Raw genomic sequence first — 139,171 nt, 5'->3', positions numbered from 1 at the left:
CCCGATAACGACGTATCTTAACGGCCTACGTGGATTTTCGCGACATCGTAGACTAAGTAACACTTTCTATTTACGTGCGTTTCCCAACCATCAACTTAAAGTCAGGTGCACGAGTGCAACGTGCACGAGTTCTTAAGTAGCTCTTAGGAGCTGTTTACGTCAGGTTAACCTGTTTACGTTAATTGCTGTGAAATTAGCTAGCCTATAGGGTTAGCGTGCGTATGTATGCGTGCATCGAACGTGCACTGTGCATTGAATTCGGGGCGGGGATAGTAACGCCACCTCCAGCAGAGTATTTAAACTGTGTTCCCATTGTAAGGACATTTATTACGATCTGTCTGAGAGTGGGCTGTCAAAGCTAGCATCATCAAAGTCATACAGTACAGTAGGCTACATACATTCAATCAAATTAACCTACATTTGAGTCCAACTGCATGACCATTCTTACCCAACACTTACCCTTACAATAAAGAAGTGATCCTATTTCAACCATAACTTCATTTTAAATAATGTCTTTCTTTATGACATTTAGTTTATAGTTTAGACAGCAACGTTGACATCTACAGTATATTCAACTGCATCCACTACATAATCTCAAACTTTATTTGTTGGTAACTCTCCAAAAAGGCTACCATTAACACATTTCTTAATGAAAAGGAAACATGCATCACAATAATACTTCAGTGTAACCTGTACCTATGTGGAGTGCAAATATGTCTTGCCATTACACTACCCAACAGCTCTACGTCTGCTAACACTACAGAATGCATAATTCCTACGGGCACTGCACTAGTTTTGTATAGCCTAATCTTTATTTTCAAATACTCAATATTCTTTATTTCTATTTTGATGGGAATAGGCAGGTGAAACAATGACATTCTCATGATGTGCTATACACAGAAACATCGTTTGGATTTCTTCTATAATAGGCTGAACGACGCCCCTGGATAAAGTGTCGAGGGGGTCGAAGCGTACGTCATGCGTGACTGTATGAGCTATGAAACTAGCGATTTAAAAAAAGTTTCAAAGTAGAACATGGTTGCAAATATACATGTATACAGCTGTGTAGAGCACGAAACAAGCAGCTAGCTAGAAAGCTACCATATAAGCCAATGGAGTGGTGGCATAAGCGCTAATTGTGCCTTAAAACTACTGTTTGAAAGCTTCAGTTAAGACCTACATACTCTGCATTGGTCGCGTAGCACATTTCAGATCAAACCGAGTCATTATAAACATATAAAAAGTTGTGTAGATAGCTTTATTAATGTAAAATATTCCTCGCTTCAAGTAGCCATGTTTTTTTTTTTAATTCCCCTTTCTTCCGAACGACGGTCAAACGACGCCCCTGGTGGATTAAATCGCTAAGTGTGAAGTTACTACTGGTCCTGACCACACGTAGAATTCTTCTCAACGAAAGATACACTTAAGCTAAGTGCCGCGTCGGGAAACCCGTCTGCAACGTAGGATTCCTCTTACGAACGATTTCAAGTGCTTTTTAGGCTAAGTGCGCGTTCAGGAAACGAGGCCCTGACCACTGTAACTTTTCCATACCGTTGTAGCAGATATCCTGTATAGAGCTATTGCAGTGATTGCAATGTAAGCCTGATGGTTAAAGGTACAGTTTGTGATTCTGATCCAATACACTTTTTGTTCACCATGCTCCTCCAACTGTCCATACAGTATGTAAGATAAAAGAAAAGAAGACAAAAAACAGTCCTGGCTTGGTAAATGGGAACCAATCAACATGTTACATCAGGAGCACGGAAGTGAGGGGTACATGTTTTCTGAGGTAGTCTGATATTTGTTAACTAATACGAATCATCAATCTGCAACCCAGACTTAAAGGAGTACAGACTTTAACAGAAAGTTAAGCTTTATGCATCTGTTACCTTAAAATAGATTTGTGTAACTCCACACAATGTGTCCCTGCTGTTCCAAACATATGTTCTGTCATTCAACAATAGTCGCTATTCCATTGATATATAGGTATTTTTCAGCTTGCCAAACAAAGCATAAAAATGGTTTAAACCATTGTCATCTGGGAGCTTATTTTATCATTCAAAATGGGAGTTTACAGTGTGGTATGATATGCTAAACTAGCATGTCACAGAAGAGGCTACAGTGTTCTTAAACTACCTCTGCTGGGAGTGTCAGTGTAGAGGAAGCCGGCACAACACAGTTGTACAGAAGTTGGGCTACCTTTTATTTAACAAGACTGAAGAAAAAGATATATATATAATATTATATTATTTCTACCTGCATATAACCTACCCACATACGGTGCCTCCACAGTCTTAGCATAGCTATATTTGTCATGATCTTATTGTAAATTAGGAGTCAATCACATAGACCTGTGTGAACCAAGTCTTAAAATGGAATTTCCTTGTTGCATACCTTCTTCCTCCTCATGTGTATATTACTACTACTTCTACTAATAACAATAATACGAACATAAATACATACTTGGCTAAAAGGATTACAAAATAATGTACATGCTGTACATGTTGATGTTTGAGTCTACTTGTGTGCAAGAGCCTCTGTGTTGTGTGGCTGTGTGTAGCTGCATGTAATTGAGCCTTGTAACCTGATGACACAAACCAAGCAGCTTTCATTAAAATTAAACATGCACCTGAATAAGACAAGGTACAATAAAGAACTGAAAAGGACAAGGGCCAATATTGAAATTAGTATGCACAAGACAAGCTCAAACTATTCTGAAATATTTCCTCAATATTTCCAACTTTTCTTTGGTGAAGGTTGGCAAGAAAAGGCAAATGAGTTGTAATGCCTCAGTGAACAAGTGAACTCCATTTCTTCCCCTTTGACGTATCCATAACAAACATCCGAAGCCCATACACGTGCACTTACTGGAAATAGGAGTCAAAGAGAACCCCTTAACCTAAAAGGACGACAACAATGACTTACCTTCAGATAGGGGTGACTACCAGTACACAAGTGCACCTTCTCCGCCTGTGTGTGAGAAAATAAACCTCTGTTATTCTTCGGGCCAGTTAGGTTGTATCTGTGGTAAATTAGTCTCCATCCCTACTAGTGAAGTCCATGCATCTACTTCCACCTTGGAAACATAGATTTTCTGTTTCTTTGTTCAGTCATGAGTGTCTAAAATACTCTTAAAGGGCTGGTTCAGTGATGAGTGTCTGAAATACTCTTAAAGGGCTGGTGTTCTTTATGTGTGTCTCACACTCTCACACACACCATATTGGAATTATCAAAGACACTCCCCCCTTGACCCAAACACATCACTAAGCTCCTTTATTAAGGCAATCCTCCCCAGTGAAGCACATGCTCTCAGACTCTCACAGATAAACATTGGAGTAAAACACAGGCACAAACCTAAAACAACAAACAGGATCAGTCAAATTGTGCAACTAGTGCGATCTGACTTATTATGTTAAGTCCTGTGGATGACCTCTTTCTGTTATCAAGTGGCAGCAGATATAAATGGATTTCTCTGGCAGATTCACAGCCCTTAGTAGTATTATTGTTATCTTTCACGGGCATATAAAAACTCTTAATTTGCAGGGCGTGATTTCCTTAGCAGGCTGGTAGTGTTATTGCACTTGGCTGCCCAGAGGAAGTAAGACTGAGGTGAGAGTGAGTGTGGTGAAGGGCGCAGGGCTTTGGTAGCTTCCTGAGGCTAATGGGATCTACAGGTCACTGTTGAGTCTGAGCTCCTCCACTCCTCCCCCTCAGCCCATAGGCACAATGAGATTAGAGCAAACGCCCACCTCACACTCATGCCATGTAAACACTGTCTGTCTCTTTCATTTTCTCTTTGGGCATTGGCCATATTCACCATGAACCAGAGAAGGAAACCAATATTGAAAAAAACTGCATTTAAATAAAACTGATTATAATTGAAACCATATTGACATTACCTTTTTCCTCTTTCAACCTCTGTCATTGCTTCCAGTTTAATCAGGTCTGGCTGTGGCTAACTTTGCATGGAAGAAATCGTTGTGTTAGCTAATTTAAGGTATTTCTAAGCCAAGCCACATAAGAAAACCATATTTAAGCAACAATAGTTCAATTTCTGACAGATAACTTATCTGATGATCCATTAGGATACATCCATATGTCTGTGAATATCTTAACCATGTGATAAGAAACACAAACATTGTATGCTACCTCTAAACGGCTTAATTTTTATATAACCTAATATAACATTCATAGCATTCGATTACAATTTACCACACAGTGATGTAATGGATTGCTTATAGCAAGAGGAATCACAAGGGGACCCCACCCACTCAGATCGTGAGAGGTACACTAACTCCACCTGATTGACATTCAGTGTACACAACAGGCACACCTCCAGGTTGGCACACACACTAAAGATCTGCCCAGCCTGCTGTGTCACCTGTCTCACGTGTCCAGTCACCTTTGTCATAACTAGTCCCTATGCTGAGTGAGTAGTTGCCATATGGTCATAATGTACGATGGTGTCAAGCACAGCACTGTATGCAAAATATTTACTCAGAGATATGCAACTGGCGTCTATTGTGAGAGGGTTTTTGTCTTTTTGTAAAGTATGTTCTAACAATCCTCAATGAAAAGCAACCTGGTTTCATCAATAACTTTGATTGAAATAAGGCTGATGCTATTTAAAGTAATGTTTTATGCTAAGGTTCTTTCTGATGTGATGTGTTGGTGTCTCAAAATCATTTTCAGAACTATGGACTGTGCAGCAGAGAATGACTGTCTTTCTGGCATTAATAATACAGGCTTAAAGGTTTGTAATGGCATCGTGGCATTGCAATACATGCACCAAGAGAGGATTGAATTGTGTGTGTTTATCATTTTAATTGAAAAGACTTTCTAATATCTCGTTGTATGGGAACGCGAGTGTTGGCCTCCGCCTCAGTCACAATACCCTTTCACCGCCGTGAGGCCAGGTACACTTGCCACCGCATATCCAGTAGGCTCAGTCCTCATCATGTGAAATGGGTGTACCGTTGTGCCAACTTGTTTGACAACTTGACGAAAAGCCTCAGTTCATAAATCGTGGGATTGTGCTCAAGCATGTCTCCGTCTACAACTTGCTGTAAAGATTAGCTGTGGGAGACTGTCTTGGGTTCTGATTGCTCCTGGCATACTAATGCTAAATCATGAGACTCCTACTGATGTCTTTCAAGACCTGGACATTAAACATAAAAAAAAATCCTGTACAGTACAACTTCAAATTGAAATTTCAACAGTATAACTGGACAGTATCAGGATTATAACCAGTGCAAAATGATGAGGCTACCCATGTTATAACTGTCATGTATTCTGAATGTATTGGCTTGTTGTACTTGTGCACAAAGTTATTTGTACAGAAAAAAATTAACTACAGCCACCCTCAGCTTTATGTCTACAAGGCAAAAATTCTTCTTTTTCTCTCTATACCTCTCTACCTGGCCCACATGCAGTACAACAAAGTAAAGAAAGCGAAGAACAATCAAGAAGGTTTCTTCTTTTCTTCTGAACTCTGGCCAATAAATAACAAGAACATTTCATTCAAATTAGACACCGGTGTAGGATGTAATGTGATACATACTAGTCAAAGATAACTCACAATAACTACCTGCCATCTAATGACATATTCCTGCCACAAGAGGTCACCATTGCCATTTACAAAGCACCACCACTAAGTACGTAAAGCTTATGCACTGTGGGCAGGGCACCAAGTGCAAAAATAAATGCGTAAACATACATTTAAATAGATAATAACAATAATTAGAATGCGTTTCGTGAACGAACAGCGAGAGTGTGCTTGCTCTGTTGCGGCCATCAGGCACAAGCAACTGCAGTGGCCGAGTGCGCATATGTTGTTAAGGGGCCTCACAGACTGATATCTGAGAACAACATCTGTATAGTACTGTGTTTTCTGTGTTCAGTACAACGTTGAATGCAGCTTGTAGGATGAATCTGCCAGCCTTCCAGTGTTACCATCTGCAGTGACACTGAATACACCTTTTTGTTTTCAACCAATATATTTTAGCAAGCAACCAAGCTCAACCATTATATTTTGGCTCCACTGACGTTTAGACATATGCGAGTATCTTTGTTGTTCTGTTTTTGTTTGTTTGTTTGTTTAAGAAAGGGTCTAGTGTGTTACATTTAGCTTGGAGAAGTCTTAAAATAGGCTCCAAGTGACATTATCTCTTATGGGGTGTAATTATTCCTCCAAAGGTCGTGTTAATCAATGAGTCAAGAGTTTTGAAAATTCAAATTATGTGATGGCACAATACAACTACTATGCCTAGCTGGCCTTAGAGTCAAATCAACCACATATCCTCCATATGAAATGCTGTGAAATCTCATAACTAACAGATTTAGCTAGACGGATAGTTTTGACGGTTGAAAGTGGTGTCAATGATAATAACAATTGCCCAAATAGACAAGGCTATTCAAACCAGTCACATATTCATTTATTTTTTGCTTGATTAATGTTGTGCGTAGCCTGTCCTATAGTCCATACTGCAATGAGTTTACTAGCTAGGTATCGATGCTTCAAATTTGGTTACTTTACTCAGACTGTTAATACTTTTCTTCCTCATCTGACACGTGAAATTACCACGACAAAAACAAAGGACAAGCTTAGATAATCATAAGTATCGTAACGGTATTAATTATTGGAAGGCATGTGTTAACTGGCAAACGTACGCGTTGTCATGTTAACCCGTTATTTAAACTGAGGATATCCATTGTTAATCCAGCTAGTTTAGCATAATTGATAAGATCCAATGGTATCTAATGCTACCTAGCTAGGTATGCAAACTGTCGGTATCGTTAACTCCACAATGTCATGTCACTTGCATTAATCTGAGAATGGCATGTTAGTAGTACATTTAATATCAGTACAGTGTTTAATTACCGCTGATACTTACATTTACGGTCTTCTGCCACCGCCTCCGCTGTAGCCACCTCGTGTATCTCGAACAGAAATAAAGTGTCTTGACCGCTCACGAAATTTAACTGTGTTTTTGCAAAGCATCTGCCCCAACTTTCTTTTCCCGACATTGACATTTATGTTGAACATAATCCATCCCCATAAACCGGAGATTTCAAGCGTACAGAAACTCTTCTGAGCAGGCAAGAGTGCCAATATTGGCTAACGAGTTGTAGCCAAGCCCTGGGTGAAGGCTAAATAGCTCGCTAGCTATTATCACTCTAGCTTGCTCAGTAGAGTGCTAAGACACAGCAACTATTCACGATTGTATCAATTGTATATCTAGGTTTTCTTTGGTGACTGTTGTCGCATTCAACAGCACAACATATCCCTGGCCTTTTGAACTGTCTGTGGGTTGTGAACGTAAACAACTCGCTAGCTATTATTGCTAGCACTGTAGCTTGCTCAAGGTAGTAGCTATATAGCTTTGATAATACACAGCCATTACTACGACTGTATCAACGTGCTGCATTTCACTTAACAGGTCAGTCATTCCCTAAATCTTTAGTAATTGTATATCTAGGTTGTCACATTCAACAGCACAACATATCCCCTAGCGTTTTGAACTTTCTTTGAGTTGTGACCGTAGGTTATGACCGTAATGTGTTTGCATCAGACACAAATATGGTGGTGCTTGAAAGACAGTGACGTAAAATGATATCCATGAATAAATAAACTAGAATGCGTTTCGTGAACGAACTGCGAGAGTGTGCTTGCTCTGTTGCGGCCATGACCGAGAGAACAAGTGCCTTGGAATTGGGGCAGGTGTCAGCTCTCCAGCTCAACCTGCTGGATGAGCATGCGCAAATGAGTATGCATGAGTGAGTATGCATGAGTGAGTAAACATGAGTGAGTATGCATGAGTGAGTATGCATGAGTGAGTATGCACGAGTGAGTATGCATGAGTAAGTATGCATGAGTGAGTATGCATGAGTGAGTATGCATGAGCGAGTATGCATGAGTGAGTATGCATGAGTGAGTAAACATGAGTGAGTATGCATGAGTGAGTAAACATGAGTGAGTATGCATGAGTGAGTAAACATGAGTGAGTATGCATGAGTTAGTATGCATGAGTGAGTATGCATGAGTGAGTATGCACGAGTGAGTAAACATGAGTGAGTATGCATGAGTGAGTAGAGCCCTGGTATGGAAGGTGTCTCTTAATATTCCTAGTTATACAGTTGAATGGAGAGGGACAGAGAGAGAAGAGGAGCCGTGCGCAGATGTCAGTGAGAGTTGTCAGTGAATCACAGGTGCAAGCCAGTTTAATGACCCTATTATGATGTCATAATGGCACAGAGTTCTGCCATGCAAGTCTACGGAGAAAAAAGGTGATGGAAAAAGAGGAATAAAAAAGGAGTGGTAAGGAGTACCGCCACGAAAAGATATAGCAGGTTGCACCGGATCGGGCCGGACGTTTCGGTGTTTGAACGGCGTCTGTACCTCGAACGGGCGAGGCGTAGTTAGCTGCAAGAAAAACGGGGAGAATAAATAAAGAAAGAAAGAAAGAAAGAAAGAAAACTTGACAACTACAATACTGTGCTTCCCTTCGGGCAAGCACACTAACTAGAATGCGTTTCGTGAACGAACTGCGAGAGTGTGCTTGCTCTGTTGCGGCCATGACCGAGAGAACAAGTGCCTTGGAATTGGGGCAGGTGTCAGCTCTCCAGCTCAACCTGCTGGATGAGCATGCACAAATGAGTATGCATGAGTGAGTATGCATGAGTGAGTAAACATGAGTGAGTATGCATGAGTGAGTATGCATGAGTGAGTATGCATGAGTGAGTATGCATGAGTAAGTATGCATGAGTGAGTAAACATGAGTGAGTATGCATGAGTGAGTAAACATGAGTGAGTATGCATGAGTGAGTATGCATGAGTGAGTAAACATGAGTGAGTAAACATGAGTGAGTATGCATGAGTGAGTATGCATGAGTGAGTAAACATGAGTGAGTATGCATGAGTGAGTATGCACGAGTGAGTAAACATGAGTGAGTATGCATGAGTGAGTATGCATGAGTGAGTAAACATGAGTGAGTATGCATGAGTGAGTAAACATGAGTGAGTATGCATCTGTGAGTATGCATGAGTGAGTATGCATGAGTGAGTATGCATGAGTGAGTAAACATGAGTGTGTATGCATGAGTGAGTATGCATGAGTGAGTAAACATGAGTGAGTATGCATGAGTGAGTATGCACGAGTGAGTAAACATGAGTGAGTATGCATGAGTAAGTATGCATGAGTGAGTAAACATGAGTGACTATGCATGAGTGAGTATGCATGAGTGAGTATGCATGAGTGAGTAAACATGAGTGAGTATGCATGAGTGAGTAAACATGAGTGAGTATGCATGAGTGAGTAAACATGAGTGAGTATGCATGAGTGAGTAAACATGAGTGAGTATGCATGAGTGAGTACACATGAGTGAGTATGCATGAGTAAGTATGCATGAGTGAGTATGCATGAGTGAGTATGCACGAGTGAGTAAACATGAGTGAGTATGCATGAGTGAGTAGAGCCCTGATATGGAAGGTGTCTCTAAATATTCCTAGTTATACAGTTGATTGGAGAGGGACAGAGAGAGAAGAGGAGCCGTGCGCAGGTGTCAGTGAGAGTTGTCAGTGAAACACAGGTGCAAGCCAGTTTAATGACCCTATTATGATGTCATAATGGTACAGAGTTCTGCCATGCAAGTCTATGGTGAAAAAGTTGATGGAAAAAGAGGAATAAAAAAGGAGTGGCAAGGAGTACCGCCACGAAAATTCATAGCAGGTTGCACCGGATCGGGCCGGACGTTTCGGTGTTTGAACGGCGTCTCTATCTCAATGGGGCGAGGAGAAGTTAGCTGCAAGAAAAACGGGGAGAATAAATAAACTAGAAAATGCATTTCCTGAAGGAAATACCAGTGCATGAAATGCAAAAGTTAGGAAAGGAAGAAGAAAAGAAAGAAGAGTGAAAGAAGGAAAGAAGAAAGGAAAGAAGAGTGGAAGAAGGAAAGAAGAAAGGATAGAAGAGTGAAGAAAGGAGAGAAGAGAGGATGAAAGAAAGAAGAGTGAAAGAAGGAAAGAAGAAAAGAAAGAAGAGTGAAGAAAGGAAAGAAGAGTGAAAGAAGGAAATAATAGTTGAAGAAGGAAAGAAGAAAAGGAAAGAAGAGTGAAAGAAGGAAAGAAGAAAGGAGAGTGAAGAAAGGAAAGAAAAGTGAAAGAAGGAAAGAAGAGTGGAAGAAGGAAAGATGAGTGGAAGAAGGAAAGAAGAGTGAAAGAGAAAAAGAGAGTGAAAATATTGAAAAAAGGAGATAAAAATGGAGTGAAGAAGAGAGATTGAGTGTGAGAGAAAGTAGACTGAGAGGGATAGAGAGAAAGATGTAGAGTAGAGAAGTAGAGAATGGAAGGTGTCTTAATGTTCCTAGTTACAGTTAAATTGAGAGGGACAGAGAAGAAGTTCCTTTGATTTGGCGCAGCTGTCAGTGAAGCACAGGTGCAAGCCAGTTTAAAGACCCTATTATGATGTCATAATGGCCCAATGTAAGTCAATGGGAAAATTTCGATTCGTTTTTATTTAATATCTTAAAAAGTATAAAGTTTAGAAAAGTGAAAAATACATAGCATAAGTGTCCTTTACAAGACCTACGCGACAAAGTTTGAATGAAGTTTCTACGTTAAGCGGTTCGGGCTGAATTAATCGCAGAAAAAGGTAAGAAGAAGAAGAAGAAGAAGAAGAAGAAGAAGAAGAAGAAGAAGAAGAAGAAGAAGAAGAAGAAGAAGAAGAAGAAGAAGAAGAAGAAGAAGAAGAAGAAGAAGAAGAAGAAGAAGAAGAAGAAGAAGAAGAAGAAGAAGAAGAAGAAGAAGAAGAAGAAGAAGAAGAAGAAGAAGAAGAAGAAGAAGAAGAAGAAGAAGAAGAAGAAGAAGAAGAAGAAGAAGAAGAAGAAGAAGAAGAAGAAGAAGAAGAAGAAGAAGCAGCCTAGGAATAACAATACAGGGTATTTCATGCACTGTAATAAAGAAAACTTGACAATAACAATACTGTGCTTCCCTTCGGGCAAGCACACTAATAAATAAAGAAAACTTGACAACAACAATACTGTGCTTCCCTTCGGGCAAGCACACTAACTAGAATGCGTTTCGTGAAAGAACTGCGAGAGTGTGCTTGCTCTGTTGCGGCCATCAAGCACAAGCAACTGCAGTGGCCGAGTGAGCGTATGTTGTTGAGGGGCCTCACAGACTGATATCTGAGAACAAAATCTGTATAGTACTGTGTTTTCTGTGTTCAGTACAACGTTGAATGCAGCTTGTAGGATGAATCTGCCAGCCTTCCAGTGTAACCATTTGCAGTGACACTGAATACACCTTTTTGTTTTCAACCAATATATTTTAGCAAGCAACCAAGCTCAACCATTATATTTTGGCTCCACTGACGTTAAGACATATGAGGGTATCGTTGTTGTTCTGTTTTTGTTTGTTTGTTTGCTTGTTTATTGTGAAAGGGTCTAGTGTGTTACATTTAGCTTGGAGAAGTCTTAAAATAGGCTCCAAGTGACATTATCTCTTATGGGGTGTAATTATTCCTCCAAAGGTCGTGTTAATCAATGAGTCTAGATTTTGAAAATTCAAATTATGTGATGGCACAATACAACTACTATGCCTAGCTGGCCTTAGAGTTAAATCAACCACATATCCTCCATATGAAATGCTGTGAAATGTATCGATGCTTCAAATTTGGTTACATTACTCAGACTGTTAATACTTTTCTTCCTCATCTGACACGTGAAATTACCAAGACAAAAACAAAACACACAAAGATGATTGAAAGCTACAATTATTTCTAGAAGGACAAGCTTAGATAAGTATCGTAACGGTATTAATTATTGGAAGGCATGTGTTAACGGGCAAACGTACGCGTTGTCATGTTAACCCGTTATTTAAACTCCATTGTTAATCCAGCTAGTTTAGCATAATTGATAAGATCCAATGGTATGTAATGTAACCTAGCTAGGTATGCAAACTGTCGGTATCGTTAACTCCACAATGTCATGTCACATGCATTAATCTGAGAATGGCATGTTAGTAGCACATTTAATATCAGTACAGTGTTTAATAACCGCTGATTCTTACATTTATGGTCTTCTGCCACCGCCTCCGCTGTAGCCACCTTGTGTATCTCGAACAGAAATAAAGTGTCTTGTCCGCTCACGAAATGTAACTGTGTTTTTGCAAAGCATCTGCCCCAACTTTCTTTTCCCGACATTGACATTTATGTTGTACATAATCCATCCCCATAAACCGGAGATTTCAAGCGTACAGAAACTCTTCTGAGCAGGCAAGAGTAATACTGGCTAACGAGTTGTAGCCAAGCCCTGGGTGAAGGCTAAATAGCTCGCTAGCTTTTATCACTTTAGCTTGCTCAGTAGAGTGCTAAGACACAGCAACTATACACGATTGTATCAATTGTATATCTAGGTTTTCTTTGGTGACTGTTGTCACATTCAACAGCACAACATATCCCGGGCCTTTTGAACTGTCTGTGGGTTGTGAACGTAAACAACTCGCTAGCTATTACTGGCTAGCACTGTAGCTTGCTCAAGGTAGTAGCTATATAGCTTTGATAATACACAGCCATTACTACGACTGTATCAACGTGCTGCATTTCACTTAACAGGTCAGTCATTCCCTAAATCTTTAGTAATTGTATATCTAGGTTGTCACATTCAACAGCACAACATATCCCCTAGCGTTTTGAACTTTCTTTGAGTTGTGACCGTAGATTATGACCGTAATGTGTTTGCATCAGACACAAATATGGCGGTGCTTAAAAGACAGTGACATAACATGATAGCTATCCATGAATTCTGAAGAGCTCAAAAGGCGCTGAAAGCTGCGCTTTTTTCTAAAAAAATAAGTCTAGTGTGAACCCCGCTTTATACAGTTGAATGGAGAGGGACAGAGACAAGAGGTTCCTTGGATTTGGCGCAGGTGTCAGTGAAGCTCAGTGAAGCACAGGTGCAAGCCAGTTTAATGAGCCTATTATGATGTCATAACGGCACAGAGTTCTGCCATGCAAGTCTATGGAGAAAAAAGGTGATGGAAAAAGAGGAATAAAAAAGGAGTGGCAAGGAGTACCGCCACGAAAAGACATAGCAGGTTGCACCGGATGGGGCCTGACGTTTCGGTGTTTGAACGGCGTCTCTATCTAAATCAGGCGAGGCGTAGTTAGCTGCAAGAAAAACGGGGAGAATAAAGAAAACGAAGAACAATACTGTGCTTCCCTTCGGGCAAGCACACTAACTAGAATGCGTTTCGTGAACGAACTGCGAGAGTGTGCTTGCTCTGTTGCGGCCATGACAGAGAGAACAAGTGCCTTGGAATTGGGGCAGGTGTCAGCCGTGCGCGCCTACCACACACACTCTCCCTGCTGGATGAGCATGCACAAATGAGTATGCATGAGTGAGTATGCATGAGTGAGTATGCCTGAGTGAGTATGCATGAGTGAGTAAACATGAGTGAGTATGCATGAGTGAGTATGCATGAGTGAGCATGCATGAGTGAGTAAACATGAGTGAGTATGCATGAGTGAGTGTTCATGAGTGAGTGTGCACGAGTGAGTAAACATGAGTGAGTATGCATGAGTGAGTATGCATGAGTGAGTATGCATGAGTGAGTATGCACGAGTGAGTAAACATGAGTGAGTATGCATAAGTGGGTATGCACGAGTGAGTAAACATGAGTGAGTAAGCATGAGTGAGTATGCATGAGTGAGTATGCATGAGTGAGTAAACATGAGTGAGTATGCATAAGTGGGTATGCATGAGTGAGTAAACATGAGTGAGTATGCATGAGTGAGTATGCATGAGTGAGTATGCATGAGTGAGTATGCACGAGTGAGTAAACATGAGTGAGTATGCATGAGTGAGTGTGCATGAGTGAGTGTGCATGAGTGAGTATGCATGAGTGAGTATGCATGAGTGAGTAAACATGAGTGAGTATGCATGAGTCAGTAAACATGAGTGAGTATGCATGAGTGAGTATGCACGAGTGAGTAAACATGAGTGAGTATGCATGAGTCAGTAAACATGAGTGAGTATGCATGAGTGAGTATGCACGAGTGAGTATGCATGAGTGAGTAAACATTAGTGAGTATGCATGAGTGAGTATGCACGAGTGAGTATGCATGAGTGAGTATGCATGAGTGAGTAAACATGAGTGAGCATGCATGAGTGAGTATGCATGAGTGAGTAAACATGAGTGAGTATGCATGAGTGAGTATGCATGAGTGAGTATGCATGAGTCAGTATGCATGAGTGAGTATGCAAGAGTGAGTAAACATGAGTGAGTATGCATGAGTGAGGATGCATGAGTGAGTAAACATGACTGAGTATGCATGAGTGAGTAAACATGAGTGAGTATGCACGAGTGAGTAAACATGAGTAAGTATGCATGAGTGAGTGTGCATGAGTGAGTATGCATGAGTGAGTATGCACGAGTGAGTAAACATGAGTGAGTATGCACGAGTGAGTAGAGCCCTGGTATGGAAGGTGTCTCTTAATATTCCTAGTTATACAGTTGAATGGAGAGGGACAGAAAGAGAAGAGCCTTGAAACCTCTTGTGTCCCTCCTTTCTGTTCCTCTCTCTGAGAAAGCTAAAATAAAAAATTAAAACTACTAAATAAAAAAGTGGGATCTGTATGGAATATAAGAAATTACACATTGTAGAGCAAAAACACCCCAAATAGCAAAAGGCCAGTGGACCACCGTCAGCCCACAGGGGCTTTGTATGTGAAAGAGGGAGAGAGACCCATTCTACCTGGCAGAGAAACTGTGCACTCAGCAACTCCATAGTGACACAAAACTTGGTTTATGGACTCAGGACCACATCCTGAGGTGGTGCACACATACTGCATCTTTTGACCACTGAGTGCTGCTGTAATAAACTGTTTTTACCTACCACAAAGACAAATAAACAAGTTGTAAAAAGGCTCTTGTTGAACCAAACCAGGTGAAATTTTTCCAAATGTTCTAAATGTAATTTGTTCTACAATTATAGCCTACAGCATCTACCATTAAACATAACAATGTGCTTAAGCTACATTCTGTTTATCTCATGATTCAAATAGTCAAACTTCAAGCACATTGCTCTGGACTGTAACTTCATATACCAACACATTGTATTAACCTACAGATTGCACTGTTACTTCATATACCAACACATTTGTATTTACCTACAGATTGCAAAGCATAACCACATTCCTCCTCACATAACCTTGTCCTCTATATCTCCTTCACACCCTGGCAGTTCACAGCCGCCATGATTATAGTGTCTTACAAAAACGAATTTAATCAAAACTACAAAAACATACAATATTTTATTTTGTTCCTACAAAGAAATATCACTCATTACACTCTTGTTATGCAAAACATTCTCTCAATTTAGGCGGTGGTCATACTATGCACTGCAATGTGGCATCAAAATAAGCTTATTTAATTAATACAAATATTAAGGTTGACAGTGGCTTCATGGCTCCATCTAGTTGTGCTACCTTCAATATTCTGCAAAAGTTACATGTATTCATGATCATGTATTCGTGTAAAAAGGCCTTGATCCCAAACCCAACATTAATGCAAAAAGTGCAAAAAGGTGCAGAATGAGAGGATGAGAGAAAGAGAGTGGTTGTGTGATGCACCTTCCTTTGGAGAACATGATGGGATTTGGTCTTCACATCCACAGGCATATCATATCCACCGCTTTTCTCTGACCTTGAAATGTATTTATACAGTATATTGAGGTCAAAGATAAAATAGTAACAGCGGTAAAAAAGGTTCTACACAAGATTCAGCATCTATGTATTTATTGATGTGCATGATCATTCCGTCAATCTGCTCCAGAAGGTTCAGTTGTGAAAAATAAACATGCTGGGATACTGAAAAGCAATACTCATAAGAATTCTACTGGCCTTGCTTTTATTTTACAGTTGAAAGTTTTATGAATTTCCTTAAGCCCCGTTTACATGAAGCCTAGAGTCACTAAATCATTTTTCACACAAATCGAATCTTTTCATTTCGTAAGGATGGAGCCTGGTAAAGAGAAATTTGCGTAAGGACGAACCCAGACGATTGGGATGAACCGGCTGTAGTACATCCCCCACGACTGTTGGTGGCGCTTTAGCGCTGCTACAGACAACTGAAAAAACGTAGAAGAAAAGACAGGAGTACACGAATAAACAAGGACATTAGTCAAGCTCCAATTACCAACGTTTAGCCTAGCTGCATAGCCTACATTTAATCTGCAGTAATACATTATGGTAAAATCAGTGGTCAGAGCAGACTATAGGTTATGCGAAAATGAATTCTATTTTCTATTGAAAATAAAGAGTTTGGAACAGTGCAACAAAGCAATGTTGATTATTGATGTTTCATGGTTTGCAATTGCTTCCTTTTTCATGGTTTTATTACTAACAACAAATGTATGTTATTGTTGAGGGCTTTGTGCTTCACGTACTGTACCTCTGAAGTGACGTTAATGCTAGCTATCATTGTCTGAAAGGACAAGAGCTAACTTAGCATTCATCTTTTTTATAGAAAGTTTTGAAACCTTCCGTCTATAATACAAATATGTATACGTCAGATTTGCTCATATAGGCTATTGCTGTCACTTTCAAAAAGTGGTTTTGTACAATGGTCTAATGCAAATAGATTAAACAGATAGATCAAAGTGTGGCTTGTCAATATTATCCCTTTCCTAACCACATCGATTTAGGTAGATGGGAGATACACTTGTATTAATGCCGTTAGCAAAATTCAGGTGTAATAGCAGCAAGGTAAAAGGAAGAAAATCTTTTATTTTTAAGCTGGAGAGCTGCTGCACTGGGCTGCCTTACTCGCTGCGCCATGGCAACTCATTCAGTTATTAAATTATGCCGGTTGTGTCAGGTGTTCTGGCTGGTCTCAAAAATGTCATGGCTAAGTAAGACCACGAAAAACTATCCACATGTAGGTAGAGCAGCACACTATCCCAATAGAAACAACTAAGCACAGTAGAAAAAGGTAAGTCACGAAAAAGGAGCCACGTCATACATTTAAATTGTTGTTGCTGTTATGATGGGAAGTAGTGGGGTGAATAGGGGTTCAGGTGAATAGGGGATCACGTGGGACAAGGACATCATCAGGTTGCGTGAATCCGTGCACACGAACACCAGCTCCCATACCGATTCAAATCTACTCACTTTCTACCCCCGATTCGAATAGTTGCAGATACCTTGTGAGGATAGAGAGTGTTTGTCTTAACGATAGGGCTAACTGTATTAATTACATTTCGGAAGCAGACAAACTAGTCTTCATGTAAACGGGGCTTTACATTTTGGAGGGCCAGAAACATGCAAATAATAAAACACAAATAATAAAACTTTTTACTAGAATGTTATAAACGACATTATGCTTTTGACATAGTATCTGATTTGCATCATTGTCAAATCCCAAAGTATTTGACTTATTCATTAATTATTATTATGACATTTACAAATTAAAACAATTCAATATCTAACGGTTCCTCTAATGTTACACTCAATGAAATGATTTGTCATTTGTTCTGATTTGCATTAAGGCTATCCATTATCCATGTTCAATTACATGCATTCTCGTGAGGTTAATACATCATTCCTATGGTAAAACATTATGGCCACAAAACTTTTTTCCTGGATCATTCTGTCTCTGATCTTATCATTCAATGATGGTGTACAGCTTAAACCTCACCATCTCCATTTTCAATAAAATGCAATACATCTTTGAATACCATAAAACTTTTAAATCTCCAAAATAACCAAAGCTAGCTTGACTGATCAAGTATTCTCACAACAACAAACAAAGGATTTACCGTGGCGTGTGACTTAAGAGTTTTTCTGTTACCATGGAGCCCACTCTAGAGTCCCAAACATTGCATTAGGCAAGTGACACAATCTATAGTCCACTCATTTTTCTGCTTTACCATATCGGTAGCAACATCTTTCTTTTTACAAGACAAACCGTTTGCATACGTTTTGTACTGGCGTTGTTTCCCCAAAACCTTATTTTTGCAGATTTTTCAAAAACCCATTCACCAAGATATTAATAGATTGAAACTGTAGTGGGGGGCTCCCCCCACAACACTAATTTGAAAATATTTGACCTGCTTCAAAAATGAAATGATTACCTGAAGTACTGGTCAGATTTCGAACACCATAACATGCAACACAGTCCTTTGTTCAAAATCAAGAGCACAATAAAAAGACCTTGTCGCTTTGCATACTATGATGCTGTGACTCTGGACACAGGGCTGTTAGTGCTCTACTATCTGATCAAAGAGCCACCACAGTAGCTCTGTTCACACTGTGGGCCAAGCCTGGTGCATGAAATGAGTTCCTGTCCTGAGGAGCATTTATATTGTGCTGGCAGAGGCTTAATCAGGGCTTAACCAGGAGCCCAAACCAGTAACCTAAACCCTAGCAACAAGCCCAGCTCAACAGGTCCAAGACAAGGACCATGCTAGTTAACAAAATTGAGCCATCTTACCTATATGGTTGATAACTAACCTAAATTACATCATTAACAGATATTTAGAAATTGCTCCATTTTCAGGTGTATTGCTGGTGGTTTTGCTCTGTTTAGTCTGTCTGTCCATGGAATGCTGTACAGTGTCTCTATGGCGGCAATGTCTGCCATTAGTTACATGGTCGATAGTGTAAGCGCCTCAGGAACACTATCTCTGGTGCTTGCAGCCCAGGAGAAAGTTCCTGGATCAGGATTTGGCCAAGAAGCTGATATCGTGCATGATATCTATCATGCACGATATCATGAGCAAATTGCAGAAGTTGTGAAGGGTCAACACTGTGGGCTGGTGGCACTGAACTACTCCCAGGGTTGCACAGTGACGGTTACTTGCAGCAAGATCTTTTCTTCACATGGTGGACTGACAGCTGAACGGTCATGTCTTTCTCGTGGTCCTCAGTGTCCCTCAGTACTCTGAAAAACAAGCAAGTGTGTCAGAGAGGAGCTTTAGTTGGAGCCATGTGATTGAACATGAAGGCATGCACACACAAACACAAGCCCGCTCAGTTTCTGCACACTATCCAAAGTTAGAAATGAATTCACAAACTATTTACCGCCTCATTGATATATTCAGCAGGCAATAAATAAACTGCATACGATCTGTTATTTAGGACACTCAAGCAAACGGTTGTTCCCGTCCTGGTCTCTGGTCTGCTCACCTGGCCAGGTGAGTCAATGACTCCATAATATTGTATCCTGAGAATGCGCTGACTTCGTAGAATATTAGATGAGAGTCCTGATGGAGAAAAATAATATATTAATATCCATCCATTAACAGCAACCCATTCTAAAATGTGCATGCTTGTGTGTGTGCTGCTGCCAGCCACACCTCTGCCAGCCTCTGGCCCTCCTTCAGTGGAACTTCTCTTTCACCCTCTACGTCCATCTTGTTGCCAAGGACCATGATGGGGATGTCGTCGCCCACTGCCTCCTGTATGTTGCTAAGCCACAGTTGTACAGCTTGGAACGACTCCTCCACTGTGATGTCATAGATGATCACCACGCCATCAACTCTTCGGAAAAACTGCTTAGTGATGCTGCGGTATCTGTTCAATTGCACAAGTGCATAGCAGTCAAGTCATTTTCTAGATGTAATGTTAGTCACTGGGTCCATGATAATACCCTCCAGCTAGACTATCTCTTGGCACTGAGTACTATTTTGTCGAGATATCTACTAAAGGTAGCGTGCTAACCAGCTAACTGCAGTCCCGCCTCTGTTGCAGTACCACTTTGTACCTGCAGATGGCGAGTCACTGTACTGAATACTGCTTGGCTATCCTGGAGTAACAAACCTCAGTTAACATTATTGATTAGTCTAGAGTACTTAAATGAAGATCTACGAAGGTCTATTTTCATCGATTAAGGTAATGTTACAGAAATATCAACCAATATTGAATATTTGAGTAATTAATGACACCAATAAAAAAATGTTTCATATTTATCGTATACATGATTTCATGGCACTTGCAGCCCATCCCCACAACAAAAAGGGAGTACCCTGGTGATTGTTACAACCTCACCCCTTAACTTAATTAGAAAAGAGCGTTATAATAATAATAATAATAAAAGTGGCACAAGAAGTGAGGTTTGATTTTGAAAGTAAAAGGCTGAATGTTGAGTGGAACCTTATCTCTTTTGGAAGTGACCGACTATCGCAACTACTGTTGAATACGGTAGTTGAACAACTTGATAGTATAGTTTACCTGGTTCCATGATCGATGTATGTATACACTACCGTTCAAAAGTTTGGGGACAGCCAGACAATTTCGTGTTTTCCATGAAAACTCACACTTTTATTTATCAAATGAGTTGCAAAATGAATCGAAAATATAGTCAAGACATTGACAAGGTTAGAAATAATGATTTTTATTTGAAAAAATAATTTTGTTCTTCAAACTTTGCTTTCATCAAAGAATGCTCCTTTTGCAGCAATTACAGCATTGCAGCCCTTTGGCATTCTAGCTGTTAATTTGTTGAGGTAATCTGTGGAAATTTCACCCCAGGCTTCCTGAAGCACCTCCCACAAGTTGGATTGGCTTGATGGGCACGTCTTCCGTACCATACGGTCAAGCTGCTCCCACAACAGCTCAATAGGGTTGAGGTCTGGTGACTGCGCTGGCCACTCCATAACAGTCAGCAAACCAGCTGACTGCTTCTTCCCCAAATAGTTTTTGCATAATTTGGAGGTGTGCTTTGGGTCATTGTCCTGTTGTAGGAGGAAATTGGCTCCAATCAAGCGCTGTCCACAGGGTATGGCATGGCGTTGCAAAATGGAGTGATAACCCTCTTTATTTAAAGTCCTCTTACTTGGTACAAATCTCCCACTTTACCAGCACCAAAGCAGCCCCAGACCATAACATTACCTCCACCATGCTTAACAGATGGTGTTAGGCACTCCTCCAGCATCTTTTCACCTGTTCTGTGTCTCACAAATGTTCTTCTGTGTGATCCAAACACCTCAAACATCGATTCGTCTGTCCATAGCACTCTTTTCCAATCTTCCTCTGTCCAATGCCTGTGTTCTTTTGCCCATACCAATCTTTTCTTTTTATTGGCCAGTCTCAGATATAGCTTTTTCTTTGCCACTCTGCCTAGAAGGCCAGCATCCCGGAGTCGCCTCTTTACTGTAGATGTTGACACTGGCGTTTTGCGTGTTCCATTTAAAGAAGCTGCCAGTTGAGGACCTGTGAGGCGTCTATTTCTCAAACTAGAGACTCTAATGTACTTGTCCTCTTGCTGAGTTGTGCACCCGGTCCTCCCACTTCTTTTTTTACTCTTGTTAGAGCCCGTTTGCGCTCTTCTCTGAAGGGAGTAGTACACATCATTGCAAGAAATCTTGAGTTTCTTTGCAATTTCTCTCATGGAATAGCCTTCCCCTCTTAGAACAAGAATAGCCTGGCGAGTTTCACACGGAAGTTATTTTTTTCTAGCCATTTTAAGAGTATGATCAAACCCACAAATGTGATGCTCCAGAAAATCAAATAGCTCAAAGGAAGGCCAGTTTTTAGCTTCTCTCATCAGCAAAACCGTTTTCAGCTGTGCTAAGATAATTGCACAAGGGTTTTCAAGAGTTTTCTAATCATCCATTAGTCTTCTAAGGCTATTAGAAAACACAAGGTACCGTTAGAAAACTGGAGTGATAGTTGCTGGAGATGGACCTCTATACACCTTTGTAGATATTTCATTAAAAACCAGACGTTTTGAACGGTAGTGTATATATATATATATATTATATATGATGTATGTATTTTCAATATAGTATTTCTAATGTATTTGTTTTTGATTGTGCATGAGAAGAAATACTCTACTTGTCAACTAAGAAATAATGCAATTATTGAGAGGTGATACAATTATGATCATCTGACAATTAAGTGATATTGCAGGGGTGTACTCACTTTTGTTGTATAAGTGAGTATTATTTTATTTTTTTAAACACACATTTAAAGGTTTAATCCGCAATTATAATCAAGTTTTTTTTTTTTTTTATAATCAAGTTTTGGCAAATTCAGCTTACTGCTCCTGACAGTCTTTTGCATTGCCATGACCTCTTCTCGTCCACTAAACCTCCAACTTCACACACTACACTCATTTGTTTCTGACCTAGCATGGATATTCCTGCTCATGCAAAATTAAGCATGCAAATGCTAAATGATCCCTCACTGGTGCTGTCCAGGTGTGGATGGTACCTAAAGTAATATGCATGCTTTGCAATTTGCTCTCTTGCTTTCAAAAATAATATAATTTTATCTGGCAGTGAAAAGCAAGGTCCAAGGCCAATTTCCAAAAATAATATAATTTTATCTGGCAGTGAAAAGCAAGGTCCAAGGCCAATTTCCCTGTAAAATCTTGCCAACCTTTGCCCAAATAGGCATGCATGATGTGACAAAGCATTGTTAAAGGCACAATATGCAACAATTATGCTTCAGGATTAGGGTTAGGATAAGCAGTTTAACCTTAAAATAACAGCTTAAAAAAAATTGGGGCGCTACAATGACTTTTAATATGGAGAATTGCGTCCGTGCCAATGGCATAGCAGGGTCGATAGGCATATAACTGCCTTCTTTAGTTTTGCCTGCCGATGCCCGCCGACCTGACTTTGATTACCTTCTGCCGATCTAGTACGTAGCTTATTTGCCGTCTTGCTTAGTCTTGTGTTGCACATGATTGATGTTTGACTGTGTAAGGACAGTCGTTGAGTAATTAGTTTGTCATAATGTCAAAGTCAGCACATTTCAAGAGATTTCGTTAGTTTTAGCTGCTAGCATACCTTTAGCGAATAGCTATTAATCCTTAATGCACCTTTAAATGATGTAACTCTACTAAAAAGACTACTTACCTTTCTTGTCCAGCAGTATCCCATAGTTGCAAAGCGACATTCATGTCTCCCAGATTCAGAGTCCTCACACTGTAGTCTACCCCTTTCAGAGAGAAGAGAAACAAAGGTCAAGTCTTAAAAGGTCAAGTTTTAGTTTAAAGCCAAGTTTACACGGAGCCTAGATTCACTGAATCGGGTTCATTTTTCACACAAATCGAAATCTTTTAATTGCGTAAGGACGGAGCCTGGTAACGAGAGATTTGCGTAAAGACGAACCCATCCGATTGAGAACAGCCAGTAGACAAGCTACAATTAGCAACGTTTAGCCTAACCGCATAGCCTTAATCCCATTTCCCATGAGGCTTTGCTCCGACCATTCTACACTAATTTATGAACAAAAAAGCAAATTAAATCGCTGGCCAATTTATATTTGTGGTCATGAAAGTTATGTAACGTCTGAATGAAAAGGATTAGATCAAGATAGGAGGCTAAACAAAAATCAGTAGGCTGGATTAATGAGAGTGAGTTCGAGACACACCATGAGTGAGATGTAGAGAGACAACAAGTATTATATATTTTGGATGGAGATGATGCGATCATGTGGGACAATGACGTCATCAGGTTGCGTGAATCCGTGCACACGAACGCCAGCCCCGTACCGATTCAAATCTACTCACTTTCTACCCCCGATTCGAATCGTTGCAGATACTGTGTGCGGATAGAGCGTGTTCGTCTAAATGATAGGGCTATCTGTATTAGTTTCAGCTCGGATGCAGACAAACTCGACTCCGTGTCAACTAGGCTTAAAACTAGCAAGCTAACTACCTGGAATGCAAGATGGCACTGGCACTGTGTGTTTTGGTGATACAGCTGGCAATGTCGTGCTATGGAGTTATGGTAGTGCCCATGGCTGAGCATGTAGGAGACTTATTCCCATCACATTTACGTGCAAGGCAAAGAGATCCATGGCTGCCTGGCCATATCTCACCCCATCAGACCTAGCATACCTGTGTTGCTCGTAACAACAGGAAGTGTTGGCTGGCCAATATGGTAATGCTAGCAAGCTAACCGTAAATCCTTGGCAATCACGCGCCGCAGAGGTGTATGTCCTCCTTTGGACAGTTAAATGAAAATGAAAAAAGTAATGAGGTTGAACTGTGTAGAGTGAAGTTGAGGTCGAGAGAAACAAATGTCCTCTGAGAAATAGCAGCATAGCAACATCTTACATGCCCATGTGTGGTATTGGATTTGTACTGCTGTCAACCAAGCCAGATTTGGTGCAATTGGATGCTTCTGCAGGGGTCAAATACGCATATCCATAGGTGGATCTTGAACACGAGATGATGAAAGAGAACAGAGTTTATCCAATCACATTTCATTCTCTCAAGCTTCAGTCTCAACTCCAAAACCTTCACCACGTCTTCAGTAGTTTTAAAATAACTAATATTGATCGTCACAACAAATTGTTCTATTTCTATGACGCAGGTGTCATCTATCGGAATCATTAATGGGCAGTTTTAATGTGGCAGCATACAGTATGTAAGCAACTAAAACAGGCTGAGTTTGTTTGTTAGTCCTGGTGGCTCTAGACGTGGTTTGCTTTGAAAATCTTGACTTCCAAACACAAAAAACGAATACAAAACCACATAAAAAGCAATATGGAGAGCAAGGAGCCGCTGCAACCCTGCGCAACGCCATCTTGTGCCATAACAATGTTATCAGGAGCCTTCAAAATTCTGAACATTAAGGTTTGTCTCTTTCATGAAACATTCACCATCCTTTATGCCTATATTTCCTATAATGTTTATTGGACATGCCAGCTGGTACTCACCTACAGTAGCTGAGGTGGCCCTTTGGAAGCGGCCCTCACAGAAGCGACGCAGTAGGGCAGTCTTACCAACACTAGAATTACCCACCAGGATGACCTTAAACAGACGGTCCGGTACCACCATAGCACCCTCCATTTGCACCTGAGGAAAGACAAAATCTTTTACCAACCATTTCACCCTATAATTTCACATTAAAGCAATTCTAGGTCACTGAGATAACACTCGTCACACCGTACACACTTCTCCAGAGAACTAAATCACACAGAAGCTTTCAAATCCTTAAACCTGCTGGAATGTCTCCTTCCCAACTGGCTGACCACGGGTACTTGAGGGTGCAATGCCTGCCCATCTGGACTTTTTCCTGCTGATCCGTGTCGGGGTATCAATGGATACAATGGCTGGACGGTGGGACAGCTGGTGTGTCTCAGCTGGATCAATGCTACTTAAGTCCAAGTCTGTGCTTCCTTCCTCTTCATCCCTCCCCTCCTGCTGCACCTCGTCCTCATCTTCCTCACTGAGCTGATGAAGGAGAGGTGGGGTCTCCCCCTGCAGCAGGTGAGCCAAGTGATCCTCCTCTATGGAGATGACCCTGCGTAAAGGCCAGCCTCCAGGCGGAGCATCTAGAGCCTCTACCCCAGCATCAGGACGCTCGACTATCCGTGCTTCATGGACCCCTTGCACCTCCTTCCCATCGTTCTCCATTTTCCCACCAACCCCTGAGCCAGCACTGTAACTGGGCACACGGACACCCTGTCCCATCTGCTCTTCTGTGGCGACCTCGCTGCAGTTTGGGTGAAACACACATGATGAACCATAGGTATACACAGTGAACAGAAGAAGTCTATACCTCCCGGTTAAAATGGCAGGTAATAGTAAAGTTAAAAAATGAAATCAAGGTAGATCATTTCAGAACTTGTCCTCCTTTAAAGTGAAATAGTAGGTTGTAAAATCCACATCTGAAACCAATTATAACTTTTTTGGGAAACACAAAATGTAAAACTTATAATAACCTGAGTGCACACTGTGGCTGTGTGAGAATCAACCAAACACCTTTTACCTCATGTCAAGTAGTCAGTTTAAACCTTGAAGAAGTAAGCTGGTTCTGTTATCCTTAATCCAAGGTTCGGTTGCAGAGAGTCAGGAAACTCGGGAAAGATGTATAGCTTATAATACTTTATTCCAACGCATCACACAATCAACTCGTAAGTCGCGGTAAACGATAGAATTCTTTCAATGACATTACGGAGGGTTGTGGCCCTTATAGTACATAATTAACATGCAAACAATAAAGGTGTGTCCATAAATGAAAGTAGGAAGTTACCTTATTTGGTCTTACCCAATTAAGTCTAAGTTAATTAAATGTCTGTCTGGGGTCCTGGCAACCATTGATCTCCTGCTGTCTTTCCTTCCTGACCCTGGACAATAGCTATTTGATGTCTCAGGGTCCAAATGGTTGGGGAACAGGCCTGATGCCCGTCTGTGAGGCCTTAGATGCATATTGACAGAATGGACCTTGCTGTGATTGCATATGACTAAAACCATGTATTTAAACTAAATCTAACAACCTCATGTCAAGTACTCAGTTTAAACCTTATGTCAAGTAGTCAGTTTAAATCTCATATCAAGTAGTAAGTATAAACCTCATGTCAAGTAGTCAGTATAAACCTCATGTCAAGTAGTCAGTTTAAACCTCATGTCAAGTAGTCATTCTAAAACTGATTGTTCAAATCCTTGATTGTGATTGGCTAAAAGCTGTTGTAAAATCCAGCATAACCTTACAATTTGTCCTCATAACATTCTATGATAACATTCCATATTACTGCGCAGCGAATGGCAAGGCAAGGCTGTGTATTCATATAGCGCATTTCATACCCAGTGAGTGTTCCATTTGGCTGTTGCGTTGCTTCAAGGGTTGTGTGGCAACGATTTATTTAGGAACTATATTTTTAAGTGGCGGAAGAATGACGGTTTATCATTAAACTATTGTTTCTTAAATTGAATTGTCTTTATTTATGAAACCATATCAAATATTTGTAGTAACAGTTTCAGAAAAGCAATAAGCCCAGCGAGTCCGTGGTTTGCGCTGATTTTAGAGCAGGTAAGGGGGATTGAATTCTCCCCTTACCTGTTATAAAATCAGCGCAAACTACGGCCTCTTGGGGCTTATTGCTTAAGTATAAACCTCATGTCAAGTAGTCAGTATAAACCTCATGTCAAGTAGTCAAAATAAACCCCATCAAGAGCTTACCAAGTATGAACAGGGTCTCATTGTAGCAAGGCAAGTTTCATATGAAAAATAGCTTCCAAGATATTAGAAGTACAGTGGAGCACTGTGAGGACAACCTTAAGTGGAGTGAAGTGGAGAGAATATGTCCTGCCAGTCACATTACCAAGAACATGACATCCCTCAAATGGATGAGAAGACAAGGAGAACATTGCTAAGGGTGGCTTTTAAGAGCCCTAGGAAACATTGAAGGAGCTGTAGAATATTCTGACAAGTACTGTCTGCCCTCTACATGTGCAAATCATCTCCTGTATTCTTCATATGTCTGGGATATGGGGTAGGGTGGCAAGACTGAAGCCTTCCCCATGGAAACATTGGGGGAAATTCTGCCAAACCATATAGCAAATATCCTATAATTATGTGGAAAGTTAGGTTAGTGAGATATTGAGGCCAAGGTTAAACCTTTTGGTCATAATAACCAAGGGTGTGTTTGGCATAGAAACAATACAACACATTTTCAACACCATACCCATGAGGAACATGGTTGTGGCAGCACCATGCTTAGAGCTTGCCTTTCTTTAGCCAGATTTATGGCTTAAGTAACCAAAAGAAGATCAATGTTTTGGAATGGCCAAGCCAGACCCTAGATCTGTGTGGTTTCTTAATGACAGCCTAGACCTATACCCTAGATCTGCGTGGTGTCTTAATGAGAGCCTTCAACTAGACCCTAGATCTGTTAAGAGAGCCTAGAGTCTAGATATGTGGGGCGTCTTAATGAGGACCTAGACCCTAGATCTGTGGGGTGTCTTAAAGAGAGCCTTCAACTAGACCCTAGATCTGTGGGGTGTCTTAAAGAGACCCTAGACCTATACCCTAGATCTGTGGGGTGTCATGAAGAGAGCCTTCAACGAGACCCTAGATATGTGGGGTGTCATGAAGAGAGCCTTCAACTAGACTAGACCCTAGATCTGTGGGGCTGTTGGATGTAGAACTTGTTTGAAAGGAAGAATAGTAAGTAAATCTGACTCAAAAAGGTTAAGAGCGGTCATAAAATCAAAAGGTTCTTCAACTAAGAGCTAATTCAAGGGTACTACACCTATGTAAATGATTATTATAAGGTTTTTTGTTGTTGGTTTTCAGTTGAACTCTTTTTGTGTTTTTGTGTGTGTGTAGTTTTTAGACTTTTGTATCCACTGTAAAACTTTCAATACAATACATAACAGTACAAAAATTACCTCTTAACAGAACGATTCCTGTTTGCACGTTTCAGTGAAGGAATTCTGCTCAGTTTCTGAGAAGACTTCTTAATAGATGGCTTAGGTTTCTGTGAAGCATGAATTGTTATTGTTTATGCTAAGTGATACACATTTTTACTTTTGTAATACAGAAATACGAAAAGACCATATGACTTACCAGAAAAGATATATCTCTCTCGTCTCTTAAATGTTTATTCATCTCTCTAGTTAGGGAGAAAACACAGAAAACGGTGATGGATCAGACCTACAGTAAGTCTCCTGATCTCCTTATGGATTAAAAACAGTAGGTTGTAACAGAAATTCTTCATAATGACGATGAATTTGACCCACAGTATAAACCTTGCCAATCAAGTTCAAGAGATAATATATTATATTATAAAACAATTGGGTTCTAGCGCGTAATTTAGCTGTTTCTGATTGGACGAGAGACGTTCCATGCTATAGGTTATTCGTCAACATACCTACAGTTACGGGACTTTTCACAGAAATCACTCCGCGATGAAATATTCGCATTGATGATAACCGTTAATTCAAAGTTTTTAAAATTCCAAACCAAGACGTTAACAATGGAACTATTTTGTTGCGGAGAAACAATGGCGAAATAAACCATTTTGAATCAATAACTTGTGGAAATGGTAATTTGTTGACTGTAGAATTGTTTTATAAAAGCAATATAGCACGAGTGGCGGCCTCGGTGGCTACGGCCGAACACCACCCGTGGGATTATCCCTTACCTACCCCACTCCCACTCGTGCTATATTGCTTAATTCGACTAGCTTTGGGTTTTCAGACTGAGTGAGTGATGTAATTCAGGCAACCAGTAATCAGTAGCCAGTTACTGTTGTTTTGTTAAAGGTATAATCTGAAGTTTTTTAGAAATTAACTAAAAATACCATAAATACTTAGAAATGCTGCAATAGCTAGCAAGATAACTTTGATCCATCCCATCTCATAATACCACTTTTACCTCAAGAAGGAAAGATTAGTCAGTGTAGCTAAAAAAACAGCAAGAAAGTAGCAGTAGCATAAGTTAACATAAACGGAAACTAGCTATAGCTAATTAGCAGTAACGTTAGTGGCGTAAGTATGATCTGTATGAATTATTTTGTTGCCAGGCAGATTTCGTGGGGCACATTTAATTACAACTGCCCCAGCTCCCAATGTAAACTTTGTCCTGTGTTGCTCACGCTCATTGGTGTTTTCATAGCAACAGACGTGCAGCAAATTCAGCACAACAATTGTGTGTAAAGAAGGGAGAGAAGGAAAGAGTCAACAGCAGATCAGCAACCAGAGACTGAAAAATAAACGTAGATGACAGCTAAATTTATCCTAGTCTCTTAAAGGGGCAGTGCACATTTTCTCGTACTCAGTGTGTCAGGGTTCCTACAGGTTTCTTCAAGTCAAATTCAAGTCTTTTTAAGACCATTTAAATAAAAACTTAATACCTATTTCACGGCCTATTTCACAGACCTACCGGCAAAGACAAAACATTTTTTTTTTTTCACATTTCATCATTTATTTATCAAACAAATGTGAAAATGTGGACTGTACTTACGCTACAACACCACAGCACAGACACAGACCACAGACAACAAGCCAAACAGAGGCGTGAAAAATCAACCACAAAAAAGTTTGACTAACGCCGTTATGTTATTTTCTATCTTTTTTAAGTAAGCTGGCTACCCATTTTATGCTGGGGTTATGGGGAGTAGAGAGCAATGAACTCAACAATGAACAATGAACTCAACACAACAATAAATACAGGGGTGCAAACTCATCAGTGATGAAAAAGGTGACATTAATGTGAACCCCCTAGGAGGGTCTGGGGCATGATCCACGGGGAGTATATTTTATATACAGTATTAGAAAATGTTTCACATTTTAAAGTTCAATGCATCAATCTGGTGAACTTTGACAGCAAAATTATGAGGCTAGGTCTATGAAGAACGTTGTGCAGTTGTAAAAAAAGTTGTGCTCTGGTAACAGTTTAATCATAAACATTCCTGTGTTAAATGTTGCATGGGCACAGGCCAACCCAACCATCACTGAAATGTTGTATACACTTTGATTTTACGTCGTTTGTATCCATAGAATATGTAATGTAGTTCACGTATGTGTAGAGGCTATTTAGTCTTGCTGATCTGTCATAAAACCACAGTGAAAAAGCACATAGGGGAGGCAAACGTAACCTCTGCCTCACTGAAGGGGGCGTGTGAGAGGCTGGAAAGTGGACTTCCAATCCAGTGAAGTGATAAATACATAATGGGCGACCAATGCCAGAGTTAAAAGGATTGCATCAAAAGACGGGGCAGATGATAATTCGATCAACTACTCACATTCAAGGTCAAACTGCTTCGAAAATGTTTGGAACCTGCATTTTTTAATGTGAATTTAAAACCACACAAGCCCTAGACTGCTTTTTATTGGTGAGCTGATTTTGAGAAATTCAACTTAAATGTGCAGCTAAAGTTGTGCTTTCTGGTTGCTAAATAGAAGAGTTAAATTTGCATTAAATGATAGCTAGTGATCTAGCTGATGTTATAGTCTCTGCGATTTAACTCATAAAACTATAATGGGAAAAGTTAGAAACCCCTCAGGGTGCTGTCATCAATGTGCAAGCTGCCAATTTAATGGTTATCTAAGATACTGCATCTGTAACTTAATAGCAACTAAACTCCGCTGACGACCGTTTCTTTTACATTTTTCGGCATTTTCGAGCTTTGAGTTTTCCAAAGTGACTGAGAAATAGACACTACTATCCGTTAACACGGATGCCTTCACCTGAATGACAGCTTGCGTTTGCAGATGACTTGGATTTCCATTGTAGGACTGGTGTTTGGCGATGGTGTTAAGGGTCCACAACACCTCTGCTTTCATAGTTGGTGTGGACCCAAAAGATGTGCGCAGATCCACCTTAGCGGTCGTAACTGGAAGAGCTGTACTAGTCCTAGCAGCTGGCTGGTTATCTCAACCAGTGGCAAAATGCTTGCTTATCCTTCCACGCTTCATTCAACTTACACTTCCCCATAACACCAGCATAAAATGGGTAGCAAGCTAACGTAAAAAAGTTAGAAAATAACATAACGTCGTTAGTCAAACTTTCTTGTGTTCTGTTGAGATTTTCTTAGATTTTTCGCGCTTCTGCTTGGCTTGTTGCTTGTGGTCTGTGTCTGTGTTGGACTGCTGTAGCAAAGTGACGTGTTGGGACCATTGACATAGAAAAGGTTGCTACCCGGGGAAGCGTTGCGCTCTCAATTATGAGTTCCACCACTCTTTATTTTGGCTACGTTATTTAATCAAAATAATAGTGGTTGACAATTGAAACTTTTGAGGAGAATGCGATACGGAGAAATTATACTGCAGAATTTTTTAAGACACAGATATCAAAATTCAAGACTTTTTCAAGTCTTTTAAAGGTATTATTTCCAAATTCATAAATTCAATGCTTTTAAGACTTTTTAAGACCCCGCGGGAACCCTGGTGTGTTCAAGTCACAAGATTAACTCTAAACAAGATAGAAAAGATAGGTATAAACAAAAGAAGTTGTAGTGTGTACAGAGTGTGCAGAGTGTGCGTGTTTTTTGTACTTATTTAAGTATACTATAAACTGTTGTTTACAGTTAATATAATGTTCATAGTTTGAAGTTAAAAAGAAGCTGTAGTTTGAAGCCAAGTGTTTTTATATGCATTTATATTAATAGTAGACTTTAAACAGTTGATATATTGTTCAATTTGAAGAAAATAATTGCCTTGGCAATAAAAAAGCCTTCCTTTAATGTAGTCAATCATCGTTTTGTGCTTTAAAAAAAAAAGTATCGGTTCAGGCACCGGTATCGTTTTAAAAGTATCGGTTTAGCACCAGTATCGGAAATAACACAAACGATACCCATCCCTAACTATATTACATATTGCTCTTTTAGCAAAAACAAATTGCTATTGAAAATTAAAAACTAAACTAAAAATAGATAGTATATGGGCCATTCTACCGAATTGGTGCAAAGTCAGGTCGGAAATATTTTGAATTTTTGTATGTTTTATTCCCAAAACTTTGTGTGTATGTATATTGTACCATATCTAAAGTACACATATCTAGTAAAAGAACAGTCAATTTTTATATTGTATTTTCAGAATGTGTTGGAATGTTTTTCCTCTTCCAAAAATTGTCACTACCGAAACATCACATTTACTATAGTAAAAAAGTATTATCATTGACCTGTTCAGATTGTGTTTCCTTCCCTTCTCTGAAGAGTATTTTTACAAATATTTCTTGAAGGTTTTCACAATGAAATTCATAAAAATGAAATTTTAACCAAATTTTGAAGTTCAATTTATACAATTCATCAAAATCTAAGTGCAATATTTCTTTGTAAAATGCAAAATACTGATCATATTGATTCCAGAGTTGTTGATTGATGAAATTGAACATACATTAATCCAATCAGTATCATAACATTTTAGTTGATTACTTAATATACTTAATTTTTTACAAAACATCCAGTGTTTCGGTAGTGCTGCACTGTTTCGGTAGTGACATCCAGTGTTTCGGTAGTGACTGCACTGTTGGATGGATGTTCATTTCTCTCCCAAAATCATCCAAAAGGTGCTCTGGGCCGCCCTTTAGTCAACACAACACATTTATTTAAAAATTATGGGATCAAACTACTTACCATTTCATTTTGTCACTACCGAAATCATCTGGTCACTACCATATGTTTCGGTAGTGACTGTTTCGGTAGTGACAATTCTAGCTAACTTTAAGCATAAATAAAGAATTCTAGCAAGCACACGGCTTGCAAACACATCTTTGAAGAGGTGAACACACATACAAACATAAGATTTTCCATGAAACCCCAAAAGGTTTACTTAATTGAAGAAAACATGCGTTTCGGTAGTGACAATTCTTAAGGTTACACGTCGATTTTCAGACTTTGGAACACATTTATATAAAAACTATGGGATTTAGCTACTTACCATTCAACCATGAGGGACAGAGATGCAGTGTCAATGCATGGTCAAAAATGCAGAGTCGTGGCTAAAACACAGGCTCAGCCAATGGACTAAAACTGTTGTGTTTCGGTAGTGACATGAAAACTAGGGACATGATTTTTTGAGTATAGAAAATTGATTTAAAAATTAAACCCACAATAAATCTAAATATTCCAAGTTCTGTTTCAACCCAATCATAAAGATCTTTGAAATTAAATCATTGAAAAAAATCTGAAGTTTACCTGAGAAGATCGAGCTGTTTCATTAGGCTCTGCTTTTCTCTTTGCAGTCCCTCTGTGACACGGTACATCTCCCTTTGACAGGCATATTTATGTTTAAGTGAAAATGAACATGAACATGAAACACAACATGATCTAGATAAAGAAATGGAGGAAGAGAGAGAGGAATGAAAGAAGTCTCACATTTCTCTGTCCTGCTGCAGTCTGGACGCCTGCCTCTGGAGGACCATCAGCTGCTCCTGGGCCATGGTCAGCTCATGTGTGGTGTGGTTCAGATCATGCAGAAGCTCCTCGTTAGTCATCTTGAGTTTCACACTCTCTACACGACTCACCTGCCGCTCACTGGACAGTTCTTGGCACTGGCGTTCCAACTCACACACACACACACACACACACAGTCACTTTGGTATGGTTGAAGAATCATCAGCTCGTTTACAGCATGTTCTGGACAGCTGGTCTGTGTGTGTAAAATGGTGTGTGCATGCACATATGGGTCATTCCATGCCAAATCACCTCAAGCTCCCCACATGACCCCCTTTTTCCTTACTGTATCGTTGTATCATGCATGTTTGCCTGGGAACAGACAAAGTTTCAGAGCCCAATACAAAAAGCTATCAAAATAAAGGCAATTTGAATTGAAGTACCCTCATGCAAATGTTCCCTCTTGCTATGTCTAAAGTAAGCTGTAGGATCCTCAACACTGAGTATCAGGATGACATTTTCACTGTGATTAACTTCCACCTGTAGATCTGAATCTGTGTGCAGATTTAACTCATCTTCAACAATTACAAAGATAAATATAGCTGCAAGCAGCAATGGAGGGTTCATGCAGCGAATCGGCCAAATTCGATTGGCTGTTGAAGGCGAATGCTTTCAGAGCGCAATGCAGTGATAAAGCATGGTCTTTAGAAAGTCCGTGCCAATTTTGGTGAAGATCGGATCAAATTTGCGACCTGTGCAAACTTTTTAGTGTTTTGGATTAAATTAAGGTCAAAGGTCACCAAATGTATTGATTGTCCCCCAGATGGGGTCAGCAGTCCATGTACCAAGTTTGGTTTTGATACATTACAGGGTTGCAGAGATATGAGCTCACTTCCTGTTTGGCGGCTTCGCCGCCTAATTCGATTGGCTGCTACTGGCGAACGCTTTCGTCAATTGTTCCATAAACTTATGCAGTTATAAGGCATGGTCTAATGATGGTCTGCGCCAATTTTGCTGAAGATCAGATCAAATTTGTGACCTGTGTTTGCTTTTTAGTGTTTTTGACTAAATTCAATATGGCGCCCTGATCAATTATGATAATGTCACATATTTGCATGTGTCAATCTAAAGACCTCCAAGAGCATGTATAGATCCCACTAGTAAGTTGAAATTCCAAACACGTCGACAGCTACAGGCCAAAACGCATTTTTTGTAATTACAGCGCCACCTAGAGGTCAAAGGTCACCAAATTTCTTAAGCGTCTTCCTAATGAGGTAAGCGGTCCATGTAGTAAGTTTGGTCTTGATACATGAAATCATTGCTGAGATATGAGTCCACGTCCTGTCTGGCGACTTCGTCGCAAACTTTGATTGGCTGTCACGGGCGAACGGTTTTAGTTGCAAAGATGTACTACCACAACTTTTGTGAGGCTTGGTCTGAAGATGATGTGTGTCGAGTTTGGTGTTGATCGGACAAAAATTGTGACCTGTGAAAAATTTTGAAGGTTTTTGAGAAAATCCAAAATGGCGGAAAATCCGTCATGGCGCAAAATGACGTCATAGGGTGCGTTGAACTCGTGCTGGTCCAAGGATTCCAAGGATGCCTCATTTTTGAAAATCGGGCCAACGGGTCAAAAGTTACATGTGTGAACGTACGTCCAACTTTGACCTGTTGGTGGCGCTAGAGCGCTACATCTGCCTACATGAAACTTGGTGAAATGAATCATGGGACTGTCCCCAATCAGTGTGCCAAATTTCACAACTTTTTACCAGACGGTTCTATGGGCTGCCATAGGATCCCAGCAAAGAATCATAATAATAATAAGAACAAAGAGAAACACAATAGGTTTCTGCAGCTTCGCTGCATGAACCCTAATAATAAGAACAAAGAGAAACACAATAGGTTTCTGCAGCTTCGCTGCATGAACCCTAATAAGAACAAATAGAAACACAATAGGTTTCCTGCAGCTTCGCTGCATGAACCCTAATAAGAACAAAGAGAAACACAATAGGTTTCTGCAGCTTCGCTGCATGAACCCTAATAAGAAAACATAGAAACACAATAGGTTTCCTGCAGCTTCGCTGCATGAACCCTAAATATAGCTGCAAGCAGCAATGGAGGGTTCATGCAGCGACTCGGCCAAATTCGATTGGCTGTTGAAGGCGAACGCTTTCAGAAAGCAATGCAGTGATAAAGCATGGTCTGTAGAAAGTCCGTGCCAATTTTGGTGAAGATCGGATCAAATCTGCGACCTGTGCAAACTTTTTAGTGTTTTGGATTAAATTAAGGTCAAAGGTCACCAAATGTATTGATTGTCCCCCAGATGGGGTCAGCAGTCCATGTACCAAGTTTGGTTTTCATACATTACAGGGTTGCCGAGATATGAGCTCACTTCCTGTTTGGCGGCTTCGCCGCCTATTTCGATTGGCTGCTACTGGCAAACGCTTTCATCAATTGTTCCATAAACGAATGCAGTTGTAAATCATGGTCTAATGATGGTCTGCGCCAATTTTGGTGAAGATCAGATCAAATTTGTGACCTGTGTTTGCTTTTTAGTGTTTTTGACTAAATTCAATATGGCGCCCTGATCAATTATGATAATGTCACATATTTGCATATGTCAAACTAAAGACCTCCAAGAGCATGTATAGATCCCACTTGTAAGTTGAAATTCCAAACACGTCAACAGCTACAGGCCAAAATGCATTTTTGCTAATTACAGCGCCACCTAGAGGTCAAAGGTCACCAAATTTCTTAAGCGTCTTCCTGATGAGGTAAGCGGTCCATGTAATAAGTTTGGTCATGATACATGAAATCTTTGCTGAGATATGAGCCCACGTCCTGTCTGGCGACTTCGTCGCAAACTTTGATTGGCTGTCACGGGCGAACGGTTTTAGTTGCGAAGATGTAATCCAATAACTTTTGTGAGGCTTGGTCTGAAGATGATGTGTGTCAAGTTTGGTGTTGATCGGACAAACATTGTGACCCGTGAAGATTTTTGAAGGTTTTTGATAAAATTCAAAATGGCGGAAAATCCATCATGGCGCAAAATGACGTCATAGGGTGCGTTGAACTCGTGCTGGTCCAAGGGTTCCAAGGATGCCTCATTTTTGAAAATCGGGCCAACGGGTCAAAAGTTACGTGTGTGAACGTACGTCCAACTTTGACCTGTTGGTGGCGCTAGAGCGCTACATCTGCCTACATGAAACTTGGTGAAATGAATCATGGGACTGTCCCCAATCAGTGTGCCAAATTTCACAACTTTTTACCAGACGGTTCTATGGGCTGCCATAGGATCCCAGCACAGAATAATAATAATAAGAACAAATATAGCTGCAAGCAGCGATGGCGGTTTCCTCCTAAAAACATTGCGAACCAGGGGGAAATGTACTTTTGTGACAATTTGTCACTGAATAGAAAAATTGTCCCTTCTTTATTCACACAAAGTGTCATGTCTCTCAATAGATTCATGCTATCAATGCTTGCCAATACTGTAACTTGCTTAAGTGAATGGCAAATAGAACATAACATTTCATAATTATTTCAGTTAATTAAACAACTGCAATACCCAGTGAAATATTAAATACAACTAACTGACGTTAGTTATCAACAAAATGGCTAGCTCACAATTGATGGGCTGTCGTTACAACCTTCAAGCTGCCCATAAAACCAAAATGGCATTTTATTTTGTTTGAGTTTTACCTTATCTAAGTGGGCAAAGACCATTTCTTTTCCACTTGGCCTAAAAAAAACATATGTCCAAAAGAAGCAGTCAAACCGTAATAATGTCAACCGCTAAAAACCATACTGGTCTGATATTGCCATTCCATACTGAATATTCTGTCAAATTCAAAAAATGTTGCGACATAGCATGCTATTTCAGATGAAAGTTGTGTGGTAGCCTGGCTATGTAAACATTACAAAAAAGGTGACCGATTGTTTGACCGAACGCGTTAATTCACTGAACAAATACTTTCAAATTACTCTTCGACCACTTGTTAGTCATGTCATCCATTCAAATAGCTGTGAATCAATCAATATTTATACAACTTTAACTGTGATGTGTTTTAGTTTCATTTCACACGTCATTTACTGTATTATCAAGCCATAGCCGCTTGTCAACATTCCACATACAATTTGAACTAGGCCTAACTACGTCACTGCCATATACGCTGAGATAGTTGCCCCCCCATGGATAGAGAACCTGGAAGATTATCTCTGCTTTGCAAGATATTAATTATAGGCTAACATCCACAACACAATACGAAACCACATCTAACATCCACAATACAATACGAAACCAAAAAGCGATGCTGGAAGATGTCAATAAAGCTTTACTTTTCATTCATCAACGCAAACGAACTGTGTCAAAGTTCTATCCTTTGGTTAAATCACTTTCTGAACACATCTAGCTATTGCCTCTGTTAATTGCCTTCTAGTCGAGCCCTGCAACTATGCTAATATTTAAAGCTTACACAATTACCTCTGCAAACACATGAACATCACAGCATGAACGGGGCCGAACTTTTCTGTCCAAGCCCAATCAGCGTTCAACAGAGTAATAACCAAGCCCAGCCCAAGTCCGCCAGAAATTTGAACAACACAATTAGTTACATGACGAACAAATAACCTAACTGTACATGCACATACATTACATTAACTTCACTCGCCGTCCCACAAGTCAAAATGTTTTATACCTTGCTATGCTAAAAGACATAGCCCATTGCTTACGAACACACATTAATTCAGCACCTCAACTTTACACAGCAACCGAGAATACAAACACAATTCAATTGTATTGAGGTTAACATACAAATTAAACAGTAGTAGACATGCTTCCATTACTTACGGTCAAATGTAAATGACAATCTTCTAGACTCCAAAAAAATCGTGTACATTGCTCAGTGACAAAATGGTTGTCTGTTCACCTTCCAGCGTTGTTATGGGTACCATGTGTCGTCACTGTGTCTAAACCACGCGGCGCAAAGGCACACATTCCTTTGAGAATCACCCTAGCTCTTACTCAACCATGCGTATTTCAAATATTCACCAAAAATCTACTTTTCATCTTACAGTCAATTTTTTTTTTGATTTGTGTTCTAAACATTCTCAAGTGTCTTCACATGAACTTGTGATTCAATCAGAGTATCACTTTTTGACCTGTTGATGTGTAAAGCATTGTTTTAGCGTTAACAATTTATCCAATTTGCTTTAAATCAATCATTTTTGAAGATATGAAGTTGCCTTTGCACATGGCAACATGTTGTAGTGTCTTCTAGTGACATATCAAGTTTGGTGTTGATTTGTCAAAGATTTGCCAAGATATGACCTCACTTCCTGTTTGGCGACTTTTCAGCTGAATTTGAGTGGCTGTACCGGACAAACGGTTGTGAGGATCAAAATTATTTCCATAACTTTTGTGAGGCTAGGTCTGAAGATCATGTCTGGTGATTTTGAAGAATATTTGCCAAAAATTGTAGGAGGAGAAGGCTTTCAAAGGTTTTTGATAAAACCGGAAATAGCGGAAGATCTATACACCGGACGCTTTCGCGGAGCGGGGTCCGTTTATTCGTCTTGATCCAGGGAATCCAATGGTACCTCATTTTTGAAAATCGGTCATACGGTTCAAAAGCTGCGTGTGTTAAAACAAGTCCAACTTTGGCCTGTTGGTGGCGCTAGAGTGGTCTAATGAGAGCCATGAAACTTGGTGTCAATGAAGAAGGGACTGTCCTCAATGAGTGTGCCAAATTTCACAAAAAGTTACCATATGGTTCTATGGGCTGCCATTGACTCCCATGGTACAAGAATTTTTGCCTACAATAACAATAGGTTACCTCCCTACGGAGGAAACCTAAATATAGCTGCAAGCAGCGATGGCGGTTTCCTCCTTCAAACATTGCGAACCAGGGAAAAATGAATTTTTGTGACAATTTGTCATTGTATAGAAAGATCCATGCTGCAGACTTGCCAATGGGATATTACATTTCAAATGCATTACTTTGAAGATCCTCAAGGGCCATGCCTTCAAGCTAAGAGTGAGAAGGGGTGTGGTCATCCCTACATTTCCTTTAATGTTGTGTGTGTGTGCTTCAAAGGAGCCTGTCAGTGTGTGTGTGTGTGTGTGTGTGTGTGTGTGTGTGTGTGTGAGAGAGAGAGAATCTGGAGCACACACGCGCAAAGGAGCAGAGAGAGAGAGTCCTTCTACTGAAAATCACCCTAGAAATTAGCCAAGCATGCCTATTTCAAATATTCACCAAAAATCTACTTTTCATCTTACAGTCAATTTTTTTTCAGATTTGTGTTCTAAACATTCTCAAGTGTCTTCACATGAACTTGTGATTCAATCAGAGTATCACTTTTTGACCTGTTGATGTGTAAAGCATTGTTTAAGCGTTAACAATTTATCCAATTTGCTTTATATCAGTCATTTTTGAAGATATGAAGTTGCCTTTGAACATGGCAACATGTTGTAGTGTCTGCCAGTGACATATCAAGTTTGGTGTTGATTTGTCAAAGATTTGCCAAGATATGACTTCACTTCCTGTTTGGCGACTTTTCTGCTGAATTTGAGTTGCTGTACCGGACAAACGGTTGTGAGGATAAAAATTCTGTTGATAACTTTTGTGAGGCTAGGTCTGAAGATCATCTCAGGAGATTTTGAAGAAGATTTGCCAAAAATTGTAGGAGGAGAAGGCTTTCAAAGGTTTTTGATAAAACCGGAAATAGCGGAAGATCTATACACCGGAGGCTTTCGCGGAGCGGGGACCGTTTATTCGTCTTGATCCAGGGAATCCAATGGTACCTCATTTTTGAAAATCGGTCATACGGTTCAAAAGTTGTGTGTGTTACAAAAGTCCAACTTTGACCTGTTGGTGGCGCTAGAGTGGTGTAATTAGAGCCATGAAACTTGGTGAGAATGAAGAAGGGACTGTCCTTAATGAGTGTGCCAAATTTCACAAAAAGTTACCATATGGTTCTAGGGGCTGCCATTGACTTCCATTGCAGCAACATAATAATAATAATAATAGGAAAGCCTACAATAACAATAGGTTACCTCCTACCGGAGGAAACCTAAATAGAAACACAATAGGTTTCCTGCAGCTTCGCTGCATGAACCCTAATGACACATGAAGTTGAGATTTCAATGTAGGCATTCCTTCCACTGACAATAAATGTTCGTGTGAATATTGTATAAAGCCTCTATACGTTTTCAAAACAACAAAAATCATTTTTTTTATATTGGAATTTGGAGTTAAAGGTCTAAAATAATACACCAAATAATAATTCACCAAATCTTGTTAGCATAGAAAGGGTGAAATGCCAGTGTTGGCAATTACCTAGGAGGCTGAATTTGTGCTAATATTTAGTTCACATGTAGGTGTCTACTACATCCACCATTTGCATCATTTAGGACCCTCACCATAGCTCTAAATTACAATTTACTTGAAGCATATGTATGTACATAACTCAGCTCATATTATTAGTACATATTTTTGTAGTACACATTATTTTTTTCTCTGAAAAGCCACCTCATGCACGCATATAAACTTTATTTTGAGGTAGCTTAATTCAAAATGCCCTTTTTGGGTTAACTTATAATGTTAGCTTCTGAAATGTGGGTGAACATTGTAAAACTGAGAGGTCTATGGGCATGGCCTGGCCATATGCATGTCTGGCTGGCGCACTCACCCTTCTCTGTTTGTGGAAGATCTGCTCCAGCTCCTGTTCTTTGGTGATCAACTGCTCCTGCAGTTCCTGACTGTTGGAAGGCAGACGCTCAGAGTCCTGTAAAAGATGATGGTTGATCAACAGCTAAACACTGTACAATTATCAGAAAAAAGGCAAACGCCATACATGTTTCCTCCACAGCAATTTCTCATGGGACCTTGGGCCTTGCATTGGCTTTTTGAAAAAAGTAACATGCAGCTTCAAAAACAGGAAGGAAGGAAGCTTTCTTAAGCTAGTCATTTGATTGCAAAAGTCCTTCCATCTTGACATTGATCATTGCCTGTTTCTACCAATGCAGAAGCAAGTAACGTTTACCTTTAGGATAATCCTGTCTTTCTCAGTTTTAATCTGCTGCTCCATTTCTTCATACAACCGTTTGATTTCACCGTCATGAACAGCTGCCTTCCTAAACTCAACAGAATGGAGAAAATCCATTTAGTAGACAGTGCATTCTAAAGGAAAACAGCTGAAGACTGTAAAGAAAAAGAAAATTTGTTCTATAGGTTTCTGTAGGGTCCATGGCCAAAAAAAACACGTACACACACACACAAAACAATAAAGCTTTTCACCTTACACTGTATAGCACTGACATTCCAACAACCTGAGAACTAAATGTGTAATCAGCTGAGCAATGCCATAGCCCCAGGATTTATGATAATCTCATGCCAGAGTGCTAGAATATACAAAGTAAATAAAAGAGTAAATAGTTAAATAATAAAGCAACAATTCAATTCATACAGTATATAGATAGAGTAATAAACAATCAAGAAAACAGTCAGAATCACTCTGAACAGTCAGTAAATTCAAAATCAGAGTCTGATATCACATGTTAGTCAGCCACACTTAGGGATTAGCAGGTCATTTAAAAGGATGGAAAAATAGCATTCTGCAGAGTATTAACATACACGACTAACACTGAGCACTTGATCCTTATGTTTAAGAGGCATGTTAAAAGAATGCACTATTTTGGATCTGGCTGTAAGGTTAAGAACAGTGGGGGTGGAAGATACAATGGTAGAAACAACCCAGAGTTTTATCCTAAATCAAAACAGTATGTTTGAAAACAAAAAGTATAATCATTGACATTATTAAACCACACAGTTCTAGGTTTTTTAAACATAGTTTTACTAGACAGTCTCAGTTGCAGTTGGAGACAGCTTGTTGTGGATAGGACCTGGTTGCAGCCATATCTCAGAGGTCCCTTAGAGGCCCGTACCCATGCCTCCTGGGGGTTCCTTTCTTAGAGCATAAAGAAAGCCCCCCCCAGTAATTGATGCTCACAAAGCAAAAGAAAGCGATAAAAAGACAACAAAACATTTGACCGTTTGACCTTCAGAAACTCCAGACTCTAGTGGTGGTGGTCTACTGTGCAGCAAAACCTGTGTTTATAGGTCCAATTGATCAGCAATGTACCCATAACAAGAAGGTGGAAGATGGATCACACGACCCAGACACTTTGTAGAAAGGGCTGTCCCCCAAAACTAAGCATCCGAGGAACACATTAACCGGTGAGGTAGACCACCAGAGTCAAGCCATCAGGCTATTATTTAAAAAGATACATATTGAGGCATGTAGTGAGATTGCTTTAGATGTGAGAAAAGGTTTGTATGGTCAGATGAGTCAAAGGGGGGCAAAATATGACATAAAACCCTGGCCATGTATCAAAAACCCATCCCTATAGAGAAATATGGGAATATTTCTCATCTGCAGGGACTAGGGAACTTTTAAGAATTGAAGAGAGAAGGAAAAGAAAACACAAAAGGTTGTGGTAAGTCAAGTACCACTAGTCAAATGTTGACAGTCAACCTATTTATATATTATACATATACAAATACACATATATTTCAGCTGTAGAATACTGAATAAACATTACACCATTTCCATTAACAATGTACCCTAACATAAGCTAATGTATTCCATGTCATTTTGAATCGCATCATCTTGTGAACAATCCTGGGAAATGATTAGTTCAATAAGAATACAACTAAAGATGGAAAAGAGCTCTCCAATGGAAAGATGATGGCAACAAGAATTCTGACCTTGTTTGGATTTACTGGAGCTTACTGATTTGACTTCTATATATTCCTGGACTATTAAAGTTCAATTATCTATTCAAGTTACGGTAATCATCCACATTCTCTGCCAGTCCTCATCAAAATAATTAGTGCTCTGTGTGTCCTTGCATCTGAGTCGTTTCAGCGGGTGGCTGGTATGATGCATATCTGTATACCTCAGTCATCAGTGTCAAGGTGTTTGATTACTTGATTACTACTAAGTGTGTTTTAAAAGGCTACACAAAATGAGTTTAACCCTTAGGGGACTAAGGCCTGTTAGACGTTTTTACGTAGTCTGACATGCCTTGATGTTTTTGTATATTTCCTCTAACTAAAAAACATTGATGCACAAATGGCATATATGTAGAAGATTAAAGGTTTCTCGGGGTGCACATTCAGAAAGGACAGAGGGCTGAGAGGAACATTTCAATGAATTTGACCAAAAGCCTATTGGATTAGCATCGCATGTGGCATCAATTCAAGAATTTATGAATGACAAAACTTCACAGAAAAAACTGGCACTATGCAAAGATCTGCACCCTGACCTTTGAAGAACACTTTCCATCTCTTTCTTCTCTTTCTGTGCATCTTTGATCTGGTCGGTGACTCGAGCCAGAAACTCTTCAAAGTTATACAGGAGGTGTGGCTCGTCCTTACGGAGCTGTGCCCAAAGACTGCGCACGTCACCTGGACTGAAAAGGACATAGGGTATTGAGATAGAAGTGTTGATAAAAGTAAAAGCTTCTTTTGTAATCTAGAGTACTTCACCTGGCAACATTTCTAACAATAAAGTGAGAATATAAATTCATCACATGAAGCAAGAATAATGGTCATATGTAAGTCAAAAGATACATTTAAGACAGTTTACTGAAGATTTCTCTTTTAACAAGGAGCATCCATGAGAACTCACTCCTCAAAGACATTGGTGGCTCCAAGGCTCTCAAGCAGCATGCCAAAGTGCCTATCCTCTTCCTCCTTGTTCTCCATCGATACATCATCCCACTGGTTCTGGTAAACAGCTTCGGAAGTTCTCAAGGAGCTGGCAGCTTGATCCTCAACCCTCAAGATCCTTCGGCCACGCAGGAACTCACCTTAGATACCCACGACACATACTATTATCAACAAACTGCTACTCCTTCAACTTGGGCTTGGCAGTATGAGTGTCCCCCTTTCTTGTGAGCTGTATGTAGGCTAATGACAAACATTTTACACAAAGCTCAACGATAGCTACACAATATCAGAACAAACTGTACCGTTTTGCAGATGTGTACTAATTGCTCAGAGAATCAAAGGTACTTCTGATGTGCAAAATGTAGTGTGCTGTAGACTTTCATTTTGAACGTAAACTTACTAAAACCAGAAGAAAACTCTCCGTGGGTGAGGTATCCATTCCTGTCTGTATCCAGTGAGTCAAAGACGTTTTCTAATTCCTCTTCACTCAGAGGTAACTCCTTATAAAGCCTCTGATGAACACAGAAAAGGGTAATACTGTGGGGAGAGCTGTTCATGAGCAGGTTTAAAAGGTGCAGTCTTTGATTATAGCAAAAGCTTGTTGATATTTGAGCTCAGCAGCCAATCAGACTGGACCTCTGCCATCCGTACTCCAAAGTGTTGATTAGCTAGAAAAGTGTATCACTCTGTCCAAGCCACTTTGATTCCCATGTCCAGGGGCAGGACTGTGCACAAACACACACTGGAAGGACAGCTAGAGGAATTGGAGGAGATTGGGAGGAATTTCCCTGGATTCTACTTCAATTATCATAAATTATAAACAAGGACTGCGCCTTTCAGAAAGAGAATGAAACACACACTGACATTCAAAAGTCTGGTATCACTCAGGAGATACCATAGAGACCATACTACGCCCTTTCAAAATCTTAGATGTGTGCAATCTGCAATACCCTAGCAGACATACATTTTGTCTCGTACATCATTCTCTGTCAAACGACTCTTTTTGCCTTGACTATAAATTGGCTTTCAGATAGCTTTAAGCCTACTTCATGACTAACCACTTCCTGGAACCTGGATTGCCATGAGGGGCCATCTCCATTTATGCAGACCAAACATCAGCTCCACAAAGCGCTCTAGAATCTTTGATGCAGACCAAAAGTCTTCACTGCTCCATTCATATCTAGGGATTTCACAAAATATGTTACCCTCCTCTGGGTCATTTCAACCAATTTAGTCCCTTTTCGATGTGCTGCTTTAAAGATCTATAGCCCTCTACTATTGGTTGCTAAGTGTGAGCTTGCTTGACAACAGAAAGTGCCAGTGTATCAGAACTAAGAAGCCAAAAAGACTTGCTGTGTACAAAACTATTGAAACCCTAACAGAACTGGCCAGACACAATGCAATACAAGTCTAGAGTAGCGGCCCAACCCTTTGTGCAGACGTCTCACTTTTGCCTCAACAGAAATGGATTACTATGAAGTATTCTGCCAGATTATGTGCACCCTCAACATATGGGAAATATGAATGTCAAATCTGAAAAATTATGCAGATTTGTAATATGCTGTACACCCAGTGTTTGGCCGAAAGTAGAAAATAAATATCCCTTCTTCATGTCAAGTACATCTTAATGAGTGCCACTAATTGTGCTTACCCTCATGTCTGTGCGTGTGACATATCCTTTGCCCTCAATGTAACATGTCTGAAAGAACTCCTGCTTACCCTCATGTCTCTGAAACTGAGGAACCCTAGCAGTTGTGTGCTTACCCTCATGTCTCTGAAACTGAGGAACCCTAGCAGTCGTGTGCTTACCCTCATGTCTCTGAAACTGAGGAACCCTAGCAGTCGTGTGCTTACCCTCATGTCTGTGCGGGTGACATATCCTTTTCCCTCAATGTCACACGTCTGAAAGAACTCCTGGGTCTCCTTTTTATCCAACCCTCTGCAGTGGCCCCGTGTCTCTCGAACATATGTGAAGTCTTCCATGTCTTCTCTTCTATAGTCTTTAAGCTTTGTGCAGTACGAACAAAGTTCCCCAAAATTAGTTTCCCCAAGACAGACGTCTAAGCAGCTGACAACTCATTTCTGCTCACGCAGCAGACTTCTTTACTCAGTTCTGGCAACCTATAAAGGAACACATTACTGAATGTTTAATTACATGCAGTCACGTTAGGAACTGTGGCAATGATATCAAAATAACCATGAAAAACATATCAAAATCCTTTATCAAATATACTGTGATGTATCCATTTAGTTTAATGTTGTTACAAATATAACATACAACTTCAATTCTGTTGCTTCCACCTAAATGGCAAGCAGGGGTATCAAGCAAACACATCTATTTTTTCTAAATCATAACCACACCGCACCAGTTTAACTAGCTACCACATAGACTGCTATTAACCACATTGGATTGTTATTCCTGGTACAGACTAGCCTACTTAGTGAACCAAAATGCAATGTTGCTAAGACAGTACCCACCCAGCCCGTCCCCACAGCATCTACTGTAATAAGCCGGCTTCGAGCGGATGATAAATTGCAGTCAAGTAATATCTGTCAGTCACTGCCCAGCCAACATGTGTGTGTTACCTGGGCACCATGACTACCAAGTAATCTTGGGCTTAGACATTATCAAGTCCCACCGTTGGGTTAACAATAGAGGTCCCACATAGGCAAACCCAAGTGGACTGACTATGTGGGTGCTAAGGGGGTCACTAATGGGTAATGAGTAATGGGCTGCATATATGGGACCCATTTGGGCCAACCTAGGGTTATAAAATGAAGTAATAATTCCAATGCAATAATTTAACATGGCAATCTGACCAGGCATTGGGTATCAACTCCAGAAATTCACACAGATAAAGAAATCATAACATTACAATCCATAAATCAAGTTGTTTCATAGAGTGTAGATGTATCTGGACACAGTATACTATATGAGGCAAGTGCTGGCTCAGAATTTTACCTGGAACAAAGTATATCAAATCTCCAGATGCTCCAGATTCATAAAGAATAAAAAAGATATCTCTGGATTCTTGGGGCTGGTGCAGTTGGAGTTTTGGTCTAAACCTAGATAAAAAGCATGCAAAAACCTTGCAAAACATCACCAACAGTCCAGCTGCCACTGATAAGGGTTTACTAACATGTTAACTGGAGTCTTTTAGCCAAACTGCCACTGATAAGGGATTACTAACATGTTAACTGCTAGTGATGTGCTGTGAAGGCTTTTCTTACATGTTTGCAGGGTGCTCTGACCTGAACAACAAAACTACAAAGCACATATCCCAGATTGCTAGTGGTCGTTCATGTGACCATATATCAAAATATTTGTTTCATTATTAATGAATGAATGTAATCAGAAAATGTCAAATTGTTGAATAGTATTGCTTTGATATACTGGATTACCAGCAAAAACATTCTCAAGAGACTTAGACAGGTCTACACCAGCTCTCCCTAATCTCTGGCATAAAGGACAGAAAATCATCTGATCTTCAAACCCAGAGTAGGCTCCAATGCAACCAGAGTCCAAAAAGTAGTGCCCAACCCTAATAACAGTATGCTAATGAAATATTGGACACGATTTATTTTAAAAACACAAACACGGTCCAAGATGAGCTTAACAAACTGGCTCTCTCACATCTTCTTTTTATGAATAGCAGTGTATCAGTACACTACTATTAAAACAATGACAACTCAGTTTATCTTTCAGTTCAAGGAATCAATGCAATAACTCAAAACATACTTTCACTTACAGTCATTGTTTTAAATTACCTATTAAGGACTGCATTTAAGCCTAGATAAGATTCGTACAAAACACTTCAGAGCACAAAATACTCGCGATTTGTGAATCATGCCCACTGCTGCTTGAAGGTTTAGAAACTATAAACTGTGTGCAATCCTAGGCCAACTGCAGGTAGGCTACAGGAAAGGTATACATTCTAAAAATGTAAAACACCAGGAACGATTTCTTGAATAACATGCTTGACTAACTAATTTAGGCTACTTTGAATGTTGCCCAAGCAAAATATGATTTAATGGTTAGGTAGGCCAACTGGCAGTTTTCAATTACATCTTTTAGTGGGGACGTTACTAAACTGCAGAAAGGGAGCACATAGTGTTGGGTAATCCAGACACAGGCAATAATCGTTTTCCAAATCTGGTTGAGAACAATGTATCTAGGCAATTAGCAAATAATAATCATTTTTTTAAAAACATGACTCAAAGGCACGCCGTGTCTGATTTGCTTATATGCATCTTGAATATTATTGTCTCCACAAATGTACATAGCCTCTCCTTAATTAAGCACAATGCACCTTATTATTAGGTAATGGGCATGAAGTAAGCCTACCTGAACAAAATCGGACAGCACAGGTTGGTCTTCGGTTTCCAGCGGAGATCAGGACAGTTACAGCAGAACACGGGCACTGCCTTTAGGAAAAGCACTGGATTTTCATGCAGGTCGCTTATTTGTGAAGTCATGTAGTTAGCATGTGATACCATGCGGTGGTCGCATGAGGGGACATAATCCGCTTCGACATTTTTTTTTCAAACTTTCAGATGATCTAACAACGAAGCCATGGGCTTTAGTCCAGGCAAAATACCCCATTTTGGAGCCAAAATTAGAATTCATTTAAAAATCTTTTTTTTCAGCATATATTATTTCTATGAGGTGTCCAGAACAACATACTAAAAGTCCTAAGAAATCCTACTTGAGGAAATATGTTTAATTCTCATCGATCTGAGATGTGTGCTAATAATGCATGGCAAAAATACACCTCAAAAATGTAATTTTTTCCTTTACTCCTATCAAAATAAAACTTTACACAATGAAAGTACCCATTTTTGTATTACAAGTTTCTTTGAAAAGGAATTTGAATATGCAAATGAGCTATACACTAATCGAATATGCCCAAAATACACCCAATAGGTAGCCTGACGATGTCATACTCATAATTCTAGTCAGAATATGAGTCTGATGCTGAGCCATTGGGCTGTAATTATGGGGCGTGTTTAACCGAACCAGGAAAAAAACATTCCTCGTCGCTCAATTGGATACCTACAACTAATCAGAGCAACATAGTATGACCATCTGATACATTAAAACTTTTACCGGATCCCGTAGGAAGGACGGCAAAAACATATTTTCGATCGACAAATGCCTTGATCACGTTTCTCTGTTCCTCTTTCAAAATGAATGCGCTGTCAATATCTGTGAGATATGCCTGCTCACGTACTTATTAGCAGCAAGGCTAGCTAGCTACTATGTGTTTCAATGGATTTTTTGTCTAAGCGTTAGCCATAACCTATCAATAATGGTCTAGAGCGCTTCAGTTAAGATCTACAATCCTCAGCAACATTAGTGTCTCACATACACAACTAACCGAGTCAATGTAGACATAAAAAAGTCGTGTAGATAGCTTAAATCACATAAAATATGTCCCACGTCACACTTATTGATTATGTCCTGATTGCATAGGCAAAAAACACCATACCCCTGGCAGGTACAACCAAGCCAGGCAGTTTTCAGGTTAGAGGCCAGTCTAAAAGCAACATTGCCATCTCCCAGTGGCAGTAGGATGATAGAATGAAGATTGGGCCGATGTATGTCATACATGGTGTTTCTGCCTATGGACATATTCAATAAGTGTGGAGCTCATATGCATATTCAAATCAATTTTAAAAGAAACTTGTGATACAATTTTTTTTACTTTTCATGGTTACTTTCATTGTGTTCTAGACCCATGTACATTTACCCCAGATGCGGCCAGAGAGGTCCGAAACTCTTTAGAGGTGATGTGTGGGTTGACTTTTACCTGATTTATTCTTCTTCTGGTGCTTCTTGGTGATGGTCTTGATCGGCGTCCACCTCAAGGCAGAGATGCGGTCATTTTGAATGCCCTCCATTTCTTAATTAATTGTCTTGGATGGATGGATGGAGCTGGACTCTTCTGGAGATGGTCTTATAGCTTTCCCAAGACTGATGGGCTGTCAGTACCTTCTTCATGATGTTCTCGGATATCTTGTTTCCTCTCGGCATTGTTGATCTGTGTGGGTACACCTTGGCACTACAGTAGTTCGGTTGGTTTCCTCTCTCTTTTAATCTGTGTTGCCCAAACCTTTCCCTTAGGATGTCTCAGTTGAAAGGTTTGCTTAATTGACTAATTAAGCACCCAAATAAGTTTCACCGAATCTGTTACCTGCTTGACTTTACCAATTCAGCTGGGGGTTCACTTACTTTTGAAATTGACTAATTCCATGTTTCATGTAATGTTTTGGCTACTCAAACAATTCCCTCCAAACAAGTACATGCAAATGATAAACATAAACCTGACATTTCATCTATGGAAAATTGGTGATGAAAAAAAAATGAAAAATCATGGTAAAACAACAGAAAACTCTTCGTGCTCAAGGGGCTCACATACTTTCAAGTGGCACTGTAAGTACTTGAGTCTCCTTGTTGTTGCTGTTCTTATTGTTAAGTAAGTGTTCAGTAATTTAAATACACATGTTCAGTATCAGTATGGTGGCTGTGGGTCACCCTGGTGTGTTCTAATACATACAGTCGTGGCATGTTTGTAATTATACTTCAGTCTTCAATAGTAGCATCTGACAACAATATCTAAAGACACTGAAGCAGCAAACTTTGTGAAAGTGTATATTTGTAACTTTTGGCCACGTCTGTACGCTAAGTTTGTTGGGGATGATTCTAGTATTTGACATTAAGATGTTTGGCACCTGCCCAACCATAGCACAGTACAGTACTGGTGAACAGTAATCATGTCAAAATTACAATACACTAAATACAGCAAACACTATGACACTGTGATTTCACTAGAAACACTATGATTTCCTTCCAAGTAAAAAGATACAAAAGTTGAATAGTAGCCAAGTCCTTTTATTATTTTATGACATTTTTGTGAGAAAAAATCTATTCAAGATCTGCAAAATCTGGTGAAACGTGTCTGAGTTGTACTGAAGAGAATGGTACTAATGCTGCCTTCCTGTATGCCTAACAGAAGGGAGCTATTCCCAAAGAGTGCAATGTTATAAGGCACTCCTAATTTAAATGGCAGCTGGTCTTCCTGGCAGTACTTTGGCATACTAACCTTGTCATCACCTGGGGAGCTTCATTTTAGCTCCTGGATGTTAATTACATCAATATGATAGATCATTATTTTTAAGCTCCCTCTTTCCGTGTCTCAATCTTGCTCACATACTCACACACACACTGTCTCACAGACAGACACAGACACACACACTCTCTCACACAGACACAGACACAGACTCACATGATAGATTTGATGACAGACACAATCTGATAACCTTTGATTGGTTGTAGTATGTACTGCTGCATACTGCCTTTCAAAGGCAACTATTAGTGTCTTGTCATTTCTTTCCGCCCTGGATCTTCTCCAGCAGCAGCTCCATCTGGGCATTGAGGTTGGGCTGGCCTTTCTTGTTTTTTTTCTTCAGCAGGAGATACGTTGCCATTTTCTTCTCTTTATACTTCTGAATGGCCTCCTCTCTCTCTGCTGTACTTTTCTGGTACGCCTATGAAAACACAATTCAATATATTTTGTTATTTAGAGGTAGTTGTGAGAGACAGGCAAGATGAGAACTTCAGAATGTTAGACAAGAAAGAAGGCAAAGCTGCTCCCTCCTGCAAAGCCCAGCCCACTCTCTGGAATAGATCACAACAGATGTTGCTAAACCTGTCACATTAAGCAGGAGGTGCAGGAGGTATAGACACATGTAATAAAGCAGGAGGTGCAGGAGGTATAGACACATGTAATAAAGCAGGAGGTGCAGGAGGTATAGACACATGTAAGAAAGCAGGAGGTGCAGGAGGTATAGACACATGTAATAAAGCAGGAGGTCACATGTAATAAAGCAGGAGGTGCAGGAGGTATAGACACATGTAAGAAAGCAGGAGGTCACATGTAATAAAGCAGGAGGTGCAGGAGGTATAGACACATGTAAGAAAGCAGGAGGTGCAGGAGGTAGACGCAGGTGCAAATATTACCTTTAACTTTTGTTGCATCTACATGATCTTTAAATTACAATCCTAATCTGAACAAATTCTAAGACGTTTGAAATTTCCAAGACATTTCTATTTTCTGGGCATGTGTATAGACACATTAAGGTTTCCCACCTCTTTCTTTCTCTCACGCTCTTCTTGTTGTTTCACATAATCTTCTTTTGTCCTGTTATAAGACGTCATCTTCCTCTTTTTCTGCTTGCTAAGGGGAGATAAACAGAGCACAATACAATTAAGGGCCGGGAATTCTAGAGCCTATTTTCAAGCTCCAGGGGTTTATTCTAGCAGGTTACGTTACATAACTTTTATTCATTTAGCAGATGCTTTTATGCAAAGAGACTTACAGTATAGATAAACATGTTTATTCAGGATGTGTGCTCCCTGGTAATTAAACCCATGATTGTGGAGATATTAACAACTTGCTCTACCAGTTAAACCACACGGAAACAGGCTATTTCTCCATAGACTATATATTCCTTTTGAAACAATGGTTTAGACTGAGCCATATACTTTTTCAATCTTCACTTTACTTCAGGAGGATGGAAGGGAGGGATGGAATTTGATTGGCTGTTAGGCTTATATATCAATAACCTTTCACCAGAATTGTGGCCAATACTCTTATATGGGTGTCTGGAATGGCATGAAACAAACAGGCCTCAGTAGTCCTATACACGCATTGCCTCTGATTGTGTTCCCACTGTGCCACAGGTTGGTAAATACATTGACACAGGTTTGTTCCCACTGTGCCACAGGTTGGTAAATACATTGACACAGGTTTGTTCCCACTGTGCCACAGGTTGGTAAATACATTGACACAGGTTTGTTCCCACTGTGCCACAGGTTGGTAAATACATTGACACAGGTTTGTTCCCACTGTGCCACAGGTTGGTAAATACATTGACACAGGTTTGTTCCCACTGTGCCACAGGTTGGTAAATACATTGACACAGGTTTGTTCCCACTGTGCCACAGGTTGGTAAATACATTAACACAGGTTTGTCCCACTGTGCCACAGGTTGGTAAATACATTAATTGTGCTGATGAGTTTGTTTTAAAGTCTAAAACAAAAAAACATTGATGATAGGCCACAAATTCTGTCCAGTCTTAACCAAATTCGCACAGAGAATCACAATGGTATCTAAGAATTTGACAAGCAATATCAATCATGACTGCAACATAGGACATATGCATCTCACAACCAAAGTTAAACCTCATTGTGACCACTTGAAATGTGAGTGATCACTTGTGTTTGTGTGACTTTAGGGCTAAGTATAACTTTAAACAATGTAGGCGTAACTCATCCCAATACTGCTGACAAATACTGTATATCTCCAACTAAAAAAGCTGAGGAGATGTATGATGTTACCTGTCTGGCAGTTGAGTTGATGCTGAAGGAGCCAGTGTACTGACAGTGTCTGTCTGCTCAGAACAAACTGCAGGGTCAGCTGCTATGGTGATCCTGTCCTCGTCAGGGCAGAGTTCATGGCTGTCTTTCTCCTCCTCTTTTCCCATTGAAGCTATTCTCCCTTCAGTCCGACTTTGTCTTTTCTTAAGTTCTTCATTTCTTTCTCTTTCTTCTTCAGCCAAATAAAGGTGTTGCAGATGTTCTGGATACTTATCTGTTAAATGAGTTTCCTGTCCCTTTCTTTTCCGTTGGATTCGAAGCAGTTTGTTGTACTCATGCTTCACCTTCTCCTTCCTCTTGAAAGCGAATCCCATGCCTACATGACGAAACAGAAGATATAATGAGCGTTCAGTTTCAGATATCAGGGTATGCGGTTTCTGCTCCCTCACCCATATTGGCTGCATCATTATCAATATAAGTTTTACATTCAGACACTCAGAATTTCCCATCAACAGGTTTTGATCTTCCTAAATACACTGCAAACCACTAAACAAAAAGGGTACTGCATCAATCACCCACTAAAAGATATTCTTTTGGCTGCTCACTTGTGGCAAAAATCATAATCATGAATATTCCAGTCATGGAATATGTGGATCAATTAAATTAAATTAAATTTTATTAAATTTAATTTATATAGTGCCAATAAAATTGTCTCAAGACGCTTTACAGAGGCCAGGGTCACAATTATTTAACATGATTACTCATTCAGTGTTTCCCTTAGCAGCAGTGTTGTTTTATGGAATGGAATTATTTGTATCTTTATCAGTGGTAATAGTATCATCATCAATGCATATTATGCTTATATTATAATAAAACAAATCCAGCATAATAGCTGTGAGATAGTGGTGCATCTGAACAATTCATTGGTCTAGCAGTCACAAAATCTGTTTCCCCTGACAGCAGTGTATTGTACTCCACACAACTGGGAAATTATAAATTTAAGACAATTGTGGGTACAACAGAGTCTAACCCCGCCCATTTTAACTGAGACAAAAATGGAAAGCACCATATAATAATGGGACCATGGTGGCATATAGAATAAACATATAGAATAGGGGATTAGTTAAAGAGACAATTATATCGCAAACAAGATCAAACAATAGGTGTAGCAACACACTTCTGGAAAGAAGGGTCGTCCGATCACCTTTTACTAGGATACAAGGGATGTGATCAGCCAAGGCTGTTTAATGATGAGAAACCATCTGGTTAAATCTAAGAGAATTTAATGCGGAATGGGGGACTGTGACTCACAAAACAGTACATCAAGTGTGGAGGACAGAGAATGAGGGCTGGCAGGTAGAAAATGCAATAGCAGAGGGAAGAAATCGCTTAATAATATCAATAACATATGAAACAGATGAAGCCATAGATGAGGAGTTGGGCTCCTCAAACAACAAGGTCAATAGACCCGGATATACGAAGACAAGCGACAAGACTAGGGAGAACAGGAAGAGAGATAAAAGAACCCATACCTAGTCAAAATATTAGAAATGGAAACAGTTCACTGGTACCCTACAAATGAACAAGGAGTGGCATTAGTAACCCCACCAGTGGGAGATGTGAAAACCAGGGTAAGAAGCGCTGCTGCTTGTTAACTTTCGTGAATTTGTGTCAGTCAACATGGGTGTTATGTATCCATGACAGTGTTAACAGCATGCTTGTATTTTGATACCATGCCTGTATTTTGATGTAACCGATGATGTGTTTACGGTCGGTGTGTCAGTTGCGGCTCTCCTGCTTCGTGTAGTGTTTTCACATACAACATTGGCGATGAGGATGGAGATCACATCCACCACCTACACCTTTCCTTACACTACCAGACAAGCCTCCGGTACCGTGGATTCGTTGGCTGGAATCGTTTGAAACATACCTCGCAGCTCTCGGACTGGAGGAAGCTAGCGACCTGCGACGGATAGCACTACTTGTTCATTGCCTCGGTACTGAGGGACAGCGCATATTCAGAACCCTGGGACAGGCTAAAAAGTATAAAGAAGCTACAAAACTACTTGAAGCACACTTTGCAGCTCCACAGACTGCAATTCTCCGCCGGATAATCTTCCGGCAGCGCAAGCAAAAATCGGGTGAGTCAGTCCAGCATTATATAGTCGACCTCCGCATTCGGTGAAATGGAGCAGAAAATGATAAGGGACCAGCTTGCAGAACACGCAGCCCACCCCAAAATTGGGAAAAGCTAATTATGTCACCGGACGATTTGACTCTTAAAAAGAGCTGGAAATAGCCTTGCAAATCGAAAAAGCTACCGAGCTGACATCACATCTAGTTTCTCACGCTTTCTCACAGCCCACCTTGACACAGCATGTCGAAGATTCTGAGCGCTCACCTAGCCCTGCATCATCAGACACGGACACAGGGATTAACTACACAGCCCGCATACGTAGCCAGCCACGTCGCAGCTGTGGCAACTGTGCCTCCTCTTCACACATGAGCAGAGCCCCAACATGCCCGGCCAGGGGAAAAGTCTGCCAGTCCTGCGGGAGAGACAACCACTTCGCCAAAGACTGTCGCTCTGCGCCGTCGGTGCTCGGCCCACGGACAGGCCCACGACAGGCTGGGGCTAGCTCATCAGCCCCAACACCCAAACACTCGGTCAGCTCTCCACGTGTGTCCTTCAAGACATGCACAGTGGAACTAGATGGGGTCTGTTGTCCTTTACTGCTGGATACTGGAGCGGCTTTATCTCCATGGATATGGCAATTCCAAGATCGACTTAGTGGCCTCCCTCAGCTGTCCGTAGCGCCATGGCAACCAATCCTTGGCTACCTTCACTTTTCAAGTGGCACGGCATGGAGCTAACTTCATGGGGCTGGACCTCATCACTAGCTTGGGCTTCACGTTCATGGACAGCTGTGGAGCAACCATTTCAGCTGTGGAGCAACCAGGTCAGCTCACCATGGGAACAGCGATGGCCAGCACTCTTTTCTGGCCTAGGCTGCATGTCAGCTTTCACCCATCAACCTCTACTTCGCAAGACATACACCCGGTCATACAGCCTCTCGGCCGCATTCCCCTGGCGCTACGCGATGACGTCTCAGCAGAGCTGACAAAGCTGTTGGACTTTGAGGCATCATTGAGTCAGTCAACGCCTCGCCCTGGATCTCTAATATGGTCATCGCGAAGAAGAAGTCTGGTGGTTTGCGTGTGTGTGTGGACCTGAGGGCGGTTAACAAGGCGGTTAACCGTAGTGCCTGACAAATACCCGCTGCCCACAGCAGAGGAACTGACTTCTCAGTTTTACGGCTCCAAGATCTTTTCTAAGCTTGACCTCCGCCAAGGCTACCTGCAGGTACCTCTGCACCCAGACAGCGGTAACCTCGCCGCTTTCGTTACACACACAGGCGTCTTCCGCTACACCAGGGTGTCGTTTGGTCTTTGCTCTCCCCCTAGCTGCTTCCAGAAAATAATGTCTGGCATCCCAGGGGTGGTGTTATTCCTGGACGACATAGTGGTCACAGGTGCTCGACACGCTGGTCTACCACGCCCTAACACTGAATGGGGAGAAGTGTATTTTCTCCGCTTCTGAGGTGGAGTTTGTGGGGTTTCACCTGACCCCAGAACGCCTCAGCCCACTTCACTCTAAAGTGGAGGCCATTCAAAGGCTGCCCATGCCCTCCAGCCCTGCCCAAATTGCCTCCTTTCTGGGCATGACCGCCTATTACTTGCATTTTCTTCCCTAGTATTCCTCCACCACTGCCCCTCTACGGCTGCTCCTTAAAAAAAAGACGGCCATTGGGCATGGACCCCTGCCTGCCTGCTTGCGCTTACGCTTACGTAAGGAAGCATGAATCAGCCTTTACTCCTTTCTTCCTACCTGTTTCTTCATCTCCTCCCTCTATTTCATCTTTCTCTGTTTCTTCCTTCTCTGTTGGTCTTTTTTCATTTTCTCCCCTTTCCTCTTCTCCACTCTTTGGTTCTCCACTGCCATGATTTTGTTCTCTCACCAGCCCTCTCACTCTTTCTCCTCTCTCTATTTGACCTCCTGGTGTTTCCCCTCTCCCTGTGCTCTCTGCATCATTGCCTGAAAGAATATGTTTAATTTAAGAGTTGTGGGGCTGAGAACACCAGTTAAGGAGCCTGTCAATAACACTGACAACATAAGTTAAAGGAATACTCATGTACTGCCTATGTCTTCATAAATAGCCTTTACAGCATGTTTTTTTTTCACATCGAGAACTGACTTGTTTTCAAATAATCCATGTTTCCAGTGTATTTCGTGTACTCAAATGACTTGACATGACTTCAAATAACGCATTGATTAACCCTCTAGATCCCATAGCGGCCGTCGACGGCCTTCTTGTATTCTCCTATAGCGGCCGCCGACGGCCGTAACTTTTAAAGACACAGTGTTAATACTACAACATTAATATATGAAAAAACACCCCGCTAATGGATAGATTAACATCTTACTTTTATTTTGAAACCGGAAACTGGATATGCAGTCATTGGCTTTTTTGAAGTATTTGCTAATTTAACCTCGCTACTGACAGATCGCCTGAAGATTACAGTGTCTCTTGGAGTAAAGGCTAGAAATCAGAGACGTCTACATCTGTTCTCACTGGATGATACCGTATTTTTGTGCACCAATGACGACGACTAATCACGTTTGTATGACAGTAACGATCCTGTTTGAGAAGTCAAAAATTAAAAGCCGTATTCAAATAGAAATATAATGTCAGGACTTTGGGCGACGATTGCCGTAATTTGGCACTTTGACGGCATCTAGTGGCCAAAAGGACATTTTACTTTATGTTTGTGTTCACATGTGCCTTTGTTTCTCGTTATGTGCCCTCACCTGTTCCCAATTGTGTGCCCTCACCTGTTTCCCATTGTGTGCCCTCCTCTAACTATGTGCCCTCACCTTTAAATACCTGGTTAGTTTCCCTGCTCTGTCTCTGGTCGTTGGATTGTTTTTTGTTCCCCATGGTTGGTAGAAGTGCTCTCAAGCAGCATAGTTTTGTCGTGCTCTCAAGCACATTGTTTTGTAGTGCTCTCAAGCACATTAGTAGTATTTAGTTTATGGCCTTTTGCCCTGTTCTTGATTTTCTGCGTTTTTGTAGTTTCTACCTGTCGAGGAATCTTTTGTGTTTTTTGAAAATAAAAAGAAGCTAAACTCCAAACGACATCCTGCAACTGGGTCCTGTCTGTAGCCCACTGGGTTAAGCGCTGGTTCCCCAAATCCAGCAACTCAGGTCTCATCCCTGAAGAGCCCCTGACAGAACGACCAGAGCATCATGGACCCAGCAGATGTTGTCCAACAGCGATGGTTGAAGCAGATGAGAGAGACGCTACTGGGGATACTGCTTCATGGCGAGAAGGTCTTGGAGCAGGAGCGGGAAGATATCCTCCAGCAGCGGGATCCCGCTCGCCAGCGGGAGGACATTGCTCGTTACCTTCAGAGGATGTCAGGACTGGAGCAAATTAGGGCTACTCTGAAGAGAGACGCTGCCTCTACTCCTGCTCACTTGACGACAGCCGTTGCTTCCCTTGTTCCCGCTGCAACCTGTTCCTTCCCGGCACCTCCTGGAACCCCCTCACCAGTGCCAGCACCCCGGCGTTTCCCTGTGCCAGCACCCCGGCGTTTCCCTGTGCCAGTGCCTGTCCCTCGCCGGGCTCCAGTTCCAGCACCCCGGCGTACCCCTGCTCCACAGAGTACTGCAGTTCCTCTGGATATCTGGTCCCTTCCGGTCCCCGACCTCCCTGCTCCTATGGTTCCGGTGGTCGCCAGCCCGGAGGTCGCAAGCCCAGAAGCCCCCAGCCTGAGTGAACCAGGGCCCCCAGCTGCTGCCGTTCCAGAAGCACCCAGCCTGGATGCAGCAGTCCTGGAGACCCCTAGCCTGAGTAAACCAGGCTCCCCAGCTGCTGCAGTTCCAGAAGCACCCAGCCTGGATGCAGCAGTCCTGGAGACCCCTAGCCTGAGTAAACCAGGCTCCCCAGCTGCTGCAGTTCCAGAGGCACCCAGCCTGGATGCAGCAGTCCTGGAGACCCCCGGCGAAGAAGGCAGCCCCGATGCCGCCAGCCCCAGCTACTCGGGTTCAATCCCCGAGAAAAGCCCTAACAGAGTGTGCGTGCGTGTGTGCGTGTGTGCGTGTGTGTGTGTGGCTGTGTCTGTGTGCATCTTTTTCTGTGTCTTACAGTTGTGTGTACGTGTATGTATGCACGTGTGTGTGTGTGTCAGTGTTAAAGTGTGTGCTTCTGTGAATATGTGCCTGGGCGAACCTGGCAGCCCGACTGCCGCCGCCATAAGCGAACCAGGCAGCCCGAATGCTGCCATCCCGAGCGAACCAGGCAGCTCGAATGCTGCCATCCCGAGCGAACCAGGCAGCCCAACTGCTGCCACCCCGAGCGAACCAGGCAGCCTTGCCCCCGTCTCCTCTGTCCTAGGTTCCACTGTCCCAGTATCCAGTGCTGCCAGCTCCAGTGAACCTGGCTGTCCCGGTGCCGAGTCAACCCCAGCCACTGGTCCTGCAACCTCAGCCACTGGTCCTGCAACCCCAGCCACCGCAGGTGCTACAACCCTGACCTCATCCTCTGACGGGGTCTTCCAGTTCCTGGCCAAGGAGAGGCATCTTGGTCTCCTCAGCTCCATCAAGGCTTCCAGTCGCCTGCCAGACCGTTTGCCTCGTCCTGGTCGTCCACCCGACAAGACTCTGCCTCGCTGTGGTCATCCGCCCGGCCGGCCACCAGACACACTGCCTCGATGTGGACGCCCGCACGGCCGCCCACCAGACACTTTGCCCTTGCTTGGCCGCCCGCCCGGCCGCCCACCAGACACTCTGACCCTGCTGAGTCCCCGCCGTCCTGGCTCCTTACCCTGGACCCCCTCCACCCACCCGGTATGGACTTTTTGAGTTTTCTTTGGGTCGTCTGGAAGCCGACCCTTAGAGGGGGGGTTCTGTCAGGACTTTGGGCGACGATTGCCGTAATTTGGCACTTTGACGGCATCTAGTGGCCAAAAGGACATTTTACTTTATGTTTGTGTTCACATGTGCCTTTGTTTCTCGTTATGTGCCCTCACCTGTTCCCAATTGTGTGCCCTCACCTGTTTCCCATTGTGTGCCCTCCTCTAACTATGTGCCCTCACCTTTAAATACCTGGTTAGTTTCCCTGCTCTGTCTCTGGTCGTTGGATTGTTTTTTGTTCCCCATGGTTGGTAGAAGTGCTCTCAAGCAGCATAGTTTTGTCGTGCTCTCAAGCACATTGTTTTGTAGTGCTCTCAAGCACATTAGTAGTATTTAGTTTATGGCCTTTTGCCCTGTTCTTGATTTTCTGCGTTTTTGTAGTTTCTACCTGTCGAGGAATCTTTTGTGTTTTTTGAAAATAAAAAGAAGCTAAACTCCAAACGACATCCTGCAACTGGGTCCTGTCTGTAGCCCACTGGGTTAAGCGCTGGTTCCCCAAATCCAGCAACTCAGGTCTCATCCCTGAAGAGCCCCTGACATATAAGTATCCTCCTGTTTATTTCTGACTAGCTAACTCGCCAGTAACGTCCTCGTATGGCAGTAACTGAGAAGTGTTGGTTTACAAATAGCACCAGCCTCATCGTATACATAGACAAAAGTCATAGCTAGATCAGTGATGTTTGAATAGATTGTAAACCCATGACACTTTTATTAGCAGAGATATGTAACATTTAATAATTGGTCTTTGAGGGACGTTCAGTAAAGCTCATTTTCACGTAACCTCACTTGTGGAAATGGCGGTCAATTCGTGAGTTTCGCAACCTACGAAGGAAGCACCCACGTCTGTGGGTGAGAGCTATTATTTGCACAAATAAACAACGTGGGTAATCGGCTGTGTTTTCTGGTTTTCAGAAGAAATGTCTTATAATTTGTATCGTCATCTCAATTTCCATGACCAGTTTGCCAGCTAACTTGCTAGCTATCTACATTGACTGAGGTAACGTTAGTCTGAGGAGTTCGTCTGGAGTTGGTTGATAGCCAGCTATTGACTCAGCCTCATCACTTACTAAACTGATAAGATTAAGATAAATAAAATGTATAGTAAAAAAAACTTCATCTCTACTAGTATTTCAAATCCCTCCTTTGTTTTGAGCTGTAAGCTTATGGTTACAACAGTAGCTACAATCAATAGCAAGGTCATCATTGAATATTGAAAACCTCATTTTGAAATGGTATTCAGCAGATTATTCGACAGCCAACTATGTTGTGATGTTAAATTTTAAGCGTGTACAGCTTTTATGCTGTAGAAAAGCTAATCACAATGAAATCAGGACCAAGGTATAGGACATCACTTCTACAAAAATGTATAGTAGATGTGATATACCTTGTCCGTATGTAGTACACACTGGGATATTGAGCTGATGTTGTGGCATAAAACAATTGACATAAAAATGGATGAAACAATAATGACTTCCACTGTGATGGCTTACAATAATAGGATAGTTTTTTTTCTTTTATGTGTCAGGATGTCAGTTGTTCCACCTCATCTGAGGGTAGAGAAGTGAGTGAGGGTGCTGTGGCAGCAAAGAGAAGTGAGGACATGGGGGGGGAGGAACAGCGAGAGGCCTGATGAGCGTAAGGAAGCTTCAGTAGGACATAGTAGGTTTCTCACTGACGGAATTGAAGATGGAAAGTTGTCAGCTTACAAGTGGTGGTGTTTGTATAGGTAGTCTGACATTACAGTCTGTAGTCTATAGTAGTCTGACATAAGATCCATGTAAAATATATACATTTATGTAAAAACAAAATCTGTCTTAGGTCAAGTGTATAATTTAATTTGTCTGAAAATACAGCATCTTTCCATCTACAGTGATCTAAATTGTGTCTGGTTAAAAATATATAATAAATAAGTTAACTGTTTTGAACAGAGTACCTAAATATCTTGAAAAAAAATGCTGAAGTTGCACAGCATTTTGCTGGTGGTGAACATTGACTGAGACAGTCCATGAATATCCATGAATTTTGGAAGTGGTCATTGACTGCATTTTGTATCTAAGCAAAGGAAAAGTATCCCATTTAGTTAGTCTACTGCTGGATGTGTTAAGTGTTTTGAGAAAGATTACATGGTATTGAACCAAGTGTGAAAATGATTGGAAAAAAACTTTAATGGTCTCACTTTCTGAAGCTTGTCACCAGAGTCTGCTAGGGTAGGTATCTGCATAACTCCTCATACTTATTTCATGGCATTGGTGTGTGCCACATAGGACACTTGTAAGGCTGGATCAGATGAACAGTAGTCAAGAAAAGAGGGTATATGATGGATACCCATGAGGATGTTTATCCTCACAAACACCTTCACCTCCTCCACAAATATATTGCACCAGGATGCTTTTGGAGAGGCATAGAGTTAGGTGTTTTCCACCAAATTAGCAAAAATGTTGTTTATCTGTATGGTTAAGTAGTGTTAATATTTTAATATTTATTTACAAAATATATAACGAATACTAATTAAATACATTAAGAATATATTAAATATAATAACAACATCTGCTGTATGGTTCAAAACGTAGGAGTTTGAACTTTAGGGTGTATGTAATGATTTGTATTTTAATATTTGTAGAAGTCACTTATACATATTTGATATCATATTAACAAAGAATGTATGCCCTTTCAAACAAAACAAACTTGTAATTGTAATTTTTCTTTTGTTTTCTAACTGTAACTGTTTGTTTACAGAATAACAAAAAAATGAAGGAATTCTCTGTTTTTCGTGGGATTTTGCTGCAGTGTTCTAGAATTCTATTGGGGTATAGAGGGTTAAGCATATTGGCCTATTCAGTGAATCAACAGCTTTGCTCCCTGCTCACGTTTCTATGCAAGAGCACGGACGTGTCATCATGAAAGTAAAAAACAAATTTATTTGAAAAATGGAAGATTCTATAGCTAAGCTAAAACATTTCACTTAGCTAGCTTAACTGGCTTGCACATAATCTGTCTACAATTTCTCAATGAATTAGCTTTATCTGCAGCGATATGCGTGAAGATAATTACTCCAGCATTTTCAATTGCTGAAAGATTTTAGTTTTATTAGGCCTATTTAGATGGAACCGGGAAGGCTGGCTTGTTACCTGCATCATCGTATTTGAAAGCACGTTATTAATAGCGTTTGTCCCTGTCTTAATGCGATGTTATGCGAACCAAAACAACGTTTAAAAACGTGAATTAATTTTCTTCAGACTTACTTTGAACTTGAGGCTTTTTGCGGGCATCTGTGGCAGTGGGAGCACTTCAAAAATCGCCTGATATCCATGGCTAATTACCGGTAATCTTTTCCTAACAGGTAGGCAGGCAGACTAATACAGAACTTGTACGTGTTTACATCCTTCCCGGATACTGATTGGTGTCGCCGCTGCAGCCACAAGGCACTGATTGGAGGGTCACAGACCATAATACAGTAGTAGAAAATGATTCAGACTACAGCGTTTATATGTTCAACCATATGAAACGTAGTATTAGGTGTTTTAAAATGACACAAGTTTATTTCAGATTATTCCAATGGAAGAATACAAGGCGCAGAAAACTTTGAGCTGCGTAAACGCCTCTTAGAGGTGGATAAACGCTAGGTGCGTAAACGCTATTTCCAAAATTCCAGAGGTGAGTAAACTGTGTTTACGTGCATTTACCCTCCACTTACAGCCCTGGACTCAAGTGAAATAATGTTGACGTAAACAAAGGAGTTCAAACACAGATAAACTTGTTAGGGACAAATGCATTGTGTAAGATCAAATTAAATGCGTTTGCGAGTCAACCAAGATCTTTCGGTCCCACACCTGTTGCTAACACCAGGCGACGTATATTAAAACGATGAATAGCACAACGCACAACTGTCCTTATAATCAGGTTTTATAACTTATCATCAAAATAAGAAATTGGTTGCCAGACTTGCCACCACCAGTTATCCTTTGCCTCAGGGGATGCAGGTGATCTGACTGAGTAGATCAGGGGAACATCCTGCAGCGCTGAAGCATTCAGATTCACTGATCCAGACCATTATCCTGACTTCCTAAACCTCGCGAAACATAGAAAATTCGCTGACCCGGACACAGAAAGTGGATTAGGGGAACGGCCCTCACAAATGCTGCAATACATTTACAATAAATAAGCATTTGCACATAAATGTTGGTGTAGGTGTTGTGTCAGTAACGGTGCAAACCCATGCCACCGTTGTGAGCGACGCGATTTCTAAACCCAATGCATTTCAACGGGAGCCAGTCCATTGTGACGTAGATGAGCGATCTCAGCGTCGCGATCGATGAAAATTCGAACATGTTGAAACTTATGCAAATGAGGAGCGATTTTTCCCGGCAGCGGCCAATGAGATTGTTTGGTGTCGTCTTTGACGGTTTGAAAATTGTAGGACTGTATGATATTTCCACACGCTACACCACGGCCACTCAAAGCGATGTAATTCGGTCACATCGCGTCGTGTCGCTGGCATGGGTTTGCACCGTAATGTTAACAGCCATGTCCCCACCACTATTCATAATTTGAATTTTGTCCCCACCACTTTTAAAAATGTGCAAACCAATTGCGACCGAAAAAATCCCCACATATTCAACCGAAATCGTCTAATCTAAATCTTGCGTATGATCCAGTCCCATTAATTCGCAAACATTTCTCAATTACGGTGACAGTTATTCATAATTATGAGCTATCACTTGCCCAATAACCATTTTAACAATAGTCAGTCTTGACAACAGCAAATAATTAATTTAGCCTCATTTGCCTTTTGCTGAATGAAACAAGTCTCGTTTTTATTAAGTAATATTGCCATCGAAAAATCGCAAGGATGTCTGGGTTATCTTGTTGTCAAAGATTCTATAGCCCACCCACAATTGTTACGATTGTTGCCCACCCTGTGTTGTGTTGCATTGCGTGTTGAGTAAGCGATAAGTAGGCTCCCCCATGCCCTTCAAACACAAAAGTGGCTGTAGGAAGCGGCATGAACGCAACGAGCAGGATGAAAGGGTGGCAAAACTGCCAAAATTATCTTCATTTGGATTTGTGGCGAAGAGTGTTCAGGAGAACGCTACGTCTCTGACCCCCAGCCCAACGGAAATCAGGCCCACCAGGGTAGGCTAATCACATAGCGTTTACTGTCTGATATACTGTCAACTCCTATAGTTCATGTCCTGCTTTTCAAGCAGCGATCTCTCAGCAGTCATGAGTGCAACAAATAGCAAAAGCTCAGATTGTGGATAACCACTTGGTTACATCAGCCTTTGGCGAGGTGTGCATGGCTCTGCTATTGTTTCTTACCGTAGAATGCCATTCTAAACGTCATGCATGTTACGTTTTATAATACGCCTAATAATACTTCAAATGTATTTTTTCGCTTCAATGTCGTTAAAAGAATAAGATATTGTTGGAGGAAGTTTGTTTTGTTGCAGCAGGCGCTGTCGAGCGGCTGTTCCCATAAATCCATGTAAATGTTCGTAATTCACAATAATGTTTGATAACCCCCTGAAGAAGTTGTATTAATGTTTCCCCATGTGTTGTCTACTGCTCTACACTGTTTCTCCAAAATCAGTTTGATCGATGAAAAGTTAAGTTGCCAACACTGTTCTTTGTCCTATGTTTATTAGAATTACATATCCCGAGCCAATACCCTGGTGTTTCCAACGCCGTTTTGCAAAACAAGGCAAAATAAAATCTGTGGTTTTCAACTTTTATTGTTCGAATGGGATTTTCAACACCTGACAATACACTGTAGAGCATATTGTAATGCAACATTGAATGGATGAATAGCTTACATAAGGGTACCCAGCACTTTTCAAACCACACTCAAGCTTATGGTTATTGTCCCCACCACTTCTAAAAACAAACTGACGCACTTGCTAACAGTGAGGACTAGTTAGTGAGGACTTGGTTGCAATTAATTGGGACAGGTATCAACTAATACCAGATGTTCAAAATGCCTGGGAGTTTTTTTATTCAGAACTAATTACAGTTATAAATAAGCATGCTCCCTTTAAAACAGTCAAGGTTAAAGGAAGGCATCTGCCCTGGGTATCCTCTGACCTTATAAGTATTTTCAGACAAAGAGATAACTCTTGGGCCAAATTTCGTAAGACCAAGGATCCGGTTGACTGGGAACAGTACAGACACCTGAGAAATAAAAGAAAAACTGTGACTAGAAATGCTAAATCTAACTATTTCAAAGAATCTCTTGATCATAACTTCAAAAACCCTAAGCAATTCTGGAAAACAATAAAATCTGTAACTAATGTTTCAGATAAACCTCCCCTTAATCAGATAAGGAACAACAATATCATACTAAAGGATCCATTCTGATTGCTCAAGCATTTAATAACCATTTTTCATCTGTCTGTTCTGCTCTTATATCTAACCCTTCATCTAGCGATGCTTTCAAAATGGTAAGCCCTCCCCGTAATAGTTGTTTCTTCTCATTCAGAGAAATTACACCAGCTGAAGTCCAGAATGCAATTAACGAGCTAAAGGTTAGAAGTGGGCCCGGCCTGGATGGCATCGAATCAAAATTTCTCAGGCTTTCATCTCATGTCCTTATGTTCCCTCTTTGTGATCTTTTTAACTTGTCTTTAGCCACTTGTGACATACCGGCCATTTGGAAATGTTCACTCAGGGCTTGACACTAACTTTTTGGCTTAGGAGCACTGTGCTCCTAACCCAGAAAAATTGGGAGCACCAGCAAATATCTAGGCGCACCACTATAAAAAGTTGGCCAAACCAAGTAATACTACTATTGATCAATGTTAACAACCTGGAATAACATGTTTGAACAGATTATAAAAGGAAATACATGTCTTTGCTTAGTTAAAGGCCTACATTGATAGGTGGAAAAGAATTGGATGGCATTTTAGGTGGTTTAGATGGTAGGGGAAGCAGGACAAATCACACTATTTGTTTTAACTAAATTCTTTTATATTAATAAAAAACAACAACGTTCAGTCAGTCAATTAGACAGACAAGAGATGCTGAGCTCCGGTCTCCTGGCTCTACGGCCAGCGCTGAACCACAAAATAAAAGTATCCAAGGTGTTTAGTAATTTCTCAGAAGGAACAACATTTAGCCTAAGCGGAACTTCATTGAAAGAAAAATTCTAATGCAGTGCTTTACAATAAATATAGTAATTTGGGTGTAATTATTCCGAAAGGTAGCCTTTATAAATAATTTAATAACTGTAGTGGTTTGCAACAAACTAGGCTACAAAACATGTCATTTGAATTTCATTGAGGGAGATAGTCCTATTTGGCTGTGTGGCTCATCTTGTATGCAGGCCTATGGAAGACACATCTTTCTGACTAAACATAGCCTATGTCAAAATGTTGCAGTAATCAAGATCACTTTGATCTATATATGGCCTAATATGTCTAATTGAAAATATTGGACATTTCTACCTCAAATCTTCTCTCGCCTCACGATTTTGTCTTAGTGGAATTCATTAGGCTGAAACCGCGTTCACAGTCTGCGCTAGATGCTTGGAATGTTACACAAATGTCAAGAAGTTGTACCAGATCTGGAAAATGCTCACCTTTCAGCGACCAGTTACAATCTCAGATAATTACTTAAGGAGTCCGCTTTTCCTTTTTTCATTAACCTGAATTCGTTGTTGACAAATGCGTCCCAGGACCGCATATTATGCTTCCTCCAGAAGCGTTTCGAACCTTTTCGCCAGATTGGTTACGTCATTCAGCCCATGATCAAATTCACTAACTGCACGATCCAACGTGTCCGGCTCAAAGGCAGCCCACTCAACTCATTTTCAGGGAAACGGGCATTCAAGTGCTCACAAACTTTACGGATTAACAGAAAAATGTCACTTGTGTTCACTGCATGTTTTCCCACGAGAACTCTCTTTTCGCGTTTGCCTCCGAGCGGAATTTGCAGGTCACGCCACTCCTTTCTTCATATGTAAATATGTCTGAAAGTTTTATCCTACCTGTGTCAGTTTGGACTATTTCATCTAGCCACTCATGTTTAAACGTTAGGCAGACCTTTTTCTGGGGCACCTGCTCTGCCTTTCTTTTCGCCATGATAGCCTATAACTGCTGGAGCAGAGCCCGCCATGAGAGCTAAAGGATACTTTCTTTGTAAACATTCTAACGCACATCCGGCTTGGTTGTCAGACATGTCAGTAGTTTTAAATGTTTATTACCTAGCCTACATCCCCTCTGATGCTCAGATTTTTAACCCTTAAAAAAAAAGTTTGTGCCGTCTGAAAAATGTGCGCGGTTTGCAAAATCTAGTGAGCTACCACTTCGACTGGCATGCGCGGTCGCGCGCAGTTTAGAGGAAACATTGCAGGGGACTAGTTTTCGCCAGCGGGGCGTGGATCTTGTTTATTTTTAGCGCTCATGCCAGCCTATGACTTGGCTCTGAAGCCCATTATCTAGGCGCAAGCCTACATATTTGCTTATTTCTATAGGCGCACGTGTGGACGGTGATTTCAAATCAAGTCGCACGGCCAAAATTCCAGTCGCATGTGCGCCCAGATCAGTCACTGGCAAGCCCTGTTCACGTATTACCCCCTTACACAAAGGAGGTGATGCACTTGAACCTAATAACTACCGACCTATTTCAATTATATGTTCTATTGCTAAAGTTTTTGAAAAATGTATTTATAATCAATTGCCAAGTTATCTTAACAGGAACAAAATCTTTCCCCCTATCAATCAGGCTTTCGATCCAACCACTCTACCTCAACAGCTTTGTTAAAACTAACTAATGATATTTTTTCTGCTTCAAATGATTCTAAACTAACAGGTGCCATCTTTATTGATCTGACTAAGGCTTTTGATTTGGTTGACCACTACCTCCTTTTAGACAAACTCTATTCCATTGGTCTGTCTCACAATGCATTGCTCTGGTTTAACTCCTATCTCCAGAATAGAAAACAATGTGTTGTCATACAAGGTTCTAAATCTGACACAACCTTACAAAAATATGGTGTGCCACAAGGCTCAACTCTTGGTCGACTCTTGTTCTCTATTTTTATCAATGACCTCTCCTCATTCTGTTCTGATTGTTGTGTCCAGCTCTATTCTGATGACACAGTGTTATACACATCGCAAACAGACACATTTCAAATTCAATCTACCTTGCAATCTGGCTTTAATTCTCTACAACACTGGCTGGCAGCAAATAAACTGTTACGCAACAAAACTAAATCTCACACCATGATTTTTGGCACTCAACAAAATATTAAAACAAAGTTCAAATCCTCTTCATATATGACCACCTGTCTCGATGGTACACCACTGAAAAAAGTTGAACACATAAAATATCTTGGACTCTGGTTAGACTGTGGACTATCATTTAAATATCACATTGATCACGCCGTAAAGAAACTGAATTTTTGCCTTAGTGTCCTCTACAGATCTAAACACTGTTTTTCATTTGCTGTTAGGAAGAGACTTGCTTCTCAACTCATATTACCAATTCTCGACTATGCAGATGTTGTTTATATGGTGGCCTCAAAAACAAATCGCCATCCTCTTAATACTGTGTATAATAGATTGTGTAGGTTTATCATTGGCTGTCCTTTCACAACCCACCACTGTACAATGTATGAAACACTTAACTTTCCCTCTCTCAATATAAGAAGACAGTTGCATTGGTATCACTTTATTTTTAAATGTATTTATTTCAACTACCCTCTTTACTTAAATAATGTATTTGTACCAGTCTCATCTCATTACAATTTAAGACATGCCTCTCAAATCTTTTTTTCTACTCCCACAGTCGGTAAATCTGTTGGTAAAATGGCTTTTGAGTTTAAAGCACCATTAGACTGGAACAATCTACCAGGAAATATTCGGTCAATTTCATCATTACCTGTGTTTAAAAATGCTCTTTCTTCTTATTATGCGAACTGCTGCAACTGTTTCAATTAATATCTTCATATATATATATTAGGGCCGGGACTTTAACGCGTTAATTAAGATTAATTAATTACACAAAAATGAACGTGTTAAAAAAATTTACGCATTTTAATCGTATCTATTTTTGCACCGCGGAACATTTCTCACTGGAGGAGTTTCAGACGGACCGATTATACTGGCGCACCAACTAAGGCGCATAAATTCGGTTCAAACAAGTTGAACAACAAACCACAGTGGCACAGTGAACATGAACAAATAAGCTGATGAGACGGCGTTGGTTGGCCCAGTCAGTGGATGGGATATTTTGTTACAAAAAACGAACGGATGGAGGCGTCGTTAAGAACATGGTTCAGTGCAAGCTATGTAACAAGGAATTCGCATATCACCGCACATCGAGTATCACCTCAATGCAAAACATATAGCAGCTAGCGTGGACGTTAAGCCTGACTCCGGGTACAACCCACACACAACCCACACTCCACCAAAGATGTTTTCTAACAGTCAGGGTTTCCAATGTTCTGAATGTACTTGAAAGTATTGTGTTTTACATTAAAAACCCATATTTATAGTTTACAGAAGGTCTACTTATCTACTACCTGAATTTCTGAAATGTACTACATTTCTAAATATGGTATTGCTACACTTAATGGCAAAAATTGCACTGGTCTGTTGGACTTGAACAAAAATAAACAATATTTTTGATGCTTAAACTTATGTATTCAGTCATTATTCAATGGTATACTAAAAATCCATGTGAAAAAAGTTACTTCTCACTGTTCTCAGGTCAAATATTTATATGCGATTAAAATGCGATTAATTAATTACAAAGCCTCTAATTAATTAGATTATTTTTTTTAATCGAGTCCCGGCCCTAATATATATACAGTACTGTGCAAAAGTTTTAGGCAGGTGTGAAAAAATGCTGTAAACTAAGAATGCTTTCAAAAATGGAAGTGTTAACAGTTTATTTTCATCAATTCTTCATAAATTAACAAAATGCAGTGAAGGAACAGAAGAAAATTCTAAATTAAATCAATATTTGGTGTGACCACCCTTTGCCTTCAAAATAGCATCAATTCTTCCAGATACACTTGCGCACAGTTTTTGAAGGAACTCGGCTGGTAAATTGTTCCAAACATCTTGGAGAACTAACCACAGAACCACAGGCTTCCTAAAATTATTCTGTCTCTTCATGTAAACCCAGACAGACTCGACGATGTAGAGATCAGGGCTCTGTGGGGGTCATACCATCACTTGCAGGACTTTCTGTTCTTCTTTAAGCTGAAGATAGTTGTTAATGACATGGCTGTATGTTTGGGGTTATGTTCCTGCTGCAGAATACATTTGGTGGCAATCATACGCCTCCCTGATGGTATTGCAAGATGGATTAGTATCTGCCTGTATTTCTCAGCATTGAGGACACCATTCATCCTGACCAAATCTCCAACTCCACTTGCAGAAATGCAGCCCAAAACTGGAAAGGAACCTCTACCATGCTTCACTGTTGCCTGCAGACTCTCATTATTGTACTTCTCTGCAGCCCTTCGGCGAACAAACTGCCTTCTTCTACAGCCAAATATTTCTAATTTTGACTCATCAGTCCAGAGCACCTTCTGCCTTGTTTCTGCACCCCAGTTTCTATGTTTTCGTGCTTAGTTCAGTCACTTGGCCTTGTTTCCTTGTCGGGGTAGAGCTTTTTGGCTGCAACTCTTCCATGAAGACCACTTCTGGCCAGACTTCCCCGGACAGTAAATGTCTGTACCTGGGTACCACTGGTTTCTGCCAGTTCTGAGCTGATGCCACTGCTAGAAATCTTCCGATTTCGAAGGTAAATAAGCTTGATGTGTTTTTCATCAGCTGCATTAAGTTTCCTTGGCTGACCACTGCGTCTACGATCCTCAACGTCTTCTTCAAAAGAGCTTGAACTGTACATTTTGAAACCCCTGTCTGCTTTGAAATCTTTGTCTGGTAGAGACCCTGCTGATGCAGTATAACTACGTTGTGTCTTGTTGCTGTGCTCAGTCTCACCATGTAAATGGATAAAAAATAAACATTTATTGTATACATTTTTCAAAGCATTCTTAGTTCATAGCATTTTTTCACACCTGCCTAAAACTTTTGCACAGTACTGTATATTATATATAATAATATATAATATATAAATATTGTTTATTTTTGTTCAAGTCCAACAGACCAGTGCAATTTTTGCCATTAAGTGTAGCAATACCATATTTAGAAATGTAGTACATTTCAGAAATCCAGGTAGCCTATAGATAGGTAGACCTTCTGTAAACTATAATACTTTGGGTTTTTTAAGTAAAACACAATACTTTCAAGTACATTCAGAACATTGGAAACCCTGACTGTTAGAAAACATCTCTGGTTGTACCCGGAGTCAGGCTTAACGTCCACGCTAGCTGCTATATGTTTTGCATTGAGGTGATACTCGATGTGCTGCGGTGATATGCGAATTCCTTGTTGCACTGAACCATGTTCTTATCGACGCCTCCATCCGTTTGTTTTTTGTAACAAAATGTCCCATTCACTGGGCCAACCAACGCGGTCTCATCAGCTTCTTTGTTCATTTTGTTTTGTGTCTTTGTTAAGACGTTTTTTATAAATCTGTACTTAGACGTGGATTTGATCGCACGCATAGTCTAAGATCAGTTCTGTGCGTAAGTACGTTTTATAAATGAGGCCCATAGATAGATAGATATTATTACTACATACAGTATGCAGTACTACATTACTACTAGGGATGCACGATATTGAATTTTAGCCGATATCCGATATGCCGATATTTACAAGCTCATTTTGGCCGATTGCCGATGCCGATACCGATATATACACCTCAGCTTTTTAATTATTGAAAAGTCTCTCCTGTACTAGAATTAATCTGTTATTATGCTAGGGTATTGCTGTAAATACAGGACATTACAGACTTGATGTGTATCAATTTAGAAATAGACATTCACTCATGAAACTGAAATGGTTTCAAATATGGCAGATTTATTTATATTTTCACGTCACAATTTTCATACTTGAACAGTACCTCCTTGAACTTGAACAACTACACTCTGGAAATGCAGCTTGGCTTACTTGGCAAGCTAACGTTGGTTAACTGACTTACAGTTTAATAACGTCCCTTCTAGGATTTCTAGACTAATCTATGTAACGTTATTGCCAAGTTAGCTGTTTAAATTCCACATATGGAAAAGTAAGCCATGTAGATCGCGTGGGCTCGTGACATAATCCTTCTAGGATTTCTAGACTAAGCTATGTAACGTTGGGCTGGGCGATATGGGAAAAAGTTATATTTCGATTTTTTCCCCAAAAAATTTTCGATTTCGATTTTATATCACGATATGAACAAAATCACCCCAAAATTTTTTGAAAAACGTACACGCCCAGCCACCACATTCTGGTGCATTTTACCATGTTTTTCTCTGAGATGTAAATCATGTTATCAGCATATCAAATTCACAATTGATATAGGTTTGGTGGCCTGATAATTATGTTGGCTACATTCAAACTGACCACCTCATTAAAGTATGACTGTTCAGGTCAGAAATGGCCAAATGTGTATTGAAACGCAAAGTCTTTAAGGATGGAAGCTGCCAGAAGTAAACGGTTCACGTAGGGGAAATCGTTTTCATACATGGCAAAGCTTGACAGCATGCCCAGCACACCAATGTTCATTTTATTTGTGGCATTGACATCATCTTTCGTGTGTGAGTCAAAGAGAGGTATACAAGTGAGTGACACATTCAAAAAAAAAAAATTCTTCTTTGGTGAGTGTGTGTTTAGTCGCTGCTGTCGTTAGAAAAACTGCCATTAGCTAGCTAACGTTAACGCCAGATTAGCTCACGGTTGTTATGGCAATAACAAAACGATTATAGCCAGATAATGTCCATTGGGTGGTCCTTAATTGTCCACTACAGGTAAAACTTGGGCCACTCTGACTTACTTTCTTCTTCGAAAAAAAAAAATCCGTATGTCCATTTCTGTGGTCTGCTTCTAGCGCGACGCTCCGATCAAATCAGAGAATGAATGAACATTAATGACAGTTGAATCTGCGTGCGTGATGAGGCTGCGTAGTACACCAGGAAAACGCGGAGTGGATTTATATTGCTGTGGGTATTCCCCACTGATAAAGTTGAACGGATTTAATTGTGAAGCAATGGAAAGAATAATGGACTAGTAGACCACCAGTCACGCACGCACTATTTTGACTGCAAAAGTGGGGGGGTCGAAACGACTTGTTTTGAAAAGTGAGGGGGTCTTGTCCCCCCCCAATTACATTGTCGCGACGCCCATGGGCTACGTGCGGCGCTGTATTCGCGGGTCTGTGAAAACATTGATTTTTTATTTTTTTTTGAAGGCGCCATCTAATCGAACGTCTCATTTAAAACCGTAGAAAAAAATTACATCGCGATTAAAATCGAAATCGAAAAATCGCCCAGCCCTAATAAATTCCATAAATGCAAAAGTGAGCCATGTACAGATAGCGTGGGTTTGAGACATAACGTTTCACATCCCGTGAAATGAGGTATCATCAACTTCTCTGGTGTCACGTAGCATGCAAGCTAACAAGCTAGTGTTGTCTAACTAACTCCGTGACTTATTAACGCCAATTAGCGCGACAGGTAATGTTGTAAAGCGTGGCACGCGGGTGGTCTGTATCTATGCATGCAACCTACATTATGGCTAAGCTGCATCTCCTCCTCCTTCTCCTGAAAAGTTTTCTGACAAATAGGCATTTTGTCATCATCCTCTGATACTGTGAAGTAGGATACTGCCACACAGCCGACGCTCATAAACATTTGCATTGCGTGCGCATAATTTACACGTCACCTTATCGGCCAGGTACATCGGCAGAAATTTTTCATATCTGCAGATACCGATAATTAAGTTTTTAAGCCGATAACTGCCGATACCGATGTCTTGCCGATAATATCGTGCATCCCTAATTACTACATACAGTATGCATTACTATTATTAACATTAACATTGTAATGTCCTGAGCTGATGATCTGTTGTTGTGCTCTATTTGGAGCGCAGTCGTATAATTCGTTATGTATTTGATGTCTTGCTGCAATTCTGCTGATCGTTTGTTGTGTGGTGTTTTTGTTTGTCCTGTCTTATTGTTGTTTCTATGTTTATTTTCATTTAATGTATGTTTACAATCTGATTGTGTTGTGGACCCCCTCGAAAACGAGATGTTACATCTCAGGGTTATTCCCAATAAAGATAATTTCCAATAATTTCCAACAGCCTGAGAACCGGGTAGTACGCCACTTTGATAGGGCAGCTTTACCTGCCCAAATCACGTTGTTGTTGTTGTTGACCAATACACGATTAAAATTATTTCTATAGTCTCGTGGTGTATTGCGAATATTCTTGTTGGATTGCAGGATATTACTTTAGTAAAAATAGGGTAGAGGTTAACGTATGCCAGAGGCTGCTTCTAAACGACGGGTCCTTTTCGTACCACAGCAGCAGTTTATTTCCAAGCTTCATTAACTTACCCTCCTGCAAACTTCCATACTGTTGTTTGTGTTCCGACACCCACTTCTGCTTGTATTTGCCTGTCGACCGAGGTACCTTCGAATAGTGATTTGCTCCGTTTCTGCTGACTTCTCGACAATTATTTAAATCTTTATGCAATGATGCCATTTTTCCTCTAGAAATGTCACGCAGCGCAAAAGCCTCCGCATGTACAGTCGGACGCGATTTGATGACGCAAATATCGCTTCTTCAAGGCAAGCTGTATCGAAAATGAACTGTCGTTCTGTTGAGAATCCATCTTCGGTGATGCAATTGAAGGTGAACTCCACTGATCTCAAAAAGATCTTTTTGAGATCAGTGGGTGAACTCCCATTACATTTGGCTTGGTTCGGAACATTCAACATGGCTGCCCAATATGCCTTCTTCAACACCACAATGATCGATTCGATTGGGTGAGTCTGAATAACTTGAAAGCGCTCGGTAAGATTGTTTCTGGTTTGACTCATTTAACAGATAGACACGACTGATTTAACGACGCTCTTCTTTAACGAAACTTTGACGTTGTCTTTCTACTATCTTTAACCAAATGTAAGTAGATGTAAGATGGAAGATTTAGAAATACCACTCCCTACTGTTAGGAGAAAAATAGATGATGTACAGCACTTCCTTTCCATTGCATTACACATTGCTAATGCGCACACCGTAGAGTTTTACACGCATAATATATGGGAAGAGTTCGTTGCTCTATCACCGGAGGACGTGTTATCCCAATTAAACGGTAGTCCTCATTGGTCGGCTCAAGAGGGTAAGTGAAATGAATTATATCCCACTCGCGTTTCACTTGTCTAGGCTACTTTCTTCACCTCTGCGCATCTAAATCAGGTGGACAATAGCGTTCTCCTATTTTTCACAAAAATAATCAGTAAATAATCAGAACACTTTCTTTACAACACAATAAAGAATATTGTCCTACTTGTGCCACGGACGCTGCATGATTGTGACATTTGTTTAACACAACATGCTGTCTTGTAATCGGGAATCACTACATGATCCGCGGGAGGGGGGGTTATAAGAGTCACACAGTATAAGAGTTGCGTTGGTTTTCGGCTTTTGGATACTATTCGCCTCCAGGGACGTGCAGTCATAGGAGGCAGGGGAGGCAGAGCCTCACCTGTCATTTTGAAAAGTAAAAAAAAAAAATATTAAAAAAATATATTTTTTTTGTATAATAATCATATATATTTATGTATTATAAAATAAATATTCATATTTCTCTAGTTATCTGTGTTACGAATGTCATTTCTGCATGATTCCGATCATTTCGAGCATTTTTATTATCAAAATCGCTGAATTTGAGCATAAGGTTCCCAGTGATCAGCCAATGAACATTGGACGTGCGGTCAAGGGAGGCAGATGCATTGCAGTCTATGGGCAGGGTAGGCAGTGCCTCCCATAGACATGTATACATGTATACATGTCTATGGTGCCTACACCTAGGATTGCGAAATCACTCCAAACTGGGTTTTACGCATGCGTGCGCAAGCGTAGAACCTTTTGAGTTGAGCTGAAAACGCATTGAAAAATATTGCAAGGGAGGCACGCACTACCAAGGATTCAAGAAGGGTGGCGAGCGAGAGGGCACTTGTTGGGTATATAATCTGACGTTGGATTTTCTTCTTCACTTCTCTACTTGAGTTTGACAGCGAAAATGGAAGATTGCATTGCTAACCTGAAGCTGTTCTCAAAACTGAACTTTCAGTCCAAACAAGACTGGAGGCATGTTGAATTAACTAAGAACGTTTAAGTATTTTAAGTTAACACAGTAGTATTACACATTTGCATTGGAGTATTTCACGTTTCCCAACGGGACTACATATTCATGCGCAACACGAACCTAAAGAAGCTAAAGGCTGTTGATGCAGGAAAGTTGCCTTGAAGTTGTGAGCAGACTAGGTAGGTGCTAATCCTGAGCTAAACTAGCCACTGACTGCATTCACTCAAGAAGAGGACAACGGATTTCCACTGATCTATACTGATAATCGTGAGTGGATTAATTTTGTTTCACCTCAAACTGACGGTTATGAGCTCCAACGAAAGTGCACCAACTTTAAATTATACTGGCCAGTAGAACATTTTGGTATTGTGTGCTATGTATGCGGTGTTTAACTGTTTACATGTTAATATGTTGTTTAAATAAATATGGAATTGTTTTTTCGAAGCTGTCCGAGTTGGTTAAATGGTAATTTAAATTAGCATCCCACCACCGTAGTTATATTTTCTCCAGACAAAATGAAATGATCCATATCATTGGTGGGAGGGCTACATACACTAGCTTGCAACTATTAATATCTTATTAATAACTCATCATAATACAATAAAAAAAACAATCGTTTGAAAATAATGGTATTAGACAATAAAACAACGTTTTTTCAGTTCTGATCAGATGACAATTTTAAAACCATAGACATATATACATGTATATATTATATATATAGTTTAAACTAGAGCTCAAAATGACGTAATCACTTCCGGTTTCTGTGCCTCACCAGCTCCGAACCTCACTGCACGTCCCTGTTCGCCTCAGTCCTCCCTGCTGCTAGTTTGAAATGTATTAGTCACATACCCCAGCTAGCAAAAAGTCCGCGACCCGAAAGCGGCGCTATTGCGGCAGTGACACTCGGCCGAGACTCGGGGTGAATCTAGGTCCGATTCAGGGCCGAGCCTCTGGCGCGAATGCGGCCCGAGTAAGTTCCGTAGTTCCGTGAAACCAGCGGATTTAAAAATTTCTGTAGCGGAAATAAGACGTCCGGTCAGTCAGAAACGGCAGAATATACCGTCAAAATAAAAGTACAATTAAACGCTCTCCTGAAACTCGATTTGTTGACAGAAATCACACTTTTGACTGTAGGTATGTCTTGCTAGAATCATTTTAACGTCTGTCTTCAATATTTTAGGACATCTAATAGTATAAACAGCAGAAATTGTTAGTAAAATGGACACACGTTGCAAGCGTGTCTCAGTCATTTACAGCATAGGGAGCCATCGGCAACGTAGTGACGGCTTTGCATCGTTTTATTTGTTGATATTTGGCACTTTAATAGCCTATAAACTGATCTTCCAAATTCAGCATGGCTCACTTCTGTTTTTAGTGCTGTTTAACTGCGTTGACGTCGAAAATGTGAGAGTTAAGTTGTAGAAATGTATAACAAACGAACAATCATCACGTTTTATGAATTAATTACAATCTTCATAAATCCAGACTCAGTTTGCCACGTTTAGCCTAAATAATGAGACAGCTAGTTTGCCTGCCAGTGGTTTTTTTTCACCCTCAACATGGGGGTAAAATGAAATCCTTATAACATGACCTTTCAAATGATATATGATTTACAGGGCCTGAATCGCTTTTGTGGCATTGGCGGCGCATCTTGTGCCCGCTGCACCATTCGGTAGGCTTAAGTGCTGATCACCAGATGTGAGATGAGTGGACACAAGGGCGTAACCATGGTATAGACATTGGGGGGGTCCAAATAAAAAATAAAAATGACGTGCATTGCCTACAATTCTATATTTATATATGTACATTCGCACATTTAGAACATAGTTTTTCGAGGACTACATTGACTCCTTGAATTCACATCTAAAGGAATAGTGTAATATCTCTGAGATATTATGTTCTAAATGTGCGAAAAGTAGGCCTAGATTAAAACTAATGTTGTAAGTCTAGTCTTACATTCAAATTTCACACCTGATCACCAGCATGTCCAGAGCATGTCCCCGTCTAGTCTGGCCAATGCTTTCAGCATGCCTGTCTTGTTACCACTTGTCATTTTATCAGAAGAACAGCGACTAACCTTCATGGCAGGGGCAAATCAAGGTTCCCATATTTTGGGTCGGCTAAGCTCCTAGATAAAACCTATTATTTTTCCTGTTACCCAGCAAAACTAGGGGGGTCAGGGGGCATGCTCCCCCATAAGATTTTTTTGAAAATATCCTTTTAAATAGTGTCCTCTAGTAGGTTTTAAAGAGAAATTAACACATTTATAACAATACAAATGTTGAAGACATCTGCTTAGAAAGGTGCTATTTATACTTTAGCATGATAGGGATTTGCAGCTCAAGTGAGTAGGTTAACGTTGTAGGCTAGAGTTCACTAGCTAGTTATAGATCTATCATTTTATATTCTGATTTTATGAGGCTACATGTTTTATCTGCTTACACATTAAGCTCGGTATCAACTTCCTTACTGTCTGGAAAAGTGTTAGGTAAGCATGACAACGCAGAACGACGCAAGGTGGATTCAAACAAATTCACACAAGTGAGGAGGGGGGAGTCACACGCTTATGTTTTTCTTAACAAACGGAAATACATTGAAAATAAATAGGACATAACGGGAGACCGATCCATTGACAGGGTTCATAAAAGGAGAACAAATATTTAACATATTTTCTGTTGTATATTGGGGGGGACAGATTGGTACTTTCTCAGTATGGGAAGAATGCGTGGTTACGCCCTTGAGTGGACATTATAATAGTAATGATAATGGTAATAATAATAATGGTAACAATAATAATATATAATCAGACAGATGATGAGCCCAATACATCAGCTGCATCCAAAGAGCCGGAGCCAGACCCAGACCCAGACCCAGACCCAGATGAGATCAGGACAGACTGGCAAAACAGGGGAAGATGAGACCACACTGAATGTCAGGACAGAGCATCAGCAAGGGAGGATCTTGAGTGAGGCAGAATCCACAGACTTACCACACCAGCATCCACACCAGCATCCACGCCACCAGACACACCAGCATCCACGCCACCAGACACACCAGCATCCACGCCACCAGACACACCAGCATCCACGCCACCAGACACACCAGCATCCACGCCACCAGACACACCAGCATCCACGCCACCAGACACACCAGCATCCACGCCACCAGACACACCAGCATCCACGCCACCAGACACACCAGCATCCACGCCACCAGACACAACAGCATCCACGCCACCAGACACAACAGCATCCACGTCTCCAGACACAGTACGACGGACATGAGACACACCCACATCCCCTCCAGACACAGTGGCATAAAGAGCAGGCTGACTAAGTGGAAACACACCACTTACCCTTCCTCCAACTGTCCCTACACCTGCTACCTTCCTACCCTTCCTCCTGTGTCCTTTATGTGTATGGCGAATGGTACAGCGGGCACAAGATGCCCCGCCAATGCCACAAAAGCGATTCAGGCCCTGTAGATAATATATCATTTGAAAGGTCATGTTGTCAGGATGTCATTTTACCCCCATGTTGAGGGTGCACAAGATGTAGTTTTCTTATTTCAGCTATTTGAATATGTGCTCTCCATTCGTGTCTATGGCGAATGGCACAGTTGGCACAAGATGCCCCGCCAATGCCACAAAAGCGATTCAGGCCCTGTAAATCAAATATCATTTCAAAGGTCATGTTATAAGGATTTCATTTTACCCCCATGTTGAGGGTGCACAAGATTTAGTTTTCTTATTCCAACTACTTGAATGTCATATTAGGGGTGGGCGATATGGGCAAAAAAATAATATCTCGATATTTTTTTCATTTTGACGATAACGATAATTAGACGATATTTAAAAAAAAAATGTGATTGGAATTCTCAGAGTTATACCTTCTTGGAGATTACAATAATGGGCACAATGTTTAAGGAAAACACTTCTTTATTGTCTTTAAACAAAAATAACTTAATTGAACTGCAATGCAGATATATTGAACTCTTGTAATAAAGTGCTCCATGCATCCATGAGAATTATTGCACATCAATAGCAGTTCTTATGGCCTTATTAAACTTAAAATTCTGTCTAGGATTGTATAAAAATACAAATACATGAGCATTAGAGCATGGATCGGGAAGAATTTTTCTGTACGAGCCCGGCCCGGTCCGACAGCCCCACGGAATCAATTTCTCAACTGTTCATAGTACTAATGCCACATTGACGTACGTTTTTTATGAATAGCCTGGCTTTATTAAACTAGGGCATCAACAGTTAAATGCTCTCTCTCACAAACAAGCGCTGTTAAACGCACAAGAGTACACAATAAGCATATTTAAATTAAATGATTCACATTGCAATAACGTTTAGTAAAATGGTGCGGCTCCTTTAAGGTGCACCGTGAGGGACAACGGTGACGCATAGTTTGGATGTAGCAACAAACATTTATATGCTGTGAAAGTGTTAACCAGTATGTGAGTAACGTGAGTTTTGTTAAAGCATAGCGTGGGTAATGTGTAGCTATTTCATTCCGTTTGCTAACCTTTCCTGCTGTCTGTACTTACTAACCAGCAGCAGACGTAAAGGAAGGGAATTTAACCCTGAAGTTAATAACATGCAATCTACTTCGGCCATGGAGCATTTTACTCCACTGCAATATTCAACTACGTTCAGCGACGGACAGCAGGAGAGGTTAACAAACGGAATGAAATAGTTACACATTACACATGCTATGTTTTAATAAAACTCACGTTTTATGCTACACCAACGGAGGCACAACAGACATCACCATGCGCTGCTAACCTGTTGCAAAGTGGATGTGAGAAGTCATGTCACGTGATCACGTAGGCCCACTAGTCGTGTGAGTGCCGTGCTGTGGGGAGCGCTGCTGCTCCGTAGGCTATATTAAGAACATGATGTGAAAAGTTTCCCCGTGCGTGTCATTGTTTTTGGCGAAGTCATTTAAATACTCGATAATGTAATTTTGCACATCGTTTGAACAACAATGACGATATTATCGCAGACGATATATATCGCCCACCCCTATGTCATATGTGCTCTCCATTTATGTGTATGGCGAATGGTGCAGCGGGCACAAGATGCCCCGCCAATGCCACAAAAGCGATTCATGCCCTGTAAATCTTATGTCATTTGAAAGGTCATGTTGTCAGGATGTCATTTTACCCCCATGTTGAGGGTGCACAAGATTTAGTTTTCTTATTTCAGCTATTTGAATAGTGAGCTTTCCATTCGTGTCTATGGCGAATGGTGCAGCGGGCACAAGATGCCCGGCCAATGCCACAAAAGCGATTCAGGCCCTGTAAATAATATATCATTTGAAAGGTCATGTTGTCAGGATTTCATTTTACCCCCATGTTGAGGGTGCACAAGATTTAGTTTTCTTATTTCAGCTATTTGAATATTAGGTGTGCTCTCCATTTGTCTCTATGGCGAATGGTGCAGCGGGCACAAGATGCCCCGCCAATGCCACAAAAGCGATTCAGGCCCTGTAAATCATATGTCATTTGAAAGGTCATGTTGTCAGGATGTCATTTTACCCCCATGTTGAGGGTGCACAAGATTTTGTTTTTTTATTTCAGCTATTTGAATATTAGGTGTGCTCTCCATTCGTGTCTGTCATATATCCTCCTGAAAAAGATAGAGCCATTTTTAGAGCTATTGAAAAATAGTAGGCTACTTTTATCATGTAATTTGAACTATCTGGAAGGTTTCCACCAAACATCTTCATTAATTTCTCATTCTTATACATTAAAAGGCGAAATTTCGACCGTTCGGTGGTTGCATGGAATTCATTATCATTATTGTTAGGGATTCCCATTGTTAACCGCTGTGGATCCGTATAAATCGCGGGACTTTTATTTTGATATTTTGGCTAACTTTTAGCCGTTTTGGCTAACAGTTTTCATATCCGGTTTGAACTTTCTATTCCCGCTAGGTTAACGCTGCTGCCCGAGTATGGATAACCGGATGTTATGGAATTGGCCCGCTTCTGGCAAGTTCACGATAACCCACAATAACCCCAGGAAGTAAAAAGAAACGAGGAATACATTTTTTGTATCAAATGAAAGGTTTTTACAACAAACAGCCCTGTTAATCGTCTGGGTTATATAAAAACCTTTTTTATGGAACGAGTTTTTGTTGCATTTGTTGTAATTATCGGGAAAATAGTTGAAAGCGTGTTTGAAAGCTATTGTAGCCTAATTGTCGTAGTTAGTGTTGTCGTGTTGTAGTATAAAGTCTGATTCTGACTACTTGCTAGATCATTGTTTATAATAGTATTGTGTTATCTGTGCATTATATTAATTTGTTTTAAAACAAGGTGAGGTATAGTAAATTACTTTTAAACGTACAGGATACTTTTAGCTGAAAACTATATTAAAAATAATGTATTTGATCAGTGCCCTTGCATTAGAGCAAAACAGGATTACAAAAACATAGGCTATGACCATTGCATATAGTATACATATTTGGTACTGTTTAGAAGTTATTTTAAAATGGCTATACGATACCATTGACTAGGCAGGCCTATGTATAAGATTGAAAAAAAAAAACTAACCTTTAATAACCAGGACTACATCATGAAAGCACAGGTTTTACTTCACTTTAAATCATATCTTCTGCAGACATGCACCCTCTCAAACTGTCTATATTTGTATTGGTGCTATTTGTATTAACAGTGTAGGCCTATATTTTTTATATTCTCCTATTTTGGATTCAGTATAGGTCCAATGTAATCAAATTATACCTAATTATACCTATTATGAAGTGTCTGTTGAAATTCAAGAGGAAATTATGGATAACTGGTGGTTCCATGTCTTCTATTGACCAGCCTCAGATTATATACCTGATGTTTCTCTGGTGGTGGTTAAATACATCTTAGTGTTATTTTATTTTTGAGTATGTATACTCTTCACTAACTGTTGTATATCACCCCTATTACATCTCCAAATTGTTCTAAGTAGCTTCACACTACGTCTTTGACCTTTTGGTCTTTCATAGGGCCAATAAATAGCTTGGAAAATTGGATGTAACACTTTCGTTTACTTTACCCTTTGAGAGAGAATAAATTGCAGTGCTATCCTATTGCAATTGAGGAACTGTTTTTTTCCCTTTAAACTTTTTATGTTCAGTGTTCTTAAGGTGCAACATTAAGTAGTCTTTACCTTCAGGGGCTGTGATCGGGGGAGCATTCACTAGTTGCGTGTACATCTTTTTCCTGGCTGAAACTTGCGTGCTGGGGCTTCTTTGCGTGCCGGGGCTTCATCATCATCATCACTGCTTTGTGGTCTTTTGCAGCCTCTGGTTGATTAAAGATGACACAAAATCAAAACTGGTTTTACCCTCTTTGTTGAATAACAGCAGTCTACACACATTCAAGACGACACAAAAAGTGTTAAAACATTCTGAGCCACTTGGTATCTTGTACATTTCTTGTACAATCTTGCCAGAAATAGGGCAAATCTTATTAAGCAAAAACACAGATGGAACTGAATCTCACTGTGCTGTATGGCTCATTACCGATTCTTTCTTTTCAGGAACTAGGTCATCTTCTGCTTCTGTTTGCAGATCAGACTGTACAGTTGCCACAGGCAACTTGCCAGGGCATGTTCATATGATTCTGTTAGCATAAATACAAGACGATACAGATTAGGTTCAGATGGGAGGATTAATGCTTGCTATTTCAGTAAGAAAACATTAATAACTAACAGGGTAAAAGCATTACTATGTAAGGGATAATGTATTGTCCGGAGGTCATTCTCCAAAAATAATTCCCGACGGGGAGAACAACACCCCAACGCGCAGCGCAGTACTGTCTACTGTTGCGTTAAAATGACAGGACTTCTGGCGGAATGATATGAAAGATGTGAATTAGAAGTACAAAACCCGTTGCCAATGACAGTGGTCATTATCTTTTCGCAGCGGTATGTTAGCAGGAATTAATGTTAGGTATGACGTAGGGATGGCCCATTCAAATCAACGGTACTTTTTGGAACGTTCTGAAGAGCCGTATAATAAACCATGAGAATAAAGCACTCGTATTTTGTACAGAGCCCACAAAGAGGTAGGTTCATCTTGTCTTTGCGCAGCCTTGCGGGACAGAGCTAGGCTATTGTTTTGCATGGAGGCCAGAAACCGTTGTCCCCATTGAGCCATTTTGATGGCACAACTTCGACTTCGTTGCTCTTGACAAATTCGACAACGTGATACATTCTAGAAGAAAATAAAATGATGCAGCTTAGGCTAGTCTTTCAATGTAATCACAAGCAGACGAAACAACTATCGCCTCACTATGAGTCTTTGTAATGCTCAAGCTCGACCTCAGCATTCACAGGCTGCTCAGTCTAAATACATGAGATGCAGTCAATGAGCGCGAGTGAAAAACTGAAAAAGAACATAACCTGGCCGCATTGGAGCATAGTTGCTACTGTGAACAACGTCAAACCGAGACTACGTGTCTGACAGTGCCTTGATAAAATTAGAATTAGCATAACACCAGCCGTAGCGTGCAGAAAACAAACAGTAGCGGCATTTCCATGAAAAGTTAATAAAATATAATATGAAGCAGCGCATGCTGCTAATCGTTTAAACTGCAGCAACACAACTCTCGCTCGCTAGCGTTCTTTAAGCAACATAGCTGCTAACCCTCATATAGCCTGACGTTACTCGAGGGCAATTTACGCTCAGAAAACTAAATGCTGTAAATGTAACTTGCAATTATTCACCTGACAGTAAAATGTACTGCTACATCTGTGCAGAAAAGCGGCGGTCTCTAGTCAACTGGGCTATGCTACATGCTAGCTAGAGGTCCTAGCTAAGAAAAGAGGCGGCATGGCTAGCCGGCAGTTGCCTACATTACATTATATTTGGAAACCCCATTTATTTGTTATAATAGAGCTAGACGCTGTTTAGTCCTTCATATGCTGTGTAGAAACAAAGTCAACATCGACTATCTGAATCAACTTCAGTTTAAGTTAGGCTACAGTGCAACAAACTTGGGCTAAGCTGTTTGTTTTCCCAACTTGCAGTAGATCAAAAATAACGTTCGACTGCGTAGGGATAATAGCCTGATTGCAACGTTTAGTGTCCTTGGCCAACAATAGTTCAAGTTCAAGTTTTTTAACATAACACATCTCATATGTTATACATAGAATAGCCTAAAACTAGATAGCAGCATAACGGTGCGAATCCATACCAGCGACGCAACCAAATTCCATCGCTTTGAGTGGGCGTGGTGTAGCGTGTGGAAATAGCATACAGTCCTACAATTTTCAAACCGTCAAAGACGAAATCACGATCTCCACATGAGTAAAATTTACTCATTTTCTGTATCTTTTGAAATTCAATTAAATACTACTGAGTGATTCAAAGCTATTTTTTGCAGTGTAAGACATTTCACTGAGTAAATTACAAAAATTGCTTTTATTGGAATTCACACATGAATCACACAAATTGAGGGTAATATAAAAAAATTATTAACAACAAATAAAAGACGGGAGCCGTTGAAATCGGCTTAATGTCGGCAAACCGTATATGAGCCAAGCCCCTCTACACCCCTCACCAACCCAACCCCCCACCTCGATCCCCCCGCTCCCGCTGCGCACTACAGTAGGCAGTCGATTGCGATTGCCACGACTCAGCCGTTTCCGCAACTCAACCGACGGTGCCGCAGGTTTTACGGATGCGGCCCGATTCTCCTTGCTAGCTGGGACAGTAGCTGGCTTATATATAGGTGCCTGCTTTCCAAGTGTCTCTTGGACATTTGTAGTTTTTACGGACGCCAAAAGTTCCGTCATAGGCTAGAATGTGAATACAGAAATTGATGCCATGACAAAATGTTCCAGCAGTCTTTGTCAATCTCATGCCAAATGTTTGGAAGTTTGCAACCATGCAAAACTTTCTCAGCCTACTTGTAATATTTGACACTGTCCATCAGTCCCCCCAGGATTTCGCGGGCCTTTTTTGTGATAGTTGCGGCCTTAAATTACTGATTTTGCGGGGGCTTTTCCCAAAAGTTGCTGTGAAAATTGCAGTGTTTTTAGGTGTTTGTTGCGATGAAATTGCGGGAGCAAGTGAAGGTTGCGATAAAAAGTTGCTTATTTCCCTTTGTAATTATAGTTGAGTTATTTGTTGAAAAATAAATAATTAATAAACAAACATTCTCTAAAGAACCAAACCGTTGAGAAATGGTCCTCTAAATAACCTTACCAACATGCCAAACAAAAGATTACCAGTACTATAAAAATGCAGCATAATAGGCTGTTCTGCTCTCTGCTTATTTAGGTCAGAAAATGTATATTGTTAGTATTGTTGTTATGGAAACGAACACAGGACTTTACCTTTGACACCATTCAAATGTTCGTCTTGTGGGAATGGCAACAGCTGTTGGACAGTTATCTAGAAACATAGCTAGTTATGCTACGTTATGCTAAACACGTAGGGGGAACAGTAGGATTTACTTTATCCACAATGAAGTGCACCTGTTGGAATTACAAAAGGACCACAAGTAAGACTGAATAAAATGTTATGAATATCTCAGCCTACACATAAAACTGCGTTTAATTTCCATGCTGTAGCCATTCTCATTTTTTACAACGGATTAGAACTCTGCTAGTGTCTGCACCGTGTCTGCTGGGCAGGAGAAAGTTGTGGGAGACGACAATGATTTGTCAAATTTGCGGGAAAGTTGCGGTGATGTGTTAAAATTGCTACGTCGCGCTGAATTCGCGGGTAATCGTTGAATTGGCGTGAATTGGCGCCATCGCGAAATCCTGGAGGGTCTGTAAGATGTCCCTGTCATGTTGACGACTAGATTGGATCCTATGACAGGGGGCGTGCATCTGCCTGGAGTCAGCCGGATAGAGAGGTGGAGATCTGAAAATGGGGTGGTGGGTGGCAGAAATCAGAAACAGCAGATTCATACACGTATGAGGATAAGCATGTTTGCATTCATGTGGCAGATGTACATGTAACCCCTACAAATTCGTCTGCGTTGTGTAGTTTTTTAACGAAGTGAAGCCAGGAGACGTGGGTGAAGTTATCCAGTTTATTCACCTGGGCAAATGACAATGAGTTGGGACTCCTAAGCGTAGCAGCGTGGATCACAACATTCAATAGGTGACTCTTATCCTCCTAACTCTGATAGTCAATTCAAGTTGAATCATAAAGTCCAATATCCAATTGTAATAACAAAATACAATATAAATATTAATAGACAATACAAAACATGTACCTGGGCAAATAACAATGATTTGGGACTCCTAAGCGTAGCAGCGTGGATCACAACATTCAATGCTAATTTAAGAGGGAGATGAAATATTAGCTATGCACACATGTTAATATGAACTTCGGTAATATATACATTCAGATGTGCATAATTACTAAAACAAACACACTATTTACATAGTGACAGAATGTGGAACACAAATCCATGATCAGTATGGTTTTTAGGACGTTAAGTCATTGCATTCTAAGTTAGCCTAATAGTGGGAGCTCTCTTAATGCACAACTCACCGTAACTCTAACCCTTCTAACTCTGAGGAGAGCCACTCGGTACAACATGCATATCCCCTAGTGGTCACTATTTCCCCAACAGCATGACATATGCACATGCTCAGTATATTAAGAAAAGCACAAAAAGGATGCAAGTGGAAGAAACCAAATCTTCACTGTTACATACACAATACATTCAAACATAAGATGATATATACATGACATGACATGACATACAAAATAAATAGTGGAGAAGCTGGGAAGACAGCATAGCTCAGCGGGTAGACGGTGTGCTTGTAATGTTACTAATACAGATTAACTAGAGCAGTGGAGCAGAAAACTATGATGGCAATGTTTTACATTATGGGGTAGGATTAATGCATGGCAGTGTGGTGGGGATGGGTAAGTGTAGGTAGAGGGTTTCTGCAAATAGATCAGGTGGAGAAAATACAGCTCCTTCCCACAACTAAAATATCTCTGCATCACACATGATGGTAGATACAGTACCTTGCATAAGTATTCACCCCCTTGGATGTTTTACCCTTTTATTGCTTTTATAAATCAGTCATGGTCAATATAAGTTGGCTTTTTGGACAAAATAAAACACAAAATAGCTCTCTTTAATGTCAAAGTGAAAACAGATTTCTACACAGTTATGTAAATTAAATAAAAATATGTAATGAAAATAAGTGATTGCACAAGTATTCACCCCCTTTATATAGACTGACCTAATTCAAAAGATGTCCAGCCAATTGGTGCTAGAAGTCTCACAATTAGTGAAATGGGGATCAGTGTGCAGTGAACGTGTCTCAAGAGATTGTAGTATAACGACCCCTGTGTCTGGAAGGTCCATTCACTGGTCAGTATTCAGTAATCAGTATTCCTGGCTACTGTTACACCATGAAGACAAAAGATCACCCTAAGAAACCTAGAGAAAAGGTTATTGAAAAGTATAGGTCAGGGGAAGGATACAAAAAAATGTCCAAGGCACTTAACATCCCCTGAAATTCTGTTCAATCCATCATCAAGAAATGGAAGGAATATGGCACATGTGTAAATCTGCCTAGATCAGGCCGTCCTTACAAACTGAGTGACCATGCAAGAAGGAGACTAGTAAGAGAGGCCACCAAGACACCTATGACTACTCTGAAGAAGTTTCAAGCTTCAGCAGCTGGTATGGGAGAGACTCTGCATACCACCACTGTTACCTTGGTTCTTCACCAATCAAAGCTTCATGGAAGAGAGCCACTGTTGTAACTTACTAAAATGGACTGACAATTTGTAGTTTAATAAGAAATCTGAGCATGCCATGTCTCCACGAACACTTTAGCCGTCAGTGTGGACACATGTGTCCAATTTCCGATTTCAGTCCGATTTAAATTGGATATTGGACACATGTGTCTCCCCAGAACTAGATTCATTGTGTCCGACTTGAGTCCGACTGGACTCCGATGTAAACCCCTGGACACACGATTCGATTCCGCTGGTAATTGGACTGGGCGCGCATGTGTCTCTCGTATCTGATTCAAATTGGACAACAACAACTTTTGCACGTGCTTGAGATCGTGCCCACAGACATATACATGCATCATATATAATGTATATCAGGGGTCTTCAACAGGGGGTCCGCGACCCCTAGGGGGTCCGCGGAGGTACTGCAGGGGGGTCGCGAAATCTTTGGTTGATAAGATAATTTTTTTTTAATATTTAAAAAAAAAAAATAATAATAATAATATTTTTTTCTCACAAATTTAAATGTCTTCCAAATCAGAATTGTATTTATTCCCTTAAAATTTACATTAACATTAATCCAACATATTGTAGCGAACGTATAAATTGATCGAGAAGACGTTATCTTTCAGTCCAATCGACACATTGCGCTACCCACAGGAGCTCTCTCAAGCTGGGCACCAATTCACTCACAGCACCTTTCATGCACAGGCACTAGCCAATAAGATCACGTTTCTGCTCAAGTCTAAAGAGCGCGAAGATAAAAAAAAAAGATGGCACCCAACTCCATAGCTGGTCTTGTTTCTACCTATAAATTGTTAGTTTGACATTTTTTGCTTAGATTTAAAAAAGAGAGAAAATAGACACTGTACAAGGTCAAAAAACGTTAATTGTAACTGAAAAATAAGTCTGAGAGGATTTGCAATGTGTGTGAGCCCTCAGCTAATGTTAGCATGCTACTACCTACAATCTTAACAACTTGCTAGCGGTGTTATTGGTTTGTTGACCTGTCAATCTCACTATAACATCTATGTTGTCAACACAACTCCATGCGCCAGACTCCTCCTCCGTCATCTGTTGGATCGTGTCAGTCAGGAGTTATTGAAAAGAAGATACATCTCACTAATGTGGGAGGATGTGTGCCATCGACAGATGCTTGAGGATTCACTGTCCCTTTTTTATGTATGATGAAATAAAAACATGTCTGTGAATTATTTTAATAAGTTTTTATTAATTGTTAGCTCAGAGTTGTTTGCAAGATGTATGTTTATAAATGGCAGTGGCACGGCCACCCTGTACCTTTCATGTTGTTAAATGTTAAATTAAATTCAATGTTAAAAAATGTTAAGTTAAATTCGTTGTTCAAAAATGTTAGGTTAAATTCAATGTTAAAAAAATTAAATGTTAATGATTATATTTACCTTTGTATTATTTGAATAGCTTAGTATATTGAATACACAATAACAGGGTAGCTATGTTTATTTGGCACTAGGCCCAGTATATTATAAAAAAAAATTATGCAATTTATATAGTAGGGGGTCCCTGCTCATCTCGCCATCAGTTTGGGGGTCCCTGGCCTGAAAAACGTTGAAGACCCCTGATGTATATGATATGATAAACGCTGCTAGACGCTCAGTTCTTGTGCTCCCTCTCATTCACGTTTGAAATACTGAAAGCGAAACTGAAACTTTGAAACTGGAACGCAACTGTTTGGGACAGAACGCTAATTCAGTGAACAAATATTTTCATATTACTTTCCACCAGTTGTTACTTATGTAATCCATTCATATCGATGTGAATCAATCAATACTAATACAACTTTAACTGTGATGTGTTTTTGTTTCATTTCACAACGTATTTACTGTATAATCAACGGTAGCAGATGTAAACATTCCGCATTTGATTTGAACTGACGCGGCCAAGATCTAGATTGGTCACTGCCATGTGCTTTGAGATAGAGTAGTTAACCCCCCATGGAGACCCCATGGAGAGAATTGGATGGGATCGGAGTGCTGCCATCATGTGCCCGCACTGCGTTATTTGAGATTGAAGCTATTAATTACACCATCAGTGAACAAAAAGTAAGAAAAAGAGGGATTGTAAGGTTTGGTTCCATATCACTCTACCAAGACTGAATGTTTAAGGAGGCATTCCTTCAACAATAAAATGTATATTTGAGACATGGCATTGTCTCGTCTTATGTTGCTACAGTATGAGTGTTATATAGCCTAATAATGGTGCATGGTGTTTTTGTAGGAACCTCGGAAAACAACTTTGGTTTCTGTCATGTCAGTGGGAAGCTGGTGGACACATGTGCCTTCCTGGAAGCAGCGAACACTCAGTCTCTTCCTCAGCTGGGGGTTTCTGTGCCCTTGGAAGAGTTAGTGGTCATGTGCACCGACACAGATAGACTTCCCCAGAGGAATGCAGGTAAGCTTGCTGTATTCATTCAATCGAAACCTCTTGAATTAACACATTTCCTTTGTGCTTGCCTTGAATTGTGCTTGATTTGGACTCTTGAGAGCTTCATCTCATCCCAGTTAATAATGTCAGAAATTACCATTTATTTTCTGGAAGCACTTATATATTTTTTCCAAGTTGTTTTCAGGTATGATGATAAATCCTACCTGCCCTTTCTGCTGTCATCATTTTTCTCTTTTTTTCTCTCTCTTGTTTAGGAAGACCACATTTTATATCTGTTTGTGTATATCATGCTTAACTTTGTTACACACAATAATTCCATCTAGAAATATTGGTACATAGATGAAAGCAATGTTAAAAGGCCTGCTGTGTAAAAATGACAAGTTCTTGAAGTTTTTGGCAAAGTTGAACTTGTTGGACTATGAAGCCCTAGAGATAGAGTAAAATGACCATATTCACAGAACCTTTATCAGGATTGGCACTTTAGACTCATCAACCTGTTGGATCCCCCATCACATACCATTTCTGCTCCTGTTAAATTGTCAAGTTCATTTATTTGTATCAGTTTAATTCATTGGGGGCCAAGCAGAAAAACTATGCTGGCACCCTGAGTGTGAACCTTTTTACTTGTTGGTGGCCAAGCAGCGAAGCAAAGCCAGACAAAATGAACTCTAAGTATGGACAGGAGGCTTCATTCATCTCCTTATTTAACCTTGAGCATAAATTAATCTTCAGCCACGTCAGGGAGGCGTGACCCTTTAGTTAGCGACCAGAGAGGCCGGTGCCAAGCAGCCATTCTTTTGACCCTCTCCACTGACACATCATGTTCCCTAACGCTACTGACCCTTTCCATCTACACATCATGCTCCCTAACGCTACGGGATGGGAATAAACCACACAGAAAGAAATCTACAGAAAATATGTCTAGGGTCGAGCATTTATATGCAGAAAAATGACAATTGGTCAAAATAGCAAAAAAGATGCAGCTTTTTCAGATCTCGTATTAACGCAAAGAAAACAAGTTCATATTAATTACACAATACTAATGCTTTAACTTAAGAAGAGTTCAGAAATCAATATTTGGTGGAATAACCCTGATTTACAATCACAGCTTTCATGTGTCTTGGCATGCTCTCCAACAGTCTGTCACATTGCCGTTGGGTGCTATTCCTGGCGCAAAAATTCAAGCAGCTCGGCTTTGTTTGATGGCTTGTGACCATCCATCTTCCTCTTGATCAAATTCCAGAGGTTTTTAATGGGATTCAGGTCTGGGAATTGGGCTGGCCATGACAGGGTCCTGATCTGGTGGTCCTTCATCCACACTTTCACTGGCCTGGCTGTGTGGCATGGAGCATTGTCCTGCTCGAAAAACCACTCCTCAGAGTTGGGAAACAGAGCAAAAGGAAGCACATTTTTCTTCCAGGACAACGTTGTACTTTGCCTGGCTGAGGTTTGTAAAAGACCATAAGGATTGAATCAAAGACGACTGGAGGTCATATTCTAAGTTCATCTTCTCTGATGAGTCCTATTTTTAGCTTTGCCCAACACATGGTCGTCTGATGGTTAGACCTATAGAGTCCTACAAGACACAGGGCCTCATTTACTGACAGGATTGCGTCCATATCAGGCGTAAAATAGCGGGTGTAAACATAAAACCGTATTTACAAGGCGCATTTGAGTAGAAGTGCAGATTACTGCTGCTGGGAGGTTATAAGGAAAAGTGGGTGTGTGCCGCGAAGAGATGGGAGGAGAGGCGTTAAGTGCGCCTAATGATGTATTCCGTGGTATTTACTAAAACTGCCTGGCGAGAGTGCGTCTCTAATTTGCGAGATAATTATCCACCTCATAAAAGCACGTCTTAACCAGGAAGGGCTATTTTGATTGAGTCTGAAAACTTCGATATGGCAGCAGTTATTAGAACAAGGCGAAGACAAAGACAACGCGCAGAAAGAATTTTTTCAACACGTATAACACTTTTCCAGTGAACAAGAAATCATTAGACGGTACAGGTTAACCAGCCACGCAATATTACAATTACTGAACCAGATCAGACGACATCAAACCCTCCACCCGGCGTTCACATTCCATTCCATCAGTTATTAAACTTCTGGCAACATTGCAAATATTGGCATCCGGATCATTTCAAACAGTTATAGCATCAGCAGTTGGTATATCTCAGCCTTCACTCAGCCAAATATTCACCCAGATACTCGACGCATTGCTACGGTGCACTGGTCAATATATACATTTCCCCACTACCATAGCTGAAATTAGAGACATCAAACAGGAAATATTCCGAACGTAATTGAAGCCATTGATTGCGCCCACATCCAAACAGTCCCACCTTGAATCCACCAACACATTTACCGAAACAGAAAGCACACATATTCAATGAATGTCCAGGTCATATGTGATGCCAACATGACCATTACTAACGTGGTAGCCAAATACCCTGGATCTGTCCATGACAGTTTTATCTTTCGGAATAGCCATCTATCCAAGATTGAGCAACGGGGATTTTGGAGAGGCTTGGCTACTTAGTAAATGTATTTGTTTCAGTGGGGATATATTGTAGTGAACCCATGTCCCTTGAAATTTTGAATCCTGCCATGTACACATCTATATTGTTATATTAGACAGGTTATGCATTAATGCCACCCAATAGCATATTCTTTATAATCGTGTTCTTTTAAACATCTCGCTGTAGGTGATGGCGGGTATCCCCAACAGCCATGGATAATGACACCTATACCCAACCAAGCATCAGCAGAACAACAAAATAAGCAGAACAACAATATAACCGCGCGCACATTGAATCAAGGGCAGTGATTGAGCGAACGTTTGGTGTCCTGAAAAGCCGTAAATCTCTTCGTTTTCTCTCCCTCAAATCACCCATGGTGGCAGTAACATGCAGGCGATTTCTCCCGTCTTTTAACGGCGAGCTCATTAACACTAAAGGGCGGAGTAAGGCGCTGATTGCCTAACGTGGATCTGGTTTGATAAATACCACGGAAAATGCGGAAAAACACTGCGGTAATTTGCGCTTTGCCAAAGGCGCAGATTAAACTGCAGTCGCATTGTTAGTAAATGAGGCCCACAGTGTCTTGCACCTACTGTGAAATTTGGTTGAGGATCGGTGATGATCTGGGGATGCTTCAGCAAAGCTGGAATCGGGCAGATTTGTCTTTGTGAAGGACGCATGAATCAAGCGAGGTACAAAGTTGTCCTGGAAGAAACCTTGCTTCCTTTTGCTTTGACAATGTTCCCCAACTCTGAGGAGTCTTTTTTCCAGCAGGACAATGCTCCATGCCACACAGCCAGGTCAGTGAAGGTGTGTATGAAGGACCACCACATCAGCATCCTGTCCAGACCTGAATCCCATTTAAAAGCTGTGGAATGTGATCAAGAGGAAGATGGAAGGTCACAAGTCATCAAACAAAGTCGAGCTTCTTACATTTTTCCCACAGGAGTAGTATAAATATGTATGTATATATGTATTTATTTATTTAGGCCAGTTCAGTTTCATCAGAGGCTCATTGTTACGTTTTGTAATAGCCGTTTCCTCAATATATTTTTTAATAGGAACTTGTCCCTATGTTTTTCAGCTTGGGTGGCTGATGAGTTTATGAACTGTAAGAAGGCCCATGAAGTTCAGGCCATGTCTGAGGTGGTTGCTGCCCTAGCCCAACACTGCAGAGTGAACCAGGTGAAAACAGAAGAACTACTTATTCTAAAAGAAGTTTGAATTACCTTTGTGTATAAATTGTACTATACAAATAAATGTCCCTTGACTTACTACTAAAAATAATTATAGTAATAAAACTTTATTTGTTTAGCATTTTCAAAGCAGTGGAGCCTAAATGCTTTACATTGTCGATAAGTCATTTAGAAACACAAAACACTTGAAAAACGCTATTTAAAGGTTAAGCAGCTAAACACTTAAAAAATTACATTACATAACCCCCCATTGAGAATGTAAAGGATATGCTGTATTAGTGAAATGTTTACCACGTCTTAAGAGCCAGCTATCTAATTTAAGCATGCTACTAAGGAACTGACATCCTGTAGAAAACATCACAGACTCATGCCCCCCAGGTAGTAACTCTAATAACACCTTCTATGAATCTGAATCTGTCAATGTTTTCTACAGAGCATTATATGACACCACTACCTCAAAGCAGGCTGCTTCATATCATTTTATGGCATGCGCCTATAATCATATTCCAGTTTTAATCTTTACTCGATGCATAGTTAAAAACAAAGGCCATAGTTACACTAGAAAAAATAGAAGCCCAGCAAATATTATATCTATACCTCGGCATATTCCTCCTTCCTGTGACCCACTATATCAAGAAACTATTTAAATTAAATATTAGGTCACTATCAGGCAAAACATTTCTCATAAATGATCTTATATGTGAACGTAAATTAGACTGTATTTCTTTAACAAAAATGGGTCTGCAGCTCTTATTGAAGCATCCCCTCCCAATTATAGCTTTTTTTCAGTCCATTAGAAATGTGAAAAAAGGGGGCGGGACAGCCACCATAGCCACGGATGTCCTGTGCTGCAGGAGCATCTCCTTCTATGAGTTTGCCTCATTTGAATATCATGCCATAGTTCTAAATTGCCAGCCTCCTGTTCTGACAGTAACTGTGTATAGGCCATCCAAGCAATGTCCCACTTTTCTAACAGACTTTTCAGAACTACTCTCCATTATCCACACAAACTACTATAAGATTATTATCACTGGCGATTTTAACATACATATTGATAATGGGAACGACTCAAAGGCCCGGGATTTTATGAATCTCCTAAATTCCATGGACTTCACACAACACACTGAGCCCACTCACAACCGTGGCCACACCCATGATTTAGGTCATATAGGTTTAGTCTGAGGTTTTTTTCTGTTTTTTTTTTCTTTTTTCTGTTTGCAGATTTTCTGTCAACGATTTCCGGGACACTGAAACACCGGGGTGCACGAAATTTGGTGGGCATGTAGCCTTACTAGATTAGCGTGGAACCACTGATTTTCGTTTTGATCCGTTGCACCCCCGTCGGACTGGACCCCTTTTAAAGAGGGTGGGGCGATTCAGTTTTCTGTGAATAAGTCGAAAACCGTAGGGCTTAGGAGGACCACATTTTTTTTGTATGTTGGTCTTAAGAGGCCACGTCAACCATTCCACTACCACTTATTTCATGTATAGCGCCACCTAGTTACAAATAAAAAAGCAAAAATGGAGTGTTGTATCATTATGACACCTTCTGACTGCGTGGGATCATTATAACACCTTCTGACTGCACGTTAAGTTTCGTGGAATTCCGTTCACGGGGGGCATACAATAAATTGATTTATATGATTATACACCAACTGGCCTGTAGGTGGCGCGACACAGTTTTCTTCGAATATCCCGAGAACCGTAGGGCCTTGGAGGGCCAAATTGATCTTGTATGTTTGTGTCAAGGGGCCATGTCAACCCATACCATAACCAGTCATTCAGCGTCGGAAAGACACGAGGGCAAAGGGCAAAACTGCCCCCAAGAAATATAGTTTTGCCCCTAAAATTACTAGGAGAGGGGCAAAAAATGCCCCCATCATTTTGTGTAATAATAATTTAATGAACGTGTCAAACATCGTAGCCTATATGACCCGGTCAGTTGCCATTAAAAGTTTTGATTTTCGCATTGACTGATTGTTGCGTGAAGAACCGAACGTTCTAACAAAAAATATTTGGAGTGCTTCCTAATCAGGGCCTCGTTTCCCAAAAACGACGTATCTTAACGGCCTACGTGGATTTTGGCGACATCGTAGACTCATCATTAAGTCGTAAGTGCGGCGTCAGGGAACCGCTCTGCAATATCCCTCTTACGACCGATTTCAAGTCCTTTTTAGCGTTCGGGAAACTAGGCCCAGACCTGTGACTGCGAGAGTGAGGAGAAATGAGCATCAGCACAGTCTCTGTCACCATGTCAGGTTCTAAAAGATACAATTCACACACCCAGCGACTGTCAAAAAATTAAAGTTAGATTGGCCTGGGGTGGAGGATGACGACGATAACGAGAAAAATACCTAATTTTCTTTTCAAGGCATGTCGGACTTGTGGACAACGAGTTGCCCAAGTCATTGTCAATCCAGCACAGGCACATTTTTCTGCTGACTTCATCAAGAGGAGCGAAAACAGAAATACATGGCCTTTCGTCACTAGGCGCCAAGCAACACGCCATCGCCTACGGTGAATGATAACTGGTAATAATACTTTTAGAAATGATTTAGTTTGGTTAAGCTAGTTTAATGTTAGTTAGCTAATGTTAGCTATCTCTCTGATCGTGCGTTAGCTACAAAGGCTTGCTTGCAAGCTAGCTTACTAGTCTTAACTGTATTTCCTGTAGGCCTACTATGGTAGGTACAACATGATTAAAGGTAAAACAAAAGTCCATAAATATAATGTGTTGTTATTATAAAAAAAGAACGGAAAAAAACTATTAATAGTTGAATAATGAAATGTAGTAATTAGGGCTGGGCAACAATGACAAATTTAAATCGCGATTAATAGCATGATTTCCCTGATTAATCACGATAAACGATAAATGATTCAAAAGTAATGTACAGTGCACATTAATGTTATCCTGTTCGTTATGAAAAAGAAAAAAAACTGGCCACAAAATCCTGAGCCATTATCATATCATTAAAACAGGCCATTTCTGAGGTAACAGCAGAAATATTTTACTTTCATCAGGGAGCAGCATAACCAGTCTATATTCAGTACCAAATGTCCCTGTTAGAGTGAGAAACCAGAAAACACTTTCAGTGCAGTTTGTCAATTCCTAGAACTTGACACTGTTATTTTAAATGTACTGCCATATGAACTAAAGTGCCATTGCATTTGTTGTGCAAACAAACATCAGCATTTAACATCAGCATTTGTATCTAGTAGCAGTTACTACTACAGAATTATTACTTGTTTAAACTAAACATGTAATAATTCAAATTATTTTATTATATTAGTAATATTCCTATTTTAAAAGAATACATATATCTCATGTTGCCATTCTGTATGCTGAGTATAATGATTTAACATAAATTACGTGCATGTGTGTATTCATTGCACCTATCTGTTCTGGTTAATGTTATTTTCATATGAAAACCCATGGTTATAATTATAATTGTTCATAAGTGAGCAGTGTCATAACTACATTGCTGCCGTTTATAACAAACCAAACCGCTTAAAAATCGGTTGAAAATTGAGCAAGTTATCGTTATTTAAAAAGTACATGTACCACTACCAACACAATGTTACGTGAGCGAGCTGACTGTGGCAAGATGGCCGCCAAGTGCGGACATTCAACTCCGTTGGCCGGCAACGCGACGAGACATCTGTATATATATATATATATATCTATGGTTTATCCGTTTCCGGTTTTGCGGCAGACTTTTACAAAATAAAAGCCAGATCAAGACCTGTGTCTTTCCCACTAGCCATCCAAGATATGCCCTATGTAGTTCTGTGTAACGGGCTGGAACACCCTGCAAAAATGGAAGAAAAGCTTTCACATGCATGACATGCCAGGTATACTGCAAAAAGACACCAAATAGTGTGTTGGCAAGCTTCTATCAGTGTCAGCTGGGCTGTTGGCGGTGGTTACAAGGTTTTTGCATGCCTTTTAGGTAGTTGGCGTACTAGTTTTGGAACAGAATTCCGTATTGCTGCTTTAAGCCTAAATAAGTGTGTTTATTATTTTGAACAAAGGTTAAATGTTTTTCACAAGTTTCTAAAAGTGCCCCCATTTTTTTGTGAAATGCCCCAAAAATTGCCCCCTAAAAAATATGTAAATTTCCCACCCTGCAGTCATTACATGTATAGTGCCACCTAGTTAAAAATTAAAAAGCAAAAATGAGGTGTTTTAATCGAATATATGTCAAAGTGCTCAAATTACCAAATTTGCCTGGGACATCAAGCCTGTAACTGTCTATCTTCGGTAGAGTTTTTGTCCATGGATGGAGCAAAATGGCTCTGTAGCGTCCCCTAGAACATTGCAAAAAACCCTGCGCATTGGGGTTATTTTGGCGTAGCTTGACGGAATTCGGTACACATCTTCATCATGCTTGGACGCACCAAAAAGTCTCTCAATGCCATGTTGGCAGGTCCACAGGAAGTCGGCAATTTTGAGTGGAAGATGCGTTTTGACTGCGTTTGCACACCTCACATCTGATCGAACTCCTCCGACAGCTTTAATGGTAACGCCTTGAAATGTGGTCCGGCTACTCTTCAGCCATGGGCGACTAAAAGTTATATTGGATTTTCTCATTAGTCGAAAGGTGTGGGCGTGGCAGACCCTCAAACTTGGCAGACTGCCACAAAACACAAAGTCTCTTATAACTGTTGCGTACATTGTTTGATACAATGCCTTCAAACGTGGTCAGGTTACTCTTCAGCAATGGTGAATTAAAAGTTATGAGAGTCTTTTACAAAGTTTGAAGGGTGTGGGCATGGCAGACCCTCAAACTATGCACTCTTCACAACTCCAGTCACTTATAACTTATGCCTATATTGTCGAAAGTGCACGAAATTGAAAGTGGTGGATCATTATGGGGGGCCATACAATATTTTTTTTTTAATGTGACTGTACACCAACTGGCCTGTAGGTGGGCTGACACAGTTTTCTACGAATATCCCGAGAACTGTAGGGCTTAGGAGGGCCACATGTTTATGTATGTTTGTCTAAAGGGGCCATGTCAACCCATCCCATAACCACTCATTTTATGTATAGCGCACCTACTTAAAAATGAAAAAGCAAACATGAGGTGATGTAATTGCAGGTATCTCTGGCTGACATGGTCAAAACTGCACCATAATGCATGGTCAAAACTGCAACAGATACACACACATACACAGTAGACATTTGTATGCACACATACACACACAGTAGACATATCTACGCATGCACAAATAATTCCTTTAATACATAAAAATGAAATACAAACCAATTTACACACACAAAACACATAAAAACACACAAACACACTGACAACCATGACTCATTCTGTGCCTAAACCTACTGAACAGTTCGGCGGTCATATTTTGTAACGCTTTGCGTTACGTCTAGTTACAAAGGGTCTTACAACTATTACATCGTCTATCTGTGACCTTGCTTTTTCTGACCACTTTTGTATTTTCTTTACAGCACTGGTACCTAAGGTTAAAAATAGTGCTGAATGTTTTATTAAGAAATGCTATCTTAACTCTGCAGCAGCTGAGAATTTCAAAATAATGATAACTAGACAAAACATAACTAGTACAAAAACGCCAGAGGCGGGGCCATCATGTGTTAATGATCTAGTAACTACTCTAAATACAAAATTAAGGACCACACTTGACTCTCTAGCATCATTGAAACAATGATGCGCTTGGCCCCTGTGGCTGGTGTCGCCTGATCAGAAGAGCGCTGGTCAGAGGTAGAGCGTGGCATCCAGGCTCGGAAAGCCTCGCTGCTCTTCTTCTCCGCCTCAAACTGGGCGGTAGGGATGGGCATAATTAATCGACGATCGATTAATTGATCATTAAGAATTTCATCGATAAAACTAATGCACGTTCTGTTGCGTAGTGTGAGTCTTGAAGGAATGCAATGGATTTCGCTATGTGGCAGCAATTAAAATTTTACCAAACAAGGGCAATGTTTGAAAAAGGCCTACTCCGTTACCTGCAAGTTTCCGTGTCTTTCAAAAGTAAACATGAAGAGGTCACGGCGTGTAGCGTGGGCCCATTTTGATTAAAAAAAATGACTTAGTTCATTGACAACACTGCGAAGCTGTGTATACGTACAAAGTACAACAGCTTACCGTGGCTAATTTAGCATCCCTACCTAACCTAGGAGGATTGCTGGCAAACTTGGCTTGAAGGATTCCAAAAGGTAGCCAAGCTAGCTAACTGGTTAATTTAAAAACGTGTGCTTTAACAGTTAGTTACTAGTTTTCAATACCTTCCAGGGTTATTGTTTCTGGTTAGAAAACCGGGGAATGACACTGGCACTGGTCAAGAATCATCTTAAAAGTTGACGTTTACTATCAGCTGTTATTCTAAGCACCTGGACTTGTAGGTTTAGGGCTTAACTATTAATATTCTCTTTACCGGTGAATTGAATGGCTTGTCGATAATACTGTTACTGTTTTTTTTAATGGAGCTTTGTTAATTAGCCTAATTCATTGTTAGGTAGGCTAACCGAGTAAATTGTGTTTATGAGCACCAGCTTCTAGCTGTCGGCACCGCTGCTTAAGAGTACAGCAGCGCATATTTTCAAGTGTAACCATTAAACGGATCCGGTTTAACTGCCACAAGAGTTGTCAATCTTGTTATAAAGATCTCATTGAGGAACACGCTGTGTTTCATCTGTTTTCACTGCATTTTAATATAGCCTATAAATAGTACATTTTTGATATCATTTTTTTAATGATTAATCGAAAATCGATCGTTAATTCTCCCGACGATCGATTAAGACAATTTAATCGAATGCCCATCCCTACTGGGCGGCCATCGTTTCCACGGACTCACCGAAGATCCCGTCAGTGGTGAGTGGCGAGTCTAGGAGCGGCGCCTTTTCTTTGTCGCTGAGCCTCGCCAGAGACAGCCAGAGCGAAGAGCGAAGAGTCGCGACAGAGGCGCCCATGACTCTCCCGTGTGCCTGCGCGGTGCAGCGGGTAAGGCGGAGAGAGAGGTCAGTAGCTCGGCGCAGCTCGGATACCACCTGGTGTTCGCCTCCCAACGACGCGGCTAGCTCAGTAAGCAGCTTTGCTTGGTAGCGCTGCAGGAGAGCAGAGGTGTTGGTGGAGCAGGCGGCTTGCCCAGCCGCCAGGTACGCCTTCTCAGGCAACGAAGCCTGGTGACGGGAAATCCTGGACGGCAGGGTGGGCTTCTGGCCGAGACGCGCTGTGGGAGCAGAGGGCGAGAGGTATGCAGCCACCGCGTCTTCTACCTGAGGGACGGAGAGGTAGCCGCTCTCCTTTGCCTGGTCGAGGTGGAGGTAGGCGGCGAAGCCTGGGACCGGGGCCCGTCCAAAGTAGGGTGTGGCCCAGGTCGCTGTGTGCTCCCTGTGCACCTCCACAAAGAAGGGGAGGGGGCTGGGAGCTGAGGCTGGAGGGCTGCCGTAGAACTCGCCGTCCAGCAGGGAAGGCTGCACGACGGGAGGTGAAGGGAGAGGGAGACCGAGGTAGGTCGCAGCCCTCAGCGCCACCTCGTGCAGTTGTTGGCCCAGGGTCCTGGAGGTGACGGGCAGCTGCTCGGCCACGTCCATCTCCTCGCTCTCAGACGAGAGCTCCTCGTGTTGGGGCAGGCTCTCGGTATCCAGTCCGAAATCCAGCTCGAGGGCAGGCGACTCCTCAAAGCAGGAGGGCAGTTCCACCGCCTCGCGTTCCTTGGTCACCAGCGGGGCGAGGTGGGGGATGGGAGAGGGGGAAGGGCTAGCGGGTGAGGCTACAGCTCGAGGGCGGTTGCCAGACACCACGCTGCTGGAAGCTGACGGAGCACGAAGACCGAGTGGGGGAGCCCCCCCAGTCGGCGCTGGAGTACGCGCACCAGAGCCGCTGCGTTGCCAGAACGCCAGGCGCTTCCGGACTCTGGCCAAATCCATTTTGGCACAGAGTTCACCGAGGGCAGCAGCTGCGTGGTCCTTGCCCAGGCAGCGAAGGCACAGGCGATGACGGTCCCCCTTCTCTCTGGCGTGCCCGCAGTCCGGGTACACCTGTCTGGAGGACATAACTGCAAAAAACAGGAATTAGTGCGAGTGAAGTAAAGTAACAAGCACTTAGCAGGTGGTTAGCAAGCTAGTCAGCGACTGGCTAGTAACAAGGTACAATACAGCGACTCGACAGAATAGCAGAATAAAACAAGCCAATAAACTCGTTGCACCCAGAGCTAGTGAAAAGGGATAAACCCAACTCACCGGCTACAAAGAGTTAGAAGCACACGAGGATAAATTAGCAAGTAGCAATAGCAAATTTCTTTGAGCATAACGAAGAGTGAGGTTAGGTACGGATACCTAACGTCGAAATTGGAAAAGAGGATGTTCATATGTCAAGCGCTGCTATTTATGCGCTCCTGAGGGGGCGGGCTCAGGAGATGATTGACATATTTCAGCCTTCCGGCGTGAATGAATAGTGTATTCGAATTGGAGCCGTGACAATGTCACGTCCCATCTGGTAATGTCGTAGTGTTCCTACGACAAGGAACCACAGTAGGCTAAGTTAACAAATATTGCCTAGGAAAAGTGATATGCGTGATAGCCCTATGAGCGTCTCCGCTGCGCAAATTAAAAGCTGTGTGTGTGTTTTGTGCTACTTAAACTAGTTCTAAAGTATGCCAGGGGGACTTTTTTTCCTCGCAATATTGAGATTTCGGAATATTGGCCTTTCGGAACACTGGGCCGTCCCCAGTGTGCCTACAGGACTTGTAGATCTGACACAAGGTACCCTGAGAGATTAGAGAGACACAACGTTTTTGTTCGCATTTCCAAAGCCCAAAACATAGGAGGAAAGTTGCAAGCTGTGAATTAAACAGTGTGGGAGACCCCACTCCCAACTCAATATATCGCCAAATACACATATGTCTGCTCCAAAACAAATTAAGCTGCTTGCAGTTAGCTAGCTATATATCGCTAGTTATGATGACTAACTATCTAGTTGAGAGAACATCCCCTTACAGTTATGGTTCATGGCAACTAGTACTATTACCATCAGAAGAACATAACTAGTCTCTCCAACAAATTTGTTAATGTTAAAATCAAAATGTTAATGTTACCCTCAAAATGCTAATGTTACTGTTTGAAAAATTGCACTCTGAGCTATCCTAGCTACTAGCGATAGCAAATGCCAGCTAGTTGCTAGGAGCTTAACACACAGCATCAATGTTGAACAAAACGTCCCAAAAGGCCATTATGAACTTTTTATATTTTAATCTGTGTAGCATTTTGTGAATGAGAAGCCTACTCCTGAGTATCCCATGGTATGCATAAAACACAACCTGAGAGCTATAACCTGGCGATCTGATACAAAGCCATAGCATTTAATCAGTATCATCAAGGCTCTGGATTGATTGCAAAATGTCTGAACGTCAGTTTCAACGGCAGTTTCCACGCCTATTGGCCTCCTCTCATTATCATATTGGGAACAACGAATGAATGAATAAATAAATAAATGCATGAATGAACTTCTAAAATAACAGAAAGAAGGAAAATAGCAAAATTGTGGTCAATGGGTGGAATCCTGTTAAAATCTTCCAGAAATTGGCTGTCCCTTTCAAGTGGGGGAGTTTGCATTGAAACACCTTGCAAAAGTGAGGGAACACTTGACACCCATGCTAAAACTGTGTGTTCTGGAGTTGAAATCACAGTAATAGTTTTTGGACAAAACTGACAGTAAACATTTTCAAAATGAAATGTTCAAGCTAAATTCCAGTTGTCCACATTTTCTAAAAAAAAAAAGTTAGTGAAGGGAATCTCAGTCTGCTGTAACAGAGTGCGTTGATTGCCTAGTAAGTTTGCTTAATTTCTTGTGTTTTTAATGTGGCTTCAACAGTAAAACTCTGAATTTCACCCTGTCATAAAACTACAACAGTTACCCAAGCAATCCACAAGGTGTTACCAGTTGCATGATCCTGTAGTCAAAACAACAGAAATACAGCTGCTACATGCATACATGCGAAAGGGGCTTTAGAGGCCACTGACCAACCACTGTTTGTAGTAGTATTTAAAAACTACACTCCTCATTTGCAAGCCAGTTAATCCAAAGCAAATAGTTAATTAATTAATGAATGAATACAATCACATAAAATAGATGAAAAGTGTTATCTTTACTGCTATTGCTGCATTACTTTTTTCCTCTAAACCCCACTATCTCTTTCTCTCTCTCAGGTCATAGATGTGGGCTCTGGGAAGGGCTATTTAAGCTCCCATCTCTCCATGCAGTATGGACTGCAAGTGTTTGGCATTGACTCTTCCAGCACCAACACACACGGAGCACAGGAGAGAAACCGTAAGATGAAGAAGTTCTCCAGAGGAGTTCACCATCTCAAGAAAGAGCCTCAGGAGAGTGAACGGTTGCCAAGAGATGGTCAGAAAGAGGTGCACAGGAAGACTGGGAAGGGAGCAGAAACTGAAGAGAGAAATACTACAGACTTCCAACGCATTCAGTTGAGTGCTGATGTAGAGGTGCCAGTGGATGTGAGCAGTCATCTCGGGGAGACTGTGGAATGTGCAGATGAGTGCATTACTGACCCTTTTCTCAGTGCCCTGTCTTTGAATGCTGTGGAACCCGTCTTGACCCGTGTCCCTCCCAATCAGATGAGCAAGGAGGAGAAGGAAAGGAGGAAGAGGGACAACTTGGAAAGAAAGTTGCAGAATAGAAAAAGCAACAGCAGCATCTTCTTACCACTGACCTCTTATGTCACTGCAGAAACTGAACTCCGAGAGATCATCCCTGAACTGGAGGTGAAGGACCTAATTTAAGACTTTACAGCTGCATACCTTATCCACAGTCCTTAAAGATATACCTTATCCATAGTCCTTAGATAGATACCTTATCCATAGTCCAGAGATGGATGCGCTACTGTTCAAAAGTTTGGACTCGCTAAGCAATTTATTTCCTTTTAGAGAAAATCCTATATTTTTTTTTTCAATTAGATTTTCAATTAGATTTTTTTTAAAGATAATTTTGTCAAATAAACAGCATTTTGTAGCTAATCTAGAGAACCTATTGCATGAAATCTCAAAACTTTCCTTTTTTGGTCATTTTTCTAGCTTTTGCTGTGGTCGGTCACATATAGTTTAACGATTAAGGTAGTGTTAATGTTGTACATGACTTGTAGCTGAAAGTGCTTATTTGAATGGAATGGAATGGAAAGACGTACAAGGGCTGATTTTCTTATGTTCACTAAACCTAAATCATAATGTTACAAAATTAGTAAACAATCATTTCAGCTTAAAATATCAGCCTATCAACCTTAATTTTGATGGTATGTGATCATGAAATGGGGATATTGACATGGCAGTATTTTAGGCTGTATGCCCTGTTTAACTGAACTATTCAGCTAGTCACTCAACATAATAACTCAACAAATCACTATACTGTTCCTTTGTCTTGTGTTGTTGCACTAGCTTGTTGTTTGGCTGTGTTTGCAAAGATATTAGTTTTGGGCCAAAATCAGAGTTTGCTAATGTTACCTAGATATCTAACATCATGGCTGAATATCACTCACCAACGTTCCATTCCCAAGAACAGACCTAGTGTCTGGAAAAGTGAATGCTGTTTAGGTACCTAGAGAATCTGCTTTTATGATGAAAAATGACTTGGGAATTATTAACTTAATCTAGATAATATTGGCAGTTGCTTGCTTTAAAGTTGAAACCCTGGAACATGGACTTGCAAGGGCAGAGTTAAGTGAGATTTGGGATGATGGCTTAATAATGATGAACTGTGTAACTAAATCGATCTGAGTAAAACTAACATATGTCATTTTTAATAGATATATTAGGTAAAAAGTTACAATCAGTAGTTAACATGATTTTTTTCATGTCAGCTACTATAAACTAATCGCTACTTTTGTTTCCCATGTAGGATGCGGTCATGGTTGGTCTCAAGCACACTGCGCATGTTTGTTGGCAGACAGGAGCTACGTGCCATCTGCAGTGTGGGATGTTGCTACAACCTTCTCTCAGAAGAATTTGACCAGAAAAGGGGGCTTACCCTGGTTACAGGCGAAATGCAGCCCATTCCGAGTAAGTCACAAGACATCACTAATTAAACTATTTGAACAGAACTTTCACTGTAACTTTCACTCAACATCCCTCCAATCAGCTGGCTCAGACACATCACATGACTTAAATGTTAGCTATGCTTCACATAGACTCATAGAAGAAATAGTTAATTGGCAATCAAGTCCCTCATACAGATTGTATTCACATACTTTGGCATAACATCTCACCCACATTGCACAGACCCTCCAGGATTTTGCAATGTCGCGATGGCGCCAATTCACGGCAATTCAACGATTACCCGCGAATTCAGCGCGAGGTAGCAATTTTAACACATCACCGCAACTTTCCCGCAAATTTGACAAATCATTGTCGTCTCCCACAACTTTCTCCTGCCCAGCAGACACAGTGCAGACACTAGCAGAGTTCTAATCCGTTGTAAAAAATGAGAATGGCTACACCAGGCATGGAAATTAAACGCAGATTTATGTGTAGGTTGAGATATTCATTACATTTTATTCAGTCTTACTTGTGGTCCTTTTGCACTTCCAACAGGTGCACTTCGTTGTGGATAAGTAAATCCTACTGTTCCCCCTACGTGTTTAGCATAACGTAGCATAACTAGCTATGTTTTAAGATAACTGTCCAACAGCTGTTGCCATTCCCACGAGACGAACATTTGAATGGTGTCAAAGGTAAAGTCCTGTGTTCGTTTCCATAACAACAATACAAACAATATACATTTTCTGACCTAAATAAGCAGAGAGCAGAACAGCCTATTATGCTAATTTTTTATAGTACTGGTAATCTTTTGTTTGGCATGTTGGTAAGGTTATTTAGAGGACCATTTCTCAACGGTTTGGTTCTTTAGAGAATGTTTGTTTATTAATTATTTATTTTTCAACTATAACTAGAAAATGCATTTCCTGAAGGAAATACCAGTGCATGAAATGCAAAAGTTAAGAAAGAACGAATAAAAGAAAAGTGAAAGAAGGAAGGAAGAAAGGAAAGAACAGTAAAAGAAGGAAAGAAGAGTGGAAGAAGGAAAGAAGAAAGGAAAGAAGAGTGAAGAAAGGAAAGAAGAGTGGAAGAAGGGAAGAAGAGTCGAAGAAGGAAAGAAGAGTGAAAGAAGGAAAGAAGAAATAAAAGAAGAGTAAGAGAAAGAAAGAAGAGTGGAAGAAGGGAAGAAGAAAGGAAAGAAGAGTGGAAGAAGGAAAGAAGAGTGGAAGAAGGGAAGAAGAGTGGAAGAAGGGAAGAAGAAAGGAAAGAAGAGTGGAAGAAGGAAAGAAGAGTGGAAGAAGGGAAGAAGAAAGGAAAGAAGAGTGGAAGAAGGATAGAAGAGTGGAAGAAGGAAAGAAAAGTGGAAGAAGGAAAGAAGAGTGAAGAAATAAAAGAAGAGTGGAAGAAGGGAAGAAGAGTCGAAGAAGGAAAGAAGAAAGAAAAGAAGGGTTAAAGAAAGAAAGAAGATTGGAAGAAGGGAAGAAGAAAGGAAAGAAGGGTGGAAGAAGGAAAGAAGAGTGGAAGAAGGAAAGAAGAAAGGAAAAAGATAAGAAGAGTGGAAGAAGGGAAGAAGAAAGGAAGGAAGAGTGGAAGAAGGATAGAAGAGTGGAAGAAGGAAAGAAAAGTGGAAGAAGGAAAGAAGAGTGAAGAAAGAAAAGAAGAGTGGAAGAAGGGAAGAAGAGTCGAAGAAGGAAAGAAGAAAGAAAAGAAGGGTTAAAGAAAGAAAGAAGATTGGAAGAAGGGAAGAAGAAAGGAAAGAAGGGTGGAAGAAGGAAAGAAGAGTGGAAGAAAGGAAAAAGATAAGAAGAGTGGAAGAAGGGAAGAAGAAAGGAAGGAAGAGTGGGAGAAGGAAATAAGAAAGTAAAGAAGAGTGGAAGAAGGAAAGAAGAGAGGAAGAAACAAAGTAAGGAAAGAAGAGTGAACAAGAGTGGCTCTGGATAAAGACAGTAAAGAGAGAGTGAAAATATTGAAAGAAGGAGAAAAAAGAGTGAAGCAGAGAGATGGAGTGTGAGAGAAAGTAGAGTGAGAGTGATAGAGAGAAAGAAGGAGAGAGAGAAAAAAGTAGAGTATGGAAGGTGTCTATTAATATTCCTAGTTATACAGTTGAATGGAGAGGGACAGAGAGAAGAGGATCATTGGAGGCTTGGCGCAGCTGGCAGTGAAGCACAGGTGCAAGCCAGTTTAATGACCCTATTATGATGTCATAATGGCCCAATGTAAGTCAATAGGAAAATTTAGATTCGTTTTTCTTTAATAACTTAAAAAGTTATTAAAGAAAAAAAATACATAGCATAAGTGTCCTTTACAAGACCTATGCAGCAAAGTTTGAATGAAGTTTCTACGTTAAGCGGTTCGAGCTGAATTAATCGCAGAAAAAGGTAAGAAGAACTAGAAAATGCATTTCCTGAAGGAAATACCAGTGCATGAAATGCAAAGGTTAAGAAAGGAAGAAGAAAAGAAAGAAGAGTGAAAGAAGGAAAGAAGAAAGGAAAGAAGAGTGTAAGAAGGAAAGAAGAGTGAAGAAAGGAAAGAAAAGTGGAAGAAGGAAAGAAGAGTGGATGAAGGAAAAAAGAAAGGCAAGAAGAGTGGAAGAAGGAAAGACAAAAGGAAAGAAGAGTGAAGAAAGGAGAGAAGAGTGGAAGAGGGAAAGAAGAAAGGAAAGAAGAAAAGAAAGAAGAGTGAAGAAAGGAAAGAAGAGTGGAAGAAGGAAAGAAGAAAAGAAAGAAGAGTGAAATAATGAAAGAAGAAAGGAAAGAAGAGTGAAGGAAGGAAAGAAGAGTGGAAGAAGGAAATAAGGAAAGAAAGAAGAGTGAAAGAAGGAAAGAAGAAAGGAAAGAAGAGTGTAAGAAGGAAAGAAGAGTGAAGAAAGGAAAGAAAAGTGGAAGAAGGAAAGAAGAGTGGATGAAGGAAAAAAGAAAGGCAAGAAGAGTGGAAGAAGGAAAGAAAAATGGAAGAAGAAAATAAGAAAGGAAAGAAGAGTGGAAGAAGGAAAGAAGAGTGAACAAGAGTGGCTCTGGATGAAGAGATAAAGAGAGAGTGAAAATATTGAAAAAAGGAGATAAAAATGGAGTGAAGAAGAGAGATTGAGTGTGAGAGAAAGTTGACAGAGAGAAAGATGGAGAGATAGAGAGAAAAAAAAATAGAGAATGGATGGTGTCTTAATGTTCCTAGTTACAGTTAAATTGAGAGGGACAGAGAGAGAAGAGGTTCTTTGGATTTGGCACAGGTGTCAGTGAAGCATACTAAGGCAGAAGGCAGTAACTTCTATGTTAAAGCTCAGTGGTATGATAACAATGGAATAATGACCCTATTAATTAATCAGTAGTAATACTATTTCATTTATCACAATTACCAATACAATGATTATCACACACACACACACACACACACACACACACACCATTGAATTATCACATTAAGCACATAAAACAATGAACTTGAATTGTCACATGAAACACATAAAACATCTATGTCAGTCCATTGGGGTGTGTGTGTGTGTGTGTGTGTGTGTGTGTGAGAGAGAGAGAGAGAGAGAGAACGATAGAGAATGAGGCCCATTTTCCCCCTCCACATGCCCCCGCTCGCCAAGCGAAGTTACCCGATTTAGATGCACCTTTTTCGGACTAGCCACAGGCACTGGGTGGGGGAATAGCCCGATAGCTTAGCATATCTGCCATGCAATTCTAATGGTAATGCTACCTAGCTTGGTATGCTAACTGTCGGTAGCCTATACATCGTGAAATCAACCAAAATACTGATGTCACTGGCTTTAATTTGATAATGGCATGTTAGTAGTACATTTAATATCAGTACATTTGTTTAATTACTGCTGATATTTTACAAATACGTCAAAAACTCATTTTTGACCAAACTTGAAGTTACGGTCTTTTGCCTTAGCACGGCAGAGTAAAGCACAGGTGCAAGCCAGTTTAAAGACCCTATTATGATGTCATAATGGCCCAATGTAAGTCAATGGGAGAAATTTATATTCGTTTTTCTTTAATATCTTAAAAAGTATAAAGTTTAGAAAAGTGAAAAATACATAGCATAAGTGTCGTTTACAAGACCTACGCGACAAAGTTTGAATGAAGTTTCTACGTTAAGTGGTTCGGGCTGAATTAATCGCAGAAAAAGGTAACAAGAATAAGAAGAAGAAGAAGAAGAAGAAGAAGAAGTAGAAGAAGAAGAAGAAGAAGAAGAAGAAGAAGCCTAGGAATAACAATACAGGGCATTTCATGCACTGTAATAAGAAGAAAATGCCTAGGAATACCAATACAGGGCATTTCATGCACTGTAATTACAAAGAGGGAAATGAGCAACTTTTTATCGCAACCTTCACTTGATCCCGCAATTTCATCGCAACAAACACCTAAAAACACCGCAATTTTACCGCAACTTTTGGGAAAAGCCCCCGCGAAATCAGTAATTTAAGGCCGCAACTATCACAAAAAAGGCCCGCGAAATCCTGGGGGGACTGATTGCAAAGGGAAGACTTCAAACTCCAGCTCCTTTGTTTCTGATCTCACATCATCTGTGAACAAAACATACAAAGGCAGAACAAAGAAGCGTACACGCATCCTTTCTTGCAAACAGCCACCCATACACTTACACCCATACATGCAGTAGCACACAAACATACTCCATTTGTTAGAACATTAGTTAGATGACATTGTGTGCGTTTTACAGTTTTGATCATTTTAGTAAATGCGTTTGATGATACACATTTGATCAATTTTTTAGTTTCAAATTAAGATTTAAAGGTGGAGTCCACCCATCAAGAACACTTTTTGTCAGATTCAGTCAATTGGTCCACTAGATCAGTGGTTCTCAACCGGGGGTACGTGAAGGTAGTCCAGGGGGCATGTGAGATTTTTAAAAGATATATTTAAAATAAGCCTCCATTCAAAAATCATTTAAATATAGTTATTATACGGCTCTTCAGAATGTTCCAAAATGTACGTTGATTTGTATGGGCCATATGTGGGTTAAATGTGTGCGTTCGCAGGTTTGTAATTCCTTGATATTCTCTGCTGTGGAAAGTTTATCACCGCTGTCATTGGCAACGGGTTTTTTTGCTTCTAATTCACATCTTTCATATCATTCCGCAAGTAGGCTCTCTCGAGGGACAATACTCAAACGGCTGTTGGATTTACGATCTGAAGTACAGACCTTCCTGATTGAGCACAGATCCCCCAATGCCACACAGACTGGCTTGCAAATATGTGCTATCTGGCAAATATACATCAGCACACTGAACAAACTGAATATGTCTGCAGGGAAAAGACACCAGCATTTTAAACCTGTATGACAAGGTGGGAGATTTCCCGAAGAAAGCAGAGCTGTGGAGAAGAGCCTCTGCAGAGGGGGATTTCACCTGCTTTCCTCAGATGGATGATTTTCTCTCTAGTGAGGATGTGGACAGAGCTCCAGTCCAGTTGGTCATCGTTGGACATTAGACCAATTTGATTCAACATTTTCATTTTCAATTTCCTACTTTCCTGACATGGAGGAGAAATCTACACAGCTGGATTGGGTGAAAAACCCATTTCTCTTGTCATAAGCATGTGGAAGCTCTGTCACTAATCAGGAAACACTCATGGAAGTGTCATCTGACCGTGGGCTCCAGATGAAGTTTGCCACATCCACACTCACACAGTTTTGGATTTGTGTGAAGCAGGAGCACCCTGACCTGGGAAAGAAAGCTTTGGAGCAGTTACTACCCTATGCCTCCACATATTTATGGGAGGCCTCCTTCTCTGCAATGACTGTGATCAAAACGAAGCAGAGAAACAGACTGTGCCTGGAGAAGAGCTTGATCACAGCAGTTGCCTCCTTGCCACCAAGACTGACAAAGATTTTCAGTGAAGCACAAGTTTCTTACTAAAATGTAATTGCAAACGCACTCAGTTCAATGCATCAATATTCAATGTTCAATCTTCAGTGCTGACAGTTTAATAAATCAGACAATGATGGCATAGCGCTGTGTATAACATATTTTCTTCAATCAAAAATGCTTTGCGCTGGTTAGGGGGTACTTGGCTGAAAAATATTTCACAGGGGGTACAATACTGAAAAAAGGTTGAGAACCACTGCACTAGATCAAGGGTTTTCAACTGGGGATCTGTGGCTCCCTGGTGGTCCGCAACGGCATTGCAGGGGGTCTCCGACATGAGCCTATGTTGATCGGTTCAACCATTGAACTTTTTTAATTTTATAAATTCGCTTTGATATTTCAACACATTTCCAGATTACTCTTGAATATCGTGAAAAATATCGAAGAAATTACACTGACATCACATTTTACAAAGAGTCTTATGCAATAGCTATACAAACACAGGCCAAAGTGTGTATGGGAAAGGGCCTGAGTGAAGTTCTGAACTGGAAACACGCTACAGTGTTTGTTTATATTGCATTTTCTTTTCCCTGCTGGCACAGGGAGCGAAGTGTATGGATTCCCCATGAGCCAGTATCTGAGGGGTCAGTCCTTCTACTGTGGCAGGAACGCCAGGATGTCTGCATGTCTGGTGGGTGCTGCTCCGTGGTGAATATTGTGATCCGCGGGGCTAATATGAAACCTAATGCCATTTAACATTATTAGATATAATCAGCAAGGCACATTTGTGAGAAGGATCATTTCTCCCTGAAAGGGCATTTGTGTATACAAAATTAATGCTCTGTCTCACTCACTTTATCTACCTATCTACCCACCTACCTACCAACCCACCAACCTGGTACAGGTCTTTCAGTTTGGTTGTGGCCCTTGCCGTCACAGGAATTGTGGCCCTTGCCGATCCAGGAATTTCCATGGCCATGGTATGAACCCAGTAGAGCCCGACCAATAAAAATGGCGTGCTGATATTAACGGCCGATAGATCGCAATTAGCTTATATCATATCGATGTCTATAACGGCTTATGAAAGAAATGAATAAAAAAAGCCAAAGATTGATCCTTCAACCAAATTACCAATGTTGTCGTTGCGTAATTTGTCTACAACTTTGCTTTTAGATTTGAAGCCTAGGAAACAAGTGTGTAACCAAAGGCTGGGGATGGGTAATTTGAGTCAAGACTGTAGGAAATCCTACTGGTGAAACATGAGCCCACTGTCTCCAACTACAAATTAATACATTCAAAGTTGAGGGCTATACTTCAGGGAGGGTCTGTCTGTGTAATTATGAAGTTAGGAAGTGAAACATTGCTTTTTCATCTTCTGAAAAATGTCTGACATTTACTATTAGGCTATTGTTCTAAATATTTCTTTTCAGCCAGCATTATATATGTTTAGCTACATAAAACTGAGCTACATCTACTTCGACTGGGTGTTCGATTACATCTTGTAGCCTAATTGCAGTATTTTCTTACACTTGACTGGATGCAGTTGTCAAGCCTTGCCTATCAAGTGAAAAAATGTCCCTTCATCCACATACATAACTTAAAGGACAATAAATATCTCCCATAATTTCTCCTTTAAGCCAAAGAATGTCAGCAATGCCTGGTTTGCTGCAGGAATGTTGGAGCAGGTACCATCAGTCACCATAGCTTACATTCATAAGCAAAATAACGTTAGCTTTAGTTGAGTGATGGAGGCTAACGTGATTGATGAACAACCCTATCAGTTTTTCCTTTGTCATATCCCACATATGCTCTGGCTATATTACTGACAGTAAGTCAGCATAGCCACAAAGCTAGCAAATGCCATGGTTTGTCTGTGGAAGATAATGTCAATAAGCGGTTAAGATAGTTAGATCAGGCTGCTACAAATCACAGTACTTTGTTCACTTGAATCTCTTCTTTCATAGGCAAAACTACTCTCAGGCTGGCTGTTTGGTCCATTAGTCCTCTTTAAAAACACACTTAGCATGGATACATGCTGTTGGTTTTCATGTAGACTTGCTGGAAGACTTGCTGGAATAACTGAATATTCCCAGTGAGTTGCATCCCACTCTGAATTCCAAAACTCCAGCATTTTTTTGCGAGCCATTGTCCAATAAGCTGGTAAAAGAATACATAACTAAAATGTGCATGGTGTGATCTACAGTTCATTAAAAATCCTTTTACATACCAGGTACTCCCATTCCCCAATACAAATATCATGCTGCTGTAGCACTTAATCATAGGCTATTGGTTACTTCAACACTACGCCATGTAAGCACACAAGACTGATTTGAGTAGAGCCTCAACCTTATATCTGAGTGGGTGGTTTTGAAAATGGGGGTGCATCTTTCAAAATTCAAAGCAAACAAGCTACACTTCTATAGCCTTACTTTTATGGTTGTTTCACCCCAGGTTAAGGACAATTGTATTTCCATCAGAAAATGTAGTCTAGTTGACCTGTGATTGTATTAAAGGAGTATTTTAGACCATTTTTATTGTGTTTTATAAGGCTGTGTTTTTGTATGCTTTATTCAAAGGGTCCATTTAAATCCCGTTGTAGGACAGTGCATTGAAATAAAGGCTACAGTTATATTATACACCATTACATATTTTAGGCTAGGTATATTATACTATTTTACTATACATACATGAATTACCTAACAAGTTTTTTACAAAACAATAGAACAAACCATTTTAAAGCTGTAGCTGAAGTGTCCAAATACTTTCTTTATATATACAAACAGTTAAAGGTACTATTATTATTTGTTCATTTTATTATAATCTGCTATTATAAGGCATTATTTTTTGTTATTGTTAATGTTTAATGTAAAAGTCACTTTGATTACATTTTTTTTTATTTTTTATAATGTGTCCTTCTTAGGCCTTGGAGAGAGTGGCAGTTGGTGGTGGGGTAAGTCCTCATATAATCTTGTATACACCATAAAAGAATGCTGCTATTTAGATTTACATCCTAGAGGGGATTTTCAGTTCTTACTTATACTTTGGTGCTGATGAAACTTAACTAAGAACCTAATCTAATATTTGTATTGCTAAGGTGAAATGTGCAATGTGAGTGTGTTCAATGGAGAGGATGAAATGGAAAAATGCATTTGCTCTCAAGCACAGCACAGCACAGCACAGCACAGCACAGCACAGCACAGCACAGCACAGCACAGCACAGCACAGCACAGCACAGCACAGCCACTGAAATCAATGTATTATTACTGACATTTTGGGGATGTCTAGTTTAGCCGTGTCTGTCTTTCTGCTTGTCAGCTTCCTGTGGAATCCCTGTTCTACCGTGCTGTTCTTCATGTCATCCTACGGGACCACTATGGTGCGCACAAGAGGTAGGAGTGAGGACGAGTAAGATCCTGAACTTAACTAAAGTCACAACACCTTGTCAAAAATATTTGACCAAGTAGTTAAACCATGTCTGCCCAGACTAGGTATACTTCTCCACAGTAAATTATTATGTAAAAAATACATACATACAGTTTACACTGAGGATTACATTTTAAAGTTTCTCAGAAAACAATAATCCAGATTAAGCAGGGTTACAAATGCACAGGTTATATTGGCAATAATGTTTTTCAAGTAACTTCTGAAATATCTTCTACCTGAAATATCTCATGCCAGCCAGCAAGCGGTTTCCTTAGCTGACAGTCCAGTATGATTCACTTAGCTATCTGTGTTTGTTCTAACAGTGAGAAGCGTGTGGGCAACATTTACTCCAAAGCTTCCTCTTTTGTGGACTACATCAGGAGGGCCCTCAGGAAGCTGGAGCTGGATGAGTCAAAGGTTAGCCCAAGCAATGCTGGAAATGTGTTTGCTTATTATTTATTCTGCATGCTTTTCTCAAGTATGCAAGTTTTATTTGATGGGGTTCTACAGTACATTATTCAAATTTACATTAAAATAAGGCCAATTTGAATGATTTCAATATCTGAAACTACAACACGCACTCTCTTAAAAGCACATAACCAGAAGCCTAGATGGTTTAGGAGGTTGATTAATTTTGAGTGCAATTATAAATATAGTTCATATAATGACAGGTCTTATACTGATATCCCAGGAAAGAACGTAAAAGGCAATTAGAGATAAGGACTACTTACTGTACTGTTTCCCTCCTCAGTGTACTTTCATTTTTGTATCTCCGTGGAGATAAAGAGCAACTCCATTCACTCGCACACCTGTTCTTTATTTACACTCTTCATGCAGCTCTCTGATGGAGACATTCAGGAATATCATAATCAATATAAACACAGGATATGTGAGATGCTGGCTTTTAACAGGGTGAGTCCATTATTTGTACTTTTGTTAATAACGTTGTTTGCCCTTTGTCTGCAGGCATTACAATTAAAACATTGTAATACTGAATTATAATGAATTTTTAACAATGAATAAGGGTTTTTTTTAATCCATGTTATTTCCTTGTGTGTTCTGTAGCTGAAGGTGACATTGGCCCCCTGTATTGAAGGTCTGATTCTCCTTGATCGGCTGTGCTACCTGAAAGAGCAGGTAGAACTGACACAGTTTACACAGGAAGTTCAGCTTATGACTTTGTTGTTTATAAACTGTGGAGGACATGAACTTTCATTCAATGGAAATGTTTTACTGAAATTAAACATGGAACACAAAAGTAAAATCATAAGTTTCACTGTAATTTGAAAAAACAAAGCTGACACCCATAAAGATGCAATTTGAACTTAAAATTACTTGAATTTTACCATTACATAACATATATATAGCATGGATATGATATCAACTTTATCCATAAATAGAAATAAGTATAATGCTATTTATAGTAGGAAATATTGCAAGGGTTGACATTAACTTTTTGAGCTATTTGTCCTTTAGACAAGTGACCTAATCACGAGATGTGCCGTGAAACAGATCTGTACGCACGCGCGCAGGCAATCCGCTACGGACTATGGCCTTTCTAACAGGCAATCCGCTACGGACTATGGCCTTTCTAACAGTCAATCTGCTACGGACTATGGCCTTTCTAACAGGCAATCCGCTACGGACTATGGCCTTTCTAACAGGCAATCCCTACGGACTATGGCCTTTCTAACAGTCAACTATCTGAAAGGGACACATGGTGCCCAATGCTAAACAGGGCATACATTGTGAGCCTGCCTTGTTTACATTTTAGTATTGGGTATTTCACAGTTTTATCATCTAGGCTGACATAATTTAGTTCAGTTCATTTCAACTTATAATTTACCTCAAAATCACAGATGTCAATATTTACAATAAGGCAACTTGACACTTAAAAAAAGGAGCCAGCATGCCCTTGTACAAAATCATTACATTCCAACACTAAATGAATGCATATTATTTTCAACCTGCTTTTGTCTCAGACATGTAAGCCTGTCAGAGTGCCGACCTTCCATAGTCGAGGTTGACTCCGCTACTACAGGGCTTATACAGTAGAGGTCCAGGGAGTCATAGCAAGCTAATAAAGAGTCAGTAGTGGACCCTCCCAGGTACATTAGTTGAGTAGAGTAGTATAGCGTAAATTAGCCTTTAGTTTAGCCTTTGTTTTCAGACAAGTTCATTCATAAGATTCTGATGAATTCCTAGTTGTGACGTGTTCAGCTCTCAGAACCTGGTTAAGTATTTACCTCACTATATGTGACCTACTGTACAGCTTATGAAATGACCATTGAAATCTTGCAGAAACAACTATGCTTGCTAAAAGACAAATATAATTTAAGTGCAAATACGATTGCACTCGGCCTTGGCAAGTCATCAGTGTTTTTCACTTCTCCTAGTTCTCCAGTATATATTTTTTTACTCGTCCTGAACAATCAGACTACAGTAAACAGTAAATCAAGTGTTCTGTCAAACCTGGCATTTGTATACATTTACAGAATAGTGTGTTTGTACAAGGTGACATGTCTTGACTTGACTTATGTGCTTGGATGAGTCAAAATGCTGAAAATGAGGACATAGTTTGGAACATTCAAAGCACTAACATCTCACATGTATAGAAATGGACTGAGATTATTCAGACTTGAAGGAAATTTTCGGAGGAACAAATGTCACCCTGCTGTATGCCGACGTGTTTGTTATTCTGTGTCCTTTTCTTTTTCTTATTTTATTACTTTTGTCCTGTTTCATAGTGCTGTGTGCATAATTGAGTATGGTATTATGCCTTGTGTTTTTTTGTAGGATAATGTGTCCTTTGTAGCCCTGGTGCAGCTGTTTGATCCGCTCATGTCGCCGAGATGTTATGGACTGGTAGCACTGAAGACCCTGGCATGAGGATTACTACCTAATGAGGACATCTACCTGGAATAAGTAGTTGAATGGATTGTTTCAACTTGAAATGATGTTGCCTAAACCAAAGAAAAATTGTACATCATTTCATCAGTTGTTTTGATAAAGGTTTAGAATGCAATTGTACTATTGTCATTGTTGTTGAAGGTGTTGTTTTATCTTTAAATGAAATGGTCTTCCTTCTTGAAATAAATGAAACATGTGTAACATGACGGATATATGAAATTAAACTGCATCATCTGAAAATGTGTTTTGTTGACATGAAGTTGAACATTTTAAAACTTTATAGTTTTTTTAAAGTTTAAAAAACAAATAGAAACTAAACCTTTTTTTGAACACACACACACACACACACGTAGAGGGCTGTGAGGTGATATTAGCTGAAAATGACAAAAAATGTGTTGGATTATAATCCCAGACTGTAACTTTAATAGTCAGTTAGCGAACAGCCTGAAAAGCTAGCTACATTCTGTGAGACTATCTGTTATGTGTGATAGATGCATCCAGCGCAAACAGATTTGACCCTTCATTCACTCTAAGTTCAAGTCACTTATGCTTGCCTACAGAGTGCTTACTGGTTCTGCTCCCACCTACCTAAATGCTCTTGTAAGGGCAAATGTTACACCCAGGACGCTGCGCTCATCCAGTGAGCGTCGTCTGCCAGCACGGCAATCCAGACTATTCCCAGTTGTAGTTCCACGTTGGTGGAACGACCTGCCTAGCACTACCAGAGCAGGGGTGTCCCTCTCTACCTTCAAGAAACTGTTGAATACCCAACTCTTCAGAAAGCACCTCCCTTCCTTTCAACTTGCACTTAAGCAGTGACAGTCCCGCACTTCGTTTCTCTCTATCGTTTTCGATTTCTTGAAAAAAAAACGGTATGTATTGCAACACCAGGTTTTTATTGCTCTCAGCTTGACTGTTCTCTCCCTTGTACGTCGCTTTGGACAAAAGCGTCTGCTAAATAACTAAATGCACTCAAGTGAAAGAAGCCAAATGCTCAATTGCCAAGGAGCTCATCTCTGAGTAGAGCACAAAGGTCGTTGTCTTCCTCCCTCTGCTGTCATAGGAGAGAGTGCTGTTGTTGGCACCTATGTGGAAGGTGACATGGATCTTTTAACTGTTGCAACTTCTGAAGGTACGCTGGCATGTGGTAATAACCAAGTAAATTCTAGTATAAATATTTCTTGTAATTGAGCAATTTTATGAATACATATGAACAACCAATCTTGGGAAACATGCCGCCTAGTACACCCATCTTCCAAATGGCATCAGCAAGAGTGCATGCCCGCACACAGGAGGGATCTCCTGGCCTTCACCAACATCCACTGAAGGCACTCACAGTCGGGCTTTAAGGCCGCCCTACAGTCACAAAGAGATGTTAGGCAGTGCAACAGGCTCTGGTTCAGATAAACCAGAGTAGGTCAATCAGAACTTTGACTGAGGCCGTTTCAGTGCTGTGTGGCTCCAAAGCCAGATTTGAAGTCGTCTTCAATATTGTTTTCATCACTCTTGCTGCTGTTGAAGACTGCATGAGTAAACTGAGTGACACTTTTGGAGAAAAAAAGGAATTTATAGTTTGATTTTTATTAAATAACATTCTCACATTCTATTTGTTTATGTTGGAATAGCGTTTGTATGTGTGAGTATTTACTGGGGTTTTCAAGCAAGCACCTTCCTTCATAGTTGTTTTGTTGAATTGGGCCAACGACACCTCTAGAAGGTGTCTGGCATCCCAGACCCGCCCCCCTCCATACTCATGATGGGTTAAAACATATGCCACAGGGAATACAAAGGCTTTTTCACATAATGTGGTTACTTCACATGCCCCCCAAGAAGTCTGCAAGCGTGTAAGGCACTGTAGGCTTACTCCACGCTCTCCAACTGTCCTAGACAAAATCCTGCTCTTCCTCTTGCCCTGCCCTGTCCCTTGCTGTTATGCACCTTTGTCATGGATTCCACTATAGAAATATGTTATATCAGATCTGCAACAGATTAACAACAACTAAAATAACCTATCGTTTATTTCTTCCAATTTCTTTAGGTGAAATAGAAATCGAAGGGCTTGAAACTGAAAAGAGCCGCACGTGTGCGTCAGTTCACCTGAACACAACCACCACACGGCTTACTCAATGTCTCTATTCCTAAACGCCTGTGTCTGTATTCCTAAACACCATACAGCTTACTCAATGTCTCTGTATTCCTAAACGTCTGTCCGGGGCCCTAACGTCTCTCACTGGCTGCCCTTAGTTACACTTGTCCCAAGTTACCCTTGTTTGAAGGGGTCGAAGGAAACTTTACTTTTCACCCAGATATTCTGTCATATGGTAAGGCTCACAGTTATTTGAGGTGCAGGCCAGGACACGCACTCTACTCCTGTGCAGATTCGAAAGCCGTCAGGCAGGTAATCCCAACCCTGCCCGGAGGCTCGCGTCAAAAACGAGAGAGAACTCTCTTCTGGATGCTTAGTAGTTACGATTAATTAATAATAATAACGAGTACAAGTGACACTGTTTTAGTATGCGAGTTAAAGAAAAAGAAGTACACCAACAGAGTAAAAAATACGCTTCTTCAAAAAACTCTTTGAAATAAGAGGGAGTGACCTTAATTGACCTATGCAAAAAGAATGGGTGCGGGATTGTACATGGTATCACTTCCTGATTCGAATGGGGTGAAATGGGAGGTCAGATTTAATTGGCCGTAGGGGTCAACTAAACAGGACATAGGTTGGAGGTGTTAGATAACCTTTTAAATATCTTGGCGCAAGTGTATTTTGTAAGATTTCGTCCGGATTCAAGCTTTTTATTGGGGTCTAAATACTGCAATAAAGTCTGTGAGAACAATGCATCTTGAGTTCGAGTTTCTGCTTGAGAAAATTGCTAAGGGGACCTCCAATAGAGACATCACATCAATCATATTCACATTAAAATGTGTCCTAGCTTTACAATGTTAAACCAGAGCCCGCTAAATAGTTGTCATGGTGATGTTATTCGGCAGGTGATTGTGTTGCTGGCAAGTGTACATGTTTAGGTAATGTCGAAAAACAGAAACAAGCATTCTACTTTAATCAGCGCCATGGAGCCAGACCCCTACCATCCCTTAAACCAGGTGATCCAGTCCTCATGAAATTGGACCATCAGAAGTCCTAGTAAACCCCCGGTGATCCAGTCCTCATGAAATTGGACCATCAGAAGTCCTAGTAAACCCCCGCCGTGTGTTGCTGGCAAGTGTACATGTTTAGGTAATGTCGAAAAACAGAAACAAGCATTCTACTTTAATCAGCGCCATGGAGCCAGACCCCTACCATCCCTTAAACCAGGTGATCCAGTCCTCATGAAATTGGACCATCAGAAGTCCTAGTAAACCCCCGGTGATCCAGTCCTCATGAAATTGGACCATCAGAAGTCCTAGTAAACCCCCGCGGAGCAGAGCCAGACCGAACTTCCAGACCAAAACATTTTGTGGGCGGGGTTCGGGCTGGTATCCAGGCTAGCTCTTTTGTGCATTGAAAGTGATTTGCTCCGAGTACCGTAATTGAAGAGTTTGCAGCTGTAAAAGCGTGCAAGGTTACAAACTAGTATGGAATTAGATTAGTTTCATAATTCACAAACCAACGAAACGCGATTCAAACCAACAAAACGCGAGTCACAAACAAACGAAACGCGATTCAAACAAACGAAACGCGATTCACAAATGTATTTCATGTTTCACAAATGTATTTTGTGATTCAAAAATAAATGACACCATGACATTTATTTGCAACCTGACGAACACGAGTTACAAATCCCTGCATTCGTTCGTGTGGATTTTTGGAACTTTCCTAGCGCACGTAGTTTCACAAATGCATTTTTTCTAAAAGATATTCTCTGCAGCCTATCAGATCTCTTTTAATTTCAGCCAAGCACGTTATTCTGTCTATATGGACTACAGCCAAGGTTATAAGATGGACATGGGCTCGGTACTGCCTGAGATCACGAGCAATGGCATCTGCCCACCAAATGTGAAATATAGCTTGTAAATCTTATTAAGCCGATTATCATATGTGGTTGAATCATTCTTGAGAATGGCAGGATCCATGTTTAGTCATTTTAAGTGTTTCCTAGGCTAACGTTTAGCAAGCTAGCTAGTCAATGTCTAACATAACCTTGGCCATGCTAAAATGGTTAGAGCCTTACTCGCTGCATTAGTTTTCTCTCTAGCCAGGTAACATCTTACATGGGACTTTAGTGAACAGATCTTTAAAACGATTTTTTACAAAGCAAAGGCTGTCAAGTCAAGTGGAGTCAGCAGCAAGTACTTGTGCAAGCCCTAGCTAGGAATATGTCCCCAATGCCAGAAAGCCGAGCAGCAGAGAGCATAGTTGGGGCTGTAGCTATGACATCTGTGGGTAAACGACTACCATACCTAATGCCACCAATGCCAACCATACTAGGGTGAGACAGGCTATGAGAAGATAATAAACACACAGCGCACAGAAACACATAAGGTGCTTTAGAATTCTACGGATTATTAGCCTGAATTCAACTGAATGTGTAGTAATTGGCATTACAAATGAATTCGGACAACGGCATATATTTAGCCTGCTGGCATATTTACTGAACTGTTTAAATCACAACACACATATACATTTATACAGCCCAAGATACGGGGCACCCAGAGGGTCATACTACATCTCCCCTTTCCCCAAAGTAGTAACAAAGCCTTAAACGAAAATTCACTGGCAGAACTGCCTCAACTGTAGGTCACATATTCTGTTGTAATTATTAAACCTGAACCAAAGATATCAGACAGATTAAACATGAACATGTTTAAATTCTAGATGCTAGATGTCAAAGTCTTTAAGCCACTCCGGGGCTTTCCTCTCTCTCCTTGGGTAGGCCCTCTGCATCTCCCCCGCCCCTTCCCCCTCTTCTGGCCCTGCTGCCTGTTCTGTGTCTTCCACAGCCGGTGGTGGGGCTTGTATCTCCGGGAGGGGTCTGAGGGGTGCTTTGTTTTTTCTTACCTCTTCTGAGTCTGTTTTCACTACATAGTCTGCTTTTCTCAGCACAGTGGCAGATTATTTTGTGTTTGTGATCCAGACTCGTTGACCTGCTTTTAGTTCTGGTCTCACAGTAGCTCTGTGTCTGTGGTTGAAGTCAATTGCCTGTGTGTGTTTCAGCTGTTTGTCCTTGTCTGCAAAGGCCTTCCTGTTTGGCCATTGAAGTTTGAGTTGAACAGGTGAACCTGGCAATGGTGAGCGCAGTCTCCTGCCCATCAGGAGTTCTGTTGGCGATGGTCCCTGATGCAGCGGTGGCTCTGTAAGCCAACAGGGCCCTATATGGGTCAGCATTCTTCCTCAATAGGCCCTTGACGGTCTTCACAGACCTCTCCATTGCTCTGTGCAAAGTATGGGCTGCTGGTCACATGTCTGAAGTCGTAGTCCTTGGCAAATGAGGAGAAAGAGCCTGAAGAAAACTGAGGGCCATTATCAATTATTAATACTTCCGGAACCCCCTGTCTAGCAAAAATTGATTTAAGGCCATTGATGACTCCTGCTGATGTGGTTATGGGGTTTTTTATTACTTCAATGTATCGAGAGTAGTAGTCTACTAACAATAAGTAAGAGTCATTTTCCCAGTAAAACATATCAGCTCCTACTTTCTGGCAGGGCCGCTGTGGCAGCTCTGAGGGTATCATTGGTTCTGGGTGAAGTGGTTGATTTTTAGCACATACCTCACACTGGGCTACCTCTCTGGTGATTTCCGCGCCCAGTCCCAGCCACCACACTGACTGTTGGGCCCTCAGTCTGCATTTGGTTGTCCCCATATGTCCCTCATGTAGTCTGGCCAGCATTTCCTTCTGTAATGTCTCTGGTATAACAATTCGCTGGCCTTTCATCAGAAGGTCACCATTCATGTGTAGCTCACTGTGGTGGACCCAATAGGGCTTCAGTTGCTAGGGAAGCTCTTCTTGTATGGAATCAGATCAATGCCATAAATATTTTGTAATCTGTAATATAGATTTTGTATCTGTAATATAGATTTTGTATCTGTGAAACCATCAACACTTTCAAAACCTATCTACAGATACGGATTTCAAATACGAAATGTATCTTCACTTTCAAAATCTATTTACAGATACGGATTTCAAATACAAAATGTATCTACACTTTCAAAAACTATCTACACTTTCAAAAACTATCTACACTTTCAAAAAATATCTTCACTTTCAAACTCTATCTGCAGATACGGATTTCAGTTACGCATTACGGATAGGGATACGGATTTCTGTTACGAATTACAAAATCTTTTTGGCACTGTTTTTACAGCCTTTCTAAAGAGGCAATCAGCCCTTTTGGCAGATTTTCTAAAGCGCCAATCAACACATTGTATCCTGTACTGACTAGCCAATCAGCGCTAGCTTGCTGGCAACTGCTGGACCGATTTGGTATTCGACGAGGGGTGGACAGAGCATATAGCCTGACGATGTCATACTCATAATTTTAGTCAGAATATGAGTTTGATCCTGACCCATTGGGCTGTGATTATGGGGCGTGTTTAAACGAACCAGGAAAGAAAATGCCTCTTCGCTGAATTGGATACCTAGAACCAATTAGAGCAACGTAGTATGACCATCTGATACATTCAACTTTTACCTGATTAGGAAGGACAGCAAAAACATCTTTTCAATCGACAAATGCCTTAATCGCGTTTCTCTGTTCCTCTTTCAAAATGAATGCACCGTCAATATCTGTGAGATATGCTTGCTCCCGTTATACTTATTAGCAGTGAGGCTAGCTAGCTACTATGTGTTTCAATGGATGTTTTGTCTAAGCTTTAGCAATAACCTTACAATAATGGTCTAGAGAGCTTTAGTTAAGACAAACAATACTCTGCAACATTCGTGTTGCACATACACAACTAACCGAGTCAATGTAGACATTAAAAAAGTTGTGTAGATAGCTTAATTCACATAAAATATTTCCCACTAACAGGCCGAGACGCCGCCATCTTGGTTCTATTTCAAATCTACCGGTTAATTCAACTCAAGCGTTGGTTGATCATCTGTCCATCATCATATAAGGCCCGCTCTGACAATTTAATTGGTCAGATCGTTTGGCTGAAAACTGATATTGTCTCCCCATTCGGTCAGCGCCAGACCAAACTTCCCAGAACAACATTTTTGGGGACGGGGTTTGGGCTGGTATCCAGGCTACAGAGCATAAGGGACGGCTTCTTCATTCAGGCGGATTTGGTAATCGCCTTCAAGTCTCCCTAATCCACTGAACACCTTCGGAAACTTCTTTTTGAAGACCTCCCCTGGCTCTTCTTTCTCCCTTTGTTCTTCAACTGCATCCACTCGTGCAATGAGGTGCAGTGCTGTAAGTGCTGGTAAGCCCAGCAGTGGCCTGGCTAAGTTGTCAATGACAAACACAGACTGACTGGTCTTTTTATCTTTACTTTCTAGCTTACTCTGCATCTGTCCTACTACAGGCAGTATCCTGTTATTTGGGCCATACAGTCTTTTTGAGGTGTGAAGTAGAGGACCATCTCTTTTGCAGTTATATAATTTAGTGGGTATCGCAGTAACTGCTGCTCCTGTGTCTAGTTTAAAAGAAACAACTTCTCCATTAATTTTGATGTCTGAGTACCAACCAGCACTGTCTGCCTTCACCTCACCCAGGAAAAGGCTGTCCTGATAAAGTTGCTCCTCCTCAAGTGCCATCTCATGCACATGCTGCTTGGATTTGCAGACAGCAGCAAAGTGTCCTCTTCGGTGACATTTCCTACATTCAGCCTCCTTGGCCGGACAGTCTTTCCAACTATGGTATGGCACTCTCCCACATTTATGGCACGTCCCTGATGTTCCAGCAGCACTATGCTTTGCTCTTCGTTCTGAATTCCACTCTTTCCTTCAAGCGGGCGAAAGCTTGTGCACTTCATCACTGGGCTCGCTGTGCGTGTGGTTTCCCGCGCCGCGCAACACCACTTGCTGCAGTTTAACAGTTTCACTTTGTCGTACTAAATTCGTAGCTGTGGACAGAGTCAATTTCGAATTCAACTGAAGTTTTTCGGACAGTTTAATGTCTTTTATGCCCACTACTATACGGTTACGTATCAGTTCATCTCTGAGGGCTCCAAACTGGCAATATTCCGCCAACTTGTGCACTGCAGTAACAAAGCACTCAGCCGTTTCCCCCGGCTCTTGATTTCGCAGGTTAAACCTAGCCCTCTCGAAAATTACGTTGTGTTTGCCAATTAAATGGTTATTGTCTAGTTATCAGGGGATTTTGTTATTTCTGCCCAAACTTGAAAAAGGCCTTGGCCATCAACAGGGTAGTATTGAATCAACTCAAGACGGTTTCTTCATTCTTCTTTGATTTATTGTAGTCATAAATACAAATAAGTCTTTTTAGAGCCGTCTATTCATAGAGGTTGAAAACCTTTACAAGAAACAAACACAAAATACAGCAATCGAAATTAACATTAAACAGATCAGCAAATAATTGGAATTAACATTAAACAGATCCTACAAAATAATCGGAATTTACCTTACACAGATCAACAGATAATCGAAATTATTATAAAAACAGATCTTACCAGTAGCATCCCTGGAAATGGCCAGCAAATTAACTCCCCATGTATCCACAGTAAACATGTGCTTTGCAAACTCACGAACTACCTGTGCTTCCTACATCCTTGCATTAGGACCACTTACGGTTTCAAAATAAAAGTTCGATTTTTATCTAAACAAAAGTAAATCTAACAGCACACCTCCCACTTGAGCTCCTGGTGCCAGAACCCAAGGAGGTCACGTCACTCTTCCCTGGAGCCGATCTTCCCTTCATTGCTCCTCCACTGGAATCAACACAACAAGACGTCTGACATCTCTGTGTAGGACTGTAGCAGGGATCTTGGGAAGCTTCCTCGCCGCTGATGTTCTCCTACCATGTTCTCCACTGGATGGCTTCTTGATCATAGCTGGATAGCTGGGAAACGTTCTGACTTTGACATCTCTTACGACTCCTTTCTCGTCAGGAAACGCACTGATCACTCTGCCTAATTTGAACTGACCTCTTAAGGCGTTCTGATCCGCAAGCCAAACAATGTCTCCTTCTGCAACATTCCTCTCCTTCGTGTGCCACTTGCTTCTTACAAAGAGATTCGGGCCTGCCAATTGACACCATTTCTTCCAGAACTTATTGACCTCCGACTGGATCACTCTCAGTCTTTTGTAGGGATAACCCTCAAACTGGAAGTCTCCTGGGTCTCCTCTCAAGCTCGCCCGCCCCAGCAGGAGAGAGTTTGGAGTGATATACTCCACACAATCCTCTTGACTTTGTGCTCTCGCATCTACAGGTCTCTCATTGGCTATATTGGCCGCCATGTAGACAAAGGTCTGGAATTCTCCCCATGTGAAGATTCCATTACCACCTACGTTCTGGAGGGCTCTCTTTACAGTCCGCACTGCTGCTTCAGCTGCTCCATTTCTATGAGGTGAGTCTGCAGGATGGATCTTCCAGGACCATCTTGTGCCATTCTTGCCCGCCTTTTCCTCCATTCCTGATCTTTCCAGATTCTCCAGGAACCGATAGAGGTCTTCAAGGGCAGGTTTGGCCCCGACAAAGTTGGTGCCTGGATCAGACCATACCTTGCTGGGGTGTCCCCTCAGTGATGTAAATCGTTGGTAGGCAAGCATAAATCCTTCTGCAGACATATCACTGACAATGTCAGCATGAATAGCTCTGGATGCCATGCAACTGAACACAATACCCCACACCTTCAGCCTCACCCTCTTCTTCACCTCATCTTTCACTTCATATGGCCCAAATAGGTCCACGGCAGTGAACTGAAATGGAGCTGCTGGCGCGGTTCGCTCAGGTGGTAGGTCACTCATTATTTGTTGACACCGTTTTGCTTTCATTTTCCTGCAGATTACACAACTGTCCACTACTTTTTTGACAATCCTTCTTCCCTTAACCACCCAGGCTTTTCTTCTCATCCTCAACAGTGTTCCTGCTATACCCTCATGATTGATATTGTGGGCTTCTCTTGCAAGCAATGTAGAAATCCACGAATCTTGTGGGAGAATTGGCACTAAAGATTTGTCTTCTCTGAAGACCTGAATTCTGCCGCCGCAGAGAAGGAGTCCATCTTCTTGCTTAACCACCACTAACCGGTTGAGTGTAGTGTCAGGAAATGTTGTGCCTTCTTGAGCTGCCAAGCAGAGAGTTCTGAAGGCATACTCACAGTCTTCAACACTGATCGCAAAAGCTTTAGATTTTTCTTTTGAGGGTGATGCCTCCCACTTTGGTTTCTTTGCGGTCTGGTCTTTAAGGCTTAGCCAGCTATCAGCAGCCCGTCTTACCCAAGCAACGACATTCACCAGCCTGGACAAGCAGCTAAATCTCTTCATCTCCAAGAGATTTTTGACGGCTGTGCTGGGAAGTGCTACTCTCAGCGCAACTTCACTCTGTCTCATTTCTGAAACAGTATCATTTTTCACAACAGAGTCTTCAGCTTTGGTGTGGTCCTGGGTGGTGACCCCTCGGCATCTCTTCACTTGACCTCTTGTCATAACTGCTGAAAAGGCCTTCCTCTGCAGCTTACTGATGCTGTCCCTGGCGTCAGTTACCACTTCTTCAGCTGACTTTATTGGCCATTCTTCTAATGGCCTCCTCAAAAACTCCGGTCCACTTTGCCATGTCTCTTGCAGATCCTTCAGGGCAGCTCCCCTTGTCATGATATCAGCTATATTGAGGCTTCCTGGGACCCACCACCAGTCTTCAACTGATGCAGACTTTTGGATTTCTCCTATCCTGTTGGCAAAGAATGTCTGGTAGCCATAGCTGTCTCGCTTAATGGCTCCCAATACTGTCTGGCTATCAACTAGGTGAAACCAGCGCTCTATATCCATCCGACCATGTCTTTCCATGTACTTTCTCAGCCTGGCTGCAAACACAGCACCACAGACCTCAGCTTTGACTGCATCTCCTTTCTGGTCCAGTGGCGTCAGCTTGGCCTTGGATTCCAGAAGTCTGATGTCTATACCTTTGTCCGTTTCCCATCTAAGGTATAGAACAGCACCATAGGACTTGTCACTGCCGTCTGAGAAAGTAATAGCCCACGGTTTTCCTTTCCAGCCTAGTGGTGTAAGGCTTCTATGAAACTTTACTTGTCCCAGCTGTGAATACTCTTCAAACAGCTTGACGGCTTCCTCCCTGAGGCCCTCGGAAAGTGGTTTGTCCCAGGTGTTTTGGGCCAGATTTCCACCTGCTGTCTCCTGGAATGCTTTCCTAACGAGTATGGCACCTTTCTGCTTTAGTGGTGTGACGAGTCCTATAGGGTCATAGAGCCCAGCAACCTGACTCAGCAGTAATCTTCTGGTGAGGGGATCAGGTGTTTTCGATCTCACCTCCTCCATCAATAGGTCTTGGCCTGTTCTCATCTTTCCTCTCCTTCTGGAGAAATTGATTGAAGCCATCAGGTAGAGTTTGTCTTCCTCTACTATATATCCAATACCTAACGCCTTATTGTCCTCATCTCTCAACTGATTTGGCAGGACAAATGTTTTGTGCGTCTCAGAGGGCGTCCTCTTTGTGGGGTCTGCTACTTCCTTTTCCTGCCTCCCACTTTGCGTAGACTGGACCCATGGCTTCAGAGAAAATCCACCTGCTTGCAGAATTTCCTCAATCTCCTTGGTCACTTCGCTCAGTCTGTTTGCATTATTGTGAGATGTTAGGACATCATCCATGTAGCTGTCTTCCTCCAGTACCCTTCGCGCCTCCTCCAGGTGAGAAAACTTGGTGAGCCTTGCAGTTTCTCGCATAGCCAGCTGTGCTATGCATCCAGCAGGCCTGTCACCTATATTCACCCTTGTGATGACATACTCCCCTATCTCTTCGTCTTGCCGGTCTCTCCAAAGGAATCTGTGAAGATGCATCTCGCGTTCTTCCAGCCACACAGAGTTGTACATCTTCCTGATGTCTCCTAAGGCCGCATGCACTCCTTTCCTAAACCTGAGCAGGACGGCCCTGATGGGGTTTAAGACGTCTGGCCCTTTGAGCAACAGGTCGTTCATGCTCACTCCTCTGAACTTTTGACTGCTGTTCCACACAAGTCGCACTGGAGTAGTGACTGAGTGGGGATTTGGTGCTACTAGGTGGCTCACATACCAAACTGGTCCCCTCCAGTCTTCAGCCATCTTCTTTGTGAGTCTTTTAGCAGCTCCGCGCCCAACCATCTCGTGGACTCGAGCAGTGTAAGCAGCAAACCACTCTGGTTCCTTACTGAGCCTTTTCTCAGTTCTTAAGAAGGTGGCCTCAACTCCACTTCGGTTATTGGGAAGGCAAGCAGGATCCATTACCCAAGGATACCTCGCATCCCAGTGTGGGGATTTGCTGTGTTCATCCTCCATGATGTATGTAAGGCCATCTTTGATTATTTCAAATTCCCTTTCCTCTGCTAAAGTCATCTCCTTTCCTCCAGGCTGGCAGTTCCCACAACGACATCCACCACATTTTGGCTCGCAGGCTGCACCAATGCTATCCCATTTCCACCACTCAAGGAAGTCACGGTGAGTTGCAGCTGTATGCCTAGCTTCAACAATGGTGTCTTGCATGTGAACTGTCTTGGTCATGAAGGGGACCTCAGCAGGGATCTCCTCATATTTGATGGCAGCTGTTCTCATAGAACGAGCAAAGTGTGTCTTCGACTCATGTGCCGCCATGTTTACTTGCTCAAACAGATCAGGGTGTGCTCCGCCCACTGTCTTTCCAAGAGGGCTCTCCCACAAGACGAGATCTCCCACAACTTTCACCCTTTGTGGGGCAAGTCTCCCTTCTCTGTGACTTATGAGCAACTCAATCTGCTCAGGTCTCCTCAGCTCCTCAGGTTTAACTTCTGGGAAGAACTTCATCAGCTCTTCAGCCCTGACAGCTTGATGAACTTTGGCGATGTCCTTTAGCCCATAACAGATAAGTTCATGGGCCCTCTCAGTTCCCTTGGAGGTTTTGATTCGAACTCTGAGTAGGTATCTTCTTGTGGCTACTTTGGTAGCCATTCCACCCACTCCATGCCCAAAAAGTGTGATCTTCTCACTCCTAAGATTCAATCTTTTGGCTGCTTTATGAGTGATGTAATTAGTATCTGAAGCAAGATCCACAAGTGCTCCAATTTTTTGACCTGCATTAGCGGTCACTTCCATTAACATCATAATGACAGGAAGTTCTCTCAATCCACTTTCTTTGAGGAGGCTCACCTGGTCCTCAGCTTGACAGCTGACGTTCGTTGAATTATTGGTGAAAGCCCTCCTGCACTTCTCAGCTAACTCAGGGGTAAGTTCACCCAAGAATCTCTTCTGTTCCTCAGTTAAGCTCTTTCTGTCTCGGTCATCTGTCTGAGGTTTCTCAAGTTCGAGCCTCTTACTGTTCCCTCTTGGACAGAGAAAGAAGTGGTGATCTGAGGAGCCTCTCTTTTTGCAGTCTACATTTCTGCACAGGTAAGTGTCTCTGCAGCCGTCCTCATACTTATGACACCCTAAGCACTTCCTGCATGCACCAATCCTTTTCACAGCAGCTTCCTTTTCTGACAGCTTCAAACCCTTGAACATCTTGCAGAAGAAAATCATGTCCTTATGTTTCTCATCTCCACAGATAATGCACCCCTCCTCAGCATCCTCTTTCTTGGTGGCTTTAGTTGAGGCATATTTCTTGTTAAATGTCCTCTCTGTTTTGTCTGTGATTTGTAGGTGCTCTAGCCTCTCAAAGATCTCTTCTTGCTTCTTCAGAAAAGCCAATAGCATGTCAAAGTGATTATCTTGAGTGACACCGTTGCTAGGATCCACCATGAACATCAGCCAGTCCTTCTTCAAAAACTCAGGAAGCTTGCTTTCTAAAGACCTCACCACCAATGGGTTTTTGATGGCGCCGGTACTTCCTAGATCTGTGAGATCAGCAAGAGCCTTTTCAATGGTCTGAATAAGGTCTACTACTTTTCTTGGCTGAATTCCTCTGACTGGTTGAATCTTCTCGAGCTCATTAACAATTTCTAGAGCAATGGCACATTTGTTACCATACCTATTTGCCAGCACTCTGAAGACATCCTCAGCTGTGCTGTAAGTCGACAAACGGAGATCTTTCACAATCTTTTCCTCCAAGCTATCAAGAAGCTGAATCTTCTTTACCTCTGGTGAACCGGTTGGCTCTCCCTGCTTCTGAAGGCTTTCCCAGTCTGTCCTCCAGCGGTGGAAGTCTCTTTTGCAGCCGCTAAACGTGGGCAGTTTGGTTGGTTTAATTCTCACTACTGGTATTGTTGGTCCAGTGTGTTCTTGCTTCACACCAGCGCCTTGCTTCTCCATATCTATTCTCCGTGCTCTGGCAAACTCACCTTTTCTCATGTCTAGCTCATTACAAGCCACTCTCAGATCCCTGCTTCGCTTTCGAAAGACTTTTTCCTCTTCAGCAGGAATCCATGACACCCAGGCTGCGAATGCGTCAGATGATTCTTTTATCAACTTTTCCACTACAGAATGTTGGATGTCAAATCCTTCACAGTTGCTGCCTTCCACAGGTAGTCCATATGTATGCATACAGGCTTTTCTTGCTTCTTCAAAAGCAGCCTCTAGCATCTCTGATCCATATCTGCTCCAGAGGTTGGTTTGAACAATCTGCTTTAGGTCATTGAACTTTTGCTCACATTCATTGTCATATTTACTTAGGTCTGCATCTTGCTCCAGACTAAGCACATTATCTTTACCATCTTCTTTGGCTACTAACTCTGCCTCTAATCCAGTCCTGTAATCATCATTGGCCTCAATAACTCTCCTTGAATTGGCAGAGAGCTTTTCAAATTCTTGTCTGAGTTCTAACTCAGTTAAATCGCCTGCTTTCCGACTGAGATAGTTAGCTTGCTTTGTGAAGGAGGTCTTTGCAAGCGTCCTATCTTTCTTAAGCTGATCCAGTGTTTTGCCGAGAGCTTCGGCTGCCATTTTGAATTTGATAATGTATTTAGTCAGGTTAACTGATTGGGTTCCTAGTGCCTCTTGAATAGCCTTGCTGTTTAGCAACTCTCCTCTGCATCCACACTCTTGACTCACTGAAGCCGTTAATCTTCTAGCCTTGATGCAGCTCAACTGTTATTAATCAGCATTGGTTTTCAACTGTCTAGTTATCAGGGGATTTTGTTATTTCTGCCCAAACTTGAAAAAGGCCTTGGCCATCAACAGGGTAGTATTGAATCAACTCAAGACGGTTTCTTCATTCTTCTTTGATTTATTGTAGTCATAAATACAAATAAGTCTTTTTAGAGCCGTCTATTCATAGAGGTTGAAAACCTTTACAAGAAACAAACACAAAATACAGCAATCGAAATTAACATTAAACAGATCAGCAAATAATTGGAATTAACATTAAACAGATCCTACAAAATAATCGGAATTTACCTTACACAGATCAACAGATAATCGAAATTATTATAAAAACAGATCTTACCAGTAGCATCCCTGGAAATGGCCAGCAAATTAACTCCCCATGTATCCACAGTAAACATGTGCTTTGCAAACTCACGAACTACCTGTGCTTCCTACATCCTGGCATTAGGACCACTTACGGTTTCAAAATAAAAGTTCGATTTTTATCTAAACAAAAGTAAATCTAACAGCACAGTTATTGAAACAGTCTATTACTTTGTTGTAGACTAGCTTGTTCCCTTCTGCTATCGGTGACGCATGTAAAATATCCTCTGCCTCATCTTCCATGGAATATATCAATGTGTTTACCTGGAATGCCTCAACCTTTTTTATCTAATCCAGACACTGTTCTGTACCTTTCGAATCGCCGAATCCACCGGGGCCTATTTTGGATATCTCTGCAGTCAAACTTCTCTGGAGGGCTAATCCGAAACGCTCCTCCGGTGTTAGCTGCAGAAAAAGGTCCCGCGCGTTCTCCCTGTTCATCGTTCATCTTATTCGATCTTATTCTGTGTTTTACTTGAAATCTTGAGTTGCTTGTTCTGTCAACTATACTTTCTTGTCGAAGGCTGAGTTTGTTTATACAATTAACACGTCTGACACCATGTAGTAATTGGCATTACAAATTAATTCGGACAACGGCATATCTTTAGCCTGCTGGCATATTTACTGAACTGTTTAAATCACAACACACATATACAGTTTAACAGTTTCACTTTGTCGTACTAAATTCGTAGCTGTGGACAGAGTCAATTTCGAATTCAAGTGAAGTTTTTCGGACAGTTTAATGTCTTTTATGCCCACTACTATACGGTTATATATCAGTTCATCTCTGAGGGCTCCAAACTGGCAATATTCCGCCAACTTGTGCACTGCAGTAACAAAGCACTCAGCCGTTTCCCCCGGCTCTTGATTTCACAGGTTAAACCTAGCCCTCTCGAAAATTACGTTGTGTTTGCCAATTAAATGGTTATTGAAACAGTCTATTACTTTGTTGTAGACTAGCTTGTTCCCTTCTGCTATCGGTGACGCATGTAAAATATCCTCTGCCTCATCTCCCATGGAATATATCAATGTGTTTACCTGGAATGCCTCAACCTTTTTTATCTAATCCAGACACTGTTCTGTACCTTTCGAATCGCCGAATCCACCGGGGCCTATTTTGGATATCTCTGCAGTCAAACTTCTCTGGAGGGCTAATCCGAAACGCTCCTCCGGTGTTAGCTGCAGAAAAAGGTCCCGCGCGTTCTCCCTGTTCATCGTTCATCTTATTCGATCTTATTCTGTGTTTTACTTGAAATCTTGAGTTGCTTGTTCTGTCAACTATACTTTCTTGTCGAAGGCTGAGTTTGTTTATACAATTAACACGTCTGACACCATGTAGTAATTGGCATTACAAATTAATTCGGACAACGGCATATCTTTAGCCTGCTGGCATATTTACTGAACTGTTTAAATCACAACACACATATACATTTATACAGCCCCAGGTACGGGGCACCCAGAGGGTCATACTACAGAATGGACCATCCGAGCATTCAGATGTCTGCTTTACTTTACATTGGGCACGGAAACAGAGATGGGCAAAAATACATCAAAATGTATTTCGATACAAAATACAAAATACCCCTCGAATAAATGTATCAAAATAAAATACAAAATACTGTTGCCGGAAAATGTAACAAAATACAATACATGTATTTTGTATTTTTAAAATATAGGAAATACTTTTTCTGAATTTTCTGTTTTCTCTCAATTTGGTACAGCAAAACATTCAGGTTTGGGCTATACAGTGGAGTAACGTAGTTACCACAGGACGAGGTGCAGGCTATTATGACGGGCCCTTGTCAGGATTGTAAGGCAGTCGTTCCCAAACATTTGAGTCCTGTATCTTTTTTTTCATGTTTGTAACCGCCGCCACCACGCCCCTATCCCCGAACACATATTCCGCCTAGTGCACCTGTCAGTGTAATGTTTTCGCTGAATATGGGTATACATCAGTATTTTTGGCAATGCAACATGGCTATTCAGACTATTTAGATTGGCATAAATATGTCTATGGGCCCTGGCTACGGGGCTATATAATGTACACAAAGCTCTGGTGAACCCCGTAAAAAAGGAAGAACAGTCACAGAATGTCAGTGTAACTAAGCAAAGCTATTAAAAGACAACAAATTGATTGATTATGTATATATATATATTAGGGCTGTAACTATATTGGATCGAACCGAGAAATCGCGACACTCTGGGCCACGAACCTGCATCGCGATGCGAGGAGGCAGAACCGCGACATGCCCTCAGCGGTCACGTGATACAAAAAGTTTGGTTCGCTAGTAAGCCTACACGTGTGCTGTGTAGATTAATTACTAGGAAAATAACTAGGAGAGGGGCAAAAAAATGCCCCCATAATTTTCTGTAATAATGAACGTGTCAAAAACATCGTAGCCTATGACCCGGTCAGTTGCCATTTAATGTTTTGATTTTCGCCTTGACTTGACTTATTGTTGCGTGAAGAAACGAACGTTCTAACCAAAAATATTTGGAGCGCTTTCTAATCAGACCTGTGACTTCGAGAGTGAGGAGAAATAAGGATCAGCGCAGTCTCTGTCACCATCTCATGTTCTAAAACATAAAATTCACACACCCAGCGACTGTCAAAAATGAAAGCTAGATTGGCTTGGGGTGGAGGAGGACGTCGACGAAGAGAAAAAGACCCGGTTTTGTTTTCCAGACATGTCTGAATTGTGGACAACGAGTTGCCCAAATCGTTGTCAAACCAGCACAGGCAAATTCTTCTGCTGAC

General features: G+C 41.0%; 3 protein-coding genes across 3 annotated transcripts; 1 reads left to right on the top strand and 2 right to left on the bottom strand.

The window, feature by feature from the left end:
• Window positions 1-18,852: 18,852 nt before the first annotated feature.
• cracr2ab (calcium release activated channel regulator 2Ab) lies at window positions 18,853-46,292 on the bottom strand (the record flags this gene model as incomplete). Its single annotated transcript, XM_080851098.1, has 16 exons — window positions 18,853-18,940; window positions 19,186-19,262; window positions 19,356-19,572; window positions 22,863-22,944; window positions 24,673-24,811; window positions 24,956-25,451; window positions 28,130-28,218; window positions 28,308-28,353; window positions 33,379-33,450; window positions 33,559-33,746; window positions 41,266-41,361; window positions 41,620-41,710; window positions 43,904-44,050; window positions 44,269-44,449; window positions 44,710-44,821; window positions 46,164-46,292. The coding sequence occupies 16 exons, from the start codon at window positions 46,290-46,292 to the stop codon at window positions 18,853-18,855; spliced, it is 2,250 nt and encodes a 749-aa protein (XP_080707224.1).
• A 4,893-nt stretch (window positions 46,293-51,185) lies between these two features.
• On the bottom strand, window positions 51,186-76,295 carry ccdc59 (coiled-coil domain containing 59). Its single transcript, XM_080850882.1, has 4 exons — window positions 76,118-76,295; window positions 53,711-54,065; window positions 52,459-52,546; window positions 51,186-51,857 (listed from the first exon to the last, which is right to left on the bottom strand). The coding sequence occupies exons 1-4, from the start codon at window positions 76,263-76,265 to the stop codon at window positions 51,693-51,695; spliced, it is 756 nt and encodes a 251-aa protein (XP_080707008.1). The 5' UTR covers window positions 76,266-76,295; the 3' UTR covers window positions 51,186-51,692.
• Window positions 76,296-76,855: 560 nt separating this feature from the next.
• mettl25 (methyltransferase like 25) lies at window positions 76,856-121,010 on the top strand. Its single transcript, XM_080851753.1, is given in 13 exon segments — window positions 76,856-76,902; window positions 92,858-93,031; window positions 96,628-96,728; window positions 106,923-107,498; window positions 108,625-108,644; window positions 108,646-108,785; window positions 115,197-115,285; window positions 117,515-117,544; window positions 117,910-117,983; window positions 118,341-118,434; window positions 118,855-118,929; window positions 119,083-119,154; window positions 120,814-121,010. Coding segments are annotated over 12 exon segments (1,404 nt in total). The 5' UTR covers window positions 76,856-76,902; window positions 92,858-92,991; the 3' UTR covers window positions 120,907-121,010.
• Window positions 121,011-139,171: the final 18,161 nt, after the last annotated feature.

This window comes from Sprattus sprattus (genome assembly GCF_963457725.1).
Source record: "Sprattus sprattus genome assembly, chromosome: 14".
Classification (NCBI taxonomy): Eukaryota; Metazoa; Chordata; class Actinopteri; order Clupeiformes; family Clupeidae; genus Sprattus; species Sprattus sprattus.
The sequence above is the reverse complement of the archived record's forward strand: the minus strand, read 5'-3'. Positions and strand labels throughout refer to the sequence as shown.

Coding starts and splice junctions, on each gene's coding strand:
- ccdc59 (XM_080850882.1), bottom strand. CDS start 76,265: ATGGCATCATTGCATAAAGATTTAAATAATTGTCGAGAAGTCAGCAGA. Junction 54,066..76,117: donor GTATGGAAGTTTGCAGGAGG/GTAAGTTAATGA, acceptor TTCGTCATGTAG/GCATGGGATTCGCTTTCAAG. Junction 52,547..53,710: donor TCAACTCAACTGCCAGACAG/GTAACATCATAC, acceptor ATCTCCCCTTAG/CAAGCAGAAAAAGAGGAAGA.